Raw genomic sequence first — 130531 nt, forward strand, 5'->3', positions numbered from 1 at the left:
GTGATAAAAGCAAAGTAGATAAATTAACATAAATATTGGACATTTCCATATTTGGGCTGGACTGGATTGGCGTGGAAGATTAGTTAAGATGAATAGATGTCATATCAGAAGTTAATTCTGTTAACATCTTCACCAAACATAAAAGACAGATGTGAATTTGGGTTTTTAGCTTACATATTTGTATAGCATGGATTTATTGGAGCAATGGATGGATTTGGTGGTCTGCTCACACTGTAGAGCTGCTTTGGTCGTCAGTAGTTGTGTCTACAGCTCCTGCAGCATTAGAGGCCCTTGTTATCCAAGGATAAGGCTTAATGAGGTTACACAAAGGCACATCTGTTATGGTTAGGAGTGCAGATAAGTTTCTATATGGACAATTTAAAACTTTACTAAACAGTTAACAAAATTGGATAAATGAATGTAGATGATAATAGTAAACTTTGCTTTAATAAGGGAGGAAGGCAGGGGAGAAAGAAGGAAACAGGAATAGATTTGATAAAGTATATTACAGTTTGTGTAAATCTTGTATCCACTAAAGCTGAGAGACAAGTTATTAGACACTTTATTGTGTTCATTTAACTCTATAGAGATAGTCCCTGGATTGTCTAAACTGAATTATGAAAAATGTTCGAGATTTGGAAAGAGTTAAATGGAACCTGTTCCCACATTTTACACAAATACAGCTAGTGACAGGTTTCCATAGAGCCCTATTAAAAACCACCCTTCTTTTAGCCCAAAAATAGTTTTCCTCACATCCCCATAAAATCAACTGCTAAGTTACCCGTCACACAGGGATGTGTCCTGCTCGGCCGAGTTTAATGGCTCCTCTCCATGCCGCCTCCTCACCATTCAACACTTCATGTCATGTGAACACAGTGATGTCATCTAAGGTCCTTTAACCACTAACATTTGCAAAATCAACACAGATCATCTGTCTCCCCCCCCCCCCTCCGTGACTGTATACTGCAGCCCCCCCCCCTCCGTGACTGTATACTGCAGCCCCCCCCCCTCCGTGACTGTATACTGCAGCCCCCCCCCCCCGGTGACTGTATACTGCAGCCCCCCCAGCCTCCGTGACTGTATACTGCAGCGCCCCCAGCCTCCGTGACTGTATACTGCAGCGCCCCCAGCCTCCGTGACTGTATACTGCAGCGCCCCCAGCCTCCGTGACTGTATACTGCAGCGCCCCCAGCCTCCGTGACTGTATACTGCAGCGCCCCCAGCCTCCGTGACTGTATACTGCAGCGCCCCCGCCTCCGTGACTGTATACTGCAGCCCCCCGCCTCCGTGACTGTATACTGCAGCCCCCCCGCCTCCCTGACTGTATACTGCAGCCCCCCACCTCCCTGACTGTATACTGCAGCCCCCCAGCCTCCCTGACTGTATACTGCAGCCCCCCAGCCTCCCTGACTGTATACTGCAGCTCCACCCCCCCGCCTCCGTGACTGTATACTGCAGCCCCCCCGCCTCCATGACTGTATACTGCAGCCCCCCCGCCTCCATGACTGTATACTGCAGCCCCCCAGCCTCCATGACTGTATACTGCAGCCCCCCAGCCTCCATGACTGTATACTGCAGCCCCCCAGCCTCCATGACTAGAACAAAGGAGTCAGTTAAAGTCTTTTTAGAAGAATGGATAGAGGCATCAATAAAGACATTTAAAGGGGTCCCTGGTGACAAGTTCTCCATGCTCATTGCATGTGCACCACGTAGTGAGTGTATACATCCACTTCTACAATTGCACTCCACCCCAGACATACTTGTATATAACCATAGAGATCATCTATAGAATTATATGTCTGTATTGTCCTGCATTTGGTACAAATACCCCGGGAGTCGCATTCATTTACTAATCCAATCCAACATCATACAGTGTAAATGTATCACTTGGATTGTGGGTCTTGGGAAACTTTTCACACCTTTCCACCTACTGAATGGCTCACCTTGTGCCAAAATGTTTGTGTCACAATTTTAATGTATTTCAAGATAAAGATTTCTGTTAAACCACACACACAGAAATGTAATAAATGTGGTGCACAGCTCGTGCATTTGGTTTTTGGTGCAATTAATGTGAGAATTCTGATGAATGAAGCTTAATAACTCGCCCCATGTGTCTCGGCTGTACTTATATTGCCCTTGTCTAGCAATAATGTAGTACCGGGGGTAAGTGATAAGTAGTGAGGGGCATGCTGATAACAAGCTCAATAGTGAGTTACAGCATTGTGTGTGCCCAAACGGTTGACAGCGGTAACATTACAATACCACGGGCAAGTACTAGTACAATCCGCTGTTTGGGCACACACAATGCTGTAACTCACTATTGAGCTTGTTATCAGCATGCCCCTCACTACTTATCACTTACCTCCGGTACATCATATGTCCTGGTCTTTGTGAACTTCTGTCTCTCCTGTAGCCATCCTTTTTATTCATCATGTTTTTATATATTCATATTGTTATTAATAGTATATATTTTCACTTTCACAAAACGTAATTTCAATCTTTATTTTATTCCTCTTTCTTTTTTTTTTTTATTTACATTTGCTATGCATGGGGATGAAGTAGAGTTCCCTGGCACGACCCCTTCCACATAGGTATAGATTAGGTATAATCTTGATGGTACACTATTACTAAAAGGTCACTATGCACAGTGTTTTTGATCACAGCAATAATGTAGGATTATAGGAGTTATACCAGCAAAGCTGGACACTAGTTCTCACTAATGGGCTGGTGGACATGGCCACATCGATCAGCCTGATATCCCCTATCCACCGCTATGGTGGTCACACCCTGTTAAAGCATTGGAAGTACTTGCATGCGATTTGTGTTGTGTTCACCTCTTTATAGAGGCTCCCGCTTGTGTTTTCTACCACGTGTGGCCAACTTATCAGAACCACAAACTGAGCCCAAGTGAATTGGGTTACACTATACCGTGAAGAAACACTATGCTAGAAGGTGCAGGAATAGGGGTGTTTTATATCACAAACCCCTTTTATAGGTGACACAATTTAATCGTAATGTAAACCACAGAACTGGAAGCCCCTGTGCATTACATATTATATGGTTACTGCCACCTCAGAAATCCAGGTTGCACATCACAATAGTCACGTTTTAGGTCTAGCTTTGTGTTCTTCCTTTGACCTGCCTGGACCCGCTATGCTTGAGGTGCTCAGCATGGTCTGTGCTTTCAATAAAACTTTAAGGGACATATTCCTTATTAAAACCCAATTCCTTTAGATTGCAACTCTACACATCGAGCCGCATAGCATCTTCAAGTCTGCCAATTGCAGGATGTATAACCTACTGTCTAAAAAGCGATGGACCCTATGGATAGGTGATCAATTTCTGAAAGCCAGAAAACCCTTTTCACTACAGGGAACCTATCGCATCCCTTGCTTCAAGCCAACAAGAGGAACCAACAATGATCCGCAGTGTACTGCATGTAAATACTCTGCTTACACCTCAATGCAAAGTAAATACCTCGGACGTCAATGATGACAGATGCTATACAGCTGACGTCAGCGGTTACAACTCAAGGCGTAGGTCTAGGAAACACCAGTTTTCTTGCCAGTGTAGCGCATGAAAGATCCAAGTTACATATAAAGTACACAAAACATTCAAGATTTCTGTGGTATTTAGAGCGCATTAGTGGCAACGCTGGCAATGACAATGTCATATATGGGATAAGGCAAGGAATAGAAGTAGAATACTGCAGAATTGTTCCTCCTATAAACATTGTAGATAAGGTAAAGATGGAGAATATAATAAAAGCTTTCCAATATTTAACCCTGTGAGTACAGAAAAGGATCGCAGCCGTAAAGAGCATACAGCTATTGGCACACAGTTTTGGATTCAGACAGTGAAATAATAGATGTATGAAAAGGTAGGAAAGGTGAGGAACATGTACATATCTGTGTTGCAGTGTTATACATCAGTGTGTATACTCTTTTATAGATCAGTAATTTCCCTCTTCAAAGGCACGCCACTAGAGGGAGCCTTAGAGGCGTCTAGCTGACCAATAGGGGGTCCTTCGTGTTAGTCCTCAACCAATCTGATATGAATAATCTATACCACGGATAGGCCATTAATTTCGATAACCTATTGTAATGCATGTTGAGCAAATTGCTTTCACTGTCAAAGCAACATGTGAACAGTTAAAGGGATTGTCCACTTTGAGGATTAAAAGTGATCTTGTTTGTGTAATGAAAAGTTCTACAATTTTCGAATATACTTTCTGTATCAATTCCTCCTGGTTTTCTAGATCTCTGCTTGCTGTCCTTCTAGACTTGGGACACACAGAACCATTTCTCTTTGTATAAAACCAGTACTGAAAATAGTCTACCAGTTAATATACCTTTGTAGACAATTGCAATATTAGTGCTTAATGCATAATAAACTCTTAATATATTGTCTATCTATAGAAAAAAAGGAATTATTTTCTGCAGTTGTTCTTTGGCATTAATCACATATCTTGTAACAGCAAAGAAAAAAAAACTATTCTGCTATTACCAGATGTTATTCTTTTAACTGGATTTACTTGAGAAGCCAAAGGTGATGCAGTGCGTTCAGCTAAGACTGTAGAAAGCGCAATGCAAATGATGGCCGATAACATGAGAGACTGATTGTATGAGTAGAACATCTGATGGTCAACATCAATAAAGTGCTCTTCTTTGTCGCCTCCGCCGCTTGTGCTAAATACGGACAGAGGACCCCCACAACGTCCCATGAGGGCGGGTTGCTCTGCAGTCACAGTGTGAAGGACGTGTCCACTGAGCAGTGACACTTTACCATCCCGTGGATCAGTAGCAGCCTTCTTTCCAGCTGTCGTCTTTCATGGCGCCATACGTTTTAGGAGCTGGCAATGATCTGCAAACACAGTTCGAAAATGATATAGTGCAGGATTCATACTCATGTTTTATTTGCATTTCTAAACACAGCAGCATTACAAGAATTATATAAGATTCACTAAAGCTAAATGAAAATAATACAAAACAGGATTTATAGGATCACAAGCAGCGTACCCTCAGCACATGTGCAGTGAAGCCAGGAAGTAGTACGCTGGCTTCACAGTGCGATGGTGCGGGGAGCTACGGACCAAGGTAAGAATACAAAGTCTACGTAAGAGAGGAACAGTCACCCAAAGTAATCCCTGCAGGAGCACTTACTAAAGGATGCAGCTCCCTAGAGCTACCCCAGGTACAGCAGTGTTAAATCGCTGGCTTTATCAGAACATACCGATAACCTAGGAAACACTACAATACATAGCGGACCGGCGTATTCATGAGGGGGTGGTCCGAGGAGAAGCATACAATATGGTGTAGGAGTGGCGCTCTGGCAGAGAAGCTAAGGAAAGGGGAGAGCCTAGTACCACCCCTTGATTAATACATTGGACGGCTGTAAGCTTGGTCCGGGGTTTGGACAGCTATGTACTGCAGTGTTTCCTTGATTATTGGTATGTTCTGATAAAGCTGGCGATTTAACACTGCTATTACTGGGGTAGAGATAGGGAGCTTGCTTATTTCGGGTGACAGGTCGTCTTTAAAGGGGGGGGGGGGCGATTTGGAACCCCAAGCCACATGTCTAAGTTTAGTTTCCCAAATCTCCCTGATGTGTCAGGTGTCCTTTAACAGTTTCCCCCAAAATATTGTCCCGTTATTGGTCAGAGCAATTTTTACAATTTTGACGTAAATAAATAAAACCAGCATTACAGCATAAAGAATTACACTAAACCCCATCAAACAATAGATTTTCTAAAAGCAAGCATTTTCAAAATCTCACTGAAGAGTTTATAAACATAGGCACCTTCATGCAAATTTGATTCAAAGTGTAACATTTTAGAAAAAAAAAAAATTCCTTTGATGGCAAAAAAATGTGCCCCCAAAAAATAATAATTAGTTTTACACCTTCTAACTGTAACAGATGAACCACATGTAGATTTCAGATACCTCATCTCCTTTTCAACTAGAAATTTTAATTTCACATTTGGAATTTTTTTCCAGCTTCCCGATACACGGCATGGAATAAAAATAATAATCTCACTGAGAAGTTAAATTTGTTACGCAGAAAATAAACCTTTACACAGTTCTGTATACAGAAAAGTTCTACATTTTTGAAGGTGGCAAGCGAAAGATTACCGAAAAAATCCTACATCATTAAGGGGTTAACATGTACAGGCGATTGAGATTGTACTTCATTTTAGTTGGGCGATATGTTTTATGAAAATAAACAATATTTGGTGAAAATTTTGAAATTCAAAATTTTGTACTTTGACAAGTCATAACCGCAAAATAACTAGATAACCAACATGTACAGAATCTCTGCTTTATGTTGATATGGTTTATGCAGCCTCTCATTTTTGTAAGATGTTATGAGGCTTAGAACGTTTTAATTAAAATTTTTCACAAAAACGCAAAATCAGACTTTTGAGGACCTGCTTAGATTGCAAGTCACTTTGTGAGGCCTAAATAGTAGTAATACCCTATAAAGAAAGTACACCCCTCAACGTATGCAAAACAACTTTTATGGAGTTTATTAATCTTAAAACTAAATCTGTTGCAATTTTGAAATAATTTTTTTTTGATAAATGTTTTTTTTTTATATTTACACATTCTAAGTTGATAAAATACCAAAACGCTCCAACTCCCAATTTCTCCCAAGTATAACAATACCCCATATGTGGTGGTTACTGCTGTATGGGCAAACGCCAGGGCATCGAAGGGAAGCAGCGCCATTCAGAGCAGATTTGCATTATTACGTTATAAAGGCAATAAAATCTTAATTTTAGTGGATCTTTAGCTTATGGGTGAGATTTTATTAACTCTTGGATGTATGGAGGGAAATAAAATTGTCAATTCTGGTTTTGTACTTTTTTTGGGGGCCATTAAACATACCATAAAAATATGTTCTCTTTAATCTATCGATCACTACGATTACGGTGAAATGTCATTCATATAATTTTTCATATATTTTTATAATTTTACTGAAGAAAAAAACTTACAGTATAGAGAAAATCTCTGGTTTTCGTATCACTTTCGTATCATCTTTTCTAATACATACATAACTAATATTTTTTGGTTGACAGAGCTGGTTTAGAGCTTATTTTTATGTTCTTTTCAGTGGTACCATATTGGAGCACACAACTTTTTTTGATCACTTTTTAGACCATTTTTGTAAAGGAATTTTATGATTTTTTTTTGTTTTATGGCGTTCACCAAGTGGGCCCAATAATGTTTTCAATTTAGTGTACAGATTGTTATGGACGCAGCATTACCAAATATGTAGGGGTTTTTCTGTACTTTATTTGATATGTATAGGGAGTATTTCTTCAGGGGACTTTTTTTATTTTATTTAAAAAAAGGTCAATTAAGTGTTTTATTTTTTTATTACAGGTGAGCTTGATCAAGCAATGCTCTTACTCACTTAACGCATAACTGTAAAGTTACTGACAAAAGATAGTTTTAGTACAGCTGGAGAGAACCTTTGATAACAATTCCAGCAACACCGGTATCATATAAAATCTGATTCAGCTAATACTGAGGTAGGTGGGCACTTCCTGGTATTGACATCAGCTCACCTCACTGAAGCCAGAAGAGGAGAGCATGTTTGCAATTGGCCGATTTGAAGCATGTGATGAGTCACATGCTTCTGACATCACTACAGGCCATCTAGACAAGCCTCCTGTCATCTCTAACTGTACTATATGGTTTTCCATGGCAACCACAAAGCTTGGCAAAGGTAAAACCTCTGCTAGCTCCTAAACACCTGCAGATAGCTAATTAGAGAATTGCCGAGTTAGGCAAAAGCTTTAATACTTTACAGTTGTACTTTAACAGGGTAATACAGATGTATTACACTGTGTTATGTAACACAATGAGCATGCCAGAATGCATTGCGCATCCCCAGGACACTGGCTAGACCCTGGGTCTGCCATCGGAGAATCTGTTTACGAGAACCCTTTTAAAGAAGAGCAGAACAGAACTGCAAAAAATCTGGCAGGGACATTCAGGCACCAATGACTCTTGGTCAACTAAGGGTTAAGGAACCATCATAGATAGAATTTGGACATCTGGTAAATGCATGACCACTCTGGGAGAGTAGAAATTCTGAATATACCTACCGTCGAACAGGTTGTGCAAGTTTGCTGCGAGGCACTGGTATACCACCTCCAGATGGTGTGCTAGGTCTGGGTAGACCACTCCTTACTGGTGTGCTAGCTCGAGGCACTGGACTTGCAGAGCCGGATTGTTGGTTAGATGGTGGACCCGACGTAGGGTAGTTCTGTACAGCAGCAACGGCTTCTTGTGTAAGCTGAGAGCCTGGGTTGGATAAAGCCTTCATCGGCTGCCGTAGTGCTAACGGTGATGGGGCTGCCGGTGACCGGAACTTGCATGGAGATGGTACTTAAGGGGAAGAGAAAAAAATATATATATATTAAACCAGAATCCCTATAAATCCTGCATACAATAGGCTGGACACAAGACATAGATGGATGTAAGAGAACAAGCTGGATATGATCAAGCCTGCAGAACATCGCTTACAGGAATGTCAGGTCTCGGCCAATCCCCTCCATCTACACACAATCCAGGCATCAAGGTTTGTTTATGACAAGGTATTATATTTGGTTAGCAAAAAATATGTTAAGAATAAATTCAAAGCCATCTGCTCTTGCTTACTAACCTTGTAGGAACTCGTAGCTGATGATTTAAACTGAGTTTTCAATACAATTTACCAATATAAATAAGGGTTACAGTTGTATAACAGGAAACATGGCAGTATACCACTCAGTAGATTGACAGTTCCTATTCTGTAGAGATCACTTCTATGATCATCTCATTATCATTGCCTGTAGCCACGCCCCCTGCACGGAGCTCAGAGACACTTACTGATTACTTCCTGTCAGCACATGGTGAGCAGACAGAGAGGCTGCAAACTACAAGCTACAAGGAGATATGTGATCGGGGGAAAGAAGGAGGAGGAAACATGTCTAGCAAAGCCCACAGTGTAACAGTGTTATGGTTTATCAACCTCTGTGTAATCATCCCATGCATCCCTGATCTGTCTCATCTCTGTGTCAGTGTGAGTACAATGTCAGAAGTCGGATGAAAGGGTATATAAATCCAGTACCCTGATAATCCAACCACATTGTCACCCCATAGAACTAGATGGATAATACAGGAATGTGTCTGCTTAGAAAGGCCCCGCCCACACACTAGGATTTTACACTAAGCAGCCTAGGGAGTGATAGGAGCTAAAACAGCAATAAAACTGAGTAAATTAAGGTGTTAAAATGATCTGTATTGTGTAAATCTCACTAGGGTTTGAAATGTGACAATTTTCTTTCGTGGGAAAAACCCCTTTAAAACCTCTATAATCCCCCAAGATCAGCAAAAGGTGATGTCGCTACACGCTTAGCCTACAACAATTAGTAATTAGACTTGAGGGGGGAGGTGCAATTTACAATTTCCATAGATTATTTAAAAAAAAAAAAAATTTTTTTAAGGGAACCTGTCACCAGGCAGTCGAGCTTCTGCAACCTGTCTTTAGTAAAAATGAGGTCTTTGGTGACACCATTATTAAATGGTGAACATTTAATAATGTTCTAATAATAAAATTCTAGTCTAGTATTCTAATAATATTATAATAATGGATTCATGCCAGTATGCAAAGACTTAGAAGCCCTGGAACCAAAAAAAAAGGACAAGAATGGACCATGTATATAATTTAGGAGCTGGTCTAGCAGCCCAAGGATTTCAGCATGCGCATATGGTGCAATATGATGTGTACTTTGCATGTGGAAGTCCTGTAATAAGCAGGCGATCGGCAGCAGAGCACAGCCCCATCAGACAACCAGCAGGTTTTATCTACACTGGTGGTGGTGGAATTACCTCCTTTGGCGGACGCAACACCCTGTTTTGTTTTCTGGGATGTGCGTGGAATACTTATCTGCCTTTTTGAAGCTGTTGAAACAGAATGAAATATGTAATTAATCCAGAAAACATTAGCTGGCTGCGGGTTACTAAGTGCAGATACAGAACAGGACCCATATAATTCATGGGGTGGCTGAAAAAGCTGGGAAAAAAAGGAACGTGCAGAGGTGTGTGGCCAAGGTCAGGGGCCGTGGTTAGAGGAGTGAAAGGCTCTGCCTATATGAGACATTTATGCCAGAATATTATTCCCCTACAGATTTCTGACCAATTCTAAAAACACACAAACAAAATATCTGACTTGTGAATTACATAAGGATTGTGACTACTGTAGAATGAATTTGTTTTTAACCAGTAACCTTATTCCTAGGGTCAGAAGAATTACAGAGATACGAAACATATAGGACTTATATGATTTATCAGCGCTTCATAGCCAGTTTTCTGGCCTAGATTCAATGAAATAATTGCAATATTTTGCGAAATGCAGGAAATTGACTTAACTCTTGCAACTACGCCACCTCCACGCCATGTGCCGCTGGAGTGGACCAGCGTAAGATGCTCCTGCCTTGTGCCTGTGCACTAGCTAAAGCCTACGAATATTATCTGCCGAATGTTCACAGGGTTTTACACAAAACTGCACTAGAGTCTTCCACCGAGTCTTAGATAGGTGAACCAATCTGCTGTGGCCATATGGCTCAGTCATCGTCATCCGCCCCCTCCCCCCCCACCCCCCAACCTCTCACTTATTTCTTTCCTCCAACTGGAACATCATTCCCATTGTCTATGTGTCTATGTGCGTTATATTCTAGGGGGGGGGGGGGGGCGACTTATGGCTTGTGTGGCAGATTTACGGCATTCAAGACACAAACAAACTACAATTCCTTTCATACGACCTGGAATCAAGACTTTTCCCCACACCACAGCCCCTCAATGCCAAGTCGTTTAGGAGCAGGCCGGGTTTTGGCACAAGGTAAAGTGCAATCCTAGGCAGGATCTGGTGTAGAATTAATCAGTGTGCGCTCCCAATATACTAGGACACCAGCTCTTGATAACTTCCTACCCTATATTTTTTATTCCCAATGGGGAATTATACAAGGTTTTGCTGAACATAGTTATAAAATTTATTTATGCCTGACACGTAATCTGTATACGATTCCCGCATTGTCGGACCCCTGCAACTTCCCCATTTTCTAATTTTTACTGTTGTACACAATATACCTTACCTGTGTACTTGGGGTTTTTCCCACGAAGGCAAGTTAGGCCCCATCTCCGTCAGATTGATGGAGCAGAACTGTCATGCGCGGCCGTCTGCTCCAATAGTCTGAGGTCAGTCGCCCCCTCGTTTTCACGATCGCGAGACTCCAGCTGGTCAGCAATATGGATAGGGCCCAACTTTCCTTTGTGGGAAAACCCCTTAAAAAAAATAAATAAATAAAAAACACTAAATTATTCATTTCTCAGAATCCATCATGATAAGCCAGGACACTTCCTCATAGATCCAGGTTCCATGACTGTGGTATATGCTTATTTTTGTTATCCATGGCCTCCTTCCTTCTAAAATCAACTTTTAAAATTATACTAATGAGCCAGTAGGCCCAAGTGCACGTTACCTTGAGTGTTGAAGATTCACAGGCTGTTACAGTGTACAAGGAGCACACCCCCCCCCCCTCACTGTGTGGTGAAACTTGCTCTGATGCAGTAAGATTACATCAGGCAAAGGGAAGGGGGAAGTACTGAGGGAGCAGAGGGGAGGGCGACAGTGTGTAATAGTCTGAAGCTGCAGCACAGAGGAGCTTGCTCCCCTGCAACAACTGCCCAGAGCCCTTGTGGCTCATTAGCATAATTTTGGTGGTTGATTTTAGAAGGGAAAGGCCATGGATAACAAATGTAAGATTACCAACGTCATGGTACCTGGATCTATGAGTAAGTGTCCCTGGTTTATCATTTCTTTTAATACTACGTATAAAAATGCATAATAAATGTTGTGACATCTTTACATGGCTGTGCGGTTTGCGCTTTGTATGGACTGAAAAGAACAATTCCCAGATCTCCTAGTGCGCCGTTTAATCTTTTCCTCTGGAGACAAAGTTCAAAGCTCAGACATAAAAGTGGTCATAACATAATAAATCAGCTTTTATACAAAATGCTCAATATATTTTGTGCAGTTTCTCACCACAGCACAGCGAAACTGGACAAAGCGACAAATATAACCTACAAATCAGAACAAACATGGAAGATGATGGCAACAAAAGTTAGTCTAAATGTGATGTTAGAACACGCGGGGGGCCATGCACATGACAAGCAAATCAAGCATTTTTACCAAAATATCACCATTTCATACACATAGGAAGACTATAGGATATCCAGAACATTTATTTTCTCCCTCAAACATGTCAGGAATATTCGAGACAAAAACACCCATAAGTCCTTAAATATTGTATCGTAGTGTCCCATATTCACCAATTTGAACACTATCCAGGGGCTAATGCTTCACTGAATTTGAGCAGCAGTACACCCAGAATTCAGTACACGTGTCCTGGACCCAAGGTGCATGACAGTGTAGCCAAAGTGTAAATCCCAGCTTCCGTGAACCATTTCTGGAACCACAAAAGTGAGACTCCAATCTATGTATTTTAAAATGAAATGTGCAACTATGAAATTACATATATAACTTTATATCACTCATATTTCTGGGGAATTTTTACCATCCACCATCACTATTTAAAGTCTTTAAGGGGTTATTCCATCATAGAAAGTTTTCCCCTATGCACAGGATGGGGGATAACTTCCTCATCGGTGGGGGGGCCCAACTGTTGGACCCCCACTGATCACGAGAACTGGATCCCATCTGTTTCTTTTACATAATATATTGTTACTTGAGAAATCTCATTCTAGGACTCCACTTACTGGAAGAGCTAGGTCCTCGAGATGCTCCACCATTTGGCACTTGCAAATTTGACTCCAAACTTCTGCTGTTCTTCACAGCCTCCACTGTCTGTGCACCCGTGACCCTAGAAAGATTTGGAAGACTCCGTCTCAGTTTCTCTATGGGGCGAAATACGGAGTAAAAACAATAAATAAAATGTTAGAGCAGACAAAGCACTTTGTAACACAGAAATAATTTTTGCATTTTTGCTTTTTTTAAGGACTTAAAACTGATCAGACATATTAAGGTTTCAGTAAATAATTGATATTGTTTCTGCATTAGAAAAATTATTATTATTGAAAAATGTATATAATTTTTATTTAAAAAGCGCCATCAAGTTGCTTAGAGCATTACAGATTCTGGGGAACATATAGAATTTAAAGAAGACATTTCAGAGTAACAGTCATATGAAACAATAGGAATGAGGGCCATGCTCACAAGAGCTTATAGTCTATGCTCTCTGTATCAATTTCTCACAGTTTTCTAGATCTCTGCTTGCGGTCCTGCTATAGAAAGCTTCTATGTTCGTCTATTTCTTGTGAAGGACACGGAGAGGCACAAGCCGTTATTATCACAGTGAGTATCAGAGCCGTGTTATATAAGGGCTTGTGCACCTGCGTGTGCATGGACAGATATCTATCCAGTGGAAGTAACAGACGCTTCCCATAGAAGGACAGCATTCCACATGAAGTGCCTCTGATGTAACACAGTATGTCCTTTAGAAATATGGCAATAAGAATGGAAAGGCTACAACTGGGGTGTCTCTGCGTCTGTGCAGTACCTCCTGGCCCTTTGCCGAGTTTACTGAAGCTGTGTACTCAAGGGAGCTCCGCGCAAGTCAGGAGCCGCTGCACATGCGCAGGCCTGTCTCAGCCAGCTTTTTTTTTTAAAAGTATTTATTTTTGCAATTTTAAAATTTTATACAATTAAAGTAAACAAAATCGAAGAACAAGATTGTCTGTCACATATTTCTTTCCCCCCAATACAGGATTATTATACAACAGCCATGGTAACATTCAGGTTCTTGCTGCGTTCCAAAATTAACTGAGGGATATTACACAGTAAATGACAGCAGATACTGTAGCCAGACATCTTGATACAACACAAATAACTATTGACACATAGACAGTCAGTCACACACACACACACCAACACGCTCAGTCTCCTTCATCATGGAGAGGAGTATAAATCACATGTGATTATAAGGCAGTATGGGGAGTCTCGCACCATCTGGACCAGATGCGGTCAAACTTCTGGGGACACTTCCTGTTGACATACAGGGACCGGTAGTGGGGAATGACACTGTTAATAAGTAGTATCCATCTTTTTAACGGAGGGGGCTCCTGGTCCTTCCAGGTCATCACCACCACTTTTCGGGCGTAGTATAATACAAACCTAAAGAAAATTTTATCATAGTGGCCATTGACAACTTCATTTATGATGCCGAGGAGACACACAGAGGGAGACATCAGGCGTGGGAGATCAAAGTGTAGATTTAGGAACTCCAGCACTTCGGACCAGAAGACATGGACCCTAGGGCAGGACCAGACACAATGCAGGAAGGATCCGACTTCAGCCTGACAGCGAAAGCAAAGATCATTAGGCATTGCTCCCATGCGGAATAGTCTAGCAGGGGTGAAGTAAACTCGATGGAGGAGTTTAGATTGGATCAGGAAGTCCCTCGCACTCACTACAGATGTGAAGTAGGACAGTTCGACCTCCCTCCAGTCATCATCCGACAGGTCAGGGATATCCTGTCTCCAGCGTTCACAGGCTCTATCAAACGGTCTGGACTTTTGCTCTTGTAGGAGAGCATAGCACTGAGTGAGTGGCTTAGGGAGGTCCGGGGTACTCATCAGAGTCTCTAGTTTGGAGAATTTCACTGTCAGGCTGAAGGAGCCGAATTGGGCTTTGAATGCGTGTCGCAGTTGCGTGTAATGGAAGCTGGCCGTATTGGGTACAGTATGTCTCTCCCTTAACTCGTTAAAGCTGAGTAATTCTGCTTCCGGGGATAAGAGCTGACCTACAAATTTCACCCCCGCCGCCCCCCACATTGTCCAGCCCGGGAGGGAGAGGAAGTGAGAAAGCCACGGATTGAGCCACAATGGAGTCCTGGGCGAGAGAGGGGGAGAGCTGCCTGTGTCTACCAGGGATTGTGCCCTACGCCAGCACACCGCTACCGTACATAGGGGCAGTGGGGTATCAGATGGGGACTTATACCTGTACAGCAAGTTTGTAAGGGCCTCGTAGGAACCCACCAGGGCACCAGCCAGTGCAGTAGCTGCATTACCCATGTCTATATCTATCCACCACTGGGCATATACTAGCTGGGAAGCCAGGTAATAAAGATACAGATCCGGGGCAGCCAGTCCACCCCTCGCCTTGGGAGCCTGAAGCAGCGCTAAACTGAACCGCGGGGCACTACTCTGCCAGTAGAAGGACCTGAGAATGCCGTCCAAGCGTTTAAATAGGCTCTTAGGAAGCAGTATAGGGCAAGCATGGAAGAGGTATAGGAATTTGGGGAGGAAGATCATTTTAAATATATTAATGCGCCCATACAGAGACAAGGGGAGAGAGGACCAGGCTTTTAGACGCGATTCGGTTGCAGTTATCAGGGGTGTAATGTTTAACTCCGTGAATGCCTGGACCTTGCGTGATACTAGGACCCCCAGATATTTAAATGTGGACACCACCTGGACTGGGACGGGGAGGGAGTGTACCCCTACATCAGATAAGGGAAAGAGGGCCGATTTGTCCCAGTTAACCCGAAGGCCTGAGAACCCCCCATAGCGTTCTATCAAGGACAGAAGGGATTCCAGTGAGGGGCCCACATCCCCAAGGTATACAAGTGTATCATCAGCATAGAGAGATACCTTTTCAATGATAGGACCTCTAGTAATGCCCTTAATGCCCTCGGAGTGGCGGATCGCCACAGCAAGGGGCTCAATGGCGAGTGCGAAGAGGAGGGGAGATAGTGGGCAACCCTGTCTAGTGCCCCTAGCCATAGGGAGAGTAGGTGAGATGTTAAGATTAGTCCGCACCCTAGCCTTGGGGTCGTTATACAGTAGTTTAACTAACGCTGTAAATCGAGGGCCAAAACCCATTCTAGGCAAGAGGGTCCACAGATATGTCCATTCCACGGAGTCAAACGCCTTACAATTGTCTAAGGATAATATAAACCCAGGGTCTGGAGACCGCTCTGCCTCTGCAATGTTCAGGTGTAGTCTTTGTATATTTATGTCAGTTCCCCTCCCAGGCATAAAGCCTGTCTGGTCTGGGTGAACCAAGGATAATATTACTTTGTTAAGCCTTGTTGCCAGAATTTTTGCTAGTATCTTAACATCTGAGTTTAGGAGGGAAATTGGACGGTATGAGTCGGGAAGAAGCGGGTCCTTACCAGGCTTGGGAATAACTACAATAAGGGCCTCTCGCATGGAGTCGGGGAGGGAACCGCTGTCAAACGCATCGGAGTACAGTCTGAGGAGATGGGGAACCAGAGTTTCACAGTTATCCCTATACCATTCACCACCCAGTCCGTCAAGTCCAGGTGTCTTACCGGGGGGCAACGATTGGATTGCCAGTTCCACCTCCTCCGCCGAGAGCGGAGCATCAAGCTCCGATGACTGTGCCGATGTGAGTCTCCAAAGTGGAAGACTGTCAAGGAATCTGGAAATCTCGACGGAAGAGGCGGACAATCTGGAGCTGTAAAGAGAGGAATAGAATTCATAAAATACCATGTTGATGGCCCGGGGTTCTGTGATCAGGGCTCCACTACTGTTACGGATAGAGGGAACGGAAGCACAAGGACGTTCAGCCCGCGAGAGATATGCAAGCAGCTTCCCATTTTTATCTCCAAATTCAAAGATAGACGCCTCCCTGGCTAGCAGGCGCTTACTGGTGCGCTCCTTCACTACAGCTAGATGGTTCCTCTGCGCCTGAGCCCAAGTCTTTTTATTCCCCGGATTCGGTTTCTTTAGATACTCCTTTTCTGCGGTCACCAGTGCGGTGGTCAGCCTTTCCTCCTGCGCATTTAAAGACTTCCTATGGCCAGCTACACCTGACATGAATGCTCCCCGCACCGAGGACTTGTACGAGTCCCAGACTAGAAGGGGATCAGGATGGGTTGAGTGCACCTCCCAGAATTCGCTGTGCGCTGCCCTAACAGTACTCTGGACCGCAGGAGACAGGAGCCAAGCCGGGTGCAGGCGCCATAAGCGGGAGTCGCTGGGGGGGCCTATAAGGAGACTAATGAACAAGGCAGAGTGGTCTGATGCACTGCGCGGGCAATAGGATACCTGATCAACATGCTGCAGCATATCAGGGGAGACAAAGGCCAGATCAATCCGAGAGAAGCTCTTATGAACAGAGGAATAGAATGAGTATTCTCTCTCCTGAGGGTGCTTACAACGCCAAACATCGGCGAGGTCTAGAGAAGTGAGCCACTCATTCAGACGGACCGAGCCTGTGTCAAGACCACTTGTACGATCTAAGGAGGGATTAGGGACTGCATTGAAGTCACCAATGCAGAGTATCGGACTGGGAGGCATAACAGCCAGCTTACTGGATATTAGATGCAATACAGCTGGATCAAAGGGAGGGGGGACATAAATAGACGCTATAGTAAAGGTAAAGCCCCACAAGACACAATGTACGATCACAAAACGGCCAAAGTGATCCGGTGCTACCTGTGTGACCTCTATGGGAAGCGCTTTGGATATGAGTATGGATACTCCCCTAGCGTAGACAGAGTAGGAGGAATGATAACCTCTAGCCACCCAGGCCCGCTTCAGAGAGAGGACCTTCTGACCCGTAAGGTGTGTCTCTTGGATACATACAATATGGGGGGCCTGACGCTTAATGACGTCTAACATCAGGGCCCTCTTGAATTTGGAGTTGAGTCCCCTCACATTCCAACTCATTACCTTAAGTGAAGACATCTTAGCGGAAGGGAAAGGGGTGTGGGGAAGGAGACGTGAGCAACCAAGCATTCATCCTTTCATACCACAAAGACATAGACAGACAGACAACAGTGAGCATAACAAATATAACAGAACTGAACTAACAATCCCAAGAATACAAACCCCCTGTCTAACACCCTAACAGCAGTAGTGTAGACCTATACCCACTAACAGTCAAATAGTAGAACAGTGGTCCCTAACTCAAGACAAACCTACACCATTTGTCCCGGGACCTTCAACCCTTAATGTATATGTGATCAGGAGGTTATTAGGCAGCCATATTTTGCGAGAACCAAAGAGGAGATAGGGGAGGGGGGGAGAAAGGAGGGAGACATAGGGAGGTAGTGGTAGCAGGAAAGGGGGGAGGAGGGAGAGGGAGGAGGGAGAGGGAGGGGGGAAAGTGCCACGTGTGGCGCACTGGTCGATATGACCAAAAAAGAGAACACAATCAGTCACAGGGTACAATTTGTGAGGTACGCAGTATGTAAACCAATATTAGAAAACTGTAATAATGATCTGGGACCCCTAAATATCTATTCAAGACTAAGTCCAGCACTGTCATTGCATATCAGATAAAAGGATATGTGGGTCCAGTCACTCAGGAGGTGCGGGCCTTCCAGCTGGAGCCCGTGGAGCTGCATCAGCCCAGTGAAGTGCTTCGGTTGGGCAGGTGAAGAAACGAGTCTTCTGGCCGTCCACAATTCGGAGCTTGGAAGGATACATCATGGAGTATTTATACCCCTTGTCACGGAGACGGGCACGGACCTCGGTGAATTGTGCTCGCTGTTTCCTGACGGATGCAGAGAAATCAGGGTAGAAGGACACTCTGCTGTTGGCATAGAGGATTTCTCCCTTGGTACGGACAGCCCTGAGGATAGAGTCCCTGTCCCTAAAGTGCAGCAGCCGGGCCAGGAAGGGTCTCGGATTGCCCCCTGGGGGGCCAGGGCGGGATGGCACACGATGGGCCCTTTCCACTGTGAAGAACGGGGAGAAGGTATCTGCAGGCAGCATATTTTTGAGCCAATTTTCAAAAAAGGATACAGGGTCAGACCCCTCCACTTTTTCGGGGAGGCCAACCACTCTGACGTTGTTCCGTCGCAGGCGGTTTTCGAGGTCATCAGCTCTGTCGATGGATGCAGACATTTGGCGCTGGAGCTCTCTGATCTGTGTCGGCATAGGCCTCTGGACATCCTCCACTTCAGATATTCTGCGTTCAGTTTCTGTTATTCGCTCTTTAGCTTTGTGGACATCGTGTCTTAAAAGAACAAAGTCCTGCCGCAGCTCATCCACTTTGGTAACCAGTTTGGATTGGCACCCATTAATGGCCGCCAGCACCTCTGCAAATTTGCGGTCCAGTTCAGTGGCCACGTCAGGCGGATCAGCACCCTCTTCATAGCTTACAAGCTGCGGCGGGCTCTGGGAGCCTTCAAAGAGGGAGGGAGAGGAGTTTGGGGACCCCTGAGGAGAGCAGGGCTGTGTGCGGGAGAATCTCCCCAACTTTTTGGCAGCGTTTGACTGTATCTGTGCAAGAACGGCTTGTGATGTGGAGCAATCCTGCGCGTCCAGGGGTTCCAGGGACTGGAATGGAGGATCTTCATGGACGGATTCATCATCCGATGGAGGCGCAGACACCCCGGACGCTGCTTTGTGCAATTTAGCCGTTCTCCTCCGGTTACCCATGACGTCTGGACAGGGGGGGCCAGTGATAAACAATCAAGGAGCCTAGCGTCCAGTAATTAGCAGAGATACAGTCCAAACCCACGTGGAGTATTGCAGCGGCACTGCGAGGGTTAATATAAAACAAAACCCAGGAGCAGGGGAACACTGGGAGTATGGTGGGCTGCACAGCTTGGGGTCCCCAGGTGAGAGGAGGGTAGCAGCAGGGGAATTACTTCCCTACCTTATTCCTGGCTGCAGTCCGGCAGTGACAGGGTTAACCCTGCGCGCCTAGGCCTCAGGCAGCGCAGGAGAGTCCAGCAAGATGGCGCCTCCGGCAGGATACAGGGCCGGCTGGAGCGCTGCCACGATCCCCCGACAGGGCAGGTCAGCAGCACAGCGGGTCGGCGGCACAGCACGGGGGGGGGTTCCCTCCCCCGGTATTCAACACCTCTCCGGTGTACAGCCGCGATGTCGGGCGGCTATGGTCCCGCCGCCGCGTGGGACACGTGGGAGGCCGCAGGAGGTGAAGTGCTGGAGGGGACCTCACGGAGCCGGTGACCGCCGCGATACCGCCACCGGAGTGTGGGGGCAGGTACCCGCGGCACCGGGGAGCAGGCTGGAGGGGGTACAGGTGGAGGATGGCTGCCTGGGAAGGGTGATAGGGTGCCAGGTCCCGGGAGCTCCGCGGTGCACGTCCTCCTAGGTCGGCATCAGGCCACGCCCCCCTGTGTGAGCTATTGTTTTGTGCAGGAGGCCACCATGCAGATCTGAGGAGAGAGAAAAGCTCTTCAGCACCCAGGTCCCGCCGGCGCGCAGCTCAGGGTTAGGTGGGGCAGAGTGATGTCTCAGCCAGCTTTAACCTGTATTGTGGACGCTGCGGGGGATAAGACTACTTAAACACCACCTAAAACTCTGCAGAGGCTAGAGAGACATCCAAGTAGATTTTCCAGGCTTATAACTATATTATAAAAGACAGAAAATGGTATGACCTGTTGTCCCAAAAAACTAACAGACACACCCTGGATGACTCTAGCTTAGGGAATCTGTGTCTGGATCCACTTTGCCAAGTAGATTCCAGGTGATAGGCATAACTGTAGAAGCCCCCCCCCCTCCAATCACATTTGGAATTATACAATATTCAACCAGTTAATTTACCTTCATTTTTGACCACATTTGTTTGCATGTCAGTGGCGTGTCCCTGAAGCGAGAGGCGAGGCTGCTGGAGGCGGCTGAGTATAGGCTGTGGAGATGATCCCCTGTACTCCAAATTGCGGGCAGGAGACCTGGAGCGCGGGGAATTTCTGGGCGAGTGTCTGGGCGAAGGGCGAGGAGAGTGCCGTGGAGATGGCGAGAATCTGCTCACGGACAAATGTGCAGAGTGCTGGACCGCATCCTCATCATCTTCTAAGCTTTGAGCGTCAAGTTCCTGGTCACTATATGTCCCTCTCCTCATGGAGTGACATGAAGAGCCGGAGCTGCGCCGGGAAGCGGTGGCTGCATATTCTTGCCGTAGACCTAGCAGGGTTCAAGACAGAGAAAGAATTGCTTTAGATTTTCACACAGAAAAACATATGATTTGACACAAATGAGTAAGATTTTACAATTTACAGACCAAGGCTTAAAATGAATCTTCGATCACTATTTAGTTGCATTTTTTAACCCCTTGATGAAATGCACAGCACTAAAACAGCGCAGCTTCATTTGGGGTGTACGGAGACGGCTCTCAGGTTGAGCTTTATCCGTACATGGTGGGCGTTTGCTGCATTATACTGGCACCAGTATACGGTCTTTCGAGGTGTTGGAATGTGCCCTGAATAATCAGTGTCATTCTTTTGGCTCCCAATATGCCAGGCTGTACAGGACATGAAGAATCTTAAAATGCGCCTTAAAATCAGCGGAGAGACACCACTTAAAACGGTTGTACCAAGTCAGATACCAATCTGATCATAGGGAGTCTAACTGCTGGGACACCTAATTACAAGAATGGACCCCACTGGTCACAGCAATGGTTGTTCTTTTCTTAGTAACCGATGGAGCAGGTTGAGCATTTGTCCTGTCGCTCCATTCAATACAATGGGAGCCTCAGACATTCACAAGCACAGCACTCGGCTCGCTCTCCTATTCAATCTCTATGGGGGAGTTGGAGATAGTAGAGCGCTGTGCTCAGCAATTTCCGACGCCCTCACAATACTGAATAGAGCTACAGGATGCATGCTTGTTCTGCTATCAAAATAGTGAGAACAGGACAGAGGAGAACATGCAAACTTGGTACAGTCCCTTTAAGGTATTCAAAGAGAGGGTGCTGGTGAGAAGTCATCTTTTAAGAGGACCTTTCACCACCCCAAATTTATTAACTTTAATATAGGGTCTTTGTATTGTATTCCTAGCCCCCACCGTTACCTAGATATGAGCCCCGTTCTCTGACTACTCAATGTACTGGATCGTCAGAGAGGAGGTGGTGCAGCAGGGGTGGGGGGGCCTGTGTATATGATAATGCTCTGACGTCGTCCAATCAGCGGTGGACGGTCTCAGATCACATCTTCCTTAGGCACTGTGAACTGTGAACTTGCAGAGTGGTCTTGCTGTTCTACAGCTAGCGAGACCACTCTGCCTGCTGCTGCTCGCTCCCCGTTCGCTCTGCACAGTGATGATTTTGTACGCCAGGTGTGCGGTGCTGCAATGTTCAGCACATAGAACAGTGTGATGTCCCTACATATGGGTATGTTAAAGTTAATACATTTTGGGCGGTGAAAGGTTCTCTTTAAAGGAAGTTCATATCACAGTATATAAAGCGACAAATATAAGCAAGGGCATTGCCACAGACCAGGATAAATGGCATTTCATGTGTATGACAAATTCTATGCCAATCCCAGCAGTGACAGGCGTACACCAGGCCCCGTAATACACCGACTATAGAACTTACTTACAACAATCACATAGGATGTTTCCTAATATATACTCACTTTCCTCTTGCATCCGGGCGAGTATCTGGACATCTGTGACATCATTTAGCTTGTAACCTGACCCTACGGAGTCCTCGTCCATCTCAGAGGTACTGAGCTCGCTGTCTACAGAGGATGGCGGACTGACAGGAGGAGGGATTCTCTCACTGGAGTTTCTGTAGTGACCTAAGGGGGAATAAAGCGACAAAAGACACAGATTACTACCGAGTCACAGATTCTGTACAAAAATGATAATAAGGGAAGTCTAACAGATCAGTTAAAATGTCATTGGTTTCTTTTGGAAATACAATGAACTTTTGATGCCTTGTAGCATAACTCTGGACTTCCTATGGTGTCCTGTGCCCTGCTGGCTTCTGGCAGATGAAGTAGGCTGTGCAGTCTTTCACCATCCACTGGAAGTCAGCAGGACACAGGAAGTCCCTAGTCCTGCCGTCAGAAGGTCATGTGGCACGTGGCTGCTTGCGGTTACACAGAAACTGTGTCAACTTTTGTGTTAGTTGTGTAGTTGAGTGGTCAGCACTCTTCCCAGTACTACCTCGTGCACGTGGAACAAGCCAGTTAGGGGACATATTAAAGGAAATCTACCACCGGAATAAAGTATTGTAAATCAAGCACACTGACATACTGGTGTGTGCCCCCTCTGGCAGGATCTGCTCTTCTTTCATCCTTTTCCTTTCATAAAAGCCTTTTTTATGTTAAAACAATGCCATAAGAAGCTAAAAGTAGAGCAGATCCTGCCAGAGGGGGCACTCACCAGTATGTCCTTCATCCCGATGGTAGATTTCCTTTAAAGGAGATGACAACTAAGTGATAAAACAGTATAATCACTTTCTAATGGCACACACAAATAGTGACCAGTCTGGATAAACCTGTTCAGATCCTTCATCTACAATGTGTTCATTTATTTGCTTGTGTCATTAAAAGATTAAACTATGTAAAATAGCGAAGATGATGACAGAGGATGAATTGTGGTGAAATGGTCCATGCACTGTCCATACCTCCCCCCTCCCCCAATGACAGGCTTAAATACAACATTATTTGTGGCACTCGACTTTGACTATAGGGAAACTATTTAGTAATACATTACATCTGGGCAAGTGCCAAATCCAGCCCTGCTTTGTATTCCAAGTAATGTGATATTCAAAGGCATCATCCGAGCCGAAAATATTCCTCTGTTTGGAAAATAAAGTGTCTCTCAGGAAACAAAAGAGCCAGCAAGTCATAACACAGTACATCGGTGTAATTACCGGGGCCTGGGCTTACTCTGTGGTTACTGAGATAACACTTCACTTGTTCCAATATGAGAAAGCCTTTACCATATATTCACAAGACATTTTACCAACAATTAACAGGTATTGGGACCAGGACTGCAAACCGCTCCAACAAATATCTGCGGGCAGCATGTTATAGAGCAGTAGGAGAAGACAGATGGTACATAGTGTCCTAACTGCAGGCATAAAAATGTTATAAAGAATAAGGAGATTGTACACCTTGTTTAGTGTTCTCATCGGCAGGCAGCATGTTATAGAGCAGGAGGAGCAAAGCAGATTGCACACAGTATTTAACTTGCAGGCAGAATATTATAGAGCAGGAGAAACTGAGCACAAATATGAATCACAGGAACTTAAAAGGAAATCTATTACTTGGACCAAGGATTGCAAACCAAGCACACAGACATGTATGTGTGTGCCCCCTTTGGCAGGATCTGCTCTTCTTTAAGCTTTAGATGCCCTTGTATTTACAAAAAAATGCTTTAAAAATTATGCAAAATTATCCTGAGGCGCTCCAAGCTACATTAACACCTATGTACCCCAAAGCCCCCAATGCTCATTTGCATCACTAGAAAAGCCTATTTTTTTTTTTGTAGAAAAAAAAACAAACCAAACAAAACAGGTCATAGGAAACTAAAGAAGAGTGGATCCTTCCAGAGGGGGTACGCACCAGCATGTAAGTGAGCTTGATTTACAATCCATCATCCTGGTGGTAGATTTACTTTAAAGTGGATGGCCTATTGTTCCCCATTGACTTCAGTGTACAGGTTATTATTTGGTGGTTGAAGAGGATAGATGAGCTCCCACCAGTAATGATGAGATATCCCTTTATACGGTAGAGATAATTGAGGCAAATTCAGGATAGAGTTTTGGTATTTGTTTTTGTTGCCCTCTTCTAAGGGTGAAGACACACGTGGCGTTTTTAGGCCGTTTTTAGTTTGGGCGTTTTCAGATCGTTAAAAACACATGCGTTAAAAAATGCATCCTTTTTTAAAAACGCATGTTTTTTATGAAAACAGATGTGTTTTTGTCTGGTTTTTCGAATTTGCGCAATTAAAAACGGACAAAACCGCATGCGTTTTTAACGATCTGAAAACGCACTAACTAAAAACGGCCTAAAAACGCCACGTGTGTCTTCACCCTAAGGCTGCAGATTTGCAGGTCACCAGTTGTACCAGTGGAGAGTTAATGATGGTCCCATTAAGTCTCCTCCATTTGCTCACCTGTGCTGCTCGGCAGAACCAGCTGCCTCACCACCGGAGGTCTCACCAGGGAGGGGGAGCTAAAACCACTGTTATATGGACTTCCACTAGGGCTGTAAGGGTTGTTATAGCTGGAAGTGCTATAGGGAATGCTGTACATACTCTGCCTCTTGCTGGCTGAAATAAAAAAAGAAGAAGATCTTCAGACATTGCATCCTGAAATGCTGTGGTTTTCACTACAGACTTTACACCTTGGTGCAGCGCGATACAACGAAATCATGGCAGACCTTGCCCCGTGCGGCTTCACCCTTTTCTACTACAGTTCAAGTTCTCTTTTGTGAAGCTTACAGTACAACGAGCGTCACAGTAAGATACAAAGAGTTGGCTATTGTGTGATTTGGCTGAAGGGCAACCAGCACATAACGTTCCATGTGCCCCAGATTTTCTGGATGACAATTTACAAAACAGACGTCTCGCTCTCAGCAAAAGAAAAATAAAAAGATAAATAGATTTAAAGTAGAACTACAACCAAACACCAAAACCTCTTCTTACAGCTCGTTCAGAGAGGAAGTAAAAAAATAGAAAAAAGAACAACAACCAATCATCACAACAAATAACAGGACGCATTAGGCTCACGCTGCGCCCCTTTATCTATCCACACTTTCCAGTGAGAACAGAAACCGGGCATCAGCTGGAGAAACAAAAAATACTCTGCCTCAAACAACTTAAATAGACAGTGTCCATCTTTCTAAGGGGGGGGGGGGAGGGGTAGAAGTTTAAATTAGTTAAAATTTGGAATATAAAATAGGATTAGTCTATGAAGTATGTTGAAGGAAATCTACCACCAAAATCCATCATGATATACCAGGGACACTTACTCATAGATCCAGACACTGTGACTGTGGTCATCTAATATCTTTTATCCATGACCCCTTCCTCCTTAAAGTAAACTTTTAATATTATGCTAATGAGCCAATAGGTCTCTACGTGCTGCAGCTTCACAGGCTGTTAGACTGTCTCCCACTCAACCGCTGTTCCCTTTGCTCCTGCACAGTGCAACAGCCTACAAAGCTAAAGTTTATTTTAAAAGAGAGGAGGCCATGGATAGCAAATATAAGAAGATTACCACAGTCATGGTGGTAAGTGCCCCTGGTTTATCCATGCTTGATTTGATGGTAGATTTCTTTTAAAATAATATTGTAGCCTAAAATATAAATCCCCCATCCAGGGCATAAGCGATAAATACTAGACTATATGGAGGAATGCCATACGCTGCCATTTCAGCAAAGGCCAATGTTTTGCAGGCTGTAAAGCCTCTTCATGGAGATCAACTGGAAGATAATGATCCACATTGTCCCACTTTTGGTCAGAGAGATATTCTTACGAAATAACTCTTAATAAGAAGAATCTTACAGAAAAATATCTCCCAAGATCCCAAATTCTCCAGTGTTCCCAACAACCGCAAGGCATCTTGTATTGAGGCTATAACTATCTTAGGTAACATAACATAGGTTGTCTGTATGGAGGCACCAGTACTTACCTGACATGGTCTGGTCAAGCCGGTGGATGAGGGATTTTTTTGCACTTTCCAAATCAGGCGTGGGACTATCGAAAACCTGTCGACACCAAACCAATGGACTAATGGAGCTCTGTGAAGAGGATAACCTTTTCTTTGGTGATGTATACAACCTGTATGAAGATAAAGAGACCAAAATTGTATATGACGTAGAATACATGATACAGGTTTTACATTTTATACTGGATGTCATGCAAAAAATTAAAATATTTTACCACCAGAATGAAGGATTGTAAACCAATCACACTGACATACTGGTGTGTGCATCCACTGGCTGGATCTGATCTTCTTTATGGAATGATTTTTTTTTAAAAAGGGATTTAAAATTATGCAAATGAGCCTAAGGGGCTCCAGGCTGCATTAAGATCCATGGAGCCTGGAGCCCCACAGACTCATTTGCATAATTTTTAAAGCGTTTTTTTTTGTGAAAACCAGGGCATAAAAAGCTAAGTGAAGAGCAGATCCTGCCAGAGGGGGCACACAGCAGTATATCAGTGTGCTTGGTTTACAATCCTTCATCGTGGTGGTTTGATGTCCTTTAAGATAGTTAAAGCAGTGTTCTGGCACCCAAGCACCTACTTAAACGGGTAGTTCCACTAAGCAGACTCGACGAGAAGGAGTGGGAACTTTCACTCCATCAAGCCATGTTTCAGACAATAACCATCGGCTGGAGTATGAGACCCTTTCATTTTAAGCTGCCATACTAATGTGGAGTGCATGTCCCGGACCCCCAGGTATTACACACAGTAGAATGTGGATACATAGAGTGATACAATAGTTATCTGGTGCCAGGTTCCTGCATAGAATACATGGGACTTCCGGACCCGGTGATGCACATACAGTGTAGTCAAGATATCGCAATATAGAGAATCCCCTGATGGTGCAGTAAACCTACAGCAATTCATGAGTCCAATCTAAAATGTGAAAACCTACAGGAATTCAAGTGTACAAAATGTGTCAAAACCTTAAAAGAAACCCCCAAACATGGTGGAGTCCTCCCAAGTAGACAGATGAGTATAGAGCCCCTGAATTCACTCCAGCTCATATGTGTGGACCATGTCACAGACTAGACATACAAGCTACACAGGGCGCGCCACAGTCCAAAAAGCAGCCAACACCCAACACGAATCATTAAGACGCTAATGTTTCTAATTGACCTTCCTTTTATTTTTAGCTTTTGATGCAGATTTATGAGCTCCATGATCTCACGTGGATATATTACTATAGCTAGTTATTACTTAGAGGGAAAGTGTCATTTCTGAGACTAGAACAAGAAGATATTGTGGTTCTTTTTCCATTTATCAAGTTATTTCCTCAACTGCTTAGACCCCAGTGCAAATCCACCTTCAATGTAGACCGATTAGCAAATCATAAAAGTCTATTGTGGGGGAAGGGGGAGCCATGTGATACACACAGGTGTCCACTGCAGCCAACAGTAGGTATTCAGTCATTTTTTTAAGGAACATTAATAACAATTAAAAAAAAAAAATGTAGAAAACTCACTTAATGTAAAACCCAGCCTTTGTTGGCGAATGTCAGCTAATCTTTATTTAGTAACTCCTTATCTCTGCACCTGTTTTCCACCGTAATGACCATTTCATTTTTCTGTCAATGCCTTCAACAAGAACTTTTTTTTTTTTTTTTTTAATCAATATAGTCGGACAAAATGTTGTTTTTAATAGCACAATTTTATGTATTCATATGTCCTACTGAGGAACTTTTTTTTTAACATACTGCACAAAAAAGGAACGCAAATTTGACACCTTTATAACATTTTTTTCTAGGTCAATATAAATACAGCAATAGCAAGGTAATAAGAGTGTTTTTCTTGTAAAATTAAATCCTTTTGGGATTGCCATAGGGGATAAATACTTTTATAGGTTTTTTTTAGCCAGGCTTGGTCTTTTTTGTTCTTTTAAGTTTTTTCTTTATGACTTTGTCCCACTTGGACAGTGACATGAGATATCAATATTTATGTAGTGTAGTGCCTTCTATGGTCATATTTCTCAGATTTTAAAAACCTTTATGAGAACGCATTCAACAGGCTGCACGCAACTCCATGATAAAACATACAGATGCAATGAGAGTCTCAGAAAACCAAGGCAACATCCAAGCTCCTAGCGTGACCTCTCTAAAGAAAGCCAGCGCTGTCTGTTCTCATCTCTCTCAGTATCTGGAGTCATGTGAAATCACAGCCTGGAGCTTTCTGTTATCTGCTATACGCAGCCCCCACCGCCCCCCCTAGTCCTCGCCTGACTGGGTTATTCTACATTATACTCCCACACTGCTCCTCATCACATTACAGAATCAGTCCACAAACTGTCCAAGGAGTAAAGCAGCATCATAGAGCGACACAGTGGAGACACATCACTACCTTCCCTCTCCCATATACACTTTACACGGCTGTCACTCTACTGCTATCTGGTATCATGTATGTTCCACTTAGGATGCATGTCAAATCACTCACAGATACAAACATCCACCTATGCTCAGCGGAGGCTAGAGATGGATGCCATAGAGTGACATCTATCCCCCATAGACTCTGCTGAGAGTATAATGAGCTCTCCAGCAGAATGAAAAAACGATGCCTCCATCTGCCAGTAAAGTCTATGGCTTTCATGGCATGGGGGTCGTGGGGTGGATAAGTGCACCATGTAGACTGTAACAGCCTGTGAAGCTAGAAGCTACAGCATGAAGGGGATTAGGCAACACACGCAAAAGCCATTCGGGCTCATTTTAAAAGTTGATTTAAGGGAGGAGGCCATGGATAACAAATAATCCACTGATGTCAGCAGCGACAAGTGAGTTTTTATTTTAATCAACTGTCTGTATAATGGGGCGGGGGCCGGCTGTATAGCAGGGTGGGAAGTTGGCGATAGCAGGCTTTCCGCCACGGGGGGGCGGCAGGCTTTCCGCCACGGGGGGGCGGCAGGCTTTCCGCCACGGGGGGCCGGCAGGCTTTCCGCCACGGGGGGCCGGCAGGCTTTCCGCCACGGGGGGCCGGCAGGCTTTCCGCCACGGGGGGCCGGCAGGCTTTCCGCCACGGGGGGCCGGCAGGCTTTCCGCCACGGGGGGGCGGCAGGCTTTCCGCCACGGGGGGCCGGCAGGCTGTTACCAATGCATTTCGCACCCTGAGCTTATATATTTGAGTCAATAGGTTTTCCCAGTTTTTTGTGATAAAATTAGGGGCCTCGAGTCAGCTTATACGGTACGTTCATTCCCCTTCCCCCGGCTTCTTGTTACTATGCCTCAGTAAAGGATAATCATTTGGACTACAATTTCGGATGAGTGTCATTGTCCATCCATTTCTCTACAAATATCTGCTGTCTTCATGAATGGACCACAACCCCACCAGGTCAGTGGTCTACTACAACTCCTGCAACTATATGCTTATTGCTCTACGTTATTAACCATTAGTGTCTTATAATCACCACTTTGCTCTATTACCACCCTTTTACCTTTCTATTCTTCATCTATCTTCATTTTTCCCTAAAACTATCAAAATTGTCAACAGTACATAACACAGCGCTGTGACCCTGCCCAATAGAGCCTAATCAGGCCTCCGTGCCAGTTCACACCACAGTAATCCATTAACTTGTTTGATTCATATATTCCATTCCTATCCAGAAATCAGTAATGGAGACTACACAGAGATCAGAACGGGTATGAACTGACCGCAACTTTAAGACACTCAGAATAAATTTCCTCTATTGTATTGTATTTTAAATTTCAAGATTAAATCCACCAGTCAGATCCAAGAGACTCCATCATGGGTTACATGGGGATAGGATTTCATCTGCATACGTGGAAATGGGAATTCTTTATTCGTGCAGTCATTGTGATTCTCCAGAAGAATATCCAGTAATTACAATCCAGGGAAAAGACAAGTCACAGAAAAAGTACAGTGATACAGGAAACCCAAAAACAACATTTATATATTGCAAGAGTTATTGGTCTGTTACCAAAAGTTGCTCAACATTACCTTCTGGAGACTGGTTAGTATTCCCTAGGGTGCAGTCACGCGTTCTATTAAATCTGGTGTTTAAAAAATTCATGCAGTAACATGGTGTTAACGTATGCGTTAACATTGTGTTAACAAACAAGTGTTAAAAGGTCTGAGATGTTAAAGAAATGTATGTGTGGCCGAGAGCAGGCTGCATTAAAAAAAATAAACATTTACTGATCTCTGCGGCCCCTCCTGGTGTCCCACGATGCCGTCTCTCAGCTCCGTGCCCCTGTAAACAAACATGCGCTGATATATACAGACGGGTGGAAGCTGAAGTCAGCAGAGATGCAACGCCCCTAGAACGGCAGCACGGGGCGCAGGGAGGGACCGCTGAGGTAAGTAAATGTAAATTTTTTTATGCAGCCCCCTCCCGGCCACATATAATTTTTTTTACAGTCGCAGACAACCCCTTTAACACAAATGAGTTAAAGACATGTTAACACAAGTGCTTTGTAAACACAATGTTGCAATGTCTCTTCTCAGCTGTTGTTATGCGTTGGAAAATACATGCATTAACAGAACGTGGGACCGAACCCTTAGGATCTCTCAGCTGTGGACAATCCATAAGATTCCTGTAAACATAGATATACAGGGGTATTCAGGTACAGGCGGTCCCCTACTTAAGGACACCCGACTTACAGACAACCCATAGTTACAGACGGACCCCTCTGCCCACAGTGACCTCTGGTGACCTCTCTGGATGCTTTACTATAGTCCCAGACTGCAATGATCAGCTGTAAGGTGTCTGTAATGAAGCTTTATTGATAATCATTGGTCCCATTACAGCAAAAATTTTTAAACTCCAATTGTCACTGGGGCAAAAGAAAATTTTTTTTCTAGAACTTCAATTATAAAATATACAGTTTCGACTTACATACAAATTCAACTTAAGAACAAACCTCCGGACCCTATCTTGTATGTAACCCGGGGACTGCCTGTATTTAGAAATCATCCATGTGAACTTACTGTTAGGCCAGACCAAATGGCATACAGTAGCCACAAAATAGAGAATTACTGTAAATACTCGTGTATAAGCCGAGTTTTTCAGCACAAAAAATGTGCTGAAAAACCTCATCTTGGCTTATACACGAGTCAATAATAATAATAAAAAAAATTAATACTCACCCTCCGGCTCCCGGTCCTCTGCGGTGGCTTCTCTCTTCTATCTGCACGTGCCGGCAGTCGTGTCTATGCGACTTGCCGGCGGGCGCACAGTGCGATGCGGCGACACCGCTACATCATATTGTGCACCCGCCGGCAAGTCGCATAGACACGACTGCCGGCACGTGAAGATAGAAGAGAGAAGCCACCGCAGAGGACAGGGAGCCACCGCAGAGGACCGGGAGCCGTCACTAAGCATCAAAAGGTGAGTATCGTCGGAGGGTGAGTATTAAGTTTATTTTTTTATTATTCGCTAGGCATACTGAGGGCAGGCTGTATACTTTTTGGGGGCAGGCTGTATACTTCATGGGGGCAGGCTGATTGTATACTACTTGGGACAGGTTGTATACTACAGGGGCTGGCTGGTTGTATACTACAGGGGGCTAGCTGGCTGTATACTACACCCTTGGCTTATACTGGAGTCAATAGGTTTTCCAATTTTTTTTGTGGTAAAATTAGGGGTCTCGGCTTATACTCGGTCGGCTTATACTCGAGTATATACGGTAAACAAATCTGACACAAAAATTGGACCATTATGACTGATTCTTGCAGCAGCCAGTTTTGTGGTGTAATGTTGGTTCCAGTTCTGCTGCAGACATGACCCATTCAAAGGGAACATGTCATCAGAAATTGGCCTAATAAACCACTAGCAGTATGCTGACAAGCAGCTGCACAGCTTCTAGATCAGTGGTTCTCAACCTGTGGGTCGGGACCCCAGCGGGGGTCGAACGACCAAAACCGGGGGTCACCTAAAGCCATCAGAGCTGCAATTTTACTGTGTTTTTACTGCGAGTTGCATGGTTTGGGGTCACCACAGCATGATGAACTGTATTGCGGGGTCACAGCATTAGAAAGGTTGAGAACCACTGTTCTAGATGATGCTTCTTTAATGGTCCAGTGTGGTGGCATCATCCAGAAAATTTACTTTAAAGTGGGATGTAAACTGCATTTATGATATCAAGGAGGCGGAGAGTTTAATACTCTTCCTGCCTTAAAATGCCCGCTTCATGGTCATGCATCCAGGGACATCATTGATCAGATCTCCTGAAGTTGGGCACATGTGTTCAGAGACGGGCAGAGCTGGACTTCCATGTCAAACTCTCCACCTGCCTCACTATATACATCGAACTTCAAAGTTGATTTTCTGGGTCAAGCTGGGTCATAAAAGAAACCTGATCTAGAAGGTGTTCAACTGCTTGACAACATATCAACTTCTGATGACAGGTTCTCTTTAAGGTGGTTATAGAGGCCATTTTATCTGATGCTTAGGCCACAATCACACGACTATATGCTTGTCGTACAAACGGCAGCTAGTCGTCATTAAAGTGCATTGACAATGGTACGGCGAGTTCAAATGTGTGACCATACCGTGCAGGAAAAAAAATAAGAGCATGCTCTATCCTTTGCCATGTGTACAGCCGTACTGCATGACACCCTATGGAGAGGGGTGAGCAGGGGCGCACCTGCCATGAGGCGAGTTGAGCATCTCGCCTCAGGCGGCACGCCTCCTGCCCGACGAGGGGGCGGCACCGTGCTCCCACTCCCCGTCAGCCGCCATCGAGTTCCCTGCCGCCGCTGGCACCGTGTCCCTGACCCCCGCTGTCGCCGGACAGGACCACGTTGCTGCCCTCCGTCCGGGACCATGCTCCCCGCTGGCACTGTGCGCCGTGGTTCCGGCACTCCAGTGCTCTCTCCAGATCCGTGCTTCCGGCCACTGGCCCACACTCCTGCGCGCATACCTCTGCTCCCAGCATGCCTCCGCTTCCGCCCCCCACACTCCGCCGCTACCCCCACTGCTCTCACTCCCACAGTCCCTGCTCCCCTCCCCCCAGCCCAAGCTCCGGACCCCGACTCCGCTCCCGCGGTCCCGGCTGCTGTCCCCCCAACGAAAGCTCCCGGCTCTGACCCCGCGGTCCCGGCTGCACTCCCCCAGCTCAAGCTCCCGACCCCGCTCCCGCGGTCCCAGCTCCACTCCCCCCAAACTAAGCTCCCGGCTTCGACCCTTCTCCCGCGGTCCCGACTCTCAAACCCCCCTTCCCAAACCCTCGCTGCTGGGCTGCTGGCTCCGACCCCCCTTCGCTCCCGCGGTCCCGACTCTCCCTCCTTCCCATCGTCGCTCCCGGCCTGAAACCATCCACCGCTGCCGCAGGACAAGGCAGAACTTACCAAGACCATAAAAGAAAGGTAATGGCATTTTAATATATATATATATATATATATATATATATATATATATATATATATATATATATATATATATATATATATATATATATATATATACACATACACACACACACACACTAATATATATATATATATATATATATACACATATGTATGTGTGTATATGTATATGTGTGTGTGTATATATGTGTATATTTGTGTGGATATGTGTATATTTGTGTGTGTATATGTGAATATGCTTGTGTGTATATGTGAATATGCTTGTGTATATATGCTTGTGTGTGTATATGCGTGTGAGTGTGTATATATGTATATGCGTGTGTGTATATATGAATATGTGTGTATATTTGCTATATGTATGTGCAGTGTGTGTATATGCTGTATCGACTGTATATGTGTATATATGCTGTATGTATATGCTGTGTTTGTAATAGTTATAGAACTTATATTTTGTACTACATGGCAGCAAGCTGTATGCATTTTATTCTACATGACGGTATGCTGTATCTATCTTATTCTACATGGCAGCAAGCTGTATGCATTTTATTCTACATGGTGGTACTCTGTATGCATTTTATACTACTTGGTGGTTCGCTGCATCTATCTTATTCTACATGGCAGCAAGCTGTATGCATTTTATTCTACATGGTGGTACTCTGTATGCATTTTATACTACTTGGTGGTTCGCTGCATCTATCTTATTCTACATGGCGGCATGCTGTATGCATTTTATACTACATGGTGATACGCTGTATGCATTTTATACTACATGGTGGTACGCTGTATGCATTTTATTCTACATGGTGGTACGCTGTATGCATTTTATTCTACATGGTGGCATGCTGTATGCATTTTATACTACATGGTGGTACGCTGTATGCATTTTATTCTACATGGTGGTACGCTGTATGCATTTTATTCTACATGGTGGCATGCTGTATGCATTTTATTCTACATGGTGGCATGCTGTATGCATTTTATACTACATGGTGGTTCGCTGTATGCATTTTATATTACTTGGTGGTGCGCTGCATCTATCTTATTCTACACGGTGGCACGCTGTATGCATTTTGCATTTCTTTATTTTTACATCAAACCAATATGATGGATCTGGTCCTGACATTCCCTGATATATTACATATATGGGGGGGGAGGCGTCTCTCTATGGCTCGCCTCAGGCAGCAGACAGGCTTGGTACACCCCTGGGGGTGAGGAATGCTCATCTCTCTAGCCAGCAATGTTACGTAGCACACATGTATGAGAAAGGGGCTTAACCATGGGTTTTTTTTTTTTTTACAGAATAAATATAATTACTAAGAACATGTCACATCACCACCGCTATACATACTGCAATACACAAAGCCTTAGACAATAGGATGTGATCATAACCCTTTAAACAGTCCCATAATAGTCTGCAGGTCCATACAAGTCCGTACAGGATTGTATATACAGGCGGTCCCCCACTTAAGAACACTCGACTTACACACGACCCCTAGTTACAAACGGACCACTGGATGTTGGTAATTTATTGTACTTTAGTCCCAGGCTACAATAAACAGCTGTAACAGTTATCACAGGTGTCTGTAATGAAGCTTTACTGTTAATCCTGGTTCTTATGACAATCCAACATTTTTAAAATCCAATTGTCAGAGACCAAAAAACTTCTGGCTGGGGTTACAATGATAAAATATACAGTTCCGACTTACATACAAATTCAACTTAAGAACAAACCTACAGACCCTATCTTGTATGTAACCCGGGGACTGCCTGTATAGGGGCAAGAGCATTAGGGTGTAAAATGTAAAAGGTTACAGACGAGAGAACTGCTTATACGCAGCCACCATATGGCGGTATTACATGCATGCAGCTCTTGTAGAGAGGCGCAAGACGTACGTCTCTTTCCTCAGCCTTCCACATGCAGGAGACATCTATAAATGGAAAATCCTGCTCATGTGCCCTGCCAAGATCACTCCAGCTGACGATAAAGGATTACAATGTATCCCACGTGTTGGCCGGCGTTAGGCAATGGCCGCAGTATGTACATGGCCTGTATGACGTCACCCCGGCTACAGACAGACAACAGACCTTTATGTCGGGGCTCCGCACACAGAGGAGCAATGTGATTTATGCTGTGTAGTATCATTACTATTCTATGCAGAGTCCGCCCAACTCCAACGTAAGTGACTGGGAAGAAGTAGTCACCGCAGAACCAGCACAAAACATCCGACCACTATCAGGCCAATGGCCCCTCATGTGCTATGGAGCCATAGTTCTAGCTGAAGGATTATTAGAGCTTCTACTCCACAAATAAAACTTTTCCCGTATAGTTTTAGCATGAGAACAGGAGGAGGAATCCTTACTAAATAAACGTATGCCATTCTACAATCTCTCTTCCAATCTTTCATATATTTGTACATAATGATGACCATCTTATTACAGGGGTATTGCCACGAAGACCAAATTCTTAAAATATGCTCAGGATAGCAAAACACATTCCTGGTTCATGGACAATGTGCTTTACACTGTTCTCTACCAGAACCCCTCTAGCACTTTCTCCCTCCCATTGTGTATCCGTGCTTCTCCGAGATTACAGCAGGTAGAGGAAAGGGAGAGACGAAAACAGCCTGTGTCCTTTAGGCGCATTAGCACAATTGTAAAAGTTGATTTTAGAAGGAAGGAAGCCATGGATAACAAATAAGAAGATTACCACACAATGTCACAATCACACCTGCACAAGTGTCTATGATGCTTGTACAAGCAGTTTTACTCCTCAAAAATAGTCCCATGCAAATAAATTTTTTATCAATCATGGTGCCTGGATATAGGAGTAACCATCCCAGGTTTAACATGCTGGATTTTGGTGGTAGATTCCCAATAAGGATCTTCATAAGCTGAAAGCACCAGAAATGGGGAGCATTCTGCACACAATATTCATTGTTTGTTTCTTTATGCTTATTACCTCTTTTCAAAAAGGGCTTAGCAGAAAAGGAACATTAAAAAAAAAAAAAAAACACCAAATTTGTTTAAAAAATTTTTTGAAAAAATAAGCAAACCAATAGATGGTATATATCTAAAGAGTCTGAATATGCTTACAAAGATTATTAAAGGGGTTACTCAGGATTTGCTTTGTGAAGAGATGAACGCTATGGTCTCTTCACTTCATACCAAACACAGAATAATACATAATACAGGGTCTGTGCTGGACCCGCCACCAATCTTAATACGTTTTGGCATAGGTGATGGGTAAGGATAAAATAAAAATGAGGTAAGGAAAATGAAAACAACATGAGCAGATATGAGATCTTCCATCCCCCAGATGCAGGCACGTTGCACATATATTAGCCTTGCTGTAATCGCTTCTTATAGGTCCACAATGATCATACACAGAAGGTCAGTCTCCGCTGATGACTCAGGCACCTAATGTAATGTCATCCGGTAAGTATTATCCTAATGGATTCCAAGTATCATTTACAGCGTCTCAGGACGCAACACCCACAAATAAGAGTCACTAGCACCCAGGGGCCTGGCAGCATCCCTGTGATGTATTATCCTATCCCTATAAAGGAATAAGACACATGGAGACAACCACAAGAGGAGAGGACCAGATACATGACAAACAGACAAGCAATAGCGAGAAGCCTGGTACTAAGCAGCACTCACAAACCCTATGTATGAGCCATCATGGTTTTCTTGATGAGCACTTTCCTTTAGGTTAATGGGTGGTACGTGTAAAATGCCAGGAAAGTTTAGGTTACAAACGTCGTAAAACATTAAACATCTTTAAAATCCATTGAAAATGTTCTTAAAGGGGACCTACCACTACTTGTCGCGTCTACTCCACGCCCCAGTAGCCTCGTTCCTCCGCCTACCAGGTAATCTTCGGCGCCCTAGTCCAAGTACCCGGCTTTCTGCGCATGCGCAGAACACAGGGTATTCGCACAAGGGCGCACAGCTACGGGGAGCTGTGCGACGAAGATTACCTGGTAGGCGGAGGAACAAGGCTACTGGGGCATGGAGTAGCCGCGACTAGTAGCCTCATGTCCGACTACCCCACGCCCCAGTAGCCGCTTAAAAAAATTAGCATATAAAGACATTAAAGTTTACAAAAGGATAGCCGGGACATAAGGATTAGCCCAAAAAGGGCTATCCTTACGTCACATTCATCCACCTACCACCCGTTCTACCTTTATAGGTAGAATCGTGGTGGTAGGTTCCCTTTAAAATACTTGAAATTCAAGGTTGTTTTTGCACAGTATGAACCAGGTCTTACATTTTGTATACACGTTTACGGCCTCTGTTTAACGTATATATTTTAAAAAAGTGGCAAAGAGATCCATCTATGTGATAGGAAAAAAAGTGTTAAGAAATACAATACACACTTTTTTTTATTCTGCATAACACAGTATAGCGTACACTGTTAGTCCATAACTTATTCTGCAGTATACAGACATATACCAGTCAGGATGAGCCAAATAATGACCTCATCTGCTACCAGCTAATAAACATAAGCGGAACCAAACTTTTGGTTCAACATGTCGCTCAATGGGTTGCATTAGGCAAATCTCAGCGTTGTCTAGTTGCTAAGGGTGTAAACCTGCCTTATTAGCTGCTCTACAGGCCATGAAAACCATGCATTATGAACCAAACATACCTTGAAAATGCTGTAGCTAAACTGATGCAGAAACATATTTTGTTTAATCCCTGTGCTGAGTGGTTTTGCAGAAAAAACAATTATAAAAGTATGATCAGGAAACTCTGTGGCTTCTGTGCTGGGGCTCAGGCCTTCTCCTCTCACATTAGTTATGCACTGCTCCAGAGAATGATGTAATCACTGTGTGCCTGACAGGCAGAAGTAAACAATCGCAACAATCGCATCCCCCAGCTGCTGTGTATTACTGATCAGCTCAGGTTTATTAATCCTGTCCGAATATTCTAATAGTTTTTTCAGCAAAAACGCCCAGCTCAGGGATTAAACAAAATATGTGCCTGCATCAGTGTAGCTACAGCATTCTCAAGTTATGTCTGGTTCATAATGCATGAAATCAAATGGCAGATTTCATTTAAAGGGAACCTGTCACCAGGAGACCCATTTTTAGCACTCCCCCAGTCCCCACAGAGCATAGTACATACACTGCCAAAGTGTTTTTGTATTCAAAATTGGTTTTACAGAAAAAAAGATATGTTATATTGTACCTTTCATTAGAATCTGCAGTTGCCAAAAAGGAGGGACTGGAAAGGAGCAGTCCCCCCCACCCTTGGGAAACATGTGACCTTTTCAAATATATGAATAACTCCCCACACTCGGGATTGGCTGTAGAGGAGCAGGGGGCGTTGATAAGCCAAGTGATGGGTGATTTCACATATTTGAAAAGGTCACATGGAGGAGCAGCTTCCCAAGGGTGGGGGGGGGGTGAACTGCTCCTTTCCAGACCCTCCCTATTGGCAACTGTCTAGTCACACAGCAGATGCTAATGAACGGTACAATATAACAGATCTTTTTTTCTGTAAAACCAATTTTTAATCCAAAAACACTTTGGCAGTGTATGTACTATGCTCTGTGGGGACTGGGGGAGTGCTCAAAATGGGTCTCCCGGTGACAGGTTCCCTTTAAGGGTGCGGTCTCACGTACCTCAGCCTGATCACATATGAGTTTCTATGAAAAGGCACTGGGTTCTCGATATCACATATGCGTTCAGGCTGAGGCCCACCTCCATACAATGGATTGGGACCGTACCAAGGCTGAAGCTACATTCACAAGTGGTGTTGGATGCATTTTCTGATGCTTTTTGGACGCTGACAGGTTTATTACCATTAAACTGCATGTCTTTTAATGTAACAAACAAAGCAGTATCTTTCACAATGCAAAAACACATGAGAAAATGCATTAAAAAAAACTCCAAGTGTGAATGCTGCTTCAGGTACCAAATGTAGGAAGCCAGGCAGGGTGAAGGGGGGGTACAAAGAAGTGACGCTAGGACTGCATTGGGATTTTATTGCCTCAGAAGCTGCTATGAGCAGATTACAAGATCTAATAAAATAGGTGACGGGCTGACAGGAAATGTCACATTCCTAGATCCTGATCATAGCGGGAGTGATCATGGTAATAAATCTGCTCCTATACAGTGGGCTGAGCGCCAAATTCTGCATTTTTATCTTTTTTTGTCTAGTTCAAGTTTTGCATTATATATATATATATATATATATATATACACACACACATACATATACATACACAAATATATATATATATGAAATTCTGATGAAATTAGAAAGACCTTACCTACCCTTCTGATCCATCTATAATCCCTGGCCTTAGGCCCCATTCACACCCTGTGCTTGAAATCAGTTTTGAAACAATCTAAGTGCATATAGAGTGGTTCTCCCTGAACTCACATGCATTTAGACCTAGATTCTTGTAGGTGTGAATTGTAGTGCATCGTGTGAACATGGTCTTAGCGTGCACTTAAATGTGACGTACAAACATTTTGGAAGGCCCCACTAAATTTTAGGACACCCCCTCTCGTTCTGAAAATATAGTGAAAATCACAAAATATTGTGGTCAAACCAAAGTTAAGATGTAATTTTCAATGTTTCTAATAAATGATTCAGGCGACCTACAAATGAATGTGTATTTTCGCAGTGTCAGCAGCAGAGACTTACAATGACATCATCAGATCTCAATATTAATTCTTCCCAACCGGACCACAATAACCCAAAGTTCCTAGACACCGCAGTATACAGTCACACCCACCATGACAGCACAACAGTGATCCCTGCCATAGACACAAACAAGATGTATTATGCCATGGAGCTGGAGAGATTCCCGCTCCAGGACAGCCAGCACTCCCTGAGGACTCCCCATTAGACACCAGCTAAGCAGCTTTGTATAATGAGCTCAGGGCATTTTCCTTTCTGGTAATCTGCTTCCTCCCTGCACTTAAGCTCGTGTGTGTCCACCAAGTATGAGAAATGTCTCCATGGTGGATCCTCAAAGCCACATGATGCCCCCTGCCATGCTGAATACCAAAGGAAAACCTGATCTTATCATGACTTGAGAAATCAGTAAACTCCACCATTAATTGATATTTTAGCTTCACCTTATTGTGGTCTTGTGTCACGTGGCCAAAAGTCCCCATGTTAGGAGATGATCTGACAGATGTGGGGACTACAGGCGGTTCCCTACTTAAGGACACCTGACTTACAGACAACCCATAGTTACAGACGGACCCCTCTGCCTACTGTGACCTCTAAGGGAAGCTCTCTGGATGTTACTATAGTGCAGACTGCAATGATCAGCTGTAAGGTGTCTGTAATGAAGCTTTATTGATAATCCTTGGTCCCATTACAGCAAAAAATGTTTAATCTCCAATTGTCACTGGGGCCAAAACATTTTTTTGTCTGGATCTACAATTATAGAGTATACAGTATCGACTTGCATACAAATTCAACCCCCGGACCCTGTCTTGTATGTAACCCGGGGACTGCCTGTATATTATCAGCAGAGATTACACCCAACAGACCTCAAAGTCTCATCCACATTAGTCATTGTTGTCACCAATTAATAGATTTATAGGCGCTGAGTCACAGTCTGTCTTAGCACCGGTTCACACAGAAGGAAGAACAAAATGGGCGAGCTGAATTCATTACATCAAAATACAAATTAAATGACAGCATTTAAACTGGGTTCACTGGTTGTATCCCAAGAAAACATGGACCAAGTCAGTATGGACCCAATACTTATCCTATAGCTGACAAGAACCACTCCCGAAGTGTTAACCCTTATACAGAGGACAAATATAAGCATCTATGCACCAATAAGATTCTAGCTGTACACAATACCACGATAAAGAGCAGAAAAATATAGGGATTTACCAAGGAATGGAGCTTGAGGGGTGTTTACTAACTTTTAACTCTATGGTGCCCGCTCTACTGTACAGTAATTAGTGCCTTGGCACCTGTTGTCTGAGAAGAGCACAAATTATCAACTTCCATCAGCAGACATATACCTTCTAGCCAGTGCCAGGACCTATGACATCATACACAAACAATTTAGACACAAAGGGATGCGACTCCCCTTGAAGGATTCCTTCATTATTAGATATAACCCATGATTCAGGGGGAGGCCAGGCTGCAGATCAAGACAAATCACTGAAGACTTTACAAGCACGTCCAACCACTTCAGACACCAATTCAGGCAATAAAATCATCAAAGAGGTCAATAAGAAACCACCCAAAAAGCTATGAGACAGCAGATGACTTCTGCCTATCATGGGGAGCAGCGCTGTGGAGTCCAAACTTCCTACTCCAACTCCTCAAGGGGTTCTCCAGTCATAGCAATAATAATAAGAATTCCTTTATTTATATAGCGCACACAGATTACACAGCGCTGCACAAAGTTTGCCAAATCGATCCTTGTCCCCCAATCACAATCTAATCAACCTACCAGTATATTTTGGAATGTGGGAGGAAACCAGAGCCCCACGCAAACATGGAGAGAACATACAAACTCTTTGCAGATGTTGACCCTAATACTTGAACCCAGGTCCCCAGAACTGCAAATCTGTAATGGTAACCACTGAGCCACTGTGCTGCCCCCTTAGCAAGTTAGGACCTATCGACAGGAAAGGGCTAACTTCATAGCGGGTGCAACAGGAGTACAATGGATCCCCTTCTTAAGAGTTGTTGGGGTCCAATCACAGACCTCTACTAATTTACAAGTTAAGCCCTATCCTGAGGATATGGTTTAACTTTGCTGTGACCAGAGAACCCATTTAACATTTAATTCCTCTGACCTCTAGCAGAATAGCATCACTGCTGAGCATGTACATAAAGTGCAGCCACATCCATTTCCCCTAAAAGACTGGCACAACATGTGGACTGTTAAACCATGAGTTGCAACGCAGCTCGATCATGGCATCACCCTGGCACCCCAAACCATTAGTCCATGTATAGGGTCCAGGTTGTCAGGTGACAGTGTAGGACCCTGGTTGTCACACAGGAGAGGGAGGGGCCTGTGGTGACAAGCAGTGTGGCAGAGCTGTGACATGCAGTGACAGCTGCCATCCCCGGGACACACGATGCCACCTACCAGCTCTCCTCCTCCTGGAAGTCCACCATCCGCTCCAGCTCGTCCGGCCGCAGGGGCAGCACCTGGTCCAGCAGGAGGCCGCTCTCCAGCTCCTTCCTCCTCTCCTCCGCCACCGCTTCCATGAACTCTTCCCAGGCGGCGCCGTCTCCCCGCGCTCCCGCAGGCCCGGTGCCCAGGAGTAGCATGGAGGCGGGGGCGGGCTGCGGCCGGGGAGCCGGGGGCGCAGAGGTTGCTCTCGGAGAGTTTGGGACGAGAGTGGAGCGGGAGCGGAGCTGCTCGTTCTGCTTCTCCAGCTTCTTCACCAACTCCTGCAGCTTTCGCACCTCCAGGTCCGCGTTCATGTTGGAGTTGACGTCCTCCATGATTTGCCGGTATGGTCCGTCTGTCACCCCGTCCAGGCTCAGCCCCGGCTGGAGCTCATCGCTCGCTCACTTCCACCAACTGCCACTCTGTGCCAGCTAACCACGCCCCGACGCCACCGAGCCAGTGACACCATCCCCGCCGACAACGCCTCCCATAGACCCGCTCCACCAATCAGCACGTACCGAACATACCCGTCCTACTTGGTGACGTCACCGCGTACTGATGGAACGTGGCACGGCGTGCTGGCTGCGCCCTCTGTTACCGTTTCGGGTTTCTGTACGGCCATCTTTAAGACTGGCAAAAAGACTGGCGATGTGATTGGTTAGAACTGTGCAACTTTTCGTGACGTCATGAGTTCCCGAAAGAAGTTGAAAAACTTTGGTGAATGAAGCATAAGAGAAGGAACAGACAGCACACACCAACACATGAGCGATCCAAAGGTTCGGTGTGTGCGCACGGCTTGAGGCTGTAGCTTAGAGGCAGTGTTTTTATAATAGAAACGTTTAAAGGTGTTTTTTTTTTAATTTTCCAAATACTGAATCAATTAGGGTCTTGTTCAGAGATATACATTGCCCATTATCAAGCTTCTGGTTACCATAGCCCCCCATTAACTCCTCACGGTCGTTTTACGAGGTGGCTGGTGGAGCTATTACTGTGACAGACAGGCAGATCTCCAAGATTCAGGGATTGCTAAGGAGGGGTTAATAACACCCAACAGCATTACTATCACCCAGCCAAATGTCACAGCTGAGCCACCATGGCAAGGCTCTGAATTCACCCTCATGTGTTTACATTGCCATAGACTAAATATGTGCATCCCCTGGTGTATGTATGTGAAATTACACAAATGGGTTCATACAATGGGTATAAAGTTATTTAAAGTGAACCTGTCACAAGGAATGCCATTTTTAGCTGGTGACAGGTTCCGGTAGTCTATGCTAGGCTGATTTGTTTAGTTAGTATTATGAATAATTTCAGTAATTTATTTAACTTAAATTCACATTAACTGGCTCCCTGCCAGCAGCATGTGGTGAGTCCCGGGAAGGGGAGGACAAAGCTGCCACTTGTGTGTACCCAAGGGCGCACCTGCCATGAGGCGAATTGAGAATCTCGCCTCGTACGGCGCGCCTCCTGCTGAACAAGGGGGGCGGCACCATGCTCCCGCTGTCCAGCCCTTCGCTCCCGCAACGGATCTCCGGCCGGCAGGCATCGAGCTCCCGCCTCCTGCCGGCCATCACCATGCTCCAGCCCACTGTCTCCTGACTGCCCTCTGGCCGGCTCTGAGCGCCGCCCCCCATTCACCCGCCGGATACCTCCACTCTCCACTCCCCGAATACCTCCGCTCCCAAGGTCCATTTTATACTACATGGCGATATGCTGTATGCATTTTATACTACATGGCAGCACTCTGTATGTATTTTATACTACATGGCGGCACACTGTATGCATTTTATACTACATGGTGGCACGCTGATACATTTTATACTACATGGCGGCACACTATGCATTTTATACTGCATGGTGGTACTCTGTATGTATTTTATACTACATGGCGATATGCTGTATGCAATGCTGTATGCATTTTATACTACATGGCGGTACTCTGTATGCATTTTATACAACATAGTGGCACGCTGTATGTCTTTTATACTGCATGCCGGTACTTTGTATGTATTTTATACTAATACATTTAGCCACAATGCAATACAAATGCTGCATGTGAACATGGCCTAAAATTCTCTCTAGTCCCAATGAGTATCATACATCTTAAAGGAATCCTACCATGAGAAATCTTCCATCAGATCTACTTCTGATAGTAGTTTCCTCATGGTAGGTTTCCTTTTACAGCAACTCATCCTCATATAGGCAGAAAAAAAAAACATCTCTTCCTCATATAGGCAAACTTATCAGCCATATCAGCATGTTCCACCAGGCACACTTGTTCTTTTTATAGCAAACCACTCCTTGTGAGAAAAAAAAGTGTTGTAAATCTCGTGTAATTACAGAGGACTCTAAACACGTATGTTCTTTGATCTCTGACAAAATTTATGGGAGCAGAAATTTTACAGGTTTTCTGGAAGACAGCAATGTCTTTATCCTTTGACTTCTAGACAAAACTGGATTGAAAGTTGAGAAAAAATGAGAAATTGATGGAAATTATTTTATGAATATAAATTTGCATTCTTGTGAACTAGGAATGGACAACAATTTTAAGACACTGTCGTCTAATAATTCTAAAAAAGGACCACAAAAAGGTTTAAAGACAATCAGTCATCAGAAAATTACTTATTTTAAATCAAGTTTTTATGTTGAATGTTTAAAATATTCTTTGGTATTTTTCTTTTATTAGTATATCACAGTTTTTATGCATTAGGTCCTCTGGATGTTGGTAATTTACTGTACTTTATCTTACAATATCCTACAAACAGCTGTAACAGTTATCACAGGTGTCTGTAATGAAGATTTTTTGTTAATCCTGGTCCTTATGACAATTCAACATTTTTAAAATCCAATTGTCACAGAGACCAAAAAAATTTCTCTAGAGCAACAATAATAAAATATACAGTTCCGACTTACATACAAATTCAACTTAAGAACAAACCTCCATGGCCTATCTTGTACGTAACTCGGGGACTGCCTGTACTGAGAAAAACAGTTACACTGCTGAATATTTCTCTTCTTGACTATTTTAGTGGCTTTCATTTCAGTTCATATTTCTATTCCTCAAGGGCAAAAAGGGCAAAGGGTCAAATCATTCTTCCAAACATATTCCTGGCTAAAACAATGCTTCGGTATAACCAGTTTGATTATTTAACAAACTTTGTTAAAATTAGTAAAGATCCATTGACCTGAATTGAACCTTGATGCCCAACATCCCTTCTCTCAGACCCTTTAAGTGACCATCAAAATAAGTAGCTGCAGTTTATGATAATATTTGCACCTTTGTTTCTTGCACATTTTACTTACAATACAATACCTACAACACTTTTTAAACTATTCACACTAGCCAGAAATTTTTGGATTGGAGTCAATTTGTCTAGCTGCTTGTCCAGTGTATAGATACATGCTTAAAGGAAATCTACCATTTGTTTTCATGTATTGTGAACTGAACATACCTTGAGAATTCTGTAGCTACACTGATGCAGAATGGTATCTTGTTTAATCCCTGAGCTGAGTGGTTTTGCTGAAAAAACAATGATAAAATTATGATAATGAGGCCCTGTTGCTCCTGTTGATGCCCAGCGCTTCTCCTCTTACACTAATTATGCACTGCTCCAGAGAATGATGCAATCACTGGAGTCCCTGACAGGCAGAAGTAATCAATCGCTGCACCATCCCCAGCTGCTGAGTATAAGTCATCCAGCTCAGGTTGATTAGTCCCATCTTGACAGTTCAGGAAGCATGAACAGCATGCAACCCAGCAATAGTTTTATTGAGCAAAACCACATGGATCAGGGATTAAACAAGATGTTTCTGCATCAGTGTAACTACAGCATTCTCAAGGTATGTTTGATTCACAATGCATGAAAACAAATGGTAGATTTCCTTTAAAGGGAACCTGTCATCAAGAACAGACACAAAAAACGTTACTCGACCGCTGTGCCTTTGTTGAAAAGTTTGTGGTTCACTTCCAGCATGGGAGAAAACTTGATATGGGGAGGACTTTTAACCCTTTACCAACATGTATTAATGGTGTGAGGAGTAAAATTCTGGTGACAGGTCTGTGCAGGCCAGGTTTTTTTAAATATGTGTCTCTAAATGTTCATTACCCTTTCTACTAGTCTATATAGATACAATACTAATAAATAGAAAGTATATAACAAAACACTATAGATTAACCCTTGATGTAAAATAAGTAATAAGTGTGTTCGCATAAGGGAAATATTCAAATGTCCAAAGTTCAATGCTCCTCAGTTACAGGGCACTACACATGATATTATGAAGCCTACTGCTGTGGTTTTTACATTTGTTATCCTTTATGTGACCTGTTAGTTGATAAAACACCTCTAGCCAACATTATTCTGAATTACATCAAAGAGACCTTTGACACATTACTGGCTGATTTCCAAGCCAGTGACAACTGGTGCAAATTAATATACAGACTTAGGGCTCATTCACACTGCCGTCTGCGGGGCCGTACATGCGGCCGCAAATTTGCGGCCGCATGTACGTCCCCATAGACGGCAATAGCGGCACGGCGGGGATCCGGTGCCACACATGTGTGGCACCGATCCGGGCCGCACACCGCAAAAAGATAGAGCAAGCTCTATCTTTCGGCGGATGTGCGGCCGTGTGCCGCTATTTCCTATGGAGGGAGGAGGGGTCACCTCCTCCTCACCTCCAGCACACGGCGGTATGCCCGCACGGCGGGCATACCGCGTGTGAATGTACCCTTATTAGATTCTCCTGTGTCTGCGGTGACATAAGTTAGACAGCAAATAGAAATGTGTGCAAGTCCAGACAGGAATATAGAAATGTATGCACAGTGCAACACACTAATGTCTCTACATTTTTCATACTTCAAAACTTAATTATGAAGAAAAGAGGTGCGGTACTCACTGATAAAAGCAGTCCATTTTATTTCATCCAGCAATTTAAATCTGAAACATCATCGGGCAGAAGAGAGGTATAACAGCGGGTTTCTGGCCATTTCGCCTTTTCATACTTCACTCTTTAAGTACATGTAAAGAAGAAAAAGATAATTCAGCCTCACAGCTCTCACAATTAGACCTTATAACATCCAGGTTCATCGAGATAACATTAAGAGCTTCAGGAGACCATAGGAAAATGTACAATAACCAGCGTCCACGGTACTTGAAAAAGGGTTATTTTCTTTATTGAGGTTACAACAACATTGGATTAAAAAAACGCACAGGATAGCTCAAAAATTATGTACGCGTTTTGGTGTCCCGAAACGTACAGGTTTTATATTAAGCTGTTTAAATACAAGGCACCGTTTATTTCTTTTATATGTCAGGCAGCAATGATGAGCTGTACATCCATTTGACAAAATGTGTTAGCTCCTTAGCATCATGTCGATAGGCTTTATTACAAAGTCTGGCTTCACGTTAAGGGGGCTGCCTTACAAGGTACTGAAGAGGTTAAGTTTTCCTTATTCCACCCTGAAACACTTATTTGCATATTTAAGTCCGGAATCACTGGCCTCGGCAGAGATGTGTAAATGTATATTACAATAACAGTTATCACCAACTAATGGATAACACAGGATCTGCTATGTACAATAATTGCTTATTCACATGTTGCGTTTTGCATCAGTTATTGTGAGCCAAGACCTAGTGCAGAGACAACACAGAGAGAGAATTTATTAAGACTGGTGCATTATGTTCTAATCTTCATAGTACCAGCAACGGCGCACAACACGATGGAGTTACTAAGAGGATATGGCATAAAAAAGGAAAAGAAAGACGTGTGATAAGCCACATAAATGGAAACAACTTATCTTTATTAATTATCCAAAATATATGAATCACAAACAAGCCAAACCCATAATAAAAACACTTAAAAGTACAAAAAATTGTACACAAACAATTGTTGGTAGGGGTGAATTTGCCCCACCAACCAGGTCCCACAACACCCGAGTGTAAGACTGCCCTAGTAACTATTCACAGCACAAGCATGGTAAGAAATGCGTATAAGAATTATAAAACAATAACAAAACATAAACAAAGGTCACCCTAGTAATCCAGGCGTAAGAAGCGACTTCCGCAGGGGTAGAATCAATTTCTCATCAACATGTGGGTGCTCCCTGCGCCACAACACCAACTGGACTGGGCTACTGGGTTGACCTTTCTTCATTACTTGTTATTGTTTAGTATTTCTTGTGGGAGCCGACTGGTGGGGACACCTTACCCCTACCAACAATTGTTTGTGTACAATTTTTTTTGTACCTTTAAGTGTTTTTATTGTGGGTTTGGGTTGTTTGTGATTTAAATAATTTGGATAATTAATAGAGATAAGTTGGTTACACTTAGCTGGCTTTTTACGCACCTTTCTTCTCCTTTTTGTATACCATTATATGTGAACTTATACCCTGCATTAGTGTTTGAGACTTAGACATGAGACTTAGGATATGGATGAATGAAATGTGCCAAAATGAAATCTACGACAGGCCATACCATGCGTAGATTTAATTTGGGCACACTTCAATTAGCCGTATCCTCTTAGTAACTCTGTTGTGCACTGGTGCTGATATTATAAGTGGATACATTTAGCTTATTTGGGATATGCATTACATTCCCCATTGTCTATAATTACATAAAATTGGTACATGATTTCCTAAAAGAATAAAAATCACAGCCTTCTCTCTATACATAAACATGAAAGTCTAGAATAATCTCTAGCTAATAGTAACTGGTGTATGTGCAGGGTGTGATCAGGAGAGGCTGGAGTGCCATGGCAATACACATGGATGAGAAGGATTTCCTATGAGTATTGTGATGTTACACAATGCAGGGGAGAAAGTAATCCCGGGAGCTCATTTACTTGTTATCTAATGAGCCAAAGCTGCTATTACCAGTAAATCTCTGGATACATACCTTGCCATGCATTTACACTGATTTGTAAATTGAAGTTTCCATGTGTATGTTGTGCTCAAAAGCAGTCATGAAGGTCAAGTGACTGGAACTAAAATATTGTATCCTAAAATCAAACAAGTACAGGTGGTCCCCTACTTAAGGACACCCTACTTACAGATGACCCCTAGTTACAGACGGACCTCTCTGGCCACTGTGACCTCTCTGGATGCTTTCCTTTAGTCCCAGGATGCAATGATCAGCTGTAAAGTGTCTTGTCACTGGGACAAAAAAAAAATTTGTCTGGAGCTACAATGATAAAATATACAGTTCCGACTTTCATACAAATTCAACTTAAGTACAAATCCAAGGAACCTATCTTGTGGTCATGTAGCTTATCAAGGAAGACCAGAATTATTTCCTTTGAAAACTATTGCTGTAATCAGACCCTGGGCTGTTATCTACGGCACTTTGTCTCTGCCTGTTGGGACGATTGGTCTACCCTCTTTACCTTAACTTACGCCATCGCTTGCGGTGGTTTAGTGGGTCCACTACCGCTGATCCTGACAATAGATATCCATTTTGAGATTTAGCTTTGGTGCCTGATTACCAAATTAGCACTGATCTGAAATATAAATGTTATAAGCAGAAAGATTTTCTATATATTGTCATGTGTGTTCATAATATTGGATCCAGCGCTTTCAGCACATAGATGTGCATCACAGGGATCATTCCTGGTTGTTGGTGCAACTTGCGTTAATGACTTTTGAACTGGGAGAGAAATTGCTCATTTTTTAATGACCAATGTCGATTGCAAATATCCAATATGACAGCTTTCAAGATGGCAACCATTGTCAGGTCATAGCCTAAAAGATAAACCCTCTTACTATTTACATGCTTGGTTATTAGATGTCATATTCCGCTTTGCTTCTGAAATAAAAGGGTGTCCTGGGACTTTTGAATCAACAGGGACAATCTTTTACGCCAAAAACTCTCTAAAATAATAATAATAATTCTTTATTTATATATTGCACGCAGATGACGAAGCGCTAAACAGAGCTTGCCGAATTGAAATGCCTTGCAACATTTATCACAGCTTTTAGATCTTTTTTTTTTTACACTTTTCCGACTAGCCTGACTAAAAGGGAGTGGCCAGATGGAAAATAGTCTGTGCGCCAAAAATAATTAAGACCATCTAAGCGCAGGTTAAATTTAACTTAATAGTCTTAACAGGTTGCATTTGCACGAAGGTATGCGGGACGTATGTACTGCCGCAAGCTTGCAGCCATACATACATCCCACATAGATGGCAATGAGCACACAAAGCGATACGGTGCCACACACGTGTAGACCCGTACCTCTCCGTACACTGGGAAAAGATGGGATATGATTTATCATCACAGTGATAACTCTTGTGCAGGTCGAGTCCATTCATATTCCCTAAGAATGGGATCCCCTGGATCAAAAGACTGGGGGGTCCATTGTACCCCTGTTGAACAATTACGCTCTATTTATTGTCTATGGCACTAACAGAGGGAGGAATAGAGCAGCACAGCACATATGCAATCAGTTGCACTGTTCATTTGGGGTACAACAGACCTCCATTCTTCGATTTGTGGGGGTACCACCACTGGGATCTCCAGCGATCAGCAAGTTATCCCCTTTCCTGTGGATAGTGGGAAACTTGAATTTTTACTATAGGGCAGTGATGGCAAACCTTTTAGAAACCGAGTGCCCAAACTACAACAAATGACCCGCTTATTTATCGCAAAGTGCCAACACAGAAATTTGTCCTTTCTCTGTCACAGTTTTCATTGATAGCAGCACTCCGAGGTCACCAATAAAGCAAAAAATAGTCCCAGGTAGAGCTGTCACTTTAAAATACTTCTGTGCACAGCAAGTCCTGGGCTGTCTGGGACTGCAGGGACTGAAGTCATCTCTGGTGATGGCCTGAGTGCCCACAGAAAGGGCTCTAAGTGCCACCTCTGGCACCAGTGCCATAGGTTATCCATCACTGCTATAGGGGATAGACAAATGACTACATAATATTTATAAATCACATGCTCCCCCTAGTGGTGACAGACTGTTCTAGTGGAATACTGGTGAGAGTCTTGTTCCAGAGCAGTGACTTTTCGGTTCTGTAGAACGGTATATAATTGCGTGCATTGTTTGAGTTTAATGTAAGGTAAATATTGGTAGCAGTTAAAGTAAATGACACTTCACAATGAGTTTATTTTAGTTAAACATCTGGTATAAATCTGTAACGAAAACGTGAGAGGTACGCACAGAGGCGTAACTGCAATGCCAGCAGCCATAGCAGCTGCTATGGGACCCGCAGTGTCAGGAGACCCTGCCATCTAACCAGACACTAAAGAATGGAGTATGTGCCCCATCCTGCGATCCCGTGGCGCGTTGCTCAACATTGATTCAGGGCTTGCCTGGATTCACTAATGTCGTGCGCCCAATATCCACTAGGTGTCGCTGCTGGGCTGAATTCCGCCGGAGTTCCCTTTCTTCGTCTCGGTCTATGTCAGTGCTATTCTTGCGACACAAATTTTTAAATTCTGCATTTTTTCAGAATCCGTCGGTTTTTCCGACGGCCACGCCCCCCGATTTCTGTCGCGTGAAAGCCGGCGCCGATGCAGCACAATCCGATCGCATTTCAGACCGTTAGTAAATGAGCCCCAATATCTATATAACATATATGTGATGTGTATATAATATATATATGTAAGGTGTATATGCTGTATGTGAATATGGTGTATGTTTTATATATGCTGTATGTCTGTACTGTATATGGCACTGTATGTGTGTTTGTATATGTGTAGGAGTGTGTATATATGAGTTAAGTTAGCATTACTGAGCACCTCCATGCTTGGTCTTCACAGAGTGTTACACAGTCTCCCCTTTCCCCTGCTTCATCATCTCTTCCCCCTCCCTCTGCCTGCTTTAATCTCACACATATGGAGGGGGGGAGTGCTTTGCACAGTGTAACCACCTGTAAAGCTATAGCACGGAGGTGCTCAGGTAACGCCCACCATAGCACTTCTGTTTCATTAGCATCATTTGTTGTGGCGAAAATGTTGCAAAAAAGAAAAAAAAAAGTAACAGAAGATATTTGCCTCCAATTGATTGCAGTGTAATTCATGGAGAGCCTTTTATTACAAGTCTGTGCTGTGCCTTAACTATTATTGATAAATGGACAACTATCTATTGCTAATCCCCTCATCAATGGACACTGTCTGTTTTTTTTAGTACACATCCCATTGATAAGAGGAGTCCTAAAGGCAAGCTGTCACTTCATTCACCAAAAGAATTGCTGAACCACATACGGTATGTGGTGTGTGTATACTGTATGTATGTATGATTGTATAGAGTCTGTATATAATGTATGTATATAAGTATATAAATATGTGAATATATGAGTCTATAAATGTGTGTGATTATATAGAGTCTGTATATAATGTATGTATATAAGTATATAAATATGTGAATATATGAGTGTATAAATGTGTGTGATTGTAACTCACATATGTGAGTGTACAAATATATATTTTTATTTTTAAGGGGGCCCCATTCACAAGTCTGCTAGTTACGCCTCTGGTGTTAACCCTTTTTGCTCTCTCCCTGGCTGCAGTATGCTATGAGCGCTATATTCAAACGTCAAGCGAAGAGCTGTATAAACAAACACAGAGGCATGGTGGCTGAGTGAGTAGCACTTCTGCCTTGTAGCACTGGAGTCCTGGGTTCGAATCCCACCCAGGTCAACATCTGCAAAGAGTTTGTATGTTCTCTCTGTGTTTGCATGGGTTTCCTCTGGGTACTCCGGTTTCCTCCCACACTCCAAAACATACTGTTAGGGTGTTTAGATTGTGAGCCCCATTGGGGACAGGGACCGATTTGTCATGCTTTGTGCAGCGCTGCGTAATCTGTGTGCGCTATATAAATAAAGAATTATTATTATTATTACATTGGGATTATACGTGAGATAATGCGGCCTCTATAGACACACACTATACAGGTTGGAATCCATTCTGTATTGGAGGAGTAGCTTGAGTCTTTTTCTTAAAAGGAATTTATTAATGATGTATATTAGACAAATGTTCACCACATCCCAAAACAATATTCAACCTTATGCTTTAAGATTCCACACCAGCGCAAAATCATAGAAAATATGTGTCCGACACTTCGTTCCCTCACGGATCAGCTGACTCCTGCAGTTCCCAGAGTCAGAAACACCACAGATAATGGAGCTGCACATCCCTTTGTGGTTTCTGTGGGGCACATTTACTTTTATATTGGCTTTTAGTGGATTTTTGTCATATGGTACAGGTACAAAGATCCTCCTGAGGTTCCATTTTTAGTGCTTATAGAAAAAAAATAGAAAACTTTACGCAAAACTCACTTCATGCAGATCTCTTACCGCAAATACACCACAAAAATACTTAAAAAAACACTCAGGATGTAGCCGTTTCCTGCTGCCTTTTAACCCCCCCCCACCCCCCCCAAAAAAAAAAAAAAAAAAAAAAAACACAAGGGAAATGCTGCCCTGAAACAACTTTTACCTACAAACCTCTACATCAGTGACATAATTGGGAAAAATTGGAACAGAGGTCAAAGCAGGTAGCAAAATAAATGAAGTGGGTTCAGTCCACATTTATAACAGTTTGATGAACATATAAAAGACTATAATTGTAAAAAAAAAAGAACCTTCAGCATTTCTGAACACGTTAGTAAGTTTTCTTTCCTGCATCCTGTTCACCCTTTGTTGCTCACGCTAGTATAGCCGCTAGGTGGCGCTGCCGCACTGCAGGTGTGTACAGTACAGCGGTGTGTGCACCTGTGTCTCCCCCAGCATATAGCACAGGCCATTACCAGGGGACCTGGTGCCAGCAGGGGGACAGTAGGGACTGAGACTCCCCCATACAGAGGGAGGAAAGAAATGTGCACGTTACACACATTTTCAGTTTCCTAAATGGGCGGGACTGTGGTGTTTCCTCATGAGGAGCCTGAAAGCTCACACTTCCGCAGCTGCGGCACTAGAAGTGGCAGCATTCATTGGCAACGGACCCCAGGTCAGTGACATCTCAGGAGGCCAGGAGCAGGTGGAGTGACATCACAGGAGGCCAGGAGCAGGTGGAGTGACATCACAGGAGGCCAGGAGCAGGTGAAGTGACATCACAGGAGGCCGGGAGCAGGTGAAGTGACATCACAGGAGGCCGGGAGCAGGTGAAGTGACATCACAGGAGGCCGGGAGCAGGTGAAGTGACATCACAGGAGGCCGGGAGCAGGTGAAGTGACATCACAGGAGGCCGGGAGCAGATGGAGTGACATCACAGGAGGCCGGGAGCAGGTGGAGTGACATCACAGGAGGCCGGGAGCAGGTGGAGTGACATCACAGGAGGCCGGGAGCAGGTGGAGTGACATCACAGGAGGCCGGGAGAAGATGGAGTGACATCACAGGAGGCCGGGAGCAGGTGGAGTGACATCACAGGAGCCCCGGGCAAGGTACAGTAGCAGCACCTGTATTATGGATTGCACAGTGCTACTAACTTCAGCTCAGAGCAATGTTCACACTGGAGCATAGAGGGAAATGTCGAGAGCATGGAGCAGGTAGACTTTTATATGTGTTGTACATACTTTCCAGATACTTGTTGCAACATTGTATAATGCTTAGAAGTTATTACAATGTATATAGCAGTATATATCAGTAGTGTGGTGGTAATGTATAGAGTAGTATATGTGAGCAGTGTGGTGGTAATGTATAGAGCAGTAAACAGTATATATCAGTAGTGTGGTGGTAATGTATAGAGCAGTGCTGTGACCTGTAGTACTACCAGTATATATCAGTAGTGTGGTGGTAATGTATAGAGCAGTGCTGTGACCTGTAGTACTACCAGTATATATCAGTAGTGTGGTGGTAATGTATAGAGGAGTGCTGTGACCTGTAGTACTGCCAGTATATATCAGTAGTGTGGTGGTAATGTATAGAGCAGTGCTGTGACCTGTAGTACTACCAGTATATATCAGTAGTGTGGTGGTAATGTATAGAGCAGTGCTGTGACCTGTAGTACTACCAGTATATATCAGTAGTGTGGTGGGAATGTATAGAGCAGTGCTGTGACCTGTAGTACTACCAGTATATATCAGTAGTGTGGTGGGAATGTATAGAGCAGTGCTGTGACCGGTAGTACTACCAGTATATATCAGTAGTGTGGTGGGAATGTATAGAGCAGTGCTGTGACCTATAGTCCTCCCAGTATATATCAGTAGTGTGGTGGGAATGTATAGAGCAGTGCTGTGACCTGTAGTCCTCCCAGTATATATCAGTAGTGTGGTGGTAATGTATAGAGCAGTGCTGTGACCTGTAGTTCTACCAGTATATATCAGTAGTGTGGTGGTAATGTATAGAGGAGTGCTGTGACCTGTAGTACTGCCAGTATATATCAGTAGTGTGGTGGTAATGTATAGAGCAGTGCTGTGACCTGTAGTACTACCAGTATATATCAGTAGTGTGGTGGTAATGTATAGAGCAGTGCTGTGACCTGTAGTACTACCAGTATATATCAGTAGTGTGGTGGTAATGTATAAAGCAGAGCTGTGACCTGTAGTACTACCAGTATATATCAGTAGTGTGGTGGTAATGTATAGAGCAGTGCTGTGACCTGTAGTACTACCAGTATATATCAGTAGTGTGGTGGTAATGTATAGAGCAGTGCTGTGACCTGTAGTACTACCAGTATATATCAGTAGTGTGGTGGTAATGTATAGAGCAGTGCTGTGACCTGTAGTTCTACCAGTATATATCAGTAGTGTGGTGGTAATGTATAGAGGAGTGCTGTGACCTGTAGTACTGCCAGTATATATCAGTAGTGTGGTGGTAATGTATAGAGCAGTGCTGTGACCTGTAGTACTACCAGTATATATCAGTAGTGTGGTGGTAATGTATAGAGCAGTGCTGTGACCTGTAGTACTACCAGTATATATCAGTAGTGTGGTGGTAATGTATAAAGCAGAGCTGTGACCTGTAGTACTACCAGTATATATCAGTAGTGTGGTGGTAATGTATAGAGCAGTGCTGTGACCTGTAGTACTACCAGTATATATCAGTAGTGTGGTGGTAATGTATAGAGCAGTGCTGTGACCTGTAGTACTACCAGTATATATCAGTAGTGTGGTGGTAATGTATAGAGCAGTGCTGTGACCTGTAGTCCTCCCAGTATATATCAGTAGTGTGGTGGTAATGTATAGAGCAGTGCTGTGACCTGTAGTACTACCAGTATATATCAGTAGTGTGGTGGTAATGTATAGAGCAGTGCTGTGACCTGTAGTACTACCAGCATATATCAGTAGTGTGGTGGTAATGTATAGAGCAGTGCTGTGACCTGTAGTACTACCAGCATATATCAGTTGTGTGGTGGTAATGTATAGGGCTGTGCTGTGACCTGTAGTACTACCAGTATATATCAGTAGTGTGGTGGTAATGTATAGAGCAGTGCTGTGACCTGTAGTACTACCAGCATATATCAGTTGTGTGGTGGTAATGTATAGGGCTGTGCTGTGACCTGTAGTACTACCAGTATATATCAGTAGTGTGGTGGTAATGTATAGAGCAGTGCTGTGATCTGTAGTACTACCAGTATATATCAGTAGTGTGGTGGTAATGTATAGGGCTGTGCTGTGACCTGTAGTACTACCAGTATATATCATTAGTGTGGTGGGAATGTATAGAGCAGTGCTGTGACCTGTAGTACTACCAGTATATATCAGTTGTGTGGTGGTAATGTATAGGGCTGTGCTGTGACCTGTAGTACTACCAGTATATATCAGTAGTGTGGTGGGAATGTATAGAGAATCACAGATACCAGACATGAATCACAAAAGCTAATTTGCATATCTGAAAAACGTCTGTAATTACAGTGCCCCACTGGCATCTAATTTTGATATGATGGTGATATGGGGAGGACTTGTAACCCTTTATCAGCAGGCATTGTTAGTCAGGGTGGTCAAAGTCTGGTGACAGGTCCAAAACAAATTAAAGTGTATGAAGTGCATTGTACTGTATAATTATAGTCTTATGGATTAAAAAATAAAATAAACTGCGAAAATGGGGCCATTCTCTGATCAACTCTGTGTGTGAAGAACCTCAGTGACCATGACATAGCTGTAGCTCATAATGGAATGTATTTTGTAAACTTTCAATTGATTAGTAGATAAGGAAATATGTAGCTTTTGTAGTTGACACAATGTTACCATAATATATCATATTTAATTACCGTATATACTCGTGTATAAGCCGAGTTTTTCAGCACAAAAAATGTGCTGAAAAACCTCACTTCGGCTTATACACAAGTCAATTAAAAAAAAAAAAATTTTATACTCACCCTCCGGTGCCCGGATCCACCGGCGGCGGCTCCCGATACCCGGCGGCGGCTCCCGAAGTTCAGCACATTAAATAAATAAACTTAGTTCTCACCTTCCGGCGATACTCACCCCCGATCCACGGCGCCGGCTTCCGATCCTCGTTGGTGGCTTTCGATCCCCGGCTGCGGATGTCTTCTTTCTTCTTTTGCCGGCGGAGTCGCGTCCATGCGATCTCCCCGCCGGCGCTTACTATGATGCAGCGGTGTGACTTCATCAGCGGCGACACCGCTGCATCATAGTGAGCGCCGCCGGGGAGATCGCATGGACGCTCCTCCGCCAGCAAGAGAAGACAGAAGACGCTGCCGGGGATCGAGAGCCACCGCAGAGGATCGGGGGTGAGTATCGCCGAGAATTAAGTTTATTTTTTTTAAATGTGCCCAACATACATGGGGGCAGGCTGTATACATGAGGGGCCAGGCTGTATACATGAGGGGGCAGGCTGTATAAATGAGGGGGCAGGCTGGCAGGCTGTATACATGAGGGGGCAGGCTGTATACATGAGGGGGCAGGCTGTATACATGAGGGGGCAGGCTGTATACATGAGGGGGCAGGCTGTATACATGAGGGGGCAGGCTGTATACATGAGGGGGCAGGCTGTATACATGAGGGGGCAGGCTGTATACATGAGGGGGTAGGCTGTATACATGAGGGGGTAGGCTGTATACATGAGGGGGTAGGCTGTATACATGAGGGGGCAGGCTGTATACATGAGGGGGCAGGCTGTATACATGAGGGGGCAGGCTGTATACATGAGGGGGCAGGCTGTATACATTAGGGGGGCAGGCTGTATACCACTTGGGGCTGGCTGTATACTACACCCTCGGCTTATACTCGAGTCAATAGGTTTTCCCAGTTTTTGGTGGTAAAATTAGGGGTCTCGGCTTATACTCGGGTTGGCTTATACTCGAGTATATACGATATATGTTACATACTCCTTATATGTTATGTTGCAATGTACATATAAACTGTGGCAGACTGATTTTTATCCTCTCCGTGTGGATTAAATCTGATAATAATTTATCCATGTTCTTTCTATATAAGTTATTTTTTGCAAAATTTGGAGTCTGTGCGAGTTGATATTATTTCCATTATTGCTGTTACTGAAGCATCTATTCTGCTGTCACTTAACCCTCTTAGTAGATAAGATTTTCATATTATTACATTTTTTGCTGTTAAAAAAAGAATAAAGATGTATTACATTTCAAGTTTTAAGGGGTCATTTTAAGTAGGTTTGGTATCAGAAATAAGTGAACAACCCTATACTTAGCTTTTGGAGGCCTCCATGGCTCCAGCAGTGGCTTTCATCTCTTGTCCTTCTTGTATTGCTTTCCTTGCATTTGTGACCGCTCAGCCAATCAATGGCTCAGTCTGAATGAAAGGAACACGACCGCTTTGGATAGGAAAGCATCAGCTGCCATTTGTGCAGTGTACATTCAGAGATCGCATTAACGCCTCACCATGCGTCATCGACACATGATGAGGCACCATTACCCCTAAAATAATTTCCAAAGGTACGCTTGGCAATTATTCCCTGTAGCGCGCAGCAGGACACATGATACAGTGATCCATGTAAACGGTGCGCCAGAGATAGCCAAAGCAAGAGTGCAGGTCCAGGGGAGACATATGGCCTGCGGGGCTCCCTGCTCATTCTGTAGGCCTGTGCAGCAGCCACCAGTGTTTGGTATGAGTGTGCGCGCTGCTGGTCGGTGGCATCCCCCACTAGGGGGAGGGGGGGAAGGCACTAGCGACAGGGTCAGTCATAGTCTGTTCATTGAACTTTATGAGGAGACGAAGAAAAGGCTTGTGTACCCCGTGTTTACTGCATTATGTAATAATTATACTGCCACAATTTACTATGTCAGCACAGAGGATAGTGACTGAGATGATTTTTTTGCATAAATAGCGTCTATTAACATTATAGACGGCTATGAGTTATATATATCTATTACCGAAATTTTCATACTCCTCCTCGGCTAAAAATACTCCCCAAAAATAGTAAGTGGAGTATTATTACCCTTCTGGAGAAATGTTAGTGCGACCTCTGTGTACATTTGTCAGCATGTCCTGACATAAGGAGACGGAGAGCTGCCAAGGAAGACTTAGTAGCAGTTGAGTGTCTATGTTTATTTTTTTAAAGCAAGAACTTCCCCTTTGAGGTTTCACAATTCTTGAAAACTGACTTAATTCCCCTGATTTCCCCTGACCTCTGCGCCAAATCTAAGGCTGTACGTCATGTACCAAAGAGCCTCATGCAGAAACTCTGGGACCACTTTATAGGGGCCTGTCTTTTGTTTCCTCCTTTGATGAGCCTTGTTCTTGGATTTAGTAACAGTTTTGTCATGGGAGATGGTAACATACAAGTGTCACACTGCTGAGGCATTTTCTTTTTTTCCTACTTCCTCCTTAAAGAGATTATGTCACCAGATTTTACCCCTTTAAACTCGTAACATCCTCAGGTAGGATAGGAAATATCCTTTCAAGAATTCCCTCTTTTATGTGAAATCTCACCTGATTATCTATAAAAAAAAAACTCCTCCAAAGACAAATTCAAATGAGCTGAAGAGAGCAGATATTAAGTCATGATGTGACACTAAATTGGGAGCATCACTTCAGATTCCCTTATCTTGGCTTCTTAAGTACCTAGAACTGTACTGGATAAAGATATATCATCTTGCTAATTGCATCAGGCTTGTGGTTCTCTAAGCTACAGAACTGGATATACAGACAGTTAACCCTTTAACAACCCAAGACGAAATAGCATGTATCACAGCAAAGACAAAGACTTACCGGTAACACCCGCGATCGGTGCTAGCACCGATCGAAAGTGTTAACCTGCACATCGCCGCGGCCGGCCGCTTCAAAAAGATCTTGTTGAAGATCGTCTCTCCCCGTGACATCATCGGGGGAACGGCGATCGGTTTTCATGACAGCCTCGGGTCTTCCGAAGGTCCAAGGCTGTCTAGATTTAACCCATTCATTACTATGTGCTAATTGCACATTGTAATGTATGAGAAGGAAAATCCCCATATACTACAGTAGTATGGCAGTATATGGTAGGATCTATCAGACAACCAAAGGGTCTGAAAAACAGCAAAAGTAAACCAAAAAAAGTAAAAAAAAAAAATAAAAATAAAAAAATAATAAACAAATCACCCCCCTTTCCCTAGAACTGTTATAAATATAAATAAACAGTAAAAGTCATATACACATTAGGTATCGCCGCATTCGAAAATGCCTGATCTATCAAAATATAATAACGGTTTTCACTGTGTCTAACCCCGTAACGGGAAATAGCAAGAATAAAGTGATGAAAAGTTTGTACAATCCTAAAAAGGGCAGCATTGAAAACGTCATCAAAATTCTAACAAAATGACACCACACACAGCTCCGTACACTGAAGTATGAAAAAGTTATAAGCGCCATATTATGGCAAAATAAAAAAAAAAACAGTATAAAATGTATACAAATTTGGTATCCTCGTGTTCGTACTGAGCCAAAGAATAAAAGTAGACATGTCATTTGGAGGCGCACAGTGAAAGCTGAAAAATCCAAGCCCACAAGAGAATTTGGAACTAACCCAAAGAAGATGTGTAATATGGACTGAACAGTAAACTACATTTTTTTTCTCAATTCCACCATATTTCTTTTTTTTTTTTTGCAGCTTCCCAGGACATTGTGTTGCACATTAAATGGTGCATACTCCTTTTGGAAAAAGGGAGCAATAAAGGGAAATGCAACGGAAAAGGACTGTCCATCCCCATTATCATGCGTATAGCCATGACGTTTGTGAGAAATATGGAAGACCCATTGAGATATATCTTTTCTATTTCACAGTGATCTGTTATTTTAGAGAAAATGTAATTATCTTTATGCAAATTAGCTTTGTAGATCACCAGGGGCGGGGCTACACCTGCTGTTTCACAGTATTTCTTATTGTATTTACCTTCTTTCTGTAAGGGTGCTGCCATAAGGGGCATAAGTGTTCAAACCAGCCAAACGCATGGTAAACATACAAAACACATGCGTTTAAAAACGGTCCAAGAACGCACTGTGTGACAGCACCCTAAGGGTGATGCCACACATGGCGTTTTACCCGTTTTTGGTCCATTTTTAAGCAGTCCGTTAAAAAACGCATGCGTTTTTGGACGGACTGCTTCCAAACGGCCCAAAAAACGGGTTCAAAACGCCATGTGTGGCATCACCCTTAGGGATGTCAGTCCTTCTGTAAGGGGGGGGGGGGGGGGGGTGCTGGTTGCTTCTCAGCAGTAAGAAGTGTAAAACCTGCGCCAGCCTGCATGACCCCACCACTGGTTCACCGAGATGGCAGTTTATATAAAGATTAAAAAAAAACATTTTTTCTCTAAAATGACAGATTGTTGAGAAACAGGAAATGTATTTGTGGAAAGCTTATAAAGTGTCTGACATAATGCTGGTTTCACTTGGGATGGACTTGGTGATAAACTCCCCTTTAGAGTAGTGTAATCCTGTTTCATGGCAATGGTTTGTCATTCTGCAGTCATAGATTTTTGCCCCACCAGTGCAATTCATTATGTGTCACTTACAATTTAATTGGATCTTCTTTTCGAGTATTCATTTGCAAGTTCTCACATGTTCGTTTACCTGTTTTTCCAGTAGGAAATCAAATCTGTGGCTTCACACAAACTTTTAATGGAACATGTTTTTAGAGTAAATGAGCAATTTTCAAGAGATTTTTATATTACTGCTCTAGTGTTGCAGTTGCTGCTGGTATTTCTGTTGTTCTAATACAGTTAACGGAACAGAACTGTGAAGATATCTGAGACACTGGACTTGTTTCTTCACACATAATAAAGGTGCACACAAGGCATTGAGCAGAATTGTCTATCAGAGCTGTCAGCAAGTAATACATTATGTGAGAAAAATTTGCCATTCTGGAGTTGGAGTGTGTGTATGTACCTAGTGAGTTAAAGGACCTCTCTGTTCCCTATTTTTCCCTTATCCCAGTATGTGATTCTGCAGAGCTTTCTCTGTCTCTCTGCACCTCAAGCTGTGTCATAGACTCCTCTGCAGCAACCATCCCCTTCAGCCTCTGCTCTCCTTACACTTTCTACACAATATGGCACTGTTACCCCTTAGTCCTCACACATCATAGTCTACACTTCATGTAGCAGTTTCACTACTGGTTTGTACTACTTATTCCATGCTCCTCTATGTGATGACGGCTGCCAGACTAGTCACTAAAGTCACTTTCCTGTATGTACACTATTCAAAGCTCAATGGATTTGCATGTAGGAATTAGATGTAGATTAATTAACATGGAAGGTCTCTTTTAACGCTCTCAAAAACCTTTTGGCTCTTTAGCATAATCTTAAAAGTTGATTTCAGAAGGTAGGAGACCATGGATAATGAATATAAGAAGATAGCTACAGTTAAGATACCTGGATCTATGAGTGCCCCTGGCTTATCATGATGGATTTTGATGGTAGATTTCTTTTAATGAGAGAACTAAAAGCATCAAGGGAACAGTGGGCAATCTAAATTATACTCCCCTTCAGGGCGAAGACAGGAAGGTTAGACTCTCCACACTTCAATTTGGTAAAAATCATTATGAAATCGAAGTTACACTTTAAGAAGTTTATGTTTTGTAAGTAAAGTTGTAATATAAAAAAACATACACTAACTAGCTAATGTGGGAACAGTGCTGAGAAATTTTAGTTTTCTTATCAAAGTGATTGATCATTTAATTACCAGGAACCTTGCAATCTCCTAGGGGGGCAGGGGTGGAGATGAAAAAGAATGCATACTCGTCCAGCTCCTGTGTTGCTCTAGTACAGGTTTTATGCACTGTGTCTGGATAGAAGTTTCAGGAGGTCTTGGGACCCACATCAGCCAATGGATTTCTTCTTCACCACTTCTGTTTACCTTTAGCTAAAGCAGGTACCGTTGCCCCCCCCCCGAATGCCAATTACTTAATCTATGTCAAATACAGAGTCAAAATTTGCCTTTGGACTTTCTGACACACATTTTCACTTGGGGTAACTATTTTGCAAGTGTCCTTTTTCTAAAGGAGACAAAGACTCCTCATTTTGATGGATTTTCTGTTTGAGCCAACTTCTGAAAGTATCACCACCTCCAGATAATCTTAAACCTCCAACTTATTAGAGGTTTATTAAGACACCCTATTTAATGTCAGAAGATACAAGCAGTCCCTGGGTTACGTACAAGATAGGTTCTTTAGGTTTGTTCTTAAGTTGAATTTGTGTATAAGTCCAAACAGGTATACTTTGTTAAGTATCTGAAAAAAAAAATTGGGCTGTCAAAGATTTAAGATAAATTTTAATTGCAGACACTTTACAGCTTTTACTCTTACAGATTATCATTGCTGCCTGGGGCTAATGAAGTCGGGTGTTATTAAAGAAAAATTACCATTTTTGATTTCATGCATTATAAACCAAACCTACCTTGAAATTGCTGTAGCTACAGTGATGCAGAAACATATCTTGTTTAATCCCTGAGCTGAGTAGTTTTGCATAAAAAACAATTATAAAATTATGATATTGAAGCTCTGTCGCTTCTGTGCCTGGCCCAGTGCTTTTCCTCTTACATTAGTTATGCACTGCACTAGAGAATGATGTAATCACTTTGTTTTGCCTGACAGGCAGAAGTAATCAATCGCTGCACCAGCTGCTGTGTATGAGTGATCCAGATCAGGTTGATTACTCCTGTCTGAACAGTTCAGGAAGCTCCATGTGTAATGTGTTTATGTGTGGCAGCTAGCAGCACCCTGCCTTCCCAAGGTCCTGAATGTTATAATTGTTATTTTCTGCAAAACCACTCAGCTCAGTGATTAAACAAGATATGTTTCTGCATCAGTGTAGCTACAGCATTCTCAAGGTATGTTTGGTTCATAATGCATCAAATCAAGTGGTAGATTTCCTTTAAGTTGGAGACTGCCTGTACATGGCTATGTTTTTTATATCTAAAGATCTATACATACACACACACACTATTTCTGTATAGATGTAAAATGCAGATGTTAGATAGCAAATCTATGTAGACAAGGAAGCGCCTACATATTACGATATTTCATCAATTAAACTGACACTGCTAACAGGAAGTACGCTTAGTATTTATAACGCAAGCTACCATGGCCTTTGCTGCAACTTCCTCAGTGAGAAGTCACTGATGAGGAATCTGAAGAGTCCGGGTTTATGCATTTGATGTTTTATATGACTCCCTGAAGAAAACTCAATGATCACTTTCCAAGTCATCCACAAGCGAAACCAATGCTGTGTTGGGAAACTATATACGTATTTTAGATATACTTTTCCATCTTTCATCTTCGAGACAATTATCCTTGAAAAATTATGCAAATTAACATTTCGAAGCACCACTGTGCACAGCCATGACCCCGGTACACTGAGAGGCTGCTTATTTTAAAAGTGGAATTTTCTCTAAAATAACAGCTCTGTAAAGTTAGTAATGCAGGTTTTACTTGTGGGGTAATCTTGGAGCTATACACTCCCTTTAAGTAAATGAACTCTTTTGACAACAAAAATAATTGTTGGACTTTTGGGTGACACAGAACAACATGGATTGTGGTAATGATTGATTGTTAGGTAACCAATAGCTTGTGAAATGATCATCCCCTAAAGGTTGTATTTGCTAGCACGCAATGCAAGTCATGCACAGTGTTCAATGTACTGAAGCAGATTTACAGCTGCATTTTCCTCATGACATACATTCATTTACTTACTTAAAGGAAATTTATCAAGTATGATAAACAACACTTACGGGAGCAGTACGGTGCAGCACCGTACTGTTCCATAGCCGGGAGAAAGATAGGCCATGGCCTATCTTTCCCCAGAATACTGCGCCGTGCACCATGTATCACTATGGAGAGGGGCAGGGGTGAGCAGCGCTCTCTCCCGCCGTTGATGTGTGCCTGCCATACTATGGTAGAACGGACCCACATCGTGTGAATGTAGCCTAACTCTGTTACAACCATAGATTTTTGGACTCCTATACGTAGTCGAGATTCAGTTTAAAGACACTGGTGCAATCACACAATTATTATTCAGTGAGTACATTTTTATAAAAAAAAAAAGGTGCAATAATTGGCTTTGATGGTAAAAATGTGCCCCAAGCAGAAAATTATATGTTTTACACCTTTGAAGCATAAAATATAATTATGCATAGCCTTCATACATATCTCATAGACTTCTATCCACATGAATATATCTTTGGAAAATTATAAAACTGAAATCGCCCAAAATCAGTTTTTTTTTTTATTAAAAAATGTTTTAATTGGTCATAAGGATCTGTGGGTGGTTTAGTGTCCAGAATCGCCCTGACAGGTTCCCTTTAAATAATTTGGGTAAACCAGAGTTATGCCATAAGGGGGTTTCAGCCGTTTTAGCCTGGTTCCAAACTGCTTTTGCCAATTTATGAGGAGCTGAGGAGCTGAGGAGGTTGGAAGTGGGCTGAACTTTTGACTTTTGCTTTTAAAGGGACGCCACCAAAATAAAAAAAAAACCTCAAACAACACACTGTTAATAAGTAATCCCAATAAACTGCAAAATAATAACAAAGTCATCATTTTAAAAGATCCTTGTATGAGATCAAATTTACTGGAAACTGTCTCCATTGCTTGACATTTCCGCATGCTTATTGTGATATGTCTTCCATTTTCCTTGTTTTTTACACTGATAGCTCAGCTCTCCTCTATATTCTTCCCTCTGCCCTATGGCTAGTTAATCAGTAAGCGATTGAGGAAGATAGAGAAGTGCCAGGCTGTCTGAGATCAGTGCTAGACAGTCATTGTAAAAGACAGATACTTTACATGAGCTTTGCTTAATGGGGGAAACACAGGGCAGGGAGAGGAGAGGCAGAACAAAAATCTTGCATGTACTTGCAGTCTGTGATTAAGAATTTTCCTTCGCAACACTCAGTTAGGGCATTGCTAAGGCAAAGTTTTGTTTTTTTTTTAATAAAAAACAAATTCACTTTGTACGTAACAAAACACATAAAATCTCTTTCCGTTAAATAACACTAACATATTATTGCTGAATACGGAGTCAGAAATTATTTCACTTACAGTGGGTAAGTGGATTAAATTTTCACTCTTTGTTTTATGACAGCCAATTGGTATGATCAAAAAAGTTTTTTTTGCTCATTAATGTACACTCTGCACCCAATCTTGACAGAAGAAAACCAGAAATGTAGATATTTTTGATAATTTCTTGAACAAGAAACACTGAAATATCACATGGAAATAAGAAATACGTATTCAGACACTTTCCTGTGACACTCATATTTAACTCACATGCTGTCCATCTCCTTCTGATCCTCAATGGACACATGGCCATAAGTATTCAGCCCCTTTGCTCAGTATTGAGTAGAAGCACCTTTGGGCTAGTACAGCCAGGAGTCTTCTTGGGAATGAGACAGCAAGTTTTTTACACCTGGATTTGGGGATCCTCTGCCATGTTTTCTTGCAGATCCTCTGCAGTTCCCTCAGGTTGGATGGTGAATAGTGGTGGAAGCCATTTTGAAGTCTCTCCATCGATGCTGAATTGGGTTTAGGTCCGGGCTTTGGCTGGACCAGTCAGGAATGGTCACAGAGATGTCCTGAAGCCACTGTTTTGTTATTTTAGCTGTGTGCTTAGGGTCATTGTCTAGTTTGAAGGCGAACCCTCTGCCCAGCCTGAGGTCCAGAGCACTCGGGAACAGCTTTTCATCCAGGATATCTCCGTACTTGGCCACATTAATCTTTCCTTCAATTGCAACCAGTGGTCCTGTCCCTGCACTGAAAAACACCCCCATAGCATGATCCTGTCACCACCATGTGTCACTGCTGGGATTGTATTTGGCCGGTGATGGGCGACGCCTGGTTTAGAATTCATACCAAAAAGTTGAAACTTTGTCTCATCAGACCAGAGAATCTTATTTCTCATGTATGGGTGTCTTTCATGTGTTTTTTTGCAAACTTTATGGAGGTTTTCATATGTCTTGCACTGAGGAAAGGCTTCCATCGACATACTCATAAAGCCCCGCCTGCATAGGTATATGCCTCTCCCATCATTTTTCATTAGACCATAAAACTCTTACCTAATGGTCTTATGTAAGTTGAGACAAAACTTGTGAATTGTGATGTTCACTTAACCCTTACACCCATACATCATCATGGATACTTGTTCCTTATAATATTTTATCAGGATTAATAAGAATAATGTCCTTACCCTTACTGATGAGGAACAAGTATGCAAACACAATTTTATTGGTTTAAAGTGAAACGGTCACCAGGAATGGGATTTTTAGCTGGTGACATAGCCTATGCTATGTTACTTTTAAAAATGCCTGTGCCAGCATTCTGAATTATTTCAGTATTTTCTAAAACTTAATTTCACATTACCGGGGTCAATGCCAGCAATTTGTCGTGAGTTTGTGGTGATGGGTCATTTGCGAACGCGTCGGCTCTAAGAGCCATCTCTTTATTGCGAGCAACGGGAGTCGGCTCTTATTAGAGAGCCGGTGACTCACTGAGTCCTGCCTCTTGCTTATGGGCCATTCCCATTAATGTCGGGTTAAAAGTGTAGTGAGGATGGGTAGCTGGCTGCCTGAAAGCAACTCCCCATGTAATCACAAGGGGGGCCATTCAGGAGTCAGAAGAGCCGTCTCTTTTTAGTGAGCGGAGTCTAACGTTCCTGATTACTATGAAGAGCTGGACTTCCCATCTGTAACCTGTGCGCCTATTTTTTAGTTGCCTTTCCTCCACGCTCATCCGACTCCCTCCTGTCATATGCAGGGCCGGAGAGGGATGGTGTGGAGTAGAGGAAGAATGCATGAGGAGACTGAGATACAGGCTGCAGCTAAATGATGGAGATGGTAAATGGTTGTCTTTGTCTGATTATATTGAGCTCTTCCGTATACAACCACATTGGCTTAGTTTATCAGAAGACAATGTAATGCTGCTGCACAATTTTTCTGTTGTGAACAACATTGTGGAAAGGTGGTTTTCTAAGTCAGGGTGATGCTAATTGGAAGGTCTGCCATTTGTATCAGTAAAAAATGTTGTTGTTCTGTTCCTATAATGGAGTAGAACAATGAACCCTCACACCTCCTATCAGCAACATCACTAACATTTTATCAGGCATAATATCTGTTCAGCACAGTCAGTTCCTTATTCAGAACAGCAAGGGGGCTATTTATCAAGAATTTAACTTCCTCCACCATTCTTGATCCATAGTGAAGAAATGCCTAGGTATGAGCTGCTTTGCCATTGGTTTGCAAATTCATCAATTACTTCAGAAATTCAGACAAAATTGGAGAGATTTATCACTGCATCAAGAGGCCTAAGCCCGTGAGGGGTGGCCACAATCCCGGCGTATGATAAGTCTCTCCAAATGTCTTTATACTGGGGCTCTGGACGGGAAGCACATTATTCTTTATCGGAGATGTTCCCCTCCTTCATTGCATTAAAGGGAACCTGTCAAAACACAACCCCCCTAGCCCACAAACAGTACCTTCTTTTGTAATATGTACGTCCCCTGGAGGTTTTTTTAGTACATTTTTAAAGCGGCATGAATGAAAAATAATCTTTAAAGGGACCATGTCAGTTTGATTTGGGATTTTTTATGTGGGCACAAAAAAGTTTTACAATTGTTATATTTTAATACTGAAGAGCTATCCTCAGGAAAAAGTTATTAGCAACAGTTCAGTTGGGATTCAACATGTAGACCCAGCTTCCGGTGGTAGCGTCTCTCTGGTGAGGGCTCCTTACACTCCCCATACTTGAGGCAACGGGTCCATTGGTTGCATGGTCTGCTTGAAGTGAATGTGATGTGCAATACCAAGCTCAACCAATATACATTGTATGGCACTGTGCTTGGTGAGAATCCCAAACATCAGCCACAGATTCCAAAAAGTTTTATGAGTGCAGTTTTATACAAGTTTTACCATGAATACAGATGCCCGCATTCAGGTATAAGAATGCATTTACCAAACAAACCTTCACCTCCATCATCAGATTGAAAGAAACAAGAAAATCTTCTTTCCTTTTACATATGCTGCACACATATATATCCACATTTACAGTAAATAGATCAGAAAAACCAGTTTGGCCAACTAATTCTTAGCATTTTGCTAAACTCGGATATCACATTACATTGAGTTTAACCGGGGTAATTAGCTCCCTCAGTATCAGACAAAATTTACAGTTTTTGCATGTGTTCTTTAAAAATTTTTGGTCCAGCAGATTTGGAATTTTTCATCAAAAGTATTTGAATTCTATGTTGGGGACTACAGCCATATACAGAAAGCACACATCCAAGCCATTGTGTTTTTTTAAATGGGTTGTCCTTATTTCCTGTAATAAATTATGTTGTGTGTTTGATGAAAAATTCTTCAATTTTCCCATATACTTTCTGTATCAATTCCTCACAGTTTTCTAGATCTCTGCTTGTTGTCATTCTATAGAGAGCTTCAATGTTTACTCCCAGTGAACAGAAATGTGTTCATATTTACATAGGTGCACGGCTCGTTATATAACACAGCTCTAATTACTCTCTGTGATACTAAATGAGCTGTGCACCTGTGTGACCATAGACTGATTTGTGTCCATTGGAAGTAAAAATAGAATCTTACTATAGAATGACAGCAAGCAGAGATCTAGAAAACTAAGGGAAAATATACAGAAAGTATATTGGAAAATTGTTGAACTTTTTGCTTCATACAAAGGATAATAACATTTACTTTCTGAAATAGGAAAACCCCTTTACATTTTTTCTTTAGAAATATGAAGACATTTGTCTTTGAAATAATTCTTCTTGAGAAGCTTTGTACCATTTTTGGTTGTTTTATTGTTCCTCATAGCGTCACATGAAAGCATTGAATTCAGAGAATAGTCACAGATGACTGACACATCCTGTTTCAATGTCACACCCAGACATCTGTTGTAAGAACGACTGCCCATTAGCTTCATTCATTGACATAAAGATGCTAAATTATTTCATTGTATCCTCATGTCTAATCTGTATGACGTAGTGATGCACCATTGACAGGCGTCCTCCAGGACTTGCAGGTTATGTACTTGGATAACTTGAATATGTTAGTTCTGGAATGAGGAAGCTAAATGTACAATATGTATGTTAACCTGGCCAGTCAGACTGGCATATATTGGGCCTACCAGAGGAGGTGATCTTAAGGGCCCACCCTTCAATCATAAAATACAATTTAAAAAATCATATCATGTATGATGTATCATAAACAAGATCTAATAATCTATAATAATGGAATCATTTTATATTAAATAGATCGTAATATCAAATTATTACTCCATTTACTTCCAAATAAAGATCTTTGGGGCCCATTATACAGTGGAGGCCCAAAAGAGGATTTTCTGATGCTCTGGTGGGCCAGTCCGACACTAGGTGCCGCCATCTTTCAATACCAGTCGGCTCATCCAGTGTCATCATGGAAAGGCTCCCACGGTTGTCAAAAGACAAAATATAATATAGAAGCAGTATATCTACAATATACTGCAATACAACTGTATAAGTGATCAGACCCCATAGGGTTCAAGTTCATTCCTTAGGGGGCCTTTAAAAAAAATTACATTATAATCAACCCATTTCCCTAGAGCAGATGTAAAATTTAATAAACATGTTAATTATTGACAAATCTCAAAATGTCCTATCTATCAAAATATAAAAATGACTTCATGTGTTGAAACCTGTAACAGAAATTAGCCAAATCTTGAATTGCCACTTTTTCGCCGTTTGCCCCCATTAAAAAAGTGAATAAAAAGTGATCAAGTGTAAAGTTGTCAAATGGTATCAGTGACCTCATCAGTCATCATATCCTGCAAACAATTTTTGTTCCCTTCCCAAGATTGTGCCATAACACAACCCTCTCTCAACGCTGCAGGCAGTTTCTTTCCTTTTGAAGGCTCAGTGTTTCAGTTCAGCTGTGAGACCTTGTATAGATGTCTTTCGAAAGCATGTGCAGCATGTTGCGGCCTTGGCACGCTAGTGTCACGGTGCTTGGTATGTGGACCGGAGCGCTGTCCTACAGCCTGGCAGGTCTCCAGCAGGGTGGTGTGTGCAAAAAATATGGAGGGAGAAGCTGAGTGTCTGTAAGATAGGTCACTGGGTAATGGATGGGGAAGCCCGTGGTGGTAGACAGCCGTATCCAGGGATCAGACGGAGGCAACGTTGTGCAAATTAACTCACGGGTCTTTATTGAACAGTAGACAGCAGGCAATGGGCCAGAACGCTCAACAGCAGATTACCTAAGATTATCCCTTGGGTGAGAGAAGGCTCGACAGATGGATCCTGACAGGTAGAGGGCCTTATTTGAACTACCCCCTTGCCTATACGTTGGCAGGGGTGTTGCACATTTACATTCAATTGAATTTACCAGAGGTAGACTCCAAAAGAGGCGTAACATCATAAAAACATTAAAAAATCCATTGCTAACTTTAAAGGCCCCTTCACACCCGCCCAAACCAGGAATAGGGTAAAGAAAAAGATAAGGGGTAGCATCAGGGTGCGGTCACACTTACCACTAGCAATGCGTTTAGAAGCATAGGGGCCATGCCTCAGCCCGAACTCATTAGCGTCTCCAGTGAAAAGCATTGGATTGCTTACCGATTCGCTTGTAAATACCGCACCTGCTTTTGACTTCAAAAACTGAATCCGAAAACCTGAATGTGGAAACGCACCCTTGGGTGTCATAATGAAGGGTCTGAATGTTTATGTCCATGAGAGGAAAAGTAGAAGTGGTTTTATTGTAGCAAAAAGCCTAAACCTAACAAAATGTTGAAAAAGTAGTAAATTCTGATGACTTTCCAAATGCAATGTATGTACCTCCCCCCCCCCCCCCCCCCCCCCCCTGCTATGGACTGATCCCTGGCAGGCATCATCCCACACTCAAACACCATGCTTGTGGCATCTATAGAACCTGTATTTCTAGTCTAGCATTACACCTGTGGAACGTTACAATCATTTTCTCAGTAACCTTTCCCATTGTGTTTACCAGTTGTAAATCAGCCTTGTATTATTAGTGCTAATTTTATAATATATCCCACAATTGCTAATAAATTTAACACATCTTTAAGGGTGCGGTCACAGATCAATGCGTTCTTGGTCAGTTCTTGGTACATTTTTAAACGCACTATGTCTACCATGCCTTTTTGGGGTTTGAATCTGTTTTTCTTCATTGCTGGGAGTGTAAGCACCTGTATTAACATTTTCACAGCTGCTTAACCCCTTAACGCTCTGCGCCGTAGCTCTACGGCGCAGAGGTATAAGGGATGTATGAAGAGGGCTCACGGGCTGAGTCCTCTTCATACAAAGGTGGGGGTTTTTGCATTTTGCACAAAACCCCCACCGCTAATAACCGCGGTCGGTGCTTGCACCGATCGCGGCTATTAACCCCCTAAACGCCGCCGGCAAAGTCGCCGGCGGCGTTTAAAAGACGGCGGCGCGTGGGCGCCGCCATCTTTTTTTCGATCGCCACGCCCCCGAACGTCATCGGGGGGCGGCGATCAGTTGCCATGGTAGCCTCGTGTCTTCTTTTGACACGAGGCTATCTGGCAGCTGCATATTCGTTACAATGAGCCAGTGGCTCATTGTAATGAATGTGCTGCAAAAATGCCATATATTGCAATACAGAAGTATTGCAGTATATGGTAGCAGCGATCTGACTATCTAGGGTTAATGTACCCTAGATGGTCTAAAAGATAGTGAAAAAAAAAAGTTTAAAAAATAAAAAAAATTAATAAAATATTAAAAGTTCAAATCACCCCCCTTTCCCTAGAACGGATATAAAACATAACAAACAGTAAAAATCACAGACATATTAGGTATCGCCGCGTCCCAAAATGCCCGATCTATCAAAATATAAAAACGGTTACGGCCGGCGGTGACCTCCGAGGCGGGAAATGGCGCCCAAATGTCCGAAATGCGACTTTTACACCTTTTTACATAACATAAAAAATGAAATAAAAAATGATCAAAATGTCGCACAGACCTCAAAATGGTAGCAATGAAAACGTCGCCTCATTTCGCAAAAAATGACCCCTCACACATCTCCGTGCGCCAAAGTATGAAAAAGTTATTAGCGTCAGAAGATGGCAAAAAAATTTTTTTCTTTTTTGTACACATTCGTTTAATTTTTGAAAATGTATTAAAACACAATAAAACCTGTATAAATTTGGTATCACCGCGATCGCACCGAACCAAAGAATAAAGTAGGCGTGTTATTTGGAGCGAAGAGTGAAAGTCGTAAAAACTGAGCCCACAAGAACGTGACGCACGTGCGGTTTTTTTTCAATTTTTCCACATTTGGAATTTTTTTTCAGCTTTGCAGTACATGGCATGTTAAAATAAATAACATTACGGGAAAGTAAAATTTGTTACGCACAAAATAAGCCCTCACACAGGTCTGTACACGGAAAAATGAAAAAGTTATGGATTTTTGAAGTTGGAGAGCGAGAAATGAGGCGAAAAACCCTCCGTCCTTAAGGGGTTAAAGGACACCTGTCATCAGGTCTGTGTCACTTGTCCTGTCACCTCTACCTGTTGGAGCAGCTCACAAGGATCCCATCACAGCCTTTATCTAGTTATTTCATACATTAATCATTGTAAAATCATCTTTTCTTTATTATGTAAATGAGGCTGGTCACATGGTCAGAGGCAGTGATGTCACTCCTGTTCCCCCTCCCCTCTCCTCCCCCTGCTCATGTCTGTGTGTAATGTATAGTAATAATGGCTAGTGTGTGTGCTGCATCTGCTGACATGCTGCATCCTCCTAATATACAGGTGAGAGACACAGACATCAGCTACACATGAATCTGACATGTTCTGCTGTAACATGGCTGCCTGGAGCTGCTGTATCTCTCCTAAACACACACACATGCACACACAGGCTGCAGGGGGCGTGACCACCAGCACCAGGAAGCACATCATTATACAGCCTCACATCATTATACAGGCTGTCAGTCAAGCACTGGGGGTGTGGCTGTGCCTCCCACTCATGAATAGAGTGGACAGCTTGAATATGCTAATGCTTCATTGGACATTTCACAGGTCATTTGCATACAGCTTTAGGACCTCATTGCTTAGGTTTACAGGCATGTAGAGGGACAATGAAGGGATAGAGGCAATGCTCTCTAATGGCAGTTTATGAAAATATATTTAGTTTAGGAGGGTTATTTTGCATGACGGGTTCTCTTTAAAGGACATCTACCACCAGAGTGAAAGACTGTATGCAAATGAGCCTGAGGGGCTCCAGGCTCCGATAACAGCTATGCATAGAGTCCTTCATCCTGGTGGCAGATGCCCTTTAAAACTTCCACAAATGAAGAATAATGGATTCACACCAACCAAACGCATGGTAAAAATTAAAAAATGCACCAGTTTAAAAACATAGTTTAAAAATGCACCAAGAACGCACTGGAGTATGATCACAATTTTTCTAGCATGCTAGTCAAATTTCTCTCTACGTTTGGCATTGTTTTGTTACAGTTGTGGCGCAAATGCAGATTTTTTTCAATGACTTTCCATTGCGCCAAATGAGCATAGGGCAGTGAAAAGTAACTTTGATATAGACCCTGCCTGTACCAAATTCATTAAATGTGCATAGCCAAGTTATCACATTAGGATTGAATTCATGCATTCCACCCTGGTCAATGTGCCGCGACTTTTGATGTTTTTTGCAACGTAGCATAAAGAAGACTGCAAAGAGATTTATTAAGAGCTAAAAGCCACTTTAATAAATCTGACAGGTGTTGGAGCTCCAAGGACAGGCATAAAACTGTCACATGGAGCCTACATAATGTGATAAATTACCCCCATAGTGTGTTATATTGTTGCCATACATTATATTTTACTCTTTTATTGTATTCGGATTATCAGTACAGCTATAGTTTGAAAACTTTTGTCCCTGTATATATCATCAAAGTTCTTCTTTATCACCTCACCCTTTAAGTTTGCATGGTCTTGTTCATTTAGTGCTGCACACTTTTTAGTGTTGAGGTAATATTGTACAATGGGAAAATAAGTACTTGATACACCGTATATTTTGAAAGTTTTCATCTCGCGCCCCCCCAAGCTCCATGGTCCAAACATGGCAAGTAGAGTTAATACCATAAAGTTTTATTCTGACCACATGACCAGGGGCATAACTAGGACTTTTGCAGGACTTCTCACCACGTTACTGCCTAATGTCATGTAACCTATCCAAGCTTTGTGCAGGCCTACAATTTCGTCCCTGGTGTCCTACTCTGTACTAATTACCTGTATTTATGTCACCTGTTTGTATTTATGTTATAATGGATATTACTTCAACCCCTCTACCATGGCCAAGACCTATGGTGGCTCTTGGCCATGGTGGAGAAGTTGGAGCGTTATTTATTGATTGACGGAATGTGTGGACCGGTGTCTTTTATGCAGGTAAAGATTTCAAACAGGCGCAATTATTACAGGTAACGAATATAGATTAGTAGGAACTTCTTGAAAACAAACTAACAGCACTGAGAGGCGGAATTCTTGCTCTTTGCCAGGTGATGCTTACAGGTACATTCAGACGAACATTATGTATCGATCCCCATTGATGTCTATGGCGCCCGGTCATGCTGCTATACAATGCAATACAACTTTATTGTGGTCCGGCACTCTGTTGCAACCAGTTGTGCAACATGGAGCCCCTGCTGCTAATGTTCCACTTAGTGGGGAGTGCAAGGCTAAGTGGATGCCCCGGGGCGGGTGGGGGTTAGGGTATCAAAAGCCAGAGCCAATACACAGGCAGACACCTGCAGCTGTGCCATCTTGGTTCTGCTGGATTTTTTATTGTTTTCAGTGTCCGTTTTGTAGGCGAGGAATTCCATATGTAGCAACATGGACATGAATCATAGATGGTTAGGAGTATATCTCACCCATGAAAAAAAGTATTTAAAGGTAAAGTTAGGTACTTTTAATGCATAGGAAAATTACAAAAGTCACATATATTTATAATTGTTGTAGAGTTCCCCTTCAGACATGTGACAGCGGCCAACAATCTTTAGCCACAGCTACGATGTTTGCAGGATGAGTTGTATTTTTCAATTATGCCATTTTTTTTGAGTACAGATAACCCAACTGAAGCAACTTTTGTTAACTCTTTCTGGGAAGAGCATTGTTTATATTCTATTTTTCAGTTCTCACTAAATATAACTAAATATAGATAAAAATAACTTATTAACTTGAATAAATCAGAATAAATTGATTGGTATTTGAGTTTCTATCTAGTAACGGGGGCTTAACGTTTTCCGTTGTGAGGTACGTACAACTTTTTGGACTTGACTAGTTCATTTTATCAAGTCTATAATGGTTTGTGACTCAGTTTCTTCCCATGATTATGGCTAATATGGCCACCTGAGGAAATGTTGTTTTTCACATGCAGAATAAAAAATAATTGACATGCAAAAAAACAAAAAAAAGCACAGTGTAACAGTAGTAGAATCTAGTGACAGTAATATGAACCAATGTAGCCAGCAGAAGGCCTCTTAATAATGAACAACAAAATAACAAACAAGAGAAAACTAGAGGAAAGGACAAGGCTTCAATGCAACAACATAAAGGTGAAAATCTTTATTAGTGAACATCAATAAAAATGTATAAAATAGACTGAGAAGCATCTCAGAATGGATACAAGAAAGGACGCCAGGTAATACGTCCTAAGATACATGAAGTAAAGACACAATACAGGCGGTCCCCTACTTAGGAACACTCGACTTGCATACGACCCCTAGTTACAAACGGACCTCTGGATATTGGTAATTTATTGTACTTCAGTCCTGGGCTACAATAATCAGCTGTAACAGGTATCAATGGTGTCTGTAATGAAGCTTTATAGTTAATTTTGGTTCTTATGACAATCCAACATTTTTAAAGCTGTATACTATACGGGAGCCGTCTGGCTGTATACTACATGGGGGCTGGTTGGCTGTATACTACATGGGGGCTGGCTGGCTGTATACTACATTGGGGCTGGCTGTATGCTACTTGGGGCTGGCTGTATACTACACCCTCGGCTTATACTCAAGTCAATAGGTTTTCCCAGTTTTCTGTGGTAAAATTAGGGGTCTCGGCTTCTACTCAAGTATATATGGCAATTTGCAAAAGTTATTAAAATATTATGTTTTCATAGTGCTATTAGCAGGGTGTATAGTTTAAGAGTGACAAATAGTTTGGGTAAGAAAAATGTAAAATGATCTGCTATGAAACAAAAAATACCTTTCACATGAAGCGTGTCAATTGTAGAAGGATACCTTTCCGGAATTAAAAACAGGTATTTGCCCTTTGGTAATAGGATATTTTTACAGATGATGCGAGAAAGTTCTTGACCTTTGCTGTAACTCATTCCCCTGTGTCCAATATCATAACCCACTCTCGGAGTTTACAATGTCAATTACAACAGAGGAGACATTTTGAGGTGGGGAGAGCTTGACTTCATTGGTGCCCACATGACTTTAGACAGCAAGTTTACGTGCCACCTCAGAGTTGATCTTCTGGATGATACCACCTCGCTAGGAAAAAAAAAGTGATGTGGAAAATATTAGGCCACTTGATGACATACTGGTAATGGTTTATTAGGTGGATTTCTTCTGACAACTTCCCTCTAAGTGCCATTTTTAAAAGATTTATACTTCCCCATGAGATCATATTTTTATATTTGTATATAACTTAAATATCTTTCAACAACACATTTATTTTTTTGGAATGAAGTAACATATACATTGGGGGAAAAATGCATTTGGTCAACCACCAATTGTGCAAGCAAGTTTCCTTTGTTGGCAACGAGGCCAAACATTTTCTGTAAGTCTTCACAAGGTTGATACATACTGTTGCTGGTGTATTGACCCAGATCTCATGTAAAGCAATGAAGTTGGGGCTGTTGCTGGGCAAAACGGACTTTCAACTCCATCCAAAGGTTTTCTGTGGGGTTCATATCTGGAGACTTGCTAGGCTACTTCAGGACCTTGAAATGCTTCTTATGAAGACGCTCCTTTATTGCCTTGAAGGTGTGCTCGGGATCATTGTCATCCTGAAAGACCCAGCCACTTTTCATCTTCAATACCCTTGCTGATGGGAGTTGGTTTGCACTCCTATTCATTCTTTCATGTACACTGATAAGTTATCCTGATCACTTCGCAGAAAAACAGACCCTTGTCATGATGTTGCCACCCCTATTCTTCACGATAGGTCGGGTGTTCTTTGGGTGCAACTCTGCATTCACTCTCCTTCAACCATGAAGAGTTGTGCTTCTACCAAACAGTTTTACTTAGGATTCATCAGACCATATGACATTCTTTCAATGCCCTTCTGAAACATCCAAATTCTCTCTAGCAGACTTCAGACGGCCCGGTATGTACTGGCTTAAGCAGGGGGACATGTCTGGCACTGCAGGTTCTGCATCCCTGGTGGTGTAGTGTGTTATTGACAGTAGCCTCTGTTACGTTGGTCCCAGCTTTCTGCAGGTCACTCACTTGGTCATTTTGACCCCACGGCGTGAGATATTAGGTGGAGCCCCTGATTGAGGGAGATTATCAGTATGTCCTCCATTATCTAAATATTGCTCCCACAGTTGATCTTTTCACACCAAGCTGCTGCCTATTGCAGATTCAGTTTTCCCAGCCTGGTGCAGGACTACAATTTTATTTTTGGTGTCCTTCTGAAGTTCTTTGGTCTTCTCCATAGTGGAGTTTGGAGTGAGACTGTTTGTGGTTGTGGACAGGTGTCTTTTACACTGATAACAAGTTCAAACCGGAGCCATTACTACAGGAAATGAGTGGAGGACAGAGGAGCCTCTTGAAAAAGTTACATGTCTATGAGATCCAGAAGTTTTGCTTGTTTATAGGTGACCAAATTATTATTTTCCACCAAATTGCAAATTGTAAAAATTCTTTAAGAATCAGACAATGCGATTTTCTGGATTTGTTGAAACATTTTGTCTCTCATAGTTGAGGTCTACCTATGATGTCAATTACAGGCCTCTCATCTTGCACAATTGTTGGCTGACTAGATACTTTTTACAAGGGCTAAATAACATATGATCGGCATATGAGCGTGCATGTACTGTATGAGGGGTCTATGTTACATTTATGGTCACGTTGGATGTCAAGCTCTGTATGTGTAGACACACGTTCACTTTAACAGGATCTGACAGTCTCGTGATCTAGCGGTTCCCTTACACCAACATCAGAGAACGCTGCTCTTTCTACTTACTACTGTTTATCTCTGGCTAAATGTGAAGAGGAAATCCTTTCCCTCCCCTTATCACAGTTGACAGCCTTTCTTCTGGGTGCCAATTCCTCATGAGATTATTTTAGAACAATAAGGAGCAACGTCAGTTTACATAGGATATTATTAACTGTGCAACTGGGAGATGTCATTGTTAAACCTCTCAATTCTCATGCCTGGAACAAAATACTGTGTGTTTTACTTAACAATAGTGATGGCTAATGTAAATAAAACTCTGTGTTAATAAATTCCAAGAGAAGCAACACTTCTAAGCCCCCATCTATTATAATAGATTGATCCGGCTAATATATGTGAAGCACCTCTATCTGTGACCTCTGTCTGATGTTGCTGGTCCAGACCCCTATATCTCTACTGCTTGTAGTCAGTTAAAACAGATGGTGTCCTTTGCATTTCCCCCCATAGGCTTCTCATGAGATGGCAACCTATGTTATGTGTCAACAGGCTATGTCATGTGATGTCACACAGGTGCATGGTTTGTTATATCACACTCCCCTTGCAGGTCATCTCCTGTCTTCAGCTCTGTCTTCGGGTCCCCATGCGCTGCCGTCCCAGACACCATGACATCAGCCGCTTGCCAGCAAGCGGCTGACATCGTATATGTGACAGCAGCGCACGGAGACCCGAAGACAGAGCTGAAGACAGAAGAGGACCTGCAGGGTTGTAGGAAAGGTGAGTACAGAGTTTTTTCTTTTTTTTTTTAAGCTGGGCAGGGGGCTGCTGGCTATATATTAGGGGGCAGGCACTGGCTATATATTAGGGGGCAGGCACTGGTTATATACTGGGGGGCAGGGGTTGCTAATTATACACACTAGGGAGACTAAAAGTGGATGAATAAGCGAGTGAGCCGGAGGAGAAGGAGCGTAATGAGACAACCTGGGGTTGGAAGGGGGATTTAACTGGGCGGCTACCAAGACTTTCAAATTATAGATGTAATTTTTTCCAAACCTGACACAGGATATACTTGATTCCCCTAATAGAAATCATAATTGCTTCTATGTATCAAACCTGTATTACAATGGGGAGGGGGGGATATATCACTGCTTCTATGGCAGTTTTCTGCAAAAATTTGTGATTATTATCACGACTACACCACTTTGCGCCCTGTGAGAGTGGAGGGGGCGCAGAGGGACGCGGTCGCTGCCATAGAGGGTGGGCATGGGGCATTCCTTCGTGGCGTAGTTTTGCCCGGTGACCGCCCCACCAGATGGATACATCGCATACAATGTGTTGTTTGATTCCTGTTGAATGTGTGAATTGAGTTGCAGTAAAGGACAATCGCTGTTATTTTTTTACCATAATGAAAATTATTTACAAAAAATCCACGTCTGATGTTATTTGAAAGATACGCTTGTTTTATATGACACCATGGTTTTAGCTACTTTAGAGATTTTGAGAATATTGTTTGGAGATTGGATGACATTTCACATAAGAGAGGGAATGCTAGAAATGACATTTCATACTCTACCTGAGGGGGCCGGTAGTTTAGAGGTGACAGGTTCTGTTTAATGCATCTGTGTTCCTCCTGATGTGCTAGTTGAAGTCAGACAAAGCTGTAGAAGGTGCACAGTAGTGGTCGTGACGGCACTGCCAGCCTCTGTTTATAAACACAGGCCTGGCAGTGATGGGCAATGCCACAGGAGCGTCGGAGGAGGTGAGTATTTGTTCTTTAAATCGGGACAACCCCTTTAATGATGTAAGATTTCATAAACAAAAAAAACATACTTCTTCTGCCCCTGGTCAAAACCCGTAATGTGCTTTAAAAAACTTTTTTTTTTTCTCTAATTTCAGTTTCCAATCCTTGATATTCAATGGCAGGGAAACCAGTGAACAAGAAGCTGAAATGAATTCAGAAGTACTACTTGAAGAAACTCTCATTAAACGTTCACAGCAGAAGAAGAGGACATCTCCTTTGAACTACAAGGAAAGAAAATTTGTTCTTACAAAGTCTAAACTCACCTATTATGAAGAACGCTCTGAGGTAATGGGATTGCGCCATTGTTCTCTTTTGTCTTGTGTATGAATGAAAAAAGGAACAGGGTGGAACAAAAATGAAGGAAGTCAATAGATAGACCACCTTGTCTGCGGTTTAAGAAAAGTTTCTACATGATTCTTGCAAGTCAGGTTTTCATTCCCAACCTGAATTGCATTTAGCTAATCAAACAGAATTTCTATCAATAAAATGTGGATTTCTCATATTAAATATACTGGAGTATAAGCCGACCCGAGTATAAGCCGAGGTACCTAATTTTACCACAAAAAATGGGAAAACATTGCCTTGAGTATAAGCCTAGGGTGGGAAATGCTGCCGCTACTCATCAATAAAATGTCCAGTAGTCTCCCCTCATAAATATAGTGTCCACAGCATAGTGGCCCATAAAAAATAAAGTTAGTACTCACCCTCCAGCGCTGTCCCCTGGGTCCTCTTCTCCCTGCAGCACGTCATCAAGTTCCTGGCCGGGCCGCCTGCTGACGCCTTAGTTTCTCTGCTGGCAGATCGCATAGACGTGCATCTGCCGACCCGGCCAGGGACACCGGGAGAAGAGGACACCACAGTAGCCCAAGGGAGAAGAGGTGCTGTGGGGAGAAGAGGACTCTGGGGGACAACGCTGGGGGGTGAGTACTAACTTTATTTTTTTATATATGTGCTGAAAAACTCGGCTTATACTCGAGTATATATGTTGAATCATGTGAGCCACAGATGGTGTAAAAATAACAAAGAACTTATCCTTTTCTTGATCCGAACCCGTGTTGTAACCTGCCTGGATTAATTTTCTGATGGTATAAGTAATTTTTTTCCTGTTGTCCTAATTCCGTAATGGAACAGAATAACAGAATCTCTAATGTTGTGGTGAGCCTACAAAATAAGTACAGACGGTCCCCTACTTAAGAACACTCGACTTACATACGACCCCTAGTTACAAACGGACCACTGGATATTGGTAATTTATTGTACTTTAGTCCTAGGCTACAATGATCAGCTGTAACAGTTATCACTGGTGTCTGTAATGAAGATTTATTGTTAATCCTGGTTCTTATGACAACCCAACATTTTTAAAATCCAATTGTCACAGAGACCAAAAAGTTCTGGCTGGGATTACAATGATAAAATATACAGTTCCGACTTACATACAAATTCAACTTAAGAACAAACCTACAGACCCTATCTTGTATGTAACCTGCAATACAAAAATTTATATAATTTCCCAACAGTCGGTAATATTATATGAGGCGGTTTTTACTGTTAGACCCAGCTGAATGCTGAGCCCCTTAGGCAAAATATCTAAAAAGCCTTGTCTAGATAAAGTCACTGTTTTCGGTCATTCTGAAAGAAGATCAATCCCCACCTTGCCAAAAAATGTTTAGATGGATTAGTGGAATTTTCACTATTACTATTACTCTCTTTTTGTGACAACAGTAAAAAGAATCTTTTGTTGTGAGCCAGGTGTAACTGCATTTCTTCTGACAATTATTTTTCTTGCATTACAAACTGTGGGTGCAAACCACATCCTTGAAGAGAACCTGTCACCACATTTTTCATAAATCCAGGTTTTCATAGAGCTTTGTTAACTAACTGACACCCTTCTTTTATCTAAATATTGTTTCCCTCACATCCTCATATAATCGGCTTTATCAGATGGTGCAGCGTGTCAAAGGGGACGTGTCCTGCTCGGCCAAGTCAAGGCTAATATTTTGAGAAGTTTATGTAGTCATAGTATAACAATATGTTAGAGTTCCATAGTGAGTTGCCAGGATGAAACACTTAGGGACAACAGGGGAGTCTTGGGACTGAATTATAAAGAAGGATGAAAGATTACTGTCTGATGGTTGGTTCTACTCCACTGGATGTGCACCCTGGACTATAGAGTTTAACTAATGTATTTTTAGAACTATGAAAACACCTTGATGGTATCATAAATGACTATTCATAAGAAGATTTGTGTATGTGGTCTGCAGTAGGAAGATAGCATTCCGGAGTCATCCTTTTTAATCTGTGTATGCATCTGTCGATAGGCTGTTCCTTGTGTACTTTTTGGGCGCAGCTTTATTTATCAATTTTGGGATCATGGGTTACACTTATTTATTGGACATATTTTATTATTTCCTGTGATCTATAACAGAATTGTTTTGTGTATTACTATGTTGTATCATTTAGCACTGTTCTGGCAAATTTATGGAGGAGCCTTTCCATATCTTCCATTGATCCCTTATGGATCTTCTCCCTCTCCTATTGGACAGATTATTGCGAATATAATAGATTTTATGACTAGAGGAATTGACATTTATTATATAGCCTATATTATTTTAAGAGCAGGTAATATCCTCATCACCTCTTTCATTTACTCTCAGAACATAATTGTTTTCATAGTGAACTATTTAATATTCATAGAAAATAATGTTAAAAGATTTCAAGCAGCCGTGGGGATAACTATCCAAATAAGGTGTGATGTTATTGCAGTCAGGATCAATGATATTGGGGTAGTTTTTCTGTACAGGCCTTAGTATAACAAACATTGCTCCTTGTTTTACTTTAAATCATTATCAAACTTGTATGCAAAATTGCATACATTTATGGGGCAGATGTGAATAGAAATCTTTGTTCTACTTGTGTCCTTCTTTTTCCCCTGCCTTTCTTCCTCCTCATTTAATCAGTTTATGTAAATGAGCTTTTTGTCCCATACACAGCTCAGATATAAAGGAACATCTGATACGGCTGAGGTTTTTACGTCTGTCTCACTGCTCCATGTTTTTTGTATGGGTTTGTACACACAGCTGAGAGCAGTGAGCAGGTCCTACTCTTGGTCGTGTTAGCGGCTCTAACCTCCCATAGAAGCCTCCTTCTTGTTTGTGGTATGTTGGTAGGTAGCAAACCTTTCTATGTAGTCTGCAAAAACAGATGACACTAGGAATGCACACGGGCTTATTTTGTAAGGCTACATTCACACACATGTATGGGGGGCGTATATACGGCCGACGTATATACGGCCGATATACGTCCCCCATACACTTCTATGGGCTCACAGCCCTGTACGGGAGCGGTACGGTGCAGCACACGTGCGGCACCGTACCGCTCCGTAGCACGGGAAAAGATAGGACATGTCCTATCTTTTCCCGTGATACGGCGCCGTGCGCTGTATCTTCCTATGGAGAGGGGCGGGGGTGAGCTGCGCTCATCCCCTGCTCCTCTCCGCAGCGCCGATGTATGCCCGCCGTACTACGGTACGGCGGGCATACATCGTGTGAATGTAGCCTAACCACATTGCGGAGACATGGGGGAAAAACTGTGGATACGCGGTCCTTAAAAGCACCCAATATAGAGTGCAGCCATAGGAAAAACCGATTATGTACAGGAGGCCTAAGACTGCAGATTTTTCATCTGCAGCAATTAAAGGGGTATTCTCATCTGGGCACTCACATTCAGTTTCATTAATCTGCCATATATAAACATTTATTCAATTGGATGTTATTAAAAAAAATGTTCCTGTGTGAAGATAATTTCTCATAAATGTAACCATGTTGTCCCTCAGAAACGAGATGGCTTCCTCGGATACGGCCACGTCTGATAGATTGAGTGCACAAAGAAACAAAAGGTTATTGTATATAAAATGTCCGGGAGTTACTACATGTCGCACAGCCGTCCTATGGTAATAATTGCTGAATCCTGGTGGTTTGGCAGGACTCTATAGTGCAAGTCTGGCCACCGCTGCCAGAATATGACGTGGTCGTATCCGAGGAAGCTATCTCGTTTCTAAGGGATAGAATAACTACATTTATGAGAAATTATCTTCACACTGGAACTTTTTTTTTAATAACATCCAATTGAAGAAATGTTTACATAGGGCAAATGAATTTAATTAAATGTAAATGCCCAGATGGGAATACCCCTTTAAGCAACATGTCAATTATTCCTGCGGATATTGGTTCCCCCCAGTCTTGCAGAATTGAGTCGGTATAACTTGAGACTGGTTTCTGCTGCTTGCAGATTGGCTCTAGGATTACCACTGGCATAAATCCCACAGCCATTCCACTGCCATTTTCTCATGTCAACGTATCGCTTTGAATGCCAGAATCGTTATGCTTCACTTAGTATCCGTATAACATTCCAAATGCTGGATTCTAAACAACTGTAGTTTGTGTCAAATGTTTGGTTTCAGAATAGAATTTCACACTTTTATTAGCACTGTTATTTTGCAGCGTTTTTCTTTACCCTCCATCTTTTGAACAGTTCTGTTTATTGGGTGCAATTCAGATTTTCACTTCCGCAGCAGTTCCTATTTCTTTCTAGTTGTATCTTGTAAACCAACCACTAATTCCATGTTGTTTCTAGTCCATGCAATACTGCAGCCAATCACTGGCCTCAGTGGTGATGTGTACACAAACCGTGTGTAACAATTGGCCTCAGCAGTGATGTGCTGTATGTGCACATGTGTTTTGGCTGGTTTTAATATTTACTTAATTTAACCATTTTTTTTTATTTTATTGTTTACAGAAGAGAAACAAAAAGGGCTCAGTTGACGTTACAAAAATAAAATGTGTAGAAGTGGTAAAAAGTGAAATAGACCAGGTTCCTTGCCAAAATAAATACGCCTTTCAGGTGAGTGTTTTACATATTATCTGATCTGTCTTATGTTTAATCCTCTGTGGGGAATTGCTCAGGTAGATGCCTTGTAGTAGTAGTGCAGGAAGCAGGGACACATGCAGGGTTAAAGTCCAAATAAAGTGTTTTATTCACACTTCAAAAACACATAAATTCAGCCTTGGTTTTGGCACATATAAAGCAACAAAATAAACCCTGCCCGGCTAGGCACTGCCTAATACAATATCAGATCCTAGCTATACGGGTCCCAGGCTGCCTGGCACACGCTCTTGGCCAGCTGAATATCAGGAGGCACTCAGTTACCTTTGCTGTGTGAACACGGTCCAGCCTTCAGCTCTCCAGGTAGTGCCTCCCCTACTGCTTCTGGCCTGCAGACTAAATCAGGCTCTAACAAGGCCTGGGAACCACACCTGTGGGCTATACAAAAGCCCAGGACAGAAGCCCGGGTGGAGTAGGAGTCCCACTACCAGCCTACCCCTACTCCATAATAAGCAGGCCCAGTACGGACATTACAAAGGTGTCTATGCTAGCTAGGCCAACATAGACCAAACAGACTACTCTTGTTTACCACATGTCTGCATTAACCCTTGGGTTACTGCAGACAAACCCAGGGCTTTTACCACACACCCTTCATCTGCCTGTATGACAGATAGCGGTTTTCCCAAATGACACCTCTCACTTTCTCACACCTCCTTGTTGATAATTCTTGCAATCACAGGATTTTTATGCAGAAACATTAAATATACATGTGTATGTATGACAATTTGTTCTCCTTTTTAAAGAGGAACTGTCACCCATAAATTGGGCATTAGGAACTGCTTACTAAAGTAAGCAGCTCCTAGTGCTTAAACAAACGTCACAGTGTTAGAGTGATAGCGTTACCGGAAACCTCCGGTAACGCTATATAGCACTGCAGCGGAGCACAATGAAAATGCTGGACCACTCTCCAAGCGGTCCGATGTATTCATGAGGGCGCGGGTTAGGGGCGGTGACTGACGCATGACGCGCGGCAGTCACCGCTGGCCTATGGAGCCAGCGGGCGGTCCAGGAAAGAGGCAGCGCCTCGAACCGCCCCCTCATGAATAAGTCAGACCACTTTACAAGCGGTCCGAAGCTTACATTGTACTCCCCCGCAGTGTTTGATAGCGTTACCGGAGGTTTCCGGTAAGCAGCTCCTGGTGCCCAATTTATGGGTGACAGGTCCTCTTTAAAGGTGTTATCTGTCTTGGGCTAAAAGCACACAATCAGGGTGGGTCAGCAATTTCACAGACCACAGTGCAGAGGATGGGACCCCAAGCGCCATAGCGACATATGATGCAAAGAGTCCCGTCCTTGGCAGGACTGCACAGTCCGTGATGCACAGATGAACCATGGTTGTCTGCTTCTAGCCTTTCTTGGGCTTCTTACCAGCCAAAACATAGTGATGCCTCCACCTGGACATTGGTTGGAGGCTCATTCCACAGTCTGCCTAGAAGTGTGTACAAAAAGAATGACATTACTTGATTTCACACAGAAAATCCCATTGGTGAACACAAGGACAATTTCTTTGGTGAAATCCAGCAAACAAAACCATGTTGCGCAAAATATCGCTGTGTGAAGGAATCTATACATCAAGAAATGACTATTGACTTATCAATGGAATGTCAAATTGATGTGGTAGAAATCTAAAAGGAGTAAACTGCAACATAGATTCTGAGTAAAAGGAATGGGGCACAGATTCTGGCATGTAATCCACGTGGAAGTTCTGCTGTTCAAAAGATTTAGTGCAGTTTTATGGTGTAAACTAAGCCAATAAATAGGAGATGAGTGACATTCCTTTTAAATCCAATTCTTGCTTTGACTCAAAATTATATTTATCAAAATCTGCACAAAAAATAGCAATAAGTATTCAAATTGTGTCGCAAGATCAAGCACTTACATGCACCGGGAAGAAGAAGGTGATCTCCACGATATTGGGTGCAGAATCTTAGTGAATCACGGCACAGTGCATTTCGGTCAGACAATGCACTTTCAAGGAACGTGTCAGGGCATAAGTAAATGTGCCCCATAATGTTAATTGCAATTAAGTGCGGGGCGCCCTCTTCACCTAGCCCTCTCTAGGATGGCCTAGTTTCAAGATACTCTACCATGTGGAACTGACATTGGAGTCTTCCCCAGGCCACCATGAAGGAGGATCAATTCTTTATAAACCTATTTATGGCCACCTTTGTCGCCAAAATAGACTTTTTATTCAAATTAACTGCAAATGCTTACACGCCCCTTCCACGTTCTCCATGTCTCCTGAACCGTCACACACCTGTGCATGTGCAGTACTTTTGTGCATGCAACGGCATCTGCTTCAGAAGACCTCGAGAGCGCTGAAGAGGACGTGTAAGCAGTGCTTTTGGGGAGCTGGTGATAGCCGGAGTTTAAAGAGTCTGTTTTCAGGACAAATCAGCTGCTAATGAAATGATTTAGCATCACGGTGGCCTGGGGAATCTGCCACTGGAGCTACTTGTGTAAGTAGATTGTAGATGGTACATATCCTTTAATGGTCACTGATGACTTCAAGTGTTGTGAGGTATTTGTTCATCATCATATTTTTTCTCTTCATTTCTCAGGTTATCTATGATACTAACACGTTGTATATCTTTGCACCTACTCCCTCCAGTCGGTCTAAATGGGTAGAGAGGCTAAAAAAAGGTAACTTTTACAGATCCCTCTTGGTTGTTGTAGGTGTTCTCATAAAGTGTGGTTTATTTTTAGTGCAAGTATTCCTTCTTGTATTTAGGTGGTTGTGCTGCACTTATAAAGCAATCATGACCTACTGTAGGTCTAGATTTTGGTACACGCAGTATTACGATAACAGTATGTTATAGGCAAAAAGTGGCTAAAGAATACTATATTAAGTTCCCATTATTCTGTCACAATGAGTGTTCCCTGCCATATGCTGATGTATCCGTATGCCACATAGAAAAGATCACGTGTGAAATCTTACAGCTTTGAGAGAAGGAATAGCTTGAGACCATGGTGGAAATTTGTATGAGCAGCCTGAAAACACTAGTGATATACATGTGTTAAATACATAAACTAATTAGATATTTTACATTTCCTTTTATTATTAGGTTGTTATTTGTTATTATAATATTCAGTGATTATTTTTATTGTACTTACACATTTGGTATCAGTCAGGGGACCATAACTGGCTTCGTTCTTTTCTAGAAATAATGTACAATAACCATACGTTGTCCAAATACCATCCTCAGTTTTGGGCAGATGGTGTGTATCAGTGCTGCAGGCAAACAGAAAAATTGGCCCCAGGATGTGAAGAATATCATCTTTTTGGTGACTGTAAGTAGAAAAGTAATTTCCTAATTCTAATGTTGCATTGCCCTGAATTTATTTTATTTTGGCACAACGTCATTCACAACCAGGGCCGGGGTTAGGGGGCGACAAACTTGGCCCTCTGTCCTAAAGGGGCCCCCTGCATGTGGACTTTTGTGGGAAGAGGGTGTATTATTCCTTTAATTTCCCTTGGTTGAAGGCCCGGGTGAAGATGCTTATCATCTATCTATCTAGTTATCTATCTCCTATAATTTGCTATCGATATATCTGTCCACCTAACTATTTATCTAACTAGCTTTTGGTCTATCTATTTATCTATAAATCTTCTATCTAGGAGTGGAAGGGCCCCATAACAGGCTTCTGAAAAGAAGAAAAATGTAAAAAAAAACACCTAGTAATACTCACCTCTGCTCCTCTTCATCTTGATCTTGTCGCTGCAGTCCGCTAGTCTTGACACACCCAGATCACCTAGAAAAATGATTATAATTAGTCAGCTGGAACGCGGGGACAAGAATACCGGCGCTCAATGCTGCTAATTATGCACGCCCTCCCTACCTTCCTCTCCTAGCATGGCAGAGGGAGGCGGATCTGGCGTACATTATTATCAGCATTGAGCAACGGACATCTTGTCCGGTGCTTCGGCTGGCGAAGATTAGCAAGTATGGCACTCAGCTATACGTTGTCAGGTTAATAGAGATAAACAGCTGACACATGCGCAACTAGGTGGTCCAGTCATCTCTGGGTGTGATGGGGGTACATTGGACCCCATTCTTGTGATCCGTGGGGGTCACATCACTATGACCCCCACGATCAGAAAGTTAGGCACTATCCTGTTGAACAACCCCTTTAAACAGTTTGTGCAAATCATATTTCTGATTTGTATTCACTGATAGCTGAGAGATAAAGGAGCCTGATAAAGTGTCTAATGACTTTACAGAGAGTCCCAGGTTAATATAATTTCTGAAAGATATTCACAGCAAGAAGATGGATTAAAACTTTACAATGCTTTTAAAGCTGGTTACACTTGATTAAGCCCTAATTGGACGAAACACATTGGTTGACCAAGTGTAACAAGCTGCTTTGTGTAATGCACAAGATGAAAAAATAAAAGACAAAGTTTTATTTCATCTTCTGTGGAAGTGCTGGAGTTCTTGGTCTGAATATTGATTGTTTGTGGAATTTCTCCAAGCACAGAGGAAGGGAACAGATTCACAGATGGAGTGGTGAGCTGGCATTTTTACTTTTTCAATCTCAGAGAGATGAATCATCAAGGGAAATATGTTATAAGTACGAAAAGAGTTCATAATTACCACTGAATGCTTTTAAATACACTGCTCACTACAGGAGAAAGAGCAGAAAAAAATTACACAAAGAAGTAGCGTTCCTTAATGAAGTATATTACAAAGGTAACTAATATCAACAGTTCTATGTGAAAGGAATATCAGAAGGGCATATATAAGAACCTGGTATGACTTGGCTATGTTTGTAGAATGCAGCCAATGCAGCCCATCCTACTGCATACTAGGTCTGGAGTGCACATCAGTGCCTGTTAATTTGTGAAGGTGCAGTTTAATAAAAGTCTTGAACCATAAAGGGTACATTCACACACGGTATGCCCGCTCCATAGAGAATAGCGGGACACGGACGCACACACACCGAAAGGTAGAGCATGTTCTATCTTTTTGCGGTGTGCGGCCCGGATCGGTGCCACACATGTGTGGCAGCGTATCCCCGCCGTGCCGCTATTGCCGTCTATGGGGATGTACATGCGGCCGCATGTACGTCCCCGCAGACAGCCATGTGAATAAGCCCAAAAATAAAATACAGACAGAATATTGTTTGTATATACTTTTAAAGGCCTGTAATAGCTGGTTACTTTTATTTTCCTTCTTCTAGCATCAAGAAAGCCTCTACCCCCTCCACCAGATGAGGTAAGAGTAACAAATGACAATCTTGTGCATGCATGATTTTTGCCAATGAGGTTTCTAATGGCGTCCTCGATGCAGAAATAAACTTGGGTGTATCTGTTTATATAGTATTTCAAAGGAACCTTATCCAAGGTCCATACAGGGAGGTTGTTGCCCCCAAAGCAAGTTATGGCCAATCTATACAATTTGTCATTACTTGTTTTGATGACAAGTAAGCAGTCATGGCAGTAAAAATGCCATGTTGTAATTAGTGTAGCAATGAATGTTCCACAATCAGAACAGAATTGAGATATCATTTCTTGATCTGAATTCCAAATATAGCACAATTGTGTGGCAGGTAGCCACAAGCTGACTTGTCTATTTCCCTATGTTCCCACAGCAGAACCGTGGCCGAGATCAGAATATATTTGATGTAGGGCATTGTGCACACGTGTGTTTTATCTTTATCCCTACATACTGCCTGGCAGGACATCTTTCTCCACCTCTTCAGCCAAACATATGAGCCTAACAGTTATTGACTCGTTTTTATATATTGTATATAATACTCTTTATGTCATGTCCTTTCGAGCAGAGGCCCCCTCCTCCACAGATCCCAAAGGATATAGTGGAAGAACATGAAGACACGGAGGAAAAAGTTATTGCTCTGTTTGATTTCCATCCTATGGAGCCACATGACCTGGGTTTGGTTGCAATGGAAGAATATGTGATTTTGGAAAAAAAGGATGTGCACTGGTGGAGAGCGAGGAATAAATATGGGTAAGAAAGAACAGTCTATATCACTGTTCTGGTTTAACAAAAATACATGTTGTCTACATTATCTAGTGAGAATTGGAATAGCCGATCCAATATGAAGGGTATCTTTTAGATTTATTTTGATACTAAAAAACCTTGAATTAATGTAATATATATTTTTATTTTTTCCTGTGTCATCTTGTGATGCTACTTAACATTCTACTAACGACTGACAGAATCAGTCTCCTTCCCCTCTGGCAGCGGACAATACAAATAATCTCCTGAGCTATACTTCAATGGGATGATTACAGGGACTGATTTGGAAAGATAAGTGACTAGTATTTTAGCATACCATGTGCTTGAATTGTGTTTTGAAACACATTGGGAGTTACTCCCCCTCAAATGCATCTGTTTTTAGCCCTAAACGCTTTCAGTAAGTAAGTAACCTAATTTGCCAGTCAACAAGGAAATACATGTATTGCCACTTACCAAACACAAGGGTTTGGTTTAACTCGTATGCATTGGAGGAGGAGTAAATCCTGTTGTGCTTGAAATGCGTTTCAAAACACAATTGACAAGTGTGAACGCCGCCTATGGGATACTTTGAACATGATCAATATTAAAATGTTTTCTTTGTACAGGCGGTCCCCTACTTAAGAACACCCGACTTACAGACGACCCCTAGTTACAGACAGACCTCTGGATATTAGTAATTTACTGTACTTTAGCCCTAGGCTACAATAAACAGCTCTAACAGTTATTAAAATATATAAAATATACAGTTCTGACTTACATACAAATTCAACTTGAGAACAAACCTACAGTCCCTATCTTGTACGTAACACGGGGACTGCCTGTATAGGTTTAGGATTATTCTGCAGAGGAGTTTTGGATTCATGATGGTCGACTGAGCAAATGTTTTTTTGTGGTCAAGCTAAGATATGAGCCAGTGGATAAAATCCCTTGAAGATAGTGCATGGCAGTGTACAGTAACAATATAGTGAACCTGGCAGTGTACAGTAACAATATAGTGAAGATAGTGAACCTATCTACCTGCTTTGTAAATATCCCACTTTGCAAAGTGGTTTGACATGGAGAGAACATACAAACTCTTTGCAAATGTCCTGGGTGGGACTTGAACCAAGGTCCCTAGTGCTGCAAGGCTGTAGGGCTAACCACTGAGCCACCCTGCTGCCCATCCCTTTGTTTGCACCTGTATTAATAGTCTTCAGTTGTTGCGATTGTTGTGTGGCTATTATTTGGTGCAAAAGTAACAGTCATCTGAAGTTCTCTAGCACCTGCTTTATGTTAAACATATACTCCATGATTTGTTATCGCCACGTCATTCCTGATGGTCTGGTCTCTAATAACACAACTACTGTATGTTTGACACAGCAACTATACTGATGTGACAAAGGTAACCAGCACTTTCACTTCCCCATCATCACATGATACGCGCGGACATCTGTTCTCAGCTTGCTTTAATCATTCATACCATCAAAAAAATGTAAAAAAGAACAAAAAAATACATTAAAATTACAGTAATACAAAAGCGATACTTTTCATTTGTGAAATCCATTTTGCTGCACAAACCACATTTGTTGGAACTTATGCAAATAGTGAATATGTAGTAATTGATTTCCTGTTTTCCTGGTTTTTCAGTTTTGAAGGTTATATTCCTAGCAACTACGTGACAGAAAAGAAACAAGACAACTTAGAACAGTATCCGTAAGTTTTGTTTGGTCTTGCTGGATAACATCACAGTTGTATAAAAATGATAAAGTTTAAGCCTCACATGGCTCACCCTTTCTGGTTATATTCAGGGAAAAATTTTTAAAAAACACTGTACAAAATATTCTCAAATTTCATGTAGATTTCTGTTTTTAGTACTGTGTGTTTCCACGTGCAATTTTTAATCTTTTTGACCTGTGATTTTCTGTGAAAAAACTCTATGAAATTCTTATCAATGCAAAGTTTGTTTGCAAATTGCTTGCAGATTTTCACTTGCCCGTAGACTTTCCTGTACAAAAAACAACACACAAAAAATCCCCAAAAATGTGGCAGAAAAGTGACATGATCATTCATTTTAATTCGACAACGCCCAACAATTTTTACACCAAAATAAAAATACATTGTTTACATAACTTTATAAAACTGCATTCACTTTAATGCGTCTTTGTTGGAAAACAAAATGTGAGCGGCAAAACATTGAATAATACGCGATGGGCAAATTTATCAAGCTGTCTGAATATATTGCGAGTTACCCATGGCAACCAATTACAGCTCAGCTTTCATTTTACCAGTGCTCATGAATATTTTAAAGGGGAGCTGTGATTGGTTGCTATGGGCAACTAGGAATATTCATGACTTTCAGACAGCTTGATAAATATGCCCCATTATGTTCAGTTAGTCTTGAAGTCTTACAAGAAATGCTGCCAAAGGAAAAAGATTTCAAAAGCATGACTATGATTTTCAGGAAATGTAAAGGCATTTGGGAGGAGCTTGTCCTGAAATTTGTTTACATCTAAACACTTGAGATTGTGAATGAACAAAATGTGGGATATTTATCTTGGGTCTTAGGCCTCCTGATGTATCTTGCAGGTGATGTGAATGCTTGGCAAAACTATGCCAGGTTCCTACGTGGTGTTGTATTGCGTAAAAACTTGTAGGTTTTCCAAAATGACACAGGCACAGGGCGAGAAGGACCCGTGCCCGCCTGCTCTGCCGGCCTTCGCGCCCCCTCTACGCCCCAATGCCGTGGAGGTGGCATCGCTGTAAGGATTGAAAATTCTTGTGCAGTGCAGAGAGTGGTGTAGAAGCAGTGATAAATCTCCACCCATGTGTTTATTTAGTGTTCACACAAAAATACTACACATGCTTAATTTTTTTAGGTTTACTGTATTTGTCTTATATTCAATCAAACATTATTGCATATGAAATTGTAGAACAATGGCACATACATTCTCACCCTTTCATCTAGGCTGCAACCAGGCTCTTTTTGGCCAATAGTCCATAAGATATAATAGCCACAATGTTCCGAAGCTTGAGCATAGATGCTTCACGTGCTGATGCAGGTGTGTGTCCACCTGTTCCTGATCAGGAGTCTAAACACAATGGGGGACGTTTACTATGGCGTTTCCGCCAGTTTTGTGGCGCTTTCACCGCATCTTCTGCTCTCCTACCTATTTATTAGCTGTCGGGGACAGAAAAAATGACTTTTTCTGCCTGCTCCGACTCTTCTCTGAAAAGGGGCGGGGCTTTGGCGGAGTGGAACTCAGACAGAATCAATATGTGTCAGGGCCATTTTTGGGCGCTGTAAACTGGCGGAAAGTAGACCAAAAGAAATTTGGTCTAGCAGGGACACAAAACAGTGCTATTGCACTGTTGCCTGTTCTCTGACTGTTGGACACATTTCTGGTTCTCGGGACAGATTTTGGTCCCAGAAAATGGTCTCGGCGCCAGAAATTTATCTGCACAGCTACACAATATTAAATGTGTGTCTTCTTACCGAGAGCAGGTCGGTAACAAAGCCAATGCAGACACCGACACTTTATGTAAATGTCCCCCAATATGGGATTTGAAGATACTCCTACCCATTTTACTTAAATTGTGTTTCCAAATGCAGCATGTGAATGCAACCTGAAGATGGTTATGTAATTTTAGGGTTCATGCACACGATGACGTGTTCTAGCCATTTCAACGTCCCCATTCTCTTCTGGGTCCTCAAGAACAAGGCTGTGGATTTTAGTCTTTTTCAATTAACATCATCGCACAGGACCTTATAACTGCATACATCATGTGCATGTAGGCTCACAGAAAACTCTCTATGAAAATGTATGCCGATTTAGTACTTCCACTTACTGGTAGTTTTACAGTATATCATTGCCTTACTCTACTCCATCTAGATCTTTGGCCGTTGAACCAGTCCGCTCTAGAACTCCCCCATTTTCAGCCATGTAAGCCCAGAGGGTCTCATTTGCTGATAAAAGGCAGAGGATTATTTTAAAAGTTACTTTTAGGACAATTTTCTTTTTGATATATATAATAAATTGTCTTTTTGGTTGTTATTACCAGTATGATCGGTAAAGCTTATGGAACAAAAGCTTATCCGTCAGATGGAGATAATTAACATATACATTTTTTTTTCTTTGGCAGATGGTACAGTAAAAGTATAAACAGAAGTAAAGCGGAGCAGCTTCTAAGACAGGAAGTAAGTGTAGTGTCACAGATTTTGGGTACATAAACCTATCACCCGTTTTTAAAACATGTGGTTAGAAATAAAAGCCTATTCGGTCACATCTGCCTCTACACTGGTCTCCGAAGTACTGGCAGGTCTACCAAAGAGGTAAACCGATGGTGGTGTGGGTCAGGTAGCAGATGTCTTCACTCCACCCATCCTAGATAAGTGAAACAGACAATAAAGTTTATACAAGTTTTAAAAAGATACAAAGATAATAACAATAACCTTTTTGTCGTATCCAGGATAAGGAAGGTGGATTTGTTGTTAGGAATTCCAGTCAATCAGGCTTGTATACCGTGTCACTATATACAAAATATGGAGGGTAAGTAAATGCAAATGAGAAATTGTCCATGCAAAATAATCATCAAACATTATGAAACATATAAGGCTGGTTGTACACGAGGGGGTTTGTTCCGACGTGTGTGGGATTTACTGGACTGCACCAAAAATTGCTGAACTGGACTCAACAGTTAAGTAGTTCTAAGTTCAGTCCGGTAAATCCGGCACACACCGGGCGAGTTTGTCAGAACAAACTTGTGGTACACAAATGGCCATAGACCCATGGTCAACCTGTGCCATTATAACAACTACATTCAACCAAGGCCAAGCCAAAAAAAACTGTTATAACGCGGAAGAAGAACAAAAATGTAAAAAAAAAAACTTTGATTCCTTGCTTTAATGGGAGAAGGACATACTCCTGGTATACATGTTTATATGACCTTTATGCTTTATGCAGAACACAGTCTGATATGCCTGATCTGGACAAAACTGGGGTGGGAAAAAAGGGTAGTCAATCATTCATTTGTAGACGATTTTCAGATAATCAAATCATAGCATTAAAGGGGTTTTCCCACAAACTATAGTTAGGCCCTATCCATGGTCTCCAGTGCTGAGACCCCCACAGATTATACTCCATTAATCTCTATGGAGCTGATGCAAATCGCCGAGCGACGCGCTCACCAATCTCCTTCAGTTCCATAGAGATCAATGCAGCAGAACAGTCATGCACGGCCGTCTGCTCCATTAGTCTGTGGGGGTCATAACACTTAGAACCCCACTAATCAGCAAATTAGGCCCTATCCCATGGATAGGGCCTAACTTTAGTATGTTCGAAAACCCCTTTAATAGAAATATTTACAGAGATTGCTGATATCTAGCTCACACAATCTGATTATTTCAGATGGTTTTCATTTTCAGGCTGCGTTCACATGTGGTGTTTACATTACACAATACAACAGCTAGGGGGGATTTGCCTAATTACATTGCTGTTAACTTTTCCATTTACAAAACACAATGTTAACAAAGTTACATCATGTTAACAATTTGTTAAAGCATTTTATTACCATTGCATTTTTGAAACGCTACTGTTAACAGAAATTTAATTGGCCACATTTCATCTCCTTAGTTGCTGCAATGCGTCTCAAAATGCAATGTAGAAGCCACGTGTGAACGCAGCCTCGTTGGGTTACTATGATTGACTCAATTGAAAGCATCCTGACAATCATTTTTCAGTTCTCAGTAAATTTACTTACAAGCTTATAGTCCAGTCAGTGTAATTACATCCTGCTGAAAACGCATTGGTGATCATTTACCCGAGGCTTTTCTCTTATATTTGCACCTTTTTATGGCACATTTGAATACTTGCAACTTTTTCAATTGTCTAGGAGAGTTAGATGTGCAAGACTTTGTCAGTGTTGTGCCTAATACATCTTTAAAATCCAGATGTGGACAAGTTTGCCCTCGCTCTGTGCAGGTGTAGGCAGATGTTTAGAAGAGGGATGCAGAAGAATATGCAACTTTTGTGCGACCTTTTTTTTTTTAAAAAAAGTTGCACAAAAACATCCTGTATATATCACCCTCTAACATAAATAAAACAAAATCAGAAAAAGCAAAAAAAAGACATACACAAATGTCTTGACTGAAGATAAATGACCCCCCATTGTCTTTGAAGTCAATTGCATTTATAATAATAAAATTGCAGGTAAAATCATATTAAAATGGTACAAGAACAATAAACCTGAACAATCTCTCTTCAGGGACAATTCCACAGCAATCCGCCATTACCATATTAAGGAGAAGAGGGCGTTTCCTAAGCAGTATTACCTGGCAGAGAAGCACGTCTTCAACTCGATTCCCGAAATGATTGAGTATCACAAGCACAATGCAGGAGGTACCTCTTTAGCACAGATGACAGTAATGTCATATGTATATTCTCAATGTATAATAATATATGCAATCTAATAATTCCCCACATGTCATTTTTTTACCATTAGGTCTAGTTACCAGATTACGTCACACAGTTTGCCAAAAAGATAAGATAGCGCCCACAACAGCTGGATTCAGCTACGGTAAGAAGAGTTGTGCTGCCTAAATGTACACAGCGTTTCCAGCATATTTCTGTTAATGTACCTCATGTGTAACACATGAACAGGAACATGTCCTTTGTATAGAAATAAAAATATTTACACAGCGCAAGCAATATGAGATAAATACTCCCTAGGTCTAGTAATGGAAATACATCGAAATAATACAATATCACAAGTATCCAACATATCCAACATAAATGTCAATAACGGACAGTTGCAAATGTGGTAGCAGTAAAAGGATCAGGTTAATGTCGCGCTGCTCCGGTTCATAAAGAGTTCATTTTGACAGAAGTTTCGGAGGTGAACAGCGTACTGCCGTCTTTTTTAGACCTTCCTCTACCACAGAAAGATCCCCCCATCCAAAAACGGATATAATCATTCCAGCACTGTAAAGTCCAAAGGCAACATTTTCCATATTCTCACAACAACCGTCGGGAACAAAAAGAAAAGAAGGACCAGAGGGAAGAGAGGAGGAACCAAACACTGTAAAAAAGAAGAACCAACAACAGACTCCGCAACCACCTCAAAACTAGTGAAGATCTTCAACCTTTCACAATCAAGAATGTGGAACCCTGCACAGCAGTAGTATACACCAATTCAAAATATGAACGACACACTGGAGTGACTCCGACAAACAAAAGCAAAGTTGTGTGCCACTGTTAGATTAGCACAGAAAACATGAATTTTATTACAACACACACCTAAACACAGACAATACCATAAAAACAATTAAAAATAGTAGTACCAAAGTACATACAGTGCAAAATCGTATTATTGAAACAAAACCCCTCCTGAATGGGTAGCGTAAACCAAGACCAACCCAGTAGATACGTAAACAAATTAAAAGCATATAACCAGCTGACATAATGGTACTGAACAAGTAGACTGGTGCCTAGAAAGAATGGTCCTCAAAGGTTAGTAAGTAGGTACGAGGCAAATCCCCAGTATACATTGCAGGTTATCTGGCATTAAGCCAGGCAGCATGGTAACAACATCAAAAGTGCAGGTTGGTGCAGAAATCAGGAGGTCGAGGGTTCCCCACGCTTTACGTCTCTCACTGGAGACTTCCTCAGGGGTAAAGATGCCCCCATGTTGCCAGGCTCCCCTTATATACCCCCACTGCACATTACCATCAGCTGTTGCATTCAACGCGTTGGGCGCGCATGCTCACTACAGATGCCAGAAATGGCGCGAGAGTGGATGTGATTCTGACTGTCAATCAATACGGGTGCATGCGCAATCAACATAGTCCGGACACCGGAAATGACGAGGCTCCGGACATATCGCTGTTAAGGTAAGTATAGTAACCAAGCAACCAGATGCTACTGACAATAGTTATACCAATCCTCGTGCATAGGAGAGGTATGTAAACCCGGCGATCTATCATTCTGCTCCGACCATATGGCTCATCTAAGGGTACATGGATAAAAAAAACACTCTATTTGTTATAAGTGAAATTGCGCATCTTAGTAGATATAGCACTCAATTTGAAATAAATGAGGTAAGGAAAGGAAAAAGATGAAATAAAAATGAAGATACTGATGTGTCAAGAAGTCTGAGATAAATTCAATTGTACATTAAATTGTAAATTCAATCCTGTGTACATCAAAACACCTAAATAGCAACAGTAAAATTAATACGACGACGATGACAATGAGTCCAGGACCTCATTTCTGAGGCACCCAGGTAAGAAGTGTGTAATATTACACCCACTCTACATAGATAAAGTATTGACAGCGAGATAAAAAGGAATGCCCACATAAAAGTCACCAGTGGGTATTAGTATGCTGTATTGAAGTGCTACTGAGATAGTTGAACTGGCGCAAAAAAAGAGAGTTATAAGATAAAATATATATTATATGCGACGCAGTTACAATAGAATAAAGTGTGGTAGCCGAATATAGTGCCTGGATGTTAATCAAACAGTAACAAGGCTATAAAAGTAAATCATTCAAGTGGCCTGTTATGAGACACATGTATCGTCCAGAGGTACTGGAAGAGTACGAGTGGGAGCATATAGGAGAGCCATGGCAAACAATCAGAAAGATTCCTGTGTACGGTGGGTTTGAATCCCAAAGTAGGTGGAAATCAATTATAAAGATTAAAGTCTCATAGGGAGTCAGAAGTCCAAAATCAGCAGGGGGTAGAGCTGTTGACAAGAGCCGTGTTGGTTATCCATATTACATTGAGTAGTCCTTATCTTTCTTTTTTTCTTTTCTCATTCATTTTCCAGTTCCTTTCCTTTCCTTTTTCTTTTCTTCTTTTTTCCTCTTCATTATTTCTATTTTAATGGGAATAGAGGGTCTGGAAATCAAGGGTCAATTCACAGGTGATATGGTAGATGTACTTGGAGGGACCTCTTACATTAAGGGAACTGTTTAAGTGAACAATCACATATTAGTAAATCCTGCCAAAAAGAAACTCAGTGGGTACCAGAGTGAATGTGAAGAGATAATGGGTGTTAGGAAGTCCCAGACTACAAGGGGCAAGGCCCAAAACAAACCAAATAAAAAAGGGGTGCAAGTGAACTTGAATGTGGAAATATAATACAATATGCTAGGTGAGTTTCTATGAATAAAAAAGGAATACTAGGAGGAAAGAAAAAGATCATCAACCTTTCCACTCACACACTGTCGGACGCAGAATACAGCAAAGGTTTGTCATTCTGCCCCACAACACAAACAAATGAATTTGATCTATTCATGGACCTGAACAGCTATATCCGGAAACTTACTCTTAAAGACACTTTACCATTAATCAGGCTAAGAGTAAAACTGATCAAGAGTCTCCAGATGACTTATTCATCCATACATCACTACGTCCACCATCCAGATTCTACCCCACCCACAGTAGAGGACCTCACATTGATACCTTCTTTTCTATGGTGTCTTCAGAATTTAGGTCTTTACAAAGACCCACTGAATTAAGGAAATCTGACCTTCTCTGAAAGAACCGCATTAAAACAGTCGAGGACGAATCAAGAATTGATAATCAAACCAGCCGACAAAGGCGGAGGAACTGTGGTACTAAATAGGAACGTCTACCTTGAAGAAAGCTACAAAATTCTCTGGGATCAGGAATATTATCAAAAACTAAATGAAGATCCCAGTTCCCAACATCTGGAAATTCTCAAAACCTTTGTCTCTGCGGCTTTTGGTAGAGGCATTTTGAACAAACAGGAGAGAGAATTTATCCTCCCCACGAGTCCCAGGATGGCATTATTTTATTATCTTCCTAAGAGACATAAAAATCCCATATTCCCGCCTGGTCGACCGATCGTATCAGGGATTAATTCCCTCATGTGTAACTTGTCGGAATATGTGGACCATTTCTTACAACCATATGTCAAACAACTTCCAACCTATCTGTGAGACTCCTCCCAACTTATCCTTGAGCTAGAAGGATTTGTCTGGAAACTCTCAATGAGGTTGCTTACCCTAGACGCTACCTCATTGTACACAAATATAACGCATGCACTTGGGATCAACGCAGTACGGAGTACTCTCGAACGTGACCCAAATTTACCTCCACCACAAACGGATTTCCTGATCCAACTATGCGTTTCATTCTTGAACACAACGTGTTCGCATTCAAGAAAAGCATCTTTCAGCAAAAACACGGTACGACAATGGGTACCCATTTTGCACCTAGCTATGCAAATATATACATGGGCGAATTTGAGGCGACCTCTATCATGAACAATGCACAGTACTCAAACAGAATCACATTCTTTAAAAGATACATCGATGATATTTTTATCATTTGGGACGGTCTAGAACAGGAGATCATAGATTTCGTACAAGGAATCAACTCTAACACACGCCGGATTGACCTAACCCTTAACTCCTCCTCTACCCAGATAGAGTTCCTCGACCTACTTATCTCATCCAGTAACAAACAGGATGGTTTAACCATTTGCACTCATTTCAAAAAAATGGACGTCAATAGTTTTTTAGAGTTCGACAGTGCCCATCATAAAAGTTGGCTTACAAATGTCCCATACAGCCAATTTAAACGAATCAGAAAGAACTGTACAGACGACACCACCTTCCATAAACAAAGGTACCTGCAAGGTATCATTAAGGACGCATTTTGAAGACAAAAAAAGCTTTCCCAAAAAGATTGCCTTGCACTGAAAAAGAAGAAGAAATCTCAGTGGAAAGAGCACCGAACTTTATCACCACATATACATCAGATCACAGGATCATTTAGACCATATTATCCAAATATTGGCCAATTCTTTTGAAAGCCCGCCACCTGGACAGAATCATTCCTCCACATCCACAAGTTACATATAGAAGAGCCCCAACTCTCAAGACCATATTAGCACCTACAAAGCTCCGGCAACAGTCCAAAAACAATAAAAAACAAAACACCCATTCTCTTTTTCCAGACCTTAAAGGCAGCTTTAAATGTAGCATCAATAGATGCCTCACACGCGATATAATTTTATATCGCACCCACTCCTTCTGCTCCACGGTCACAGGTGAAACATTCAACCATTTCATGAATTGTTCATCAGACTTTGTGGTCTACCTCTTCCAGTGTCCCTGCCCTCTCAAATACATGGGCAGAACCACACAGTCACTTAGGGAGAGAATAAATACCCACAGAGGCAAGATCAAGAATGGGTACTACATAGTGTCTCACGACACTTAATCAGCTTAATCATGATTAAGCTCTGAGAGAGGGCGAAACGCGTAGGTCATCATACCTGGGCCATAACACAATTGTATTTTTGCCAGTTTTGGATTTTATATGGATGCAAAATAAAGGAATTTGGTTTTACCTGTATATCCCCTGAAGCGCAGACATCGTTTCTTCTATTGTGGATTTCGTGCCTGTGGTCCGTGGGGCTTTACTGGATGTATCTCGCGCTGGGGGTCATCCATGCCAGAAGGTGAGCAGGAACTTTGAATCTCTTCTCTTTGCCAACATATACCCTCATATTCATAGTTTTATTTATACTCTCTCTGAAATCTAAATCCGTTCTATCACCCACCCCAATCTAGTACCTGTTCCACAATATCCTCTCACCAAGTCCTCTCACCCATCAACCAAGTACTTAGCATTTATCACAGAGACCACTACCTTATGCGCGTGCGCCAATCCCTCATGCACGCGCATCCGTGCTCCGTAGTACATTTAAACCGCGAAGCCGGCACGGACATAATACACAGCGCACGTGCAGGCTAGCGTCACATCTTCTGTAAGTACCGCTTTTTACCCAGCTAAATTATCTCTAATATGCCCACATCTTTACTTATTATCAACTTTCATTCTAATAGATCATCTGCAAGCCTACACCAGCCCTTAGTTCCTGAGGTAACCCATTCTTTTACCTTACTCCCACACTACCCCACTTTGTGTTTACTAACACTCCACCTGACATCCAGGTCTACCCGTTGTTGTCCTCTTTCTCCCTAATACCACCCAAGTTCCCCCCAGGACGGACTTTTTCTTGAGAGAAAACAGGGTAGGCACATATTTACATATTTACCTTTTAAAATTTTAAAAAGAATATACTTCCCTATACATGTTTACAATTGTTTATTTTCTCAATGTCACATCTTTTCAATTTCACTGTCTTTCATTACTACAGAATTTTTTATTTTCTTCTTCTTTTATTATTGTGTTATAAGCGCATATTTGAAGACTCCCACTGTTGTTGCCTATCAATTTTAATTTTCATTATATACTTTATGAATCATATGAATTTATGTAAAAACCATCGAACATAGTGTATGAATTGCTATCTTTAAAGTTATACATATTTATTCATATAGTTATTTATTTATGAACATGTTTTTATTGTACATACATTTAGAATTTTTTTCTGTTTATAATCATAGATATTGTATTTTCGGGCCTGAAGAAGGAGGTAGTTCACCTCCGAAACGCGTTGTCCACTTCTGTCAAAATAAACGCTTTGTGAACCTGAGCAGCGTGACATTAGCCTGATCCTTTTACTTCTACCACATGTCCTTTGTCAGGCTGCAAACTGGGGCAGGAATAGGACCTGCTCTATAATTTATGGCCCGGGCTGTGGGCATGAACCCATAGATGTAACAGTGGATGTGTGCCAGTCACTGAAACCGCTAGTACACGGCCAAAAACCATAGTCAGGGGTACAAGGTTTCAGTCTTTTGCAGTAAGAAAAATGCAGTAACAAAAATGGGGAAAAAATCATGCTCCTGTGAACTCTCCTCCTAGGCTTGACGCCCCCTAGGCACAGGCCCTTAAGTGCCTAATAACAAATACGGCCCTTGTGATGTGAGAGCTGCTGGATTTGTGCTGCGTTGGATGCACAAATCTATGTATCTATCTGGAGCTACAATTATACATCAGAATAAATATAATCTGCTCTCACATCTCCCCATGTGATGTCTGGCTCAGGGCTCTATATGTCACAGTTTCTGAATACAGAAAGTGGGGGTAATATATCATTAGGGGACTCCATACAAAAGTTCTATGTATGTTTTTCAAGCTCCACTGCCGTCAGATTCATTAAAATGGCTTTTGGCCCTTGATAATTCTACTGGGAGTGTCTTATGCTATGTGGCTTGCTTGCAACAGTCATATAAAAAGTTGCAAAATACTATCAATCGTCACAGAACATGTATCATCAATGAACTGGCATCAATTTGCGCCAAAACTTGCACCTAAACGTAAAAGTCGCAATTCAGGAATTCAGTCCTATTGTGAAAACCACTCGGGTGTATACGGTATTTCCACTCGTCCCAGGATTTTTTCCCTGATAATTTACATTTGACCTTATTAAAGCATCTTATCAGACACAATGCTGTAGTAGATTGTTGCTAGTAGTTTAGTAAAATTCAATGATATGCGCCTACCATTGCATTTCATTATCACACATGATGGGAAACAAGTCCAGATATTATCAGTCTACTGGTATACAGCTGTTTTTCTCCTCTACATTTCAGATAAGTGGGAAATAAACCCTGCTGAACTCACATTTATGAAGGAGCTTGGAAGTGGTCTGTTTGGAGTCGTGCGTCTCGGGAAATGGCGAGCACAATACAAGGTAGCAATAAAAGCCATTCGTGAGGGCGCCATGTCTGAAGAGGATTTCATAGAAGAGGCGAAAGTTATGATGTACGTATCCTACCAGCAACACTTTGATAAGCAGAGATTTGTGTCATAGTACCAGGCAGTGTAATCTGGAATATCTACATAGCACTGATCATGGTTACACTTTGGGCCACAATTATTAAAATGTTTGCACCGGTTTTCGGCCTCACCTTGCACTGAAAAGTATGTGCAAACCTCTTGCTCATGTGTTTATAAAGTGTCTGCACCAGTTTTGTATCGTGGCTGAACTGTGTCCCTCGCAACACAAAATGTTAAAGGGGTGTTCCACTGCCTATTTGGACCATTCTACATTTATTAATGCGACTCGACAGAATTGTGTTGCACGCTGTATGTTAAAGGTGCACCAGAAACATTAGTGCACACTTCCCGAACAGTGCAGGGTGCGCCACATTTATGAAGATCATGCGCCAATATTCAGTAATCTGGCACACCCTGACATTAGTGAGGCAAACTACTTTTGATAAATGTGGCTCTTTGTGTTTTCCCATGACCACATTAATTCCTTAGCCACAGAATTTGATCACATTGGGGGAGTGTCCTCATATTGCTATTGCAAAATCCCCCACCGAAAATGGTTTGCAAAAAAGAGACAGAGTGGAGCGCTAATAGTAGTATTTTACCCAATATTTTGAAAATATACCAATACAAATGCCAATTAATTCAATTCAAATAGCTAATTTATTAGAACTTTAAAAAATATATATATAAAAAAAGGGGTTTATACCAATTGAAAAGTCCAAATAACGCGTTTCGGGTCGCAGACCCTTTATCAAATTCAGGACATAAATAAATTAATGCATAAATACAGAGAGATACAGAGATATTTATAATAGAGGGTAAGACCTTTACTTACGGTTAGAGGCTGTGGTGAAGTGTAAGAATGTCGCCAAAAGGGAAATTGGCGCGCTATCGGCAATTGGCGGGTGGCGCATGCGCAGTCCCGCGACTGATGCCGGAGATACCGGAAGTGCCGGAAGTAACTTCCGGCGGAGATTGCGACTATCGGCCGTCATAGTAACGGCGCATGCCTATCTTCATCTTGAGTTTAAACATAAGATCATTTTTAATACCTAGTGGCTGCAAGTTATGATATACACATTTTATGATATAATCCATTATGTACCTCATCCCCATGTTTTTACTTATGTATTTGTATATTCATTTATTCCTATTGACGGCATATGTATTTTTAATTAATTTTTAACCTATCGCAATCTCCGCCGGAAGTTATTTCCGGTATCTCCGGCATCGGTCGCGGGACTGCACATGCGCCACCCGCCAATTGCCGATAGCGCGCCAATTTCCCTTTTGGCGCCTTTCTTACACTTCACCACAGCCTCTAATCGTAAGTAAAGGTCTTACCCTCTATTACAGGGGTAGGGAACCTATGGCTCGGGAGCCAGATATGGCTCTTTTGTTGGCTGCATCTGGCTCTCAGACAGATCTTTAATAAATAGTGATGGCTGCTGTGTGTCTTAGACTGATCACTGAGCACAGGCAGCTATGTTACGACCTTTGTACGACCCAGGCGCCATTGCCACCAGCGATGAGGAGCTAGCTGCAGGGAGTAAGTGAATATTCTTTTTTTTTTTGCTGTGACTGCCTATCTACTTAGGGGTATGTGCTGTGGCTACCTATCTCCTGGGAAGCATGTGCTGTGGCTACCTATTTACAGGGAGTATGTGCTGAAGCTACCTGTCTACTGGGAGGCATGTGGTGGGTGTCAGGATTTGGTGTAGTGAACCCCCTGCAGATGATGATGTAAGCAGACACCTGGGACCGGACTCTAAGTGGCAACCAGTCTTCACCAGAGCCCGCCGCAAAGCAGGATGGTCTTGGTGCAGCGTGGTACCACCAGGTCGTTCCACAGGTGCGACTTATCCACGGTTGCAGCCAAAGTCGAGGTACAGGATCACTAGGCAGTCTCATGGTCAGGGACAGGTATACGGTCAAGGTCAGCGAAGGAGCAGAATAAGGAACAGGTCTGGGGTCAACACTTGGGAATGCTGAGAGCTGCCGGTCTCCATAGGAACCCGGGACGTAAGCAGCGAGAAGCAGCAGCGCACTGGCTCATCAAATCTGCGAGTGCCAGTGCGGGAGCAGGAACGTAGAGAGGTGAGTGAGCTTGGAAAGGGGCACCGCCACGGTTAGAGGCACTGGTGTGCCTGCGATCCAATACGTAGATCGCAGGGGCACCCGTGACGCTGGGACTACCCATCTACTGGGGGGCATGTGCATATGGTACGGCTCTTACAGAATAACATTTTAAAATATGTGGCTTCATGGCTCTCTCAGCCAAAAAGGTTCCTGACCCCTGCTCTATTATAAATATCTCTGTATCTCCTCTGTATTTATGCATTGATTTATGTCCTGAATTTGATAAAGGGTCTGCGACCCGAAACGCGTTATTTGGACTTTTCAATTGGTATAAACCCCTTTTTTTATATATATTTTTTTAAAGTTCTAATAAATTAGCTATTTGAATTAATTGGCATTTGTATTGGTATATTTTCAAAATATTGGGTAAAATACTACTATTAGCGCTCCACTCTGTCTCTTTTTTGCAAACCATTTTTCTTGTTGCCTTTGTACCCCCGGACCCCATTGGGGACCCCGGCGTTTTTGAGCTGTGAGAGCTGCATATATAGTGTACTAGCCCTAGAAGTATACCTTATTCCTGACCTCTGACGCAACCAAAGAATTGAATATCCCAGCTGCTAATTCTACATCTTGGAACTTGGGAGCTCATCAAACTATATATGCTTATGAGTAAAGAATCCAAAAGGTGAGCACCCTATGTTTTACCACTAAAACATCACCCTACTCCAAACGTTATCACCCGAGACGCCGCCCTTTGTGTTTTCCCGTTTTTTTGTATTTTGGTGGCTGTAGACAGCTGGGGCCTAGAATACCTGGTTCTCTCAGAAGACCATGTGGTCACCAAGGGTTTATATACTCCCTTGGTCAGGTGGTAGCACTCTCCAATCAGCTTCCAGCTTGCTTCACAATATTATAGAGATTCACATTGTTAACTCTTGCCTTACAAGGCAGTGGCTACAACTGCAATTACAAAGTTCTCCAGTGTTTAGAGACTTCCTAGAGGTGATCAGTCTCCCTAACAGCTCCTAACATGGAGAGGGCGCTATTCGCAACAACCACCTTGCCTATGCGTTGGCAGGGGTGTTGCACAATACTGTGGTAGTATCTCTGCATTGAGCTGTTCTACAGCTGTTCCCCTCTACACGATCAAATCTGCTGACAGGTTCCATTTATTGTAACAAGCAAAAGTGTAACACATATAGTATTTCTCTCATTATTTTTCAGGAAGCTGACTCACCCCAAGCTTGTGCAGCTGTATGGTGTTTGCACAGAAAAGAGACCGATTTACATAGTGACTGAGTTCATGGAGCATGGCTGCCTGTTGAATTACCTCCGTCAAAGACATGGACAATTTAACGCTGACATTCTTCTCAGCATGTGCCAGGACGTGTGCGAGGCCATGAACTATCTGGAGCTAAACAGTTTCTTACACCGTGATCTGGTAATTGTATCAGAATAATTAGATGTACATTGCAAAAAGTCTTCTAGTTAAGCTAGTGATCCAGGACTCCAATTTTAATTTCAAGAGGTTGACACGGATTTACTAAGGCCATGTTCATATCCACATTGGCACTTCTGATTTTCTGTTTCATCGTAGGAATCGTAAAATTTTAAATGATGGTGGTGCCGGATACATCACAACCAAGTTCACCCTACTCACTTTAGTGTCATCTTACCAGATAAAGTTGCACTGCGTGCTGCTATGTTTTTTTCCCTGCAACTTTGACTGGCATGAAGCCTATATAACAATGAAGATGGCTCTCAGCAAAGCAGAAATCTTGTGGAGAAGATTTTTTTACATACTCCTGTAGCCATACAGCAGGGGAGGGCTTTACACAAATTTTACCTGGCTAAGTACTGTATTGGTGACTTTAAATGTGTCTTGTACTTACCATGTTCACGTTTTGAAATAGTGGCCGATCCCTTATGTGTTTTTTTTTTTATGACAAAGATTTATGCCTTATGCACTGGATAGCAGATAAATGTCTCATAGTTAGGGTCTGACTGCCCCTTTAACGGTGCTTTTGCAAGATCAGCTGTAAGGGTCTGTAATGAAGCTTTTTTGATATTTATTATCTGCTTTTCTTTCAGGCTGCCAGAAACTGTTTAGTCAATGACCTTGGGGTTGTAAAGGTGTCTGATTTTGGAATGACAAGGTAAGTAGACACAGAGCAACAATGAAACCTATTTTAACCATGTTATGTTTTATATGCTATACATTGTGAATAAAAAAAATTGAAGTTTGATGATAAGGGCCAGCACCAGGACAGGGCATACCCGCACAAGTGCCGGGGTCCACATAAGGCTGTACATAAGGAATCCATGGGATGAGCGGGGCTGTATCTAATGAAACCAAAGGGGGTGATTTGGGCTTTATATAAAATAACAATGAGGGGCTGTACATAAAATGGCCATAGGAGGCTGTTTAGTATGATAAACTAGGGAATATTTTAGGGATCAGGAAACTGTTTCAGTTTCAGAATTTTTAATGCATGAGTGAGCTTCTAAGGGGCCCACAGAGGCTCTGTCGCCCAGGCGCCTACTGACCTGGACCTGGAGCCGACCCTGTGTAGGAGTAGATTATATTTACTACCTACTTTTAAAAACAGAAGTAGGAATGCAATCTCTCTGATCTTTACAACGCTGCTTATTTTTGACTAATTTCCAATAATTCTTCAGAAGCGTAACATATTACATAAGAGGAAAGAATGACTCAAGAGCTGCACAAGGCAGTGACCACTGTGGGGTATAGTAGGAGATGATAGAACCATGCCCAACAGTATCTCTCTCACCATAATCTTCTCATATCTGGAAAGTATTATCAGAAAATATTCTTTTGCTTCAATTGAGGTTTTCTGTTGAAATAAACCACTTGTGAAATCATTCTGCTTTAACCACTGGTGCAATGCTCATGATATGCTGCCACTTTTTACTGCTGTTTGTAGATAACACATTTAATAACACAGCATTTTATCTGTACACCATCCAACATAATTCATTTTATAACTTTCCTCCTCAGTTCAATGTCCACTTAACGTTTATTTACGTGACGGTCTTCTGTGTGGTTCCTGTGGTTGGCCAGTTAAGGCATGGGCTGTATGTCCGTCTTAGTCATCTTCAATGCTGGTGTGAGATGTGCCAAATTACACAAATTTGCGGAAATTTATCAAGTGTTGGTGCAGCATGCTTTTATCCCTGCCCCCAAGAGGCTATTGCCCCTCCTTATTTCTGGCAAAGGCTATACCCAAAGTGCCAGGGAGGGGACAGGCCCACTTGAGTGGGGGAAAAGTCGCAACACCTGGCCATGCACCAGGAATTATGACTTTATCTCAAGAATTGTTGGAATACTGTCTCATTAGAATTGATTAGAAGTGTAATCTTATTAGACACTGGGCCTTGCCACAGAATGGATTGCATCAGCACCTGCCCTTTAAAAGAAATATACCATCAGAAATCCACCTATTAAGGTAGATCTAATGGAATATTAATGTGCTAAGCCCTGACCTATTATTACCTAGTCCTAAAATACTTTATAAACTAAACTACACTTTATCTAATATGCTAATTATGAGTAGAGGCTAGTGGGGCGTGAAGTAGCTTCTCCAGGCAGTGGGAACAAAGACTACTCGAAGCCCAGTAGCCTCTGCTATCCTTCCTACCTGTGTGTCCTCAAACTTCTGTAGTAGTCCTATTTTTCCCAGTTGATAGTGGGGTACATTTTGGACTTGATAACTTGAAAATTTCCACTTGGATGAAAGCTAATTTCCAATTTTTTTGTTCCTGAATCAGGTATGTCCTCGATGATCAGTACACAAGTTCTTGTGGAGGCAAGTTTCCAGTAAAATGGTCACCCCCTGAGGTATTCAACTACAGCAAATTCAGCAGCAAATCTGATGTTTGGTCTTTCGGTAAGATAATGATAATAACAGCTATTATGTGGAGTACTGAAGGACACTATTTCATTTATTTTTGGCCTTGCCAATTCAACAGTTAAATTCTAAACTAGTAAATCATATGATGAATAAAACCTATGGCAACTACAAGCTGGAGTAGAGTATTTATTAATGTATGTATTTGGGATTTATTAATAAAAATAATAGGATGCAGTGTACAGTGGGTACGGAAAGTATTCAGACCAATTTCCATTTTTCACTTGTTTTATTGCAGACAATGGGTGAGAATAAAAAAGTTTTTTTTGCTCATTAATGTACACTCTGCACCCCATCTCTACAGAAGGAAACCAGAAATGTACCTTAGATATTTTTGCTAACTTCTTAAACAAACACTGAAATATCACATGGAAATAAGTATTCAGACCCTTTGCTGTGAAACTCTGTCACGGGTGCCCCCGTGATCCACGTCACGGATTGCGGGCACACTCATGCCCCTCTCCGTGGCGCTGCTTGGGTCCCCGCACCGAACTCACCTCTCCACTCCTAATGCCTAAGAGCCATTACACATAGGCCAACAAGCAAAAGACTTATCAGGACTTACAGCAGTTATCACAAAACGTTCATCTCCATTCATTTTGCAGCACACTGCCCTGTTTACATAGGGTGACATTCTGCTAACAATCAAATGAGTTGCCACATAAAAAATATGATCAGTTTTTGTACCTTGCACCCTATTTTCAGCCTTATTCCAGATGCCTAGTCATATTTTTCATGATGGATGTACAAGTAAAAAACAGGCTACTGTAATTCCTACTGAATCTAAAAAGTTTTATACTTGTATCATTTGTTTTCTTTTGCAACTTTTTAAAGTTGGCTGAAGTTGGCATACTTTAGCAGGTCTATGTATATTTCTGAATTTGCCAGTGTGATACTGCGATGTTTTAGATCCATGTATGGAACAAAGCATGGAACATCAGTTGTACTTCATTTTGGGCTTAAAAAGTCTCTAATTTGCTCTACAAAAAGTCTCAAAACAAAGAAAACATCTGTCTTGGAAACATACATTTAGGAACACTGCACAGACACAACCAGTTCTTAAGACCCTGGCATAGTTGCAATAATGCAGAAAAAGTGCCAAAAAATCATCAAAAAGAAGAGAAAGAAACTGATCAAAATAAAGATACATGTCCCCTACCGAGTTCCTATTCCTATAAGTCACAAGTCATAAATCTGGCTTTGCACAGCATTGCACTTGCAGATGTTAAAGGGGTTTTCCCAAGAAAGAAAATTCTCAAATCTCAATCCCATAGTGATGTTTACACAATAAAGATCATCTTAAAGGGGTTGTCCGAGTTTAAAAAAATATATATATATATGTGGCCGGGAGCGGGCTGACTAAAATAATAAAGCTGTACTTACCTTCCGGTGCCCTCCCGTATCCAGCGCTGCTGTCGCTCCGGTCTGGGCGCCATGTAAACAAACATGGCCGCCGGAGCAACGCTGCATTCAGCTTCCGGCCGGCCGTGGCCGGGTACGCCTATCCGTCCCTATACACAGCATTGTGTATGGGGGCCGGAAGGTTGTCGTGTCCGGCCGGACAGTGCTGCTCCGGCGGCCATGTTTGTTTACATGGTGCCCGGACCGGAGCGACAGCAGCGCTGGATACAGGAGGGCACCGGAAGGTAAGTACAGCTTTATTATTTTAGTCAGCCCGCTCCCGGCCACATATATTTTTTTATCAAAACTCGGACAACCCCTTTAACCCCTTACTTTACAATATCTCAGTGTTATTGCTGTTTTAGCTCCTATCACTCTCTAGGCTGGTCATTGCAAAATCACAGGTTGTGGGTGGGGAATCTCTATGCAGACACATTATGATCCAACTGATTCTGTGGGGTGACAGTGTGGTTAGATTATCACAGTACAGATGTATATACACTGTCATCTGACTTCTGACATTGTACTAACACATAGAGAGGGAGAGAGCTACATCTGTGTTCTCACAGATATGTTCCTGTCTCCCCCTTCCCCTGGATCACTTATCTGCTTGCTTCCTCACAATGTTATGTTCGCTGGCAGGAAGTGAGTGAGTGTCTGAGCTTTGTTCTGAACTGCTGGGGTCGGGGCTAGAGCCCAGTGAGCAGAGCGACAGAAATCTCAACTGCATGGCATCACACAGAAATCCAAGATGGCTTCCCCGACCCTAAAGTCAGAAGTTACAGGGTCGTGTCTAGGGGCAACTGAAATTGTGTACACCAGGACTGATAGAGACAGGTTGGACTTGTAGCTGTGAAATGCTGTATTTTTGTTAATAACAGTGAATTAGAGAATGTGTTATTTTGTTATCCTGAGTACATACAAGAAACTTGTCTTAGTGTGAATACCCCTTTAACACCAGCAAAGTGAAGTGGTGGAAATAATCCTGTGTGACTTTGTAGTGTTGAAAAATCTCAATGGGTGAAAGCTCCTCTTTGAAGCCCTCTATATTATTAGTCCCCTTTATATTGTAGTCATTTGATTCTTCATCTCACCATTTTCTATGATTTTCCTTTCAAGGTGTATTAATGTGGGAAGTATTCACAGAGGGTAAAATGCCCTTTGAGAACTATTCAAATGTTGAAGTGGTAGAAATGGTGTCAAGAGGAGATAGACTCTATCGACCAAGACTGGCATCAAACAGAATATACAATATTATGATGGCATGCTGGCATGAGGTAAGGAACGTCCCAATAGTATTAAAACTAATATAAGAAATTAGATTCCGTTCCACAACTGTCACGGCAATTGATTGATGTCCCCTAACACAACTAATTGACGTCCTGTCATGATGTCACAGTAGGCACCGATTGGAGCAGATATATGCTGCTGATCATGTGCTGCCAATCAGATTGCAGCAGATAACGGCGGTTGTCTGATATATAATACAGCAAACATCTTCTGTGTATTGAGAGGACTCAGTCAGTAGTGGATTATAATATAGGCAGTTTGGGCAGTAGCCCAGGACCCTTCTAAGGGACCCGTGGCCACCCAAACCACCCACCAAATTTTACACTGAGAAGGACCTTTACCCATGAAATCCTCATACATCTGTTCCTGCTCTTAATACACATGCACAAGAGCCAGTTTAGGACCTTTGAAGGTCCTCCAAAGGTCCTGAAACTGTAGATTGAAAGCAGGCGGAAAAGATGCATCCGTAATTCACCAAGAAGCTTGATCCTAGTACCATATGTAGGATTTGAATCCCAGATTTAAAGGGGATATAATATTTATACAGCCCAGGACCCATGGCAGTATAATCCATGAGCCATGTCCATACAGCCTTGACGATATAATTAAATATTATTATGCCATACGTGTATACTATTTATTAATCTATATATTAATCTTTTTTTTTTTTTTTTAGAAACCGGAAGGACGTCCCAAGTTTAGTGACTTGCTTACTCATATAGGACAAATCTTAGAAGGAGAGCTCTGCTGAACATTACAGTATAGGACACATTTTCCTGTCATTATGGATGTTAGTGACTGATCATCCGGACAGTTTGGACACTTTTGTGGTTTCCACAATATATATATTTTTTAATGTTTAGTGAAACTATTTGCACACTACGTGTTTTGCTGATAACAGATTAACCCACCTCATGTTCAATACCCGATCGATGTGGATTCTGGATGAATGTTCCTTCCTCAGAACTTTGTGGAAGAGCAAACAGTGAATGGTCTTGAATGTTTTAGGTTTGTGTTGTGACTATGACCCACATCTTACAACAAGTGAAGTTGTATATAGTGAAAATACACTACATGGCCAAAAAGTAAGTGGACACTTATTATTATTACACTTATTATTGAGCTTTAGACAAGGTCATAGGAAAGCTTGTTGACTTTGCATATGTCGCTGTCACAGGACATCCACTTTGGTGGAGCTAGTGCATGTGCATTTCTCTTTGGCAAGATCTGTCCAAGTCCCCAGTAAGTGTTAATATTGTGAATTTGATAGGAAGTAGTTGACCACACTAACCCACAAAACCAGGTTGCTGATCCTCTACAATCCTCTGCTCACACACTGCATCTGGAAGTGACATCTGAGTAATAGTCGCGGCTCAAGGAACCTCATGGATTGGGTTTCTACGGTTGAGAATTTGTATGGTCAAGCAGCTGCCTACAAGCCCATGGTCACCAAGTGCATTGCCTAGAATTGGCCGAACTCTGAAGCAATGTAAATGCGTTCTTTGGACTGATGAACTGGCTTTCCAATATTTGTGGGAACAGTTCAGGAAAGGATTTCTCTTTCTCCAGCTTGACTATGCTGCTGTTTACAAAGCAAGGTCCACAAAGACAAAGCTTGACACGTTAAGTTGCTACAGAATGTCCTAACCTGAACAAATTCAAAACCTTTGGGATGAACGCAAACAAAGTAGGCCAAACCATCTTGTCCAACATCACTGCCAGATCCCACAAATGGCTGTATGAACACAACCTCCCATTCAGTTCCTAAAAACACCATGAACACCATAATCAAATCCATGATTTTGGAATGTTAAAAATGATATTAAAATATGTGTGATTGTAAGGTGTCCACATACTTTTAGCTATATAGTGTATAGATATTTAAGTCCTTTAACATTGTGTATGTTCTGGATTTTGCTGAATACACTTATAAATTCAAACATTTGTACATGTGTCTGTAAATATTTTCTTTTACTGTGACATTAGTCTTCTGCATTACAGATGGTTGCATACAGTCATATTGACCTATAGGTTCCCATACACATTAGCTATAGGTTTTGGTGAACCTTCTGCATTGGGATCAGGTGAGGGGAACCTTGACTCTACTGCAATGTGAATTATCATAGGAAAGAAGGACTGGGTGTGTTGGACTCATACTAGACGTGACTGCTACCAGAAGGAGATCCAAACACTAAAAATGTATGTGCATATCATTGTTAAGCACTGATGAGCACCTTTATAGTGTACATTGGTTGATTTGAACAGTACAATAGTTGAAAGATCTTATTTTAGACATTTTACAACAGTTGAACATGTTGGAGCCACTGGAGGATAAAAACTCAGTACATTAACATCTTTGATAGTAATGCAGAATACAACCCAACATTATCTTAGGGCTCATTCAGATGCCTGTCTGTGGGGATATGTATATACGTCCCCATAGGCGGCAGTGGCGGAAATGTGGCACCGTTCCGCGTCGTACACGGGGAAAAGATAAAGCATGCTCTGTCTTTCCCCAAGTGTACGGCTGTGCGCCCTCCAAAGTGGAGGGGAAGCACAAAATCCATCAAAGTTACTGATGATTGTAAGGCTTCTTGCACACAAACGGGACCGGAACCCAGGCATAGCACACGTTTGGCTGGAGAGGCGGAGGAATAAGCACTGGCTCCTCCGTGCCTGGTGCCCGGCCGCATGTACAGGGAAAGCTTGCTCTATCTTTTTCCTGGCGATGGTACAACACAAATGTGCGCTCACCATAGGCATCTCGGGGGACGTATATACAGCTTCAAATTTGTGGCCCCTGAACATTCGTGTGCATGAGACCTAAGTTACACAGTTACAACAGTCATGATGGTGTCTGAGGAGAGCAGTCAAGTTAATGGGGCGAACTGTCCAAAGTACAGTTTTACAGCGTACAGTGTCCTGGAAATTCACTATGCCTTGATTTCTATGAAAAAATAAAACGGTATAATAAAGTAAACAGTATTAGGATAATGAGCACTTGGAGAATCAAACACGCTAAGATCAGTGGTGCTCTGAAAGAATGATTCTAATTTATTAACCCCTTGCCGCCAAGCCACTTTTTACTTCCTTCCATTTTTACCACTATAAGGCCTCACTCACACGCCCGTCTGTGGGGATGTATATGCGGCCGCATATTACATTGCAAATGGCGGCCCGGCGGCGGTACATGTGTGGCATCGTCTGCACCGTACATTGGGAAAAGATATAGCATGCTCCATCTTACCCCGTGTGTGCGGGCTGTGCGCCTCTGTTTTCTATGGAGAGGGGAGGGGTTACTTCCTCTTCCTCCAATTTTTACATGCACTTTAAGAATATTTTATTTTAGTGGGTCTTTAGCTTATTGATAAGATTTTGTTAACTTTTTAACGTATGGAGGAAAAGAAATCGTCATTTTTTTTTTACAGCGTTCACCAAGTAGGTCCTATAATGTTCTGGAACCGGTGGCAGAAGCTTCACATTGTAGTACATCTCGTTTCAGCAAGTCACTGCTGACCTTGACATACTATTACGTCCAATGTCGGGAAGGGGTTAAAAACAAAAGTACGACCAGAGCATGATTGCTTGCATCCTTCCCTAATGCATGGTATCAGCAATCTAAACCACATATTTCCTGACCTTCAGACTAACACAACAAGTATAAAGAATACCCATCTAGCAGTTTTAATGAATATAATTTTAGCAGTTCTGTATACTGACACAAACAATTTATTTTTGAATTTTAAAATAATTTCTTCAGACTACCAGATTTATCAAAGTTTCTGATGCTCCCACAACTAAAAGTTGGCTTAGTTTATGCCAAAAAAAACCAAAATTCTGGTACATTAGTATAATTTTTGGCACACACACCTTTTCCTACAGGCACACTCCATTTGTAGAAGGTCACACCCCTTTTATCGCACTAGTTGTAAAACAGTCTAAAATGCCTTGCATCACATTTATCAAGAGTTTTTAGACCGTTTGCAAACTGCTTCATTTTTGTTTTTTTTTACCTTTACTTCTTCATGTGGTGAGCAGCCAAGCTATAAGTAGCTTTGAAGCTCATACTATGTGGATACATTGGAGCCTAAAGTTTAAAGGCAATCTGTCAGGTAGTTTGGGGCCCCTTAACCAGCACAATAGTTTTTTTTAAAGCCTGGGTTGAGGGTCCAGAACATATAAAGCTATCCTCTGCCCGTTGCCTGTTGTGGGTAGACAGAGAAGTGATGTGTAACGCCCTCAGGCCTCGACTTCACAAGAAAGAGTTAAATCACTTAAAGGGGTTGACCACTTTACCTTATGTTTTTGTAATGTGAGTGTGAGGGTGGGGCAGGATATTAGGTAATTTACCAATATACATCTATTACTAGTTCTGCTCCGCTTTCTTGAAATGTAAAGTGAATCATCCTGTCTTTTACCTCATTAGCCAGACATTCCTGACCATAAAATGGCCGCTGGTGGAGGGTCATGTGATCTGCAATTGTCCATGAACATGTGATCACATAACTCTCCATCTGCGGCCATTTTATGGGCAGGAATCTCTGGCTGTTGAGGTAAAAGACAGGAGGATTCACTATACATATCAAGAAAGCGGAGCAGAACTATTAATAGATGTATATTGGTAAATTACCTCATAACCCCCTCCCCCCCTGACACGCACATTATAATAAAACTTGAGGTAAAGTGGCCAACCCCTTTAAGGCCCCATGCGCACCACCGCCTGAGGGATATATATCAAAATAGATAGGGCCTGGGCGAGCATACATCACTGTGCATGGAGCCTAAAACTTCTCCTTATCTATCTGCTGTCTGTGTATGGAAGGGAAATGTTCCCATACAAGCTACATTTGTTTTTCTTGCTTATTGCCCTCTCTATACATTACACACTATATACTAAGTTATTTGTTAGGAGATTATAGAGTGTGATTGGATAACTCATTTTTAACCCAGCGGCACTTTTGCCATGGAAATGTATCTTTCACTTATTATCTTATTTATTTCCTTCCGATCAGCAGTGGAAATAGCTTTTTCATTGCTGTGGGTAGACATTTGGCAGAACATGTGGAGAAGTGTCACATCTTATCTACTATAGAAATGAAACTTCACTGGAGACATTCAGAAGGCTCCACAGCGTAATGCAAGGGCTGAGACAAGGCACCTGAGCTGCAGGCCCAAATACCCTATTGGGGTTGTACTTCGAAGTGGCTTCCTCTGTTACAGGGAATGACAACATCACTAAGAACAGGATTGCAAAGACTGTATATGTACCACAATGTATTAAAAGCAGAAGGCCCAAATCAGTGTGAAAAAATTGTTTGTTGTAAAATATATTGCTTTTCGTAAATATATACAGCCCTAGTAATTATATGACTTATGAAGCTAAAAATAGTTTCCCTCCAATCCCCATAAAATCACAGTTATAATCTTGCCTGGTATCTATGCATCTTTGGAGCGAGTCGAGAGGGTGTGGCCTAATATCATGTGAACAGGGTGACATCATCACAGGTTCTTCAGCTACTTAACGTTAGCAAACTGTACCCCATGCACATATCTGACCACAGAAAACAATCAAATAAACTTCTACTCTCCCCCTGCATGCTGCTGTGATTTCATGTGATACAATAGGATGTGATATCATGAGAAATATGACCTACCCATCCCATGCATTGGCAGTGTTGCATATACATTCCTATTGCAGGTAAGCATAGGCTCCAAATTTTGCAGACCATAATACATCAAGGGCGCTGCATAGTATCTAAACGCCTTTTATTTCATACGTGATTCATTGGAGGGTCAAAAAGGAACTCTGTGTACACAACTAATCCATTCACATCCCTGGTAATCTTTACCTTTTATCAGATCACCACACTGTTTTTCTAAAACTATACTATGGTGACTGGCCCTGAGTCCTTATATTTTGGTAATGTGCTGCACCTGTGAGTTATAGCAGAAGGGTCCGAATCCATTAGGGTTAATTCACACGTGGTATGCCGCCGTGCGGGTATACCACCGTGTGTTGGAGAGGAGGAGGAGGAGGTGGCCCCTCCTCCCTCCATAGAAAACAGCGGCGCACGGCCGCACACTCGCTTAAAAAATAGAGCATGCTCTATCTTTTTGCAGTGTGCGGCCTGGATCGTTGCCACACATGTGTGGCACCCTATCGCCTCCATGCCGCTATTGCCGTCTATGGGGACGTCCCCACAGACAGCCATGTGAATAAACCCTAAGGGCGTTTTTAGGCCGTTTTTAGTTAGTGCATATTCAGATCGTAAAAACCGCATGCGTTTTTGACAGGTTTAACCAATTATCTTAATTCAAACTGGTCAAAAACGCATGCGTTTTTTTAACGCACACGGTTTTTCCCAAACTGAAAACGCACTACTAAAAATGGCCCTAAAACTGTCTAAAAACGCCATGTGTGTCACCACCCTAAGGCCTCCCAATGTATGCGGTGGGAGGCTGCATTGGTGGCCAAAACTACACTAGTTACAAGATACTAGTTGTGCGCAAAAACTATACTAATGTTGAAGGTGAAGGCTCTGCGTTGGTGCACTCTGCCTCTGGATGGGGTATCCATGCCTACTTGGCCTTGATATGGCATAAAAAGGAAAATAATCGCAATTACTGGCATTTCACAAGTTATTATTTTAGGGTTACTACACAAGCTGCCTCCCCCTTCCTAGTTTGCTAGAGTCCAGCTAAGGTGTTTTCTATTTCTATGTGTTTTCCTTATGTGATCTTGGGCCTATTGAACTTTCTGCTTTAGCTCTGCTTGTCCTGAATTTGCATGGCTCACTGACTACATGTCTGACTGACCCGTTACATTGACTGCCGCCTGTGCCAAATGCAGTACAGACTAGCAGCCTGCCATAATATGTATTTCCATGCCAAAAAGCTGCTGGTTCCCATTGGAAATTTTGTACCATGCCTCCAATTATAATGTATCATTTGTAAGGTTAGGACCTTATATTGAGTACTATGGGGGGCACATTTTCTAAGGGCCTTGCACCAGTTTTCTGTCAGACTTTGCATGTTCTCTCTAGTACAAACGGCTTGCACTGGTATTTAAGAAGTTTCTGCACCACGAGTGTGTTGCGGCTGTTTTGTGGTGCAGATGCAGTAGGCACCATGCTACACAAACTATGAGACGGTGCTCAGTCGGACCGTACGCCAGATTCAACTTACAAAGTCTGTCACATGCCCTATGTGAAAGATGCACCACAAAAAAAGTTTGTGAACTCTGTCGAGCCAGTGCGGGGAAGCGACAGATTCATGATTTCTGGTGCACAATCTTAATGAATCTGTCGCACCGCACATTATACACAGGCAGAGCACTCATAGTGCAGTTTCCTACGTTCTTAGTAAATGTGCCCCACAGTATGATTCCCTGTGCTCCCCCTCAGGTCTCGTAGACGTATATCTACCATCAAAATCCATCATGATCAACCAGGGACACTTGTTATATTTGTTATCCATGGCTTCTTTCATTTTAAAAAGCTTGAAGTTGGGTTTTTACAGACACCCCCTGTGCTTCAGCTTCACATCTGCCTGATGTGATAAAGGCAGTATCAAGGCTCATTAGCATAATTTAAAAAGTGCATTTTATCTTATCTTTATCTTATTTAATATAGTGGGGATTCCACATTTACTGTGTGTGTTCTTTAAATTATTACACCAGATAGAGAAGCCCAGACCTTTGTACTTTGTACCTCTGTTTCTTCGTTTACAACACAGGCCACTAGGGGGCATCAAAGTAGAAATAATGCAGGATGATGCCTAAGAAGGATATTTCAGTACAGTGTTTGATGGACTCTTGATTGGCAGAAGTAGAAGGAAACATTTACCTACAGTATATGGACTAGAGCAGTAGAACCAAGGATGTAACAAGAAGTTCCCTTGGCCCCAATCCAAACTCCATAAGAGGGTTCTAATCTACCTTGTAATATTCATAATGTATTTATTTTGTTTTGTTATGTTGTTTGTGCTTTACTAATTCCGGCTAGCTTCCCGACTCCCATGTCCCCGACCTTTGACTTGTTCCTTGACTACATTCCTTTATCTTGCCCTGGCCTGCTGTTCATCTGAGACGGCTCTAGCCAGTTGTGACCACAAATTCTTCTGCCCACGCTGACCTTTGAACTAAAACACCACACATCCTGACCACAACATGCTCTGTACCTGACCCTATAGCACAATGGCAGATTAGAATGTGGGGAATTCAGCCAAAACATTGACTAGAAGTAGTGACATGCCAAGAGATGTTTGGCAAGTCCATATCCTGAATAAGAGTCAATAGCACCTGCATCTTTAACACACACAGGCTATTGATTCCGAGGAGCAGCACCCTCTTTATGATGTCATGGCACCACCTGCTTCTACCCGCAATGGCAAGTACCCAGACAGAAGAGTCAGATGAAATGACATATTCCCTTAAGTCTTTGGTGAAATGGAGAAAATAAAAGGAGAACATATCTCTGTAATGTTTTATGCCTAAAAATAAATTCTATATCACAATGGCAGCTGTTAGTTTTTTTTTTCAGTGTTCAGAGCCGTACAATGTGTCATTATTTGCTAATCCAGCAAATTTATATAGATGGCAAAATGGGGAAGTAGTGGTGATACTGATATTTGGACCTTTTTTTTATCAAATGGAATTTGTTAAACAAATGAAATCTTTTTTTAAAATTATTTTTATAGAGTTTTGGAAATTTAGGGGACATACTTTTGGCAGGCTGTTATAGCGGTGCTTCATTGACAACCACAGCAAGCACAATTTAAGCAACTTGGTCTATTTTGACTGTGGCACTTAATTGGTTAACACCTACAATTGCTGCCAGCATCCCAGTTGTTAATACTGGGTGTACAATACTCAAAAGCCCTCTCCGCACGGGTGTTAGTGCAACAACCCTGCCGATGGACAGGGTAGGTAGTTGTTCTGAATAACGCCCTCTCCATGTTAGTAACTCCCTAGGGAGCCTGATCAGCTCACTAGATGGTTTCCATTCCAACTGGAAACACTGCCTGGGAGGGAAACAGTTAACATATCAATTGTCTGTAACCAATGATATGATGTTTTTTTGGCAAGCTGGAAGCTGATTTGACAGTGCTGCCACCCCACTAGGGGAGTATAAAAACCCCTTTCTTGGTTGGGCACATGGTCAGACTCCATCAGCAGAGTAAGCAGAGGAGAGTGCAGCACCTGCCTGTGCTGCACTAGTCGGTGACACACTACCAAGGAGCAGAGGTGTCTCAGGCGTGATGCCTGACACCCTGGGCAAGTCAGGAGACTAAGCACCAGAGCAGAGCTACACTGTCCAGACTCGGCTCCATCTTACCCAGCCCAGCCTGAAGTTATTACCAGGCTGTGAGCAACCCTTTCTGCGGACCAGCTATCAGTTTTCCAGCCTTCTGAACCTGTTGCTGTTGATGTTGCCTGCTGTTCAATAAAGAAACGTGAGTTGATTTGTACAACATGCCTCTGTGTGATCCCTGGTGATCCAGGCTGCTTCACCTTCATGGGCTCCCCGTCCTCCATCACCCAGGGATTTCTATAGACACCCCTTGCACAAACTTGCTAGAGACCTGCCAGGTTATAGGCCCATCCTCTAGTCCCAATACCAAGCACCATGACCAAGGGCGTAACTTTAGGGGGTGCAGAGGTTGCGATCACATCTGGGCCCAAGAGGTTTAGGGGGCCCCTTATGGTGTCACTTTCCCATATGAGAAGACTATTACTAGAAACCATACATTATAGTGGGGGGCCTGGCACAGACATTGCACTGGGGTCCATCAGCTTCTAGTTACGCTACTGACCGTGACCATAGCATGCCCAAGGCTGCATAAACCAGCCACTCCGAGATTCTGGGCCCCAGCCCCGGAATATAGAAGGAAATCATCGTGAACCTGTCACCATCCTGAATAACAGATTGCCTTTAATATTGATAACCTATACCAGTGATGGGCAACCTTTTGAGCTTGGTGTGTCAAAATTCGCCAAAAAACCGAGCATAACTCGGGTGGTGTGTCACCTTGAGAAAAAAAAAACTAATTTTGTGATATTTAGAGTTTAACCCCTTAACGACTTGGCCTTTTTTAGTTTTTTCACTTCCATTTTTCACACCCCACCTTCAAAAATCTATAACTTTTTTATTTTTCCACATAAAGAGCTCTGTGATGGCTTATTTTCTGCGTAACAAATTGCACTTCGTAGTGACGGTATTTAATATTCCAAGGCGCGTACTGGGAAGTGGGAAAAAAATTCCAAATGCAGTGAAAATGGTGAAAAAACACATTTGCGACGTTTTCTTGTGGGCTTGGATTTTACAGCTTTCACTGTGCGCCCAAATGACATGTCTACTTTATTCTTTGGGTTGCTACGATCACAGGGATACCACATTTGTACAGGTTTTATAATGTTTTCATACATTTAAAAAAATTAAAACCTCCTGTACAAAAATTTTTTTTTTTTGATTTTGCCATCTTCTGGCGCTAATAACTTTTTCATACTTTGGTGTACGGAGCTGTGGGTGGTGTCATTTTTTGCGACTTTTGATGGCGTTTTCATTGCTATCATTGTTAGGACTGTGCTACCTTTTGATCACTTTTTATTAATTTTTTTATATTTTCCAAAATGGCAAAAAAATGTCATTTTTGACTTCGGACGCTATTTTCCGTTACGGGGTTAAACGCAGTGAAAAACCGTTATTATATTTTGATAGATCGGACATTTTCGGACGCGGTGATACCTAATGTGTTTATGATTTTTACTGTTTATTAATATTAATATCCAGGGCCGATTCTAGCATATTTGCTGCCTGAGGCGAATATTAAAATGCTGCCCCCCCCCCCCCGCTCCCTGTTAAGTAAATCCTTAAACTTTACTAACAATTAACAACCCTACAGTCAGCTCCCTGACACTGTGTGACTGACTACAGGATCTGAGAGACATTAGTGGCATCTAGTACCTTATAGATGACAATCTCTTCCATCAGGGGGACTTTATTCCGGGTTCTCCAATCCATGACGTATCACTGCTGAATTCACGGCCAGATATCTTCAGCTCCGTGCAGCATCTCCACCCGGCGTCCCTAAAAATACCACAGTCACTTACAGTATAAAGTCTCCTGGATAACAACACTGCGCTCCTAAATAATATATACCCTTCACAACACAACTAACCGCACTCTCCCCACATATAACACATCCCTTCATTATATAGGGATAAAATCTTGCCCCACATATACAGTCCAGTCCCCTCCCAGCTTAGTAATATACTGTATCCCATATACTGCCCTCCCAGCTTAGTAATATACTGTATCCCATATACAGCCCCCCAGCTTAGTAATATACTGTATCCCATATACAGCCCCCGCAGCTTAGTAATATACTGTACCCATAAACAGCCCTCCCAGCTTAGTAATATACTGTACCCCATATACAGTCCCCCCCCAGCTTAGTAATATACTGTACCCCATATACAGCCCCCCAGCTTAGTAATATACTGTACCCCATATACATCCCCCCAGCTTAGTAATATACTGTATCCCATATACAGCCCCCCAGCTTAGTAATATACTGTATCCCATATACAGCCGCCCCAGCTTAGTAATATACTGTATCCCATATACATCCCCCCAGCTTAGTAATATACTGTATCCCATATACAGCCCCCCAGCTTAGTAATATACTGTACCCCATATACATCCCCCCAGCTTAGTAATATACTGTATCCCATATACATCCCCCCAGCTTAGTAATATACTGTACCCCATATACAGCCCCCCAGCTTAGTAATATACTGTATCCCATATACAGCCCCCCAGCTTAGTAATATACTGTATCCCATATACAGCCCCCCAGCTTAGTAATATACTGTACCACATATACATCCCCCCAGCTTAGTAATATACTGTATCCCATATACAGCCCCACAGCTTAGTAATATATTGTACCCCATATACATCCCCCCAGCTTAGTAATATACTGTATCCCATATACAGCCCCACAGCTTAGTAATATATTGTACCCCATATACATCCCCCCAGCTTAGTAATATACTGTACCCCATATACAGCCCCCCAGCTTAGTAATATACTGTATCCCATATACAGCCCCCCAGCTTAGTAATATACTGCATCCCATATACAGCCGCCCAGCTTAGTAATATACTGTATCCCATATACAGCCCCCCAGCTTAGTAATATACTGTACCCCATATACAGCCCCAGCTTAGTAATATACTGTACCCCATATACAGCCCCCCAGCTTAGTGATATACTGTATCCCATATACATCCCCCCAGCTTAGTAATATACTGTATCCCATATACAGGCCCCCAGCTTAGTAATATACTGTATCCCATATACATCCCCCAGCTTAGTAATATACTGTATCCCATATACATCCCCCCAGCTTAGTAATATACTGTATCCCATATACAGCCCCCCAGCTTAGTAATATACTGTATCCCATATACATCCCCCCAGCTTAGTATTATACTGTATCCCATATACAGCCCCCAGCTTAGTAATATACTGTATCCCATATACAGCCCCCCAGCTTAGTAATATAATGTATCCCATATACAGCCCCCAGCGTAGTAATATACTGTATCCCATATACAGCCCCCAAGCTTAGTAATATACTGTACCCCATATACAGCCCCCAGCTTAGTAATATACTGTATCCCATATACAGCCCCCCAGCTTAGTAATATACTGTACCCCATATACAGCCCCCAGCTTAGTAATATACTGTATCCCATATACATCCCCCAGCTTAGTAATATACTGTATCCCATATACAGCCGCCAGCTTAGTAATATACTGTATCCCATATACATCCCCCCGGCTTAGTAATATACTGTATCCCATATACATCCCCCCAGCTTAGTAATATACTGTATCACATATACAGCCCCCCAGCTTAGTAATATACTGTATCCCATATACATCCCCCAGCTTAGTAATATACTGTATCCCACATACATCCCCCAGCTTAGTAATATACTGTATCCCATATACAGCCCCCCAGCTTAGTAATATACTGTATCCCATATACATCCCCCCAGCTTAGTATTATACTGTATCCCATATACAGCCCCCCAGCTTAGTAATATACTGTATCCCATATACAGTCCCCCAGCTTAGTAATATACTGTATCCCATATACAGCCCCCCAGCTTAGTAATATACTGTATCCCATATACATCCCCCCAGCTTAGTATTATACTGTATCCCATATACAGCCGCCCAGCTTAGTAATATACTGTATCCCATATACAGCCCCCCAGCTTAGTAATATACTGCATCCCATATACAGCCCCCCAGCTTAGTAATATACTGTACCCCATATACAGCCCCAGCTTAGTAATATACTGTACCCCATATACAGCCCCCCAGCTTAGTGATATACTGTATCCCATATACATCCCCCCAGCTTAGTAATATACTGTATCCCATATACAGGCCCCCAGCTTAGTAATATACTGTATCCCATATACAGCCCCAGCTTTGTAATATACTGTATCCCATATACAGCCCCCCAGCTTAGTAATATACTGTATCCCATATACAGCCCCCCAGCTTAGTAATATACTGTATCCCATATACATCCCCCCAGCTTAGTAATATACTGTATCCCATATACAGCCCCCCAGCTTAGTAATATACTGTATCCCATATACATCCCCCCCAGCTTAGTAATATACTGTATCCCATATACAGCCCCCCAGCTTAGTAATATACTGTATCCCATATACATCCCCCCCAGCTTAGTAATATACTGTATCCCATATACAGCCCCCCAGCTTAGTAATATACTGTATCCCATATACAGCCTCCCAGCTTAGTATTATACTGTATCCCATATACAGCCCCCCAGCTTAGTAATATACTGTATCCCATATACTGCCCTCCCAGCTTAGTAATATACTGTATCCCATATAAAGCCCTCTCAGCTTAGTAATATACTGTATCCCATATACAGCCCCCCAGCTTAGTAATATACTGTATCCCATATACAGCCCCCCAGCTTAGTAATATACTATATCCCATATACAGCCCCCCAGCTTAGTAATATACTGTATCCCATATACAGCCCCCCAGCTTAGTAATATACTATATCCCATATACAGCCCCCCAGCTTAGTAATATACTGTATCCCATATACAGCCCCCCAGCTTAGTAATATACTGTATCCCATATACAGCCCCCCAGCTTAGTAATATACTGTATCCCATATACATCCCACCAGCTTAGTAATATACTGTATCCCATATACAGCCCCCCAGCTTAGTAATATACTGTATCCCATATACAGCCCCCCAGCTTAGTAATATACTGTATCCCATATACAGCCCCCCAGCTTAGTAATATACTGTATCCCATATACATCCCCCCAGCTTAGTATTATACTGTATCCCATATACAGCCGCCCCAGCTTAGTAATATACTGTATCCCATATACAGCCCCCCAGCTTAGTAATATACTGCATCCCATATACAGCCCCCCAGCTTAGTAATATACTGTACCCCATATACAGCCCCAGCTTAGTAATATACTGTACCCCATATACAGCCCCCCAGCTTAGTGATATACTGTATCCCATATACATCCCCCCAGCTTAGTAATATACTGTATCCCATATACAGGCCCCCAGCTTAGTAATATACTGTATCCCATATACAGCCCCAGCTTTGTAATATACTGTATCCCATATACAGCCCCCCAGCTTAGTAATATACTGTATCCCATATACAGCCCCCCAGCTTAGTAATATACTGTATCCCATATACATCCCCCCAGCTTAGTAATATACTGTATCCCATATACAGCCCCCCAGCTTAGTAATATACTGTATCCCATATACATCCCCCCCAGCTTAGTAATATACTGTATCCCATATACAGCCCCCCAGCTTAGTAATATACTGTATCCCATATACATCCCCCCCAGCTTAGTAATATACTGTATCCCATATACAGCCCCCCAGC

The 130531-nt window shown here is 42.3% G+C and overlaps 2 protein-coding genes across 5 annotated transcripts; one reads left to right on the forward strand and one right to left on the reverse strand.

Moving 5' to 3' along the window:
* Window positions 1-4512: 4512 nt before the first annotated feature.
* On the reverse strand, window positions 4513-43491 carry SLAIN2 (SLAIN motif family member 2). 2 transcript variants are annotated; one of them, XM_072124653.1, is made up of 9 exons: window positions 42918-43491; window positions 26440-26588; window positions 24921-25076; window positions 22427-22591; window positions 20619-20978; window positions 12828-12965; window positions 9882-9953; window positions 8114-8396; window positions 4513-4863 (listed from the first exon to the last, which is right to left on the reverse strand). In XM_072124653.1, exons 1-9 carry the CDS (start codon window positions 43277-43279, stop codon window positions 4797-4799), a joined length of 1752 nt encoding a protein of 583 aa, XP_071980754.1. In that variant the 5' UTR covers window positions 43280-43491; the 3' UTR covers window positions 4513-4796. The 2 variants fall into 2 exon arrangements, with proteins under 2 accessions (XP_071980754.1, XP_071980764.1); XM_072124663.1 differs by lacking the exon at window positions 9882-9953 and having other exon boundaries at window positions 42918-43486.
* Window positions 43492-54614: 11123 nt separating this feature from the next.
* Window positions 54615-117478, forward strand: TEC (tec protein tyrosine kinase). Of its 3 annotated transcripts, XM_072124684.1 has the most exons (19): window positions 54615-54918; window positions 55142-55321; window positions 82309-82498; window positions 87008-87112; window positions 89716-89797; window positions 90317-90445; window positions 92336-92370; window positions 92939-93123; window positions 94762-94827; window positions 97255-97309; window positions 97582-97661; window positions 99376-99509; window positions 99613-99687; window positions 106650-106821; window positions 110143-110359; window positions 111010-111074; window positions 112708-112826; window positions 115368-115525; window positions 116215-117478. In XM_072124684.1, exons 3-19 carry the CDS (start codon window positions 82361-82363, stop codon window positions 116287-116289), a joined length of 1890 nt encoding a protein of 629 aa, XP_071980785.1. In that variant the 5' UTR covers window positions 54615-54918; window positions 55142-55321; window positions 82309-82360; the 3' UTR covers window positions 116290-117478. The 3 variants fall into 3 exon arrangements, with proteins under 3 accessions (XP_071980785.1, XP_071980777.1, XP_071980772.1); XM_072124676.1 differs by having other exon boundaries at window positions 54615-55321; XM_072124671.1 differs by lacking the exons at window positions 54615-54918; window positions 55142-55321 and adding an exon at window positions 55326-55426.
* The last annotated feature ends 13053 nt before the right edge of the window (window positions 117479-130531 follow it).

This window comes from Engystomops pustulosus, chromosome 1 (assembly GCF_040894005.1).
Source record: "Engystomops pustulosus chromosome 1, aEngPut4.maternal, whole genome shotgun sequence".
Lineage (NCBI taxonomy): Eukaryota > Metazoa > Chordata > Amphibia > Anura > Leptodactylidae > Engystomops > Engystomops pustulosus.

Bases quoted from the DNA above. Each gene is read 5' to 3' on its own strand.
- SLAIN2 (XM_072124653.1), bottom strand. From the start codon at position 43,279: ATGGAGGACGTCAACTCCAACATGAACGCGGACCTGGAGGTGCGAAAG. The intron at 25,077-26,439 runs GTAAGTACTGGT...TTTTTATTTCAG, and splicing joins GCTTGACCAGACCATGTCAG to CCAGCAAGAGGCAGAGTATG. The intron at 12,966-20,618 runs GTAAATTAACTG...TTCGCCCCATAG, and splicing joins AAATGTGGTCAAAAATGAAG to AGAAACTGAGACGGAGTCTT.
- TEC (XM_072124671.1), top strand. From the start codon at position 55,407: ATGTCGAGAGCATGGAGCAG. The intron at 97,662-99,375 runs GTAAGTAAATGC...ATCTCTCTTCAG, and splicing joins CTATATACAAAATATGGAGG to GGACAATTCCACAGCAATCC. The intron at 112,827-115,367 runs GTAAGATAATGA...TTTCCTTTCAAG, and splicing joins ATCTGATGTTTGGTCTTTCG to GTGTATTAATGTGGGAAGTA.